General features: G+C 34.9%; 6 protein-coding genes, 1 long non-coding RNA gene, 1 other non-coding gene and 2 pseudogenes across 16 annotated transcripts; 6 read left to right on the forward strand and 4 right to left on the reverse strand.

Moving 5' to 3' along the window:
• The first annotated feature begins 17,584 nt into the window (after positions 1-17,584).
• Positions 17,585-22,799, forward strand: LOC141687292 (ADP-ribosylation factor-like protein 2; annotated as a pseudogene).
• Positions 22,800-24,507: 1,708 nt separating this feature from the next.
• Positions 24,508-34,351, forward strand: LOC141682675 (vacuolar sorting protein 39-like; annotated as a pseudogene).
• A 13,957-nt stretch (positions 34,352-48,308) lies between these two features.
• On the reverse strand, positions 48,309-52,409 carry LOC141682926 (uncharacterized). 4 transcript variants are annotated; one of them, XR_012560009.1, is made up of 6 exons: positions 51,893-52,409; positions 50,430-51,806; positions 50,077-50,345; positions 49,514-49,994; positions 49,292-49,426; positions 48,309-49,210 (listed from the first exon to the last, which is right to left on the reverse strand). XR_012560009.1 is itself a non-coding variant. In XM_074487611.1 (4 exons), the coding sequence occupies exons 1-4, from the start codon at positions 52,367-52,369 to the stop codon at positions 49,712-49,714; spliced, it is 2,406 nt and encodes an 801-aa protein (XP_074343712.1). In that variant the 5' UTR covers positions 52,370-52,409; the 3' UTR covers positions 48,309-49,711. The 4 variants fall into 4 exon arrangements, 2 of the variants coding, with proteins under 2 accessions (XP_074343712.1, XP_074343713.1); XR_012560008.1 differs by having other exon boundaries at positions 49,292-49,994; XM_074487611.1 differs by having other exon boundaries at positions 48,309-49,994.
• Positions 52,410-59,835: 7,426 nt separating this feature from the next.
• Positions 59,836-62,892, reverse strand: LOC141687377 (uncharacterized). Of its 3 annotated transcripts, XR_012560995.1 has the most exons (5): positions 62,376-62,892; positions 60,913-62,289; positions 60,560-60,828; positions 59,997-60,477; positions 59,836-59,909 (listed from the first exon to the last, which is right to left on the reverse strand). XR_012560995.1 is itself a non-coding variant. In XM_074492625.1 (4 exons), exons 1-4 carry the CDS (start codon positions 62,850-62,852, stop codon positions 60,195-60,197), a joined length of 2,406 nt encoding a protein of 801 aa, XP_074348726.1. In that variant the 5' UTR covers positions 62,853-62,892; the 3' UTR covers positions 59,843-60,194. The 3 variants fall into 3 exon arrangements, 2 of the variants coding, with proteins under 2 accessions (XP_074348726.1, XP_074348727.1); XM_074492625.1 differs by having other exon boundaries at positions 59,843-60,477; XM_074492626.1 differs by lacking the exons at positions 59,836-59,909; positions 60,560-60,828 and having other exon boundaries at positions 60,312-60,477.
• Positions 62,893-63,699: 807 nt separating this feature from the next.
• LOC141687378 (uncharacterized) lies at positions 63,700-66,180 on the forward strand. 2 transcript variants are annotated; one of them, XM_074492627.1, is made up of 6 exons: positions 63,700-64,062; positions 64,308-64,361; positions 64,402-64,524; positions 64,647-64,688; positions 64,770-64,850; positions 65,229-66,180. In XM_074492627.1, exons 1-6 carry the CDS (start codon positions 64,039-64,041, stop codon positions 65,298-65,300), a joined length of 396 nt encoding a protein of 131 aa, XP_074348728.1. In that variant the 5' UTR covers positions 63,700-64,038; the 3' UTR covers positions 65,301-66,180. The 2 variants fall into 2 exon arrangements, with proteins under 2 accessions (XP_074348728.1, XP_074348729.1); XM_074492628.1 differs by having other exon boundaries at positions 63,700-64,361; positions 64,433-64,524.
• On the reverse strand, positions 66,074-67,499 carry LOC141687380 (uncharacterized). Of its 2 annotated transcripts, XR_012560997.1 has the most exons (4): positions 67,330-67,499; positions 67,055-67,232; positions 66,618-66,717; positions 66,075-66,541 (listed from the first exon to the last, which is right to left on the reverse strand). It is a non-coding gene; the product is annotated as an uncharacterized LOC141687380 (long non-coding RNA). The 2 variants fall into 2 exon arrangements; XR_012560996.1 differs by having other exon boundaries at positions 66,074-66,717; positions 67,330-67,498.
• A 19,972-nt stretch (positions 67,500-87,471) lies between these two features.
• On the reverse strand, positions 87,472-90,913 carry LOC141686226 (uncharacterized). The gene is made up of 7 exons (XM_074491274.1): positions 89,240-90,913; positions 88,977-89,156; positions 88,636-88,904; positions 88,322-88,559; positions 88,014-88,244; positions 87,823-87,942; positions 87,472-87,747 (listed from the first exon to the last, which is right to left on the reverse strand). The coding sequence occupies exons 1-7, from the start codon at positions 90,911-90,913 to the stop codon at positions 87,472-87,474; spliced, it is 2,988 nt and encodes a 995-aa protein (XP_074347375.1).
• A 717-nt stretch (positions 90,914-91,630) lies between these two features.
• LOC141687278 (uncharacterized) lies at positions 91,631-99,188 on the forward strand. Of its 2 annotated transcripts, none has more exons than XM_074492491.1 (8): positions 91,631-91,788; positions 93,902-94,000; positions 94,618-94,647; positions 94,757-94,858; positions 95,188-95,295; positions 95,757-95,811; positions 96,299-96,378; positions 98,870-99,188. In XM_074492491.1, the coding sequence occupies exons 2-7, from the start codon at positions 93,909-93,911 to the stop codon at positions 96,341-96,343; spliced, it is 432 nt and encodes a 143-aa protein (XP_074348592.1). In that variant the 5' UTR covers positions 91,631-91,788; positions 93,902-93,908; the 3' UTR covers positions 96,344-96,378; positions 98,870-99,188. The 2 variants fall into 2 exon arrangements, with proteins under 2 accessions (XP_074348592.1, XP_074348593.1); XM_074492492.1 differs by having other exon boundaries at positions 98,878-99,188.
• A 5,487-nt stretch (positions 99,189-104,675) lies between these two features.
• LOC141687496 (mitotic checkpoint serine/threonine-protein kinase BUB1) lies at positions 104,676-110,119 on the forward strand. Its single transcript, XM_074492792.1, has 14 exons — positions 104,676-104,848; positions 104,984-105,134; positions 105,240-105,397; positions 105,482-105,575; positions 105,834-105,944; positions 106,046-106,133; positions 106,912-107,015; positions 107,090-107,161; positions 107,248-107,337; positions 107,425-107,582; positions 109,091-109,145; positions 109,219-109,353; positions 109,478-109,599; positions 109,765-110,119. Exons 1-14 carry the CDS (start codon positions 104,787-104,789, stop codon positions 109,949-109,951), a joined length of 1,587 nt encoding a protein of 528 aa, XP_074348893.1. The 5' UTR covers positions 104,676-104,786; the 3' UTR covers positions 109,952-110,119.
• A 27,695-nt stretch (positions 110,120-137,814) lies between these two features.
• LOC141688385 (small nucleolar RNA R71) lies at positions 137,815-137,921 on the forward strand. The gene has a single exon (XR_012561830.1). It is a non-coding gene; the product is annotated as a small nucleolar RNA R71 (small nucleolar RNA).
• Positions 137,922-144,179: the final 6,258 nt, after the last annotated feature.

The raw sequence follows: 144,179 nt of genomic DNA on the forward strand, positions 1-144,179 counted from the left end.
ATTCATACTCAGAGGTTAGGATTTCTAGTTTGTTCTCCCTAACTTCCTCTGTGCCTTCATTAATAATCTCAATAGTTTCCCAGATATGTTTGGAATCTTTACAATTCATCACATGTCTATTCATCAGGGGATTAAGGGAATCTACTAAGATTAATTGAAGGCTAGCATCCAGGGAAGCTTCTTCTATTTCAGCAGGAGAGAAGTCCTCAGGATCCTTCACATAAGTTCTCGCTTTGGTGATCACCACATCATTTTCTATTACCTCTGGTTCCATAACCATAGGAATTTTTGGACCCTTCTTCAACACTTGCAAATATTTGGGATTAGCAACCTGTAAAAATAGTAACATCTTCTTCTTCCACATAACATAATTTTCTTTATCGAAAAGTGGAATTTTAACGGTTCCAACTTTTTGTGTAGTCATTATGAATTTTTTTGAGTGAATAAAAAAAAATTCAAGAAGTGAAAGAAACACAAAAGTCTAGGATCTAGATTTGTACGTTAATCAGAAGGCTCTGATACCAATTGTTAGGTCCCAATTTGTTTGTAGAAGGGGGGGTTGAATGCAAACAATACCGTTTAATCGAATAAAATGCGGAATAAAATTATGAAACAAAATTCAAGTTAAATAAAACTTTTATTAAACTTGAAAGGTGTTACAACTACGGTATCGGTTACAAGGGATTAATCTCAAATCAATTATTACAAATCTAGAATAAATTCGACATGAACTTTTTCTATTTTTGTAATTAAAAGATCAAATGCTAAATGCGATTTGAGATTAAGTTCTAGGGATTTTAATCCGCTAGATTGATACACAAGAACAAGATAAGTATTTCTAGTTGATTGGATTTAACTTTACAATCTAGAAATTGATCTTGAAGTTGCAGATGAGATGAAATATTTTTCTGCTCCTTTTTCTTTTGTTCTTGAGTTTGTGTTCTGTTTGATTGATTGTGAAATAATAGACTTCTGCTCCTTTTTATCAAACAGCCGAATGTAAACATGTACTGGCATGACAATCTTCTTTGGCCAGCAAGACTTTCGGTATGACAAAATTTACAACTAGCAAGACAATTAAAATGAGCTAGCAAGACTTTCGGTATGACTATTGATTGTCATACCGATTGTCATATTAGTTCAAATAAATTGTCTTGCTGAATTAATAACAGATTTTAATCTAAACAGAAATTCTAATAAGACAATTAAATGTATTGGCATGACTTTCGGTATGACTATCAATTGTCATACCGATTGTCATACTAGTTCAAATGAATTGTCTTGCTGAATTTAAGCAGATTTTAAACCAATTAAAATCTTGTAAATCCTTAATATTAATTCTAAATTAATTAATCAATTTAATTCAATTAATCAATAAATTAATCTTTGCAGATATAATTTATTTTCTTAATTAAATTATATGACTTAATTAATTAATAGAGAATTAATACTAACCCTGAGCAGCATCCATTCTTCTGACAATCTTCTGAAAGTCACTGAGACTTATGAATCAATTCCGCCACTTCAATGCTGACACTCGATGTACTGTCTGGTTCATGAGTGACTAACTTCGGTGACGTTTCTTCATGTCTCGACTTTGATATTCTGATTGAATCCTTGTAATAAATGATACCCTGACGAGATCTCTGTCACTTGATTAAATCCACGATCTTGATTTATATCACTGAGGCATGATCAAATTCTTGAACTTCTTCCAGTGAATCTTCAAGTCTGCAGATGAACAATGTTTCTTTATTCTTTGACAGATGTTACTTTGTGAGATCTCTCTGATGATAGATCCACTATTTACTTATTACATTCTTATTTGAGTTGAGTTAAATACTCGAATAAACGAGTAGGCTATGACATATGCCTTTCACTAGCAGTGAGTTCTCGGGTCCTAATGTTATGAACAAAAGCAGTCTAAAGTAAATCGGACATTACGACGGCTATGTTTACGCGATTTCCCAAATTTAAACCAATTCAAAACAACCACAATTCAACCACAAATCATTCATACAACCAACATCCATCCATTCCATACTACAACAGCCCCAACAATTCAATATTTCCAATTCATACTTATTTCTCAATTATGAACTAAGAGTTTACTTAAGTTCATTAACTAATAACCAAGATTTCCAACTCCAAAAATATCACGAAATCAACCAATCTCTAAACACACAATAATCATGCCTCTCACCAAATAAACTACTCATAACAAGCTCTAAACATGATAACACACCCATTACACTAACCCATCATCTAAACATTAGGAAATCTAAACAACAAAACTTAAAACTAAGACCATGAAGAGTTATACCTTCCTTGAAGCTTTTAATCCATGAAAGGTCCTTGGAATGCCCATGGAAGCCTTAATCTAACCTCCTACAAGCTTGTTCTTTCAAAGAAATCAAGAACACAAAAATTAATTTCAAGAAAGTACTATTCACCATCTTCTTGAATGATTTATAGGAAATTCTAGGAAAGGATTTTGAAGCTAAGATTTCTAGGAAGTATGTAACTTAACTAGGAGAAGCTAGGATAATTACCTCGTAAAATAGCAAGTGGAGGAGCTTGGACTTCCCAATTCTTAAGAAAGAAGTCGAGAGCTTCATGAAGAAATGGAGGGTTTGGTGTTTTGTGATTTGTTTTGCTTGGTTGCTAGGTTTTTTTTTGTTTTGTTTTAGGTCAATTACCCATTTACCCTTGATTTTGTGTGGTTAATATTCCACCACATTTCCTTCCCTCTTATGTCATGCTTGCATCACTTTGTGATGTCATCACCCCTCCTTTGTCCTCTTTCTATTGGTTGGATGACACCATCCTCTCTAATCCCTTTGATTAACTTCCTAATTGTTTGCCTAATGACCGCTGATCTGTTATACGGTTCGCTTAACTTTCGTTTTCGTTTATCGTTTGAGGGATCATACCCGGGATCTTATTACTTAGGTTCCCTTAACCTTTCTGAATATATTGTATTCCTTTTATGATCCTCTCTTATAATCCTTTAATTTAAATCCTTTTTATCCTGTTACCTTATACTCAATTCTTTCCGTATCTAGTGGATTTCCGCGAAAATCAAAGTTTTCGGAAATTGGATTCTGACGATCTTTACATACACTTATATACCACATAGAGTACTAATAATATCCCAGAAGATCAATAACAGAACCCCTACATAGTGTGGCATGAAAAGTTTTCTCATTCAGCATAATCTGCAAAATCACTATTCATAAGGGTTTCAAAAATTTCCAAAAATTGGGGTTATTACACATTATCTGTATCAGAGTTTGAAGACCTTTTTCTTTTCTGAAGACTAGAACCCTCAGCTTCATTCTCCTTCTGAAGAGTTGATTCTTCAGCTGCTATTGTCACAGGTTCTGATGCATGAACCTGGACTTGCTCATCTTCATCTGATTCATCTCTAAGAATCATCCTTCTTCTCCCTGGTGGAGATTTAGAAGCAGATTTAGTTCTTTTGGTTGTGTCAGATTTTACAACTGGCACCTTTTGGGAAGTACCAGAGGTTGGTTTGGTAGTAGGTGTTATTGGTTGTGGTTGAGAAGATTATGCCGGTTGGAAATAGGTTCTAATGGTAGGCTGTGGTTGAGAGTTGGGAGGTTGTGTTGGTGGAGGTTGAGAGGGTGCAACTTCAGGAAATTTGAGTGTGTATGTGTTGGGGTCAGAGTTTACTAAGAACTGTTTTACAGATTGAGGAATTTGAAGGGGTCTTAGTATCTCTTTCTTATTACCAGTAGATAACAAGTCTGTGAAGGCCCTTTTAGCAAGTTTAAAAGATTGAATTGACTCACTAAAGTTTTGGGGCTTATCAGAACAACAAAAACTGTAAATGAGTTGACAAAATCTAGCAAAATAAACAGTATTTGGGTCCTCCTTCATCATATCCCCAATAAAACCCAAAATAGCAGTAGCATAATTAAAATGAGTTTGATTAAGAAGTGCATACCCTATTTACTGACTCGGAATTGGAATGGCATCAAAGTTGGAGCATTTGCTGGCAAAAGCTCTGGTGATGCAGTCAAAGAAAAAACTCCACTCCCTTCTAATGTATGGCCTCTTCGGTTGTCCCAGCATGGACAAACTTTTTTCATAGCCAAGATTGGCCATCATACTTTGTAGAAGTGAATCTTCAACCTGAGCATTGAAATTGCAATTTTCTGGCAGATGTGGAGCTTGTCGAACAGTAGACAAAGTAACCAGATGCCCATCTTCCCATGTTGTGAAATTAATACTTGGGGACCCAGCTTCACCACCATCATCATAAACTCCACTCCTCCAAAACTCCAGTATCTGTGTTCCTGAGAGTAATTGTGGTTGGGTCAAAGCATACCCAATCTCACTGCGAGTAAGAAAGTCTTGGATGAAGTGAAGATCTGATGGAGCTTCGTCTTTGCTGAGAATAGCCATATAATTGTTGGGGACGAACTTGGCTCCATTAAAGATAACGTCCTTAGGTGCCATATCTGTAAGAAATTAAGTGAAAAAATAGTGTGTTTGCAAGGTGTTTGATAAAATGCCTGTAAGAAATAGCTTCAGAGAATATTAGAGAGTGAGAGAGAATAAAAGAGATTAGAAAATAAGAATAGTAGGTAAAAGATTGTAAAACCTTTTAACTCTCTTATTTATACACTCCACGTGACAACAACTATTTTTGTGAAGTAGAACAGACTTTTTACACCTGACAGCGTGGAAACGGTCAAAACAGTAATGAGTGGGCACGGTAAACGTGCAGTAATTATTGCTCACATGTTGTTACCAAAATAAACACGCAACCCATTAACCAGATGATTATCACGGTTTTTATCTCACTTAATTATTTTCTAACAAAATGTAACCATTACAGTAAATACTAAAAATAAGTCAAGCAATTAAAATGTGACACGTAAGCATCAGAGTTTGCATCAGGATTTGCATCAGAACTTGACTATTATCAGAATTTAACGGTTATCAGAAAATGGCTTCTGTACCCAAAAAGTAAATGACTGTTTCTTTGATTCTTCACACAAATACTGACTGATTTCTTCAGAGTTTAATCATCAGAACTTTCATCGGAACTTGTCCTCAGAATTTACGTAAATAATACTTCAATGTTTGTCAGAAATAACTTAATCACCACAGTAATTTTCATCATTCATATGGAGTGAGAGTGTGTGCATTTGCAAATGATCAGATAAAGATTAAAGTCTGATAAACTCCAGATATCTTAGAAATAAGGCATAACTAAGAAAAATGCTTAAAATCTGTCTTTAATTTTGAAGTCTACTATAGAATAAATTTATGCAAGAGTCAACCTCAACTGTTTGTGCTCATTTTATGCATCTTTTGAAATTCTTTTCACAGTGGCTTCTCAGTGTAAATGAGTTACAACTGCTATCAGAATTTATGTTGTTATCAGAATATTTCTCCAGTAATCAGAGAATGTGAAAATTCACCAAGAAAAATTTGCTTTTCTAATACATATTACTGAATACCAGCAATGAACTTGGGTCTTCCCTGTCACATATTTACTCTAGATCTCAAAGGAGTACCTGATTTCAATTTTTCTTTTCTTTTACTTTCTTCAGATAAGTGAGGCTTATCAAGCATGTAGTTCATCCTTAAGATTTACTGACATCAGAATTTGACAGATAAGAAGCAATAAACTAGTTTGTGACTTAGTAAAAAGATGCAAGGAGTAAATTTGACTAAGATCAAAATCAGAGTTTGCTTGTGTTATGGATTTCCACATAAATAACTAATTCAAACACGGGATACATAGTTTGTTAAAGACTACTAAGTCAGCATCTAACAAAATAATAGTCATTGGATTTGAATAGTCACAGAACATTCAGAATACTTTCAGAGTTTATAGAATCACATCAGATAACAATCAGTATTTAATATGTTACAATTTAAGCACAGATTACATGGAGATAAGACAATCTGTAAACACTGATCATAAAGTCTAATGCATGAGAACAAAAACTAAACAGATTTTGAGAAAGAACCTGAAACCATTCCAAGTTCATTTACCAGTCTTGTAAAAGTAGCTTCACATAGTGGTTTTGTGAAGATATATGCTAGTTGTTGATCAGTTGGAACAAAATACAGTTCCACTGTACCTTCCATCACATGTTCCCTTATGAAATGGTACCTAATGCTGATGTGCTTTGTCATTGATGTTGAACTGGATTACCTGTAATAGCAATAGCACTTTGATTATCACAGTAAATGGGTATTTTAGAAAATTCTAACCCATAGTCCAGTAACTGATTCTTCATCTAAAGAATCTGTGCACAACAGCTTCCTGCAGTAATATATTCTGCTTCTGCAGTTGATGTGGAAATTGATTTCTGTTTCTTGTTAAACCAAGAAACCAATCTGCCTCCAAGAAATTGGCATCTTCCACTAGTGTTTTTTTATCTATTTTGCATCTTGCAAAATCTGCATCTGAGTAACCTATTAGCTTAAAATTTGATTCCCTAGGATACCACAATCCTAGATCAGCTGTACCCTTGAGGTACTTGAAAATTCTTTTCACAACTATTAGATGAGGTTATCTTGGATCAGCCTGAAATCTTGCACAAAGACAGGTAGCATACATGATATCAGGTCTACTTGCAGTTAAATAGAGTAAAGAGCCAATCATACCTCTGTAGTTAGTAATATCTACCGATGCTCCAGTATCTTTATCTAACTTGGTGGCAGTTGCCATGGGATTGATGATGTAGAACTGTCTTGCATTCCAAACTTCTTCAGTAAATTTTTGGTGTACTTGGATTGATTTATGAAAGTACCTTCTTCAGTTTTCTTGACTTGAAGTCCCAGAAAATAGCTCAACTCTCCCATCATACTCATTTGATATCTCGACTGCATTAACTTGGAAAATATTTCACAAAGTTTTGTATTTTCAGAGCCAAAGATGATATCATCAACATATATTTGTACCAAAAGTAAGTCTTTTCCATGGTTGAGGTATAATATTATTTTATCAATTGTGCCTTTGGTAAATCCACTTTCCAGAAGAAATTGAGCTAAAGTCTCATACCATGCTATTAGAGCTTGCTTAAGGCCATAAAGTGCTTTGTCAAGCCTGTAGACATGATTTGGAAATTTTGGATCTACAAAGCCTAGAGGTTGTTCAACATATACCTCTTCTTCCAATTCTCCATTTAGAAAAGCACTTTTCACATCAATTTGAAAGACTTTAAACTTCTGTGAGCAGCATAAGCCAAAAAGATTTTTATGGCTTCCAATCTAGCAACTGGAGCAAATTTTTCATCATAGTCAATACCCTCCTGTGGAGAGTAACCTTTAGCATCCAGCCTTACTTTGTTTCTTGTTATTATGCCACCACTGTCAATTTTGTTTCTGAACACCCATTTTGTGCCAACAATGGATCTATCCTTTGGTCTTGGTACTAGGGTCCAGACTTTCTTTCTTTCAAATTCATTTAACTCTTCCTGCATTGCTTGCACCCAATCAGCATCTTGAAGAGCTTTTTCCACTTTTTTTGGTTCAGTCTGAGATAGAAAGGAGTGATAGAGACATTGATTTGATGTTGTTGTTCTAGTTCTGACACCTGCTTCAGGATCTCCAATTATTAAGTCAGGTGTGTGTGATTTAGTCTACTTCCTTGCAGATGGAAGTTGATCTCTAGAACTGGATCCTCCCCCATGATCCATGATGTCTCCATCAGCATTTTTTGATGCTCCCTCTGAAGTTATGCTCTCTGAAATTTCAGAATTTAAGTTGGATCCTTCAGGAATTGAAGAATCAGAGTTTCCAGAATTATCAAAATTTGGCTCATCAGAACTTGATGAATCAGAACTTGAAGAACCGGTGACTGGTTCTGATGCTTCTTGAGAGTCTTGAGATATGGTAGGATCATTGGCTTGCTCCCCCTGTACAGGTGCATTTTCCTTTGGAGTAGTTACCACAGTTTCAATGACATCAGAATTTAACTCGTCAAAACTTACAGTATCAGGATTTAGGTCATCAGAATTTACAGATCAGAATTTACATCTTCATTTTCAAATCTCAGCTGATCATGATCATTGAAATCTTCAAGTCTGGTAATCTTTTTATCATCAAAAGATACATTGATAGATTCCATGACAACCCTTGTTCTTTAATTGTAGACTCTGAAGGCTTTTGTGGAAAGCGGATATCCAACAAAAATTCCTTCATCAGCTTTTACATCAAATTTTGACAGCTGTTCAGGATGAGTCTTTAGAACAAAAAACTTGCATCCAAATATATGGAAGTATTTCAGATTTGGCTTCTTTTTCTTCACCATCTCATATGGTGTTTTTCCATACTTGTTTATGAGTGTAGCATTCTGTGTAAAATAAGCAGTCTGCACAGCTTCAGCCCAAAAATAGGTTGGTATTTTTGCTTCATCAAGCATAGTTTATGTAGCTTCAATAAGAGTCATGTTCTTTCTTTCTACAACTCCATTCTGCTGTGGAGTTCCAGGTGCAGAAAATACCTGCTTTATTCCATGCTCTTTGCAGAACTCTTCCATGATTGAATTCTTGAACTCAGTGCCATTATCACTTCTTATGATTTTAACAGAATCTTTGATTAACTTATCCAGCTGTCTGACATGATCAGTTAGAGTAGATGCAGTTTCATTCTTCTTGTGCAAGAAATACACCCAATTGTATCTAGTGAACTCATCCACTATAACCATAGCATATTTCTTCTTTGAAATGGACATGACACTAACTGGACCAACTAGATCAACATGCAGTAAGTGATAAGGCTCAAGAATTGAGGATTCAGTTTTCCTCTTGAATGAAGATTTTCTTTGTTTTTCCTTTTGACATGAGTCACAAAGACCATCAGGAGCAAATACTGATTTTGGCAGTCCTCTCACAAGATCTTTCTTTACTAGCTCATTTATGTTGTTGAAATTTAAATGAGAGAGTCTCTTGTGCCAATTTCAGCTTTCTTCAATTGATGCTCTGCTTAACAGACAGACTGCAGAACTATCATAATTTATTGAAAGTCTGGCTTCATATATGTTACCATGCCTATAACCTTTCAAAACCACTTTGCATGTAGAATTAATTACAATTTCAAAGTGTTTTTCAAAGAAATCCACATGATAACCTCTGTCACAGATTTGACTCACACTTAGCAGGTTGTGTTTAAATCCTGAGAGAAGAGCTATTGTTTCAATTATGACATTTCCAAGATTGATATTGCCATATCCCAGAGTTTTTCCAATGTTGCCATCTCCATAAGAAACTTATGGGCCAGCTTTCTCCACAAAGTCTGATAGCAGGGCTTTATTTCCAGTCATATGTCATGAACATCCACTGTCCAGAACAAGGATGTTTTTCTTGTTTCCCTGCAATCACAAAGACCACTATTGGTTAGTTTTAAGGACCCAGACTTGCTTGGATCCTTTGGCCTTTTTAAGTTTGTTAGCATTTGCAGCGGATTTAGTTTCAAAGTTTATGCTAACATGCTTTTTATCAGACTTTATATCAGACTTTGCATCAGAATTTACACTAGAAGGAATTACATTAACTTTCTTTAAAGAAGGTTTTATTTTATAATAATCATAGTAAAAACTATGATATATCTTACAAGTATAAATAGAATGTCATAAACTACAACAATGAAATAAGGATTTTGTGGTTTAAACCTAACAGACCGACTCTTAACTCTTGATCTAGGAGGTAAAGAGTTTATATCTTTATCTTTCCTGCAAAAAGAAGCAAGATGGTTAGAGTTTTCACAATTATAGCATTTGTTTCTAGGAGCATTAGGAACAGGCATATAATTATTGCTTTTATTCACACCTTCCTTTCCATTCCTATTTTTCCTAGCTTCCTTTACCTTGTTCACATTTTTAATCTCTTTCAGCATATGCTTAATGTAGTAACTCGAATTTTTGAGAACTTGTAAAACGTTTAAATGAATAGTAACCCTGACAGACGGGAAAAACTTTTGAGCCCACACTATGTAGTGCATGAGAAAATGAGTTTCGGAGTTGATATTACGATTATACGTACTAAATGAGTGTATGTAAACGCTATTAGTTTTCGAAGAAAACGAATTTTGAAAAATGACTGTATTTAAGACTCATCGAGGATTACGGGAATCAGAATATAATTACGAGATTAAAACCCTACGGATTTATATTCAAGTAGGATAAATAAAAATATAAGGAATAAATACGAAAGGAATTACGTCGCGAACCATTTACGAGTAAGTATTACGAAGAACGTTTAAGTAACCGAGCAAACGCGTAAACGATTAAATAAACGTAACGCACTAACTAAACCACGGTAAGGAAGTAACCATGGTTACTTCATCAAATAGTAAGCTAACCATAGGATGACCAAGCTAGCTAGAAAAATAGTGTGTTAAGGAAGCTAAACCTTGTACTTAGCTTGTTAGCTACCAAGCTACAAAGATTTGTCCCTAAGATTTGTAACCAAGAATCAACCTAGAATGCTATACTAGGAGAATAAAATCAGTTGCAAGATATCACCCCATCTTCCTAGAAGTTACCTAGCAAATCAACCAAGCTAAGCAACCAAGAGGAGTATAAACACCCCCTTGATGCTACCATTCGGCCCTAATGCAAAAGAAGGAGAAATCAAATTCAAAACTCCAAGTTCTAGCTCTTGTAAAATCATCCAATTAATTCTCAAGCCTCCTATCAATTAAACTAAGGTAAGAAAATTCTTTCATCTCTTTTTATCAAGGTTCGATGGGTTAAATAAATTCAAGAAACTCACTAGTGAATAGTGTGAATAATAACCTCTCTTTGGTTTCTTGATTTCAATGGTGGTTTTGGGTTCTAAAAATCATACCAAGCACTTCCAAGCCTCCACCATCCCCAATAACACATCTCAAGATTTCAAGAAAGGTAAAAATCTTTGGCCCAACTTTATTTAAGATTCATTTTTAAGATCCATTTAGTATGTGGTAGTAAACCTAGTGTAATGAGTGTTATTGGTGAAATCTTGATGATTAAGTTAAGTAGATTTAAGGTTGGTTGTTGTTGCCTTAAGAACATGATGTTCTTGAGAGGATTTTGTGTGTTGATGATGATATGATGATTTTGGTGGTTGTGTTATGAGTTAGGGCGTAAACGAAACCCCGATCGTAAACATAACTCCATTAAAACCAACGAATCATAACTTTAAGTTTCTGCAGAAGTCCCGAAGTTGTAAACTATAGTTTCCTGAAAAATAACCCTTTTTTAGGATAGACAATGTTATAAGGATCGTTTAGGCGCTTGAATCGCTTGATTCCGATTTACGGATCAAAAGTTATGACCATTTTGGTAAAAGTGATTTACGCGACAAAAACTGCTACGAATCACGAACTTTGAAAATATAAAGGATCGACTTAAAAGTGTTCATAAATCATGAAATTTTTAAAGAGAGTAACATATTGAATTTCCTAACTGCCATAAAATTTCAAGTGAAAATTATGATTTCTCAATTTTATAAAAATGTCGGAGCCGAGACCGCGAGTAGAAACCGTAAGAATCCATAAGCGGAGCCGACGGCAATAATAAGAACGAACCTAAGATACATAGGAAAATGAAGCGACCATAATGTGAATATAACTTAAAGGAATAATAAGGGTAGTATAAGTTGAGAGGGTGCATAATAATTAGCGCATAGGTGCGAGTTGCCATAAATTAGAACGGAACCTAACGAAATGAAATGTGTTCATGGTTATAGATTTCCGAGCGGAACCTAGAGCATCCTTCACCTCGAGATACCCAGGCAAGTTTACGAACCCAAATCCATTTTTACTGTTGTGTTGTGAAAGGATTGTTTTACTATCATTGCATAAATACCATGTTTGCCATGATACGTAGTTGTTGAATTTCGCATAATGTAGCGATGTTGTACGATAAAGTATATATCGTGAAATGTTATTTCGCTTTAAGCGTGACGTATTATATAAGACCATAATCGGTCAGGATTTAAGATAAAACCCGGGAATCATTCCGGCGATATTATAGGACGGTTATAAGTCCATAATAGCACGTTTTAAAGGGACTCATCGTCCACTTGCGAAACATTAAAACACCTCGAACTTTTATTAAAACGATTTCCCAACGATCATATTTTCTCAACTATATTTTATTGTTCGAATAATAAATACTATATATTTATTCCTTATTATGGGAGTAGTATACTCCAACGATTATTTATTTCAACCCCGATTAATCACTATAGATTATTAATTATAGAGACACAAACTAGTTGAGGAATATTATTTTAAATATTCTTTTAGAGAGTAAACCCATTCGAGGTTTAATTATTTATCGACTATTATTTAATTAATTATTATTCTTAAAGGGTTTATTATTGATTTAAAAATCATAGATCCTGATTTAAAATATACTTTCTGATTTCGGAATATCATTCGGATAATTTCAGATCGTCGGTGAATATTATCCCAACTTATTTAATATGTTGAATATAGTTTCAAGGAGAAACTTTTCCCCCTTATTAATTATCTGTTGACAACGGTCAACTCACATCCTTAATACTCCCTCCGAAATTCTCGGAAGTACGTATATACATATATATACACTTATATCTTAGAGAGATAAACTGTTTCTATCAACAAGCAAAACGCTTGGGGAACTTCGATGTGGTTCGAGTTCTCGAGATTGATAGAATTCTTTTAAAGGACAAGGGAGGGGTAGACTCTGGTACTATGTGTGCTAGATGGACTACCAAAGGTACCGCAGGCGAAGGTAATCCGTGTACTCAGGAACTTGTGAAGTATGTGTATACCCGAAAATGGGACACTTAGCCTGAATGCGGCAAGGGTGATAACCGGGATACGAAGGTGTCGTCCTTCTACTAGTAGAAAAGGTTACTATTATCGTATTACGACTGATCATCATATACGGTGGCTCCAACCAATGTCTAAATTCTTCCAATTGGAATTGAGATGTAATACCGTAACCCAAGCCTAGGTGCTGGGATTACTATTAAGGTATTCGCAGGATATTAAAATCCCTTAAAGAATTGTTTTCATAAGAAGGTGTGTATCACCAAGGAAAACTATTTTCGAATAAAACAATAATTATCATATATGATGTTATCATACAGTCATTTTCATACTGTACATTATTATGCTGGGCATTATAGCTCACATTTGGTTTCTTAAATTGACACAACACAACAGTGAATCAAGATGTCTGCCATGAGAACCACAGCCAGGAAACGGGTAGGAAATGGTCAGCTGTTCCGTAGATTCTTTGGTGTTGTACCACAGGTAGTCAGAATAAGCTGGATTAGTTTTCAGTTGTTTATAGTTCGGCTTATTTATAAGTATGACTTATGTAAGGTAAGAAACAAGAAACGTATATTTGGCTGGCGGACTAGCCTTACCTAAAGGTCACTCCCCGGTAAGATTAATTACTTTTGGGGTTGTAATAAATATCACTTTATGGTTGACAATTACTCTAGTTATGATGGTTCATTTCCAAGACAATAACCTGTAAGTGTGTGTGTGTGTGTGTGATAAGTGTGGGGTTGTGAAGCGTGAGTATTTATATATTTTAGTGTGAGTTATGTGGTTGTAAGAGTTTAGATGTCGTGGCTTCCGAGACTCCTGACCCCGGGTTTTGAGGTGCCATACTTAAGCTACTTCTTTGTCATTAAGCCAATGTTTACTACAGCTGGTTTATCATGTTTTAATTTGTTAGAAGTTGACTTTTCTTTGACTTCTATTTTAGAATCATTCATCTTTTCAGATTTTGACACATCAGTTTTTGCAATAAATATAACAGGATTTACCTTTGGCTTTTTAGCTTTCTTGGTAAAGTTTAGTTTAGATGACACAGTTTCCTTTTCTTCTTTATCATCTAGGTAACCTAGTCCTTCTTTCCAATTTCCATTTTCTAAGATTTTCTGAGTTGTTCTTCCAAAGTTAGTCCAAGTTTTGATTATCTCCTTTTCTTTTTCCAGTTCAGATTTAAGAGATTTATTCAATTTTAGCAGTTCATATCTAACATACAAATCCTCATCTCTTTCTTTCTGAGTTTGATGGAATATAACTAACTCTTTTTCTAAGTAGTCATTTCTGTTTTTAAGAGCAAGACTTTCAGATTTTAATCTTTCATTTTCTAAAGTCTGATTTCTAAAACTAATGAACATAGTTTTAAGATATAATCTTAGCTTAAAAATATCATCAGTATGAAAAGCAAGAATTGAATGAGGTACCTTCAATGCAGCAGTTTCGGAACTGCTATCAGCATTTGCCATCAAGGCATAGTTCACCTCTTCTTCAGAATCTGAAGTGTATGCCCAGTTTTTCTTCTTTGTGATAAGTGCCTGGCCTTTATCACATTTTCCTTTCTTACAGTTAGGAGAGATGTGGCCTCTTTCACCATAATTGTAGCATTTGACATTTGAGTTGTCTCCTCTGTCAGACTTTCCTCCTTTGCCTTCAGACTTTTTGAACCCTTTCTTTTCAGAACTTCCACCTTTCCTGAAAAACTTCTTGCTCTTTCTGAATTTCTTGTAGGCTATCTTTGTGATACTCTTCACCATAAGAGCACACAGTTGCATCATCTCTGCATCAACATCCACTTCAGATAAATTTTCAGATTCTAAATCATCATCATCAGAATATGATGACTCTGAATCAGACTGTATGATGAGAGCCTTTCCTTTGCCCCTCTTTGAGACAACCACTTTAAGAGATTCCTCCTCAGCTTTAAGAGCAACTGTCTTTGACTTTCTTTCATTCATTTTTCTCCTTTAATCCATCTCAAGTTCATGAGTCTTGAGTATACCATAAATTTCATCAAGAGTAGTTTCAGCAAGGTCATAGTTGTCTCTTATGATAGTAGACTTCAAATCCCAATTTTCAGGAAGAGCTAAAAGGAATTTTAGATTTGAATCTTCAAGATCATATTCCTTGTGCACCAGTGACATATCATTCAAGAGTTTGGCAAACCTGTCATATAAATCAGTTAATGATTCATCAGCTTTTGAATCAAAGTGCTCATACTCTTGTATGAGTATAGTCTTCCTGTTCTTTTTGATGGCTTCAGTTCCCTGGCATCTTGTCTCCAAAGCATCCCATATTTCCTTTACAGTCTTGCATCCAATTACCCTGTTTGACATGACATTGTCAATTACATTATGAAGCTGATGCCTTACCCTTGAATCCTTGGCAATAGATGAGATGTCTTCAGGTGTGTAATCACCTTTCTCCTTTGGTATCATCTTTGCTGGTTGATCAGCAACTGCAACAGAAATCTTGGTAGGCTTATATGGTCCATCATTAATTCTATCAAGGTATTATGGATCTGTGGCTTCCAGAAACATAGCCATCTTTACCTTCCATATAGGATACTCAGATGCTCTCAGTATGGGAACCCTAATACTCTCATATCGACTGTGGGTTTGATTGTTTTGAGTATCTTGAGTTTTGGTGGGCTTAGGTGGAGTTTGTGTTTCGTCAGACATGATTGTAAACTGGATCTCACTGTTTGTAAATCAACAGAGAGGCTCTGATACCACTTGTTAGGTCACACAACACTATAGATAGGGATTGAATATAGTGTTTATACAATCAAATCGATTTATAACACACGTATGTAACAGTAATAAAATATATTCAATATAATAAGCTCTGTTACAAAGTAGGTTAAACTACTCTCTCGGTGATGAACAATATCACTAAGAGCTGCTAGGTTACAAATAAATAATCTTTCTCGTGAATGATAACACTTACAGTGTAAAACCTAAGCTATGTTTATATAGTACACAGTTACAAGATATCTTCTAATTGATATGGAATATAATTCTGTCTCCTAAAATATAGCAATCAGATATTATCTTCTACAAGTCTTCTAGTCGTCTAACTCTTCATGCATATCTTCTTTTGTTTTAGTCCAGTTCATCTCCTGTAAATCAGCCGCATTCCTTATCTAAAGTACCCGCACTTAAGTCCTGATATAAATCCTGGCGGCCTTAAGTTCTGATATAAGTTATGACTTCAGTAAGTTCTGATTTCCAGTAAGCCCTGATATTAAGTTTTAAAACTAAACACAACAGATTAGACATGACATCACAAATATATCTAACAGAACCTGTGACCAAGAGGATAATTATCCCCTCTTTACCAATTGAAGCAACCTTAGCGGGCACAAAATAGTTAATATTCATAACACTTACCAACATTTTTTTACTGTTACACACCGTTTTATAAATTAAAAATATTATTTTATTACTTGTAGATATTATTGTTCGACTCCAGGATCATAATTTGTTAATATCTAACATTTTATTTTTATTCTAATTCGGCTAATTTTTTCAACAAAACGCAAAATGTAATAAAAATGTACTTATCTAAAAATGAACATTTTTACGCTTAATAAGAAAATTCGACTAAGCATTAGGAAAGAATATGAACATATAACATAAAGACTGAATTTTTTGAAGGACAATATATTTATATGTTGCACAGTTCAAAATGATATTTTTATCTTATACGAAATTCAAAAATAAAAGTATTAATTTATTTATTTTAAAATGTAAAAATGAGTCTCAAAATCGACTAAATGATGATCATTGTACTCGAAGCAAAATTATGGAAGACAAAAATCCTCACTTCAAATCATATAAGAAATGAAAAAAAACTAAAATGATGCGATTGTGATAAATGATACCCCTCAACCACGTTTATTTGCATGCGCTTTAATTTTTGGGATTTATCGTATATACAGACTAGCTGCATTCACTTAGTCTTCCCCTATATTCATTATATACATAAAATATTAACTAGTACCATTATTTTACCAATTTTTCAAATTTTTCCTCATTAAATCATATATATATATATATTTAGGGCTGTCAAAAAAATTCAAAAAATCTGATATTTGTCAGAAAAATTTGCATCTGTATCCGAGAAAAAGCGAATATTATCCGTATCCGAGAAAAAGCGGATATTATCCGTATCCGAATTCAGAATATTCGAATCCGAAACTAAATACATATATGATATTTAAATTATATATATATATATAATTTAAAATTTATTTTTTTAGTTTATAGTGTGTGTAGATATATTAAATTCTATGTTTATACAAATTTTATTTAATTGTACACATACTTTATACATATATAAATATATTATTTGTATTTAATCATAGAAAATGTTCTATAATCATCGTCAAAACGGTAAGGACAACCAAAAATTCAAAAAATCCGATATTCGTTCGAAATATCCGCATTCGTATCCGAGAAAAAACGGATATTATCTGTATCCAAAATAAAGATGATATTATCAGTGTTCAAATCTGATGATTGTGGATGTGAATACAAATATAGGGATACAGATATAGGCATATCGAATTATCCGTTTTACAGCCCTATATATATTAATTTCACATTCTAAATTATGTTTACATAAAGGACGGATCATATAACCGTAAAAGTATAAAACTGTAAATGATATAAAACAGGAAATTGGGCCTTAAAGCCCATGGCCATCACAGTCCACAATCCAAATAAATTAACAATCACGATCTAAATTATCTAATATTCGATTATGATATCTACATAATATATACCGGAGATTTTGGGAGATTTTCCTGAAAAATTGAGTAACAACAATTATGAGTTTGAGAATCTTGCTCTTACAAATTGTTTAATTGTTTGTCTTAACCTTAATCACTCTCACTCACTCAGGTCAGTTGAGTTTAGTTGAGTTTACACATGATGTCTTTGATTTGTGTGTGTTTTGACTTTGTGGGGTGTTGTGGAAACAGAAAAATGAAGACAGGAACAGGCAGAATGGGAACTGAGGAAGTGAACCCTAAGGTACTGATTTAGTTTATTTATTTTTAGTCATTTTTTATGTGCTGTTTTTTTATTTTCTGTTTAATTACATTTTTTAAAACATTTTATTTAATTTGTTTATGATTATTTCTGGTGTAATGTTGTTTAATATACATGTTAGAGGGTTGTAGAAACTGGGTGCACAAATTAAAATTAGTACATTTTCAGGAGTGTGCTACCTACCATTAATTATTGAGTAAATAGCATAGTTCTAATTTTTAAAAGAAGTGGCCTATTTTTTGGATTCTAAAAAGAATTACTAGCTTTTGTTTCCACTCTTTAAAAGAATGCCTTATGCGGTTAAGTATATAAGAGTAAATACCATGTTTCCGTTGCACTTAACACTATTTTCAAATAAGTGGTCAAACTTTCAGATTTATTTTGAAAATCGCGGTAAAGTATGACCAAAATAATGTTATTTACACTTATATAAAATTAATAGTTAACCGCAAAAAGTTAACGGGATACCCTCTTTTAAATAGCGGAAACAAAATCCAACATGCCTTGTTTGGAAACAAGCATTTCATTTGAAATGATGGATTTCAAATGACATGATTTGAGTTGTCATTTCAAATTCTCATATTTGCACTAAAATTTGATTGTCTTGAATTTCAAATGAAATCCAAATCCAAATTATTTAACTTATCCAAACATGTTATTTGATCAAATCTAGAATTATTTAGAATTTTAAATGAAATCCAAGTTACCAAACGGGCACTAAAGGAGATTATAATTCAGAGTTGAGTATAATTGAATTGTAATTGAGGTCCGATAATTGATTCATCAGACTGAATTATTCCCACTTTTTAAAATAAATTATTATTAGTCCTTACATGTTTGTGAACTACGCTTGTTTCTTACCATCTCCGCAGGCTCCTGGAACTTGAAGAAAATAGTTATACATAAATAACACGACCCGTTTAGCTCTTGGAACTGTAAGCTACTGGGTTGTTTAATTACATATTTAAAATGGGGCTCCTCAGTATTATTCGCAAGATCGAGAAAAAAGAGAAGGAAATGCGTATACTCATGGTGTAAGTCCTCAACCCAATTGCTCTATTGTGTGTATACATTTATAATCAAAATGTGTTTGTAATGTAGAGGACTAGATAATTCAGGAAAGACGACGATTGTTTTGAATCTTAATGGTGAAGACACAATTAGCCCTACTCTTGGCTTCAATATCAAGACTATTACTTATAGCAAGTATGTTGTTTTTTTTATCTTAAACATTTTATCGAACACGTGGTGCGCATTGTTGTGATTTTGTAATGTAGGTAGTTTTTTTGACTTGGTTTGGTGTTTGTAGGTATGTGCTTAATATATGGGATGTTGGGGGGCAGAAGACTATAAGGTCTTACTGGAGGAATTATTTCGAGCAGACGGATGGGTTGGTTTGGGTTGTTGATAGTTCGGATCTTAGACGACTGGATGATTGTAAATTTGAACTTGATAATTTGTTAAAGGAAGAGGTATGCCTTCATTTTGAGCTTACTTGATAATTTAGAAGTATGAATTTCAGAACTTTGTGAGTTCTTACTTGTTGTCGATGTTGGCGGAAATAAGGGTTGTAGTTAGACCTGGCAATTCGTGTCGTGTACTTTCATATCGTGTACTTTCGTGTTTCGTGTCTCAACAAGGTAAACCATAAACTAAATGAATTTTTTTCGTGTACTGATACTCAAAAACGAAACACGAAACGAAATTTTCGTGTCTAACACGAAACGAAACGGGATACACGAAATAGTTCGTGTACTTATCGTGTATCTACATGGAAACGAAACGAAAATGACGAATTAAATGAAACGGAAAACAAAATAGTACAAAAAACATGGTCGATTGTTGCATTCATTGTCTCCATCTTTCATCTTTGTCTTCGATTAGCTGGCTCGATTGTTAGACTCAAACTGAATAACAATGATACTATCGATTTAATATGTATATCTATATCTATCTATATATATATATACCCGAATTAGGGACATAATCATGATGAAAGCCCTATTTTGTGTTTCCTCCATAACAAATCGGAAACAAAACCCAGAGGAAATAAAACTCTGAGCAGCGGCTTTGAACAAGGTGAAAGAGAAGAAGTAGAAACCCTATACCCCAAACTTCAGTCTGATGTTTTGTGCGCATCTATTTCAACTTTCAAGTTACATTACGTGTACCTTAACAAACTATGGATTAAAGATAATGGCCCAAAATCTAAATGGCACAAAGCCCAATTGTTTAAGTCTACAATTTTAATTATTTTGTATTAAAGTTATACATACAATATTTAAATATTACGTGTACGATATTGCCGGCTCTAGTTGTGGTATAACTTGTTGCTAGTGTAGTAGTGGCCATTATCATTTGCTTTCTTTTCAGTGACTTTATACGCTCTCCCTTGCCCAATACAAATGCGTCATTCTCAAACTCATAATGGTTGTTACTCCATTATGTTTTCTAGAATTACTAGAAGAACTAAATATCTGGTTGATTTTCAAATAAAGAATAAAATATGGTTGCTAGTGCATTGTAAGCATTGCAATATTGACTTGTTAACTGAACAAATAAGAAAATGTATCAGTTTTGAAATAAAAGTAAAACTGGATCAAGTGATTTGGAATGGAGGGGATATTTCATTTTTAAGCTCTGTTACCCAGACTTTTCATTTTGCCTCGAGTGTCCGTGTCATGTTCTTGATACTCAGACATGGTCACATGGATGTGGACACTTGGACAAAAATATGTAAAATTTTCAAAATGTTGCCGAGTCCGACACTTGGACTAATATCTTTGTTAGACGCATTCAGATGAGTCCAGGTAACAAGTTTTTAAATGGTACTATTATGGAGGATGTTAAGTTATTAATTAAGAAGTGCACTACATGTTACCCCATTAATCCTCAGTCCAAAGAATCACTCTGAATTGCTTTTGTAAACACATGTACAAACAGTCCAAAGAATCACTCTGAATTGCTTTTGTAAACACATGTACAATGCATATCTGAACATTTTTGTCAGTGACTGGATTCCAGACTTCAGCATTCATACTTATTTCTCAGTATTGACATAAAGGTTTAAACTTTCCAGCTACTTGATTTTTTTTACTTTTTTAATACATAGTTTTGCTTTCTGTCTTTATTACAGAGGCTATCAGGGTCGTCACTACTATTTTTGGCAAATAAGCAGGACATACAAGGTGCTCTTTCCCCAGATGAGATAGCTAAAGTAAGTGAGCTATTTTTGTTGATTACCTACAGAGGTTGACATCCCCTACCATTTCAAATTATCATTTTTTGTTTGCATCTGATTATTGAAAATTTATGCCAAAAGAATTACATTTATACATTGTTAGATAAGTGACTTGATAAAAGTATAAAAGAACATGAATATTATATTTTTTTGCTTTCGTATATATTATGAAGATGTAGTTTTAGTTGCACGCTTGCACTTGTACATCAATGATTGTTGCACCTTACTGATTTAATTTGTAGTTAAAGCATGTAAGGTTTAATTAAGTTGTTATATATTTCAGTTTCTTGCAGATTGGAGTACAATCATGAGCTAGAACTTACATTTCAAGCTTTAAGTTTTTTTTTAGTTTTATTTTATGACGATGACAAATCAGTTTGTTGAGATCTATGACTTTATATACCATGTTTTATTGGAACACACAAGTGCCAAAATACCAAATTTTGGTAATCACCACTATTTTAATAATTTTATATTATTAAATCCCAATTATTAACACGATTCCGTTCTCTATAAAAATTTGTTTTCTATTAGTTAGTGTACATCCAATACATCCAGATTTACTTTTAAATTGGAAAATATTTTTTAATAATAATTAAGTAATAATAAATGATATTATTGATATTTATTTATTTATAAACTGAAAATCATTGGTTTAACGATTGTATTTGGTAGTGTTTATCTCAGCGTCTATTTACTTTCTAAATTAATTTTTTTTTAATACCATCGAATTTATGAGTTGTATTTGAATTTTGTTAAATAATATTAAATTAAGTAAAATCACATCTATTTAATTTTAATTGAAAATTGATTTTTATCAATAATTAATTAATATTAAATAAACTATATTGAAAATATAATTATCAAGTAATATTAAATTATCTAAAATAACAAAGTTGTTGGGTTCATATGATAATTGTACAATTCATTTCACAAAAGAATCCTATTAGTTATAAAGTTAACCTTCCTATTAGTTATAAAGTTAACATGTTAGATTTCTACAACAAGTAAAATAACTATTGGGTGCAGAACTAGAACTATAAGATGAAATCTCATAACTACACATGGGTTCGATTTTTATTAACTTGTTAATTTAATAGCATTTTTTAAATACATTTTATCAGTTTCAAATTCTTTACAAGTACCAATTTAATATTTTGTATTTAATATTTTAATCTGAAATCTCTACAAATACTAATTTGAATTTTTAATCTCAACCGGGGTATCGGACGGGTTATTCAACTAGTTTTTCCTTAATATAATTATTAATGTGTAATCCTTAGTTCTCACTATCTTATTGATATTATTAATTAGGTTTTTTGGAGAAAGCGGTGGAATAAAGAAGAAACTTGGCAAATTTCAGACTTCAGTCAATAATAAAATAATTACCTCCTTCATTCACTGTAAAATGCTTTCCACACTTTTAAAAATTCACCAAGAGAGGATACAAATTTGCGTACTATTAGTTCTGCCAGTGGCAGGCTCATATTTGCTTATTATTGAATATGTGTTTCTTAATCAAATCAGGTTCTTAACCTGGAAGCCTTGGATAAAACCAGACACTGGAGAATTGTGGGATGTAGTGCTTACACTGCGATGGGTCTCCTAGAAGTTTTGATTGGTTGGTTCAAGACATTGCTTCTCGAATTTATGTACTTGACTGAACTATTTCAAAAAGGTGAGGATTAAATTGTACATGTACGGACCTGTTTGAATGAATTCAAGTTTGGTGTTAACTAGTATTAATTTTATAGGCGTCATTTGTACTTGATCTTTTAATGTGTATATTTGTTATTAGGATAAAAGTTTAATTCCTTGATACTAACGCAAAGTGAACCATACAATATGGCCTTGTACATGCAAACTGTAATAGGAAGATGTTGTATTGGATTGCCACTACACATTTTTTATTTAGCTATGGTTTTCACTTCATACTCTTGCTGAGTCTTGCGGTCTTGCCCTACAGCTTCCTGGCTTATCCACTTTGTTAGCGGAAGATTCCAGTGAACTCTATTGTCTCCGCTGTCTTAATATCTCGCCTTTTTATATTACTCAGCAGCTTTCATGGAGACATAGAGGCTCCCACAATTTTGTGTGGAAGCAGTCAATTCGCTTGATATTATTTTCATATCTTTTGCTAACTTCAGTAGTAACTCACACTTTGATGTCAGCTCAGCAGCTCATTCTACATGTGTTTTACTTTTAAATTCCCCCAACAACTCTATAGCTTCATTAGATTCGGATAACATGCTTGATTTGTCAGCATTGATGTGTGTGAGGATTAGTTCTTCATTTGTTTCTGCTGTTTTTCCTGATCAAATGCCTCCAGATGTTATTTCTCTAGAAATTCATTTGTAAGAAGAATCTCCTACAACATATCATCTATAGCACTCAGGACTTCATCAAGATATAACATTCCTTTATGATGACAAAAGTAGTTTTCTTTCCTACATAGAAATTCAGGTTGTAATTTCCGTTTCCGATAAACCAAGTTTTTTGCTGCCTTTGTCATTATATCATCAAGTTTCTGTTGCCGGCAAGCTGAGGGCACTGAGTTAAAACTTAATCATTTAGGTGTAATGCTAAGAGGGTTATTCTTTCTTTGAAGAATTGTACAAAGTTGAAAATTTCCTAACAATTTCTTCTAGTTCTCCTCTTTGTTTTCTGCAGCCTCCACAAATTTGGTTTTTAGTCCATCTATATGTGCTTTTATTTTAAAAAAAGCGTCTAAATATATGAACAGTGTCTAACAGAGCAATAGCTTCGACAAATTAAATAGCGATGCTATTAAACTTCACAAAGAACATGAAGGGTCATATCAAATAAACAACTACCAACCCTAAAGTTGTAAGTAAACGTATGTTACCATTTTGATTTTTTTTTTATGCTTGTTTGGATGATTCAATCTAAAGTCATGGCAAAAGCGAGATGATGTTTCAAGGCTTTAGACATTGTTTTCTTCATTGCGAAGATTCTTAGTTGATGACTTGTTTATAGCTTTTAAAGTCCCAACTAAATAGGTAACTTGTTAAAATGGTGAGTAGTTTAATGTAATGAATGGGCTCTGAAAATGAATGTGGAGCTGCTACGGTGCAAAGAAATTGAAACAAATTAATAGATACAAAAATGCTTCAATAACGGAATAGACAACATTCACTGCCATACAGTAGTGGCATATTAACCCCTGCCTAAGCAATCCGTAATGGTTGATATCAGCAAGAGTTTCTTACGATTTAATTTATTTATATAATCTATTATCCCTCTGTCTTAGATGATTACTTAACGAAAGCAATATTTTTCAGCGTAAATACTAAATACACACCGAATCAAAACTTTAAAAACTGCAAGCAAGTCGTTAACATTCTGTTAAACACACTCCACTGCAAAGAGCCAGTGAACAAAAAAACAATGGTGCACAGCGCTTACGATTCGTTTCAACTCCTCCACAATTGCCCCTACCAGAATCGACGCAATCGGATCCTACAATCTCAACCTCCTCGTCAGCTGTTCCGCCGACGGTTGTTTACGCATCTAATTCTCTTCACTAAGAATGGTTGCTATGGAGGTTATTGCTGCTGCTCGTTTCGCTTTCCGACTCTATTTCGTTTCATAGATTGCCTAATTTGGAGACTATTGCGGTTATTACCAAGGCCAAAGGTGCCAATGCGTATGCGTGGGATGATCGCAGAGGCTTTTTGTGCTTCGCTAGGCAGAAGAGAGTTTGCATTTATCGACATCATGGTAATTGCCCTTTTATTTCTTATTTTTTCAGAATCGTAATTTGTATATGTATGTATGTTCTCTTACTGTTTGAATTTTGTTTTCGACAATTTGTTTGATATGTCGATATTTGAGGAATTAAAATAGCACCTTAATGGCTTAATCTAATATTTGTGAATGGAGATAATATGCGCGTTGGGGGTAAGGCTGAACATTCGGTCGCTTCGGTCAGAAACTGAACCGAACCGAACCGAATTAACCGAAAACTGAAGTGATAATTTTTTCCTAACCGAACCGAACCAAACTTATGCACAAACCGAACCGAATTATTTCGGTTAATTCGGTTTGGTTTCTGAAAACCGAAATATTTAAAATTTTGTCAAAATAATTTAAATGAAAACAAAAATAATTCGAAATATTAAAAGAATACATATTATATTATATCATATATGTAAAAAATTTAAGATACATACATTCACCAATTGAAAATATATACAGTCTATTTTTTTGTTTATATTTACTATATTATATATATATATAAAATATAATTCAAAAATATATATATTTAGATTTCGGTTATTTCGGTTAAACCGAATTAATTTTTAGATTAACCGAACCGAAAAACCGAATTAACCGAAATTTTTGAAAAAAATCAAAACAAATCGAACCGAAATTATACGGTTTGGTTCGGTTTTTTCGGTTTCGGTTCGGTTTTGCTCACCCCTGGGGTTAATACTATGTGCCAGGTTTTGGAGACTTAAATAATTTTTAAGTTTTTTTGAAAATTTAAAATTTATTTAAGTAAACGGTATATCAATTTTCTAACAACAATATAGGGACTACTACAACACATACAAGTCTATAGTTTTTTTGTCTGTATAGAGTGTTTTGAGTTGGTGTGAACACATTGCAGGAGGGAGAGGATTTGTGGAGGTGAAAGAATTTGGGGTACCAGATACGGTTAAGTCGATGTCTTGGTGTGGGGAGAATATATGTTTGGGAATTACAAAGGAATACATCATACTAAATTGTACCAATGGGGCTTTGACTGAGGTATTTCCATCTAAGAGATATGCTACGCCTTTAGTAGTGTCTCTTCCATCTGGAGAACTTCTGTTAGGAAAGGTAACCTCATCTTTCTTTTCGCGCATGGAAGTTGTTTTAATATATTAGCGGACTTTTCTCATTATAATTATCAGTTGTATATATGATGGTCGATGTGATCAGACTATGTTGTCAATAGTAACATTTTCTTGTCTCATCTTAAGCAATGCTGCTACTTTACACCCATCGGAGTCAGATCCAAACTATAACCAAACACACTTACTTATGTCACCATATCTCATCTTATGAACATGTTCTTATTAGTGAATAGTCACCCAACTTTCAGTTTCGCATGTCACCCTCACTGTCACGCCACAGAAAAATATCTTCAAATTATACTGGAAGTAGATGCACAAACACATGTCTATGCATTCACTTCACACATTACATCCTAATTATGAGGCTTGCATGCTCATCAAGGTTTTGCATACTCAGCTTCTAGTATCGACATTATCTTTGGACCTCTCCTATTCTGGCATAAATCATAACTTGTCTTTAGTTGGATCTTCTTCTTTTCTGTTACTAGGACAATATTGGAATGTTTGTGGACCAAAACGGGAAGCTTCTTCAAGAAGGCAGGATTTCTTGGTCTGAGGCCCCTGCAGTTGTTGTCATTCAGAAGCCATATGCAATTGGTCTCTTGCCAAGACATATTGAGGTAGTCTGAATACTCTGCATCAATATGTGTGTATATTTATAGATAAAAGCTGTGTTTTACATCACTTTCTGCTTGAAATGTGCAGATACGGTTTCTACGAGCTCCTTCTCCATTGATACAAACTATTGTTCTTCGTAACGTTCACTGTCTTGTCCAAAGCAGTAACACAATCATTGTTGCACTAGACAACTCTATTCATGGATTCTTCCCGGTCCCTCTTGGTGCACAAGTAAATATTCATTTGTCATTGTAATTGGTTTTGCTCACTATAACAAACCCAGCAGTATTGAAGCATATCAGTTGTATTTGCAATGCAGATTGTACAATTAACAGCATCGGGTGATTTTGAAGAAGCTTTGTCCTTGTGTAAGCTTCTTCCACCAGAGGATTCAAACCTCCGAGCTGCAAAGGAGCAGTCAATCCATATAAGGTGAATATGCTTATCCATCAATACATTAGTACCACAGTTTTTTTCATATCTAGACTCACTGTTTTACATAATATAAGATTTAAAAATTTTGATTGACCAAATATAATGCACACATTTTTAAAAATGCCATTATAAATATACTATATAGTATATACATACACACATAAGTAGTTCTCCTGCTGAGATGGCATTTTTTTCCATTTATTATAGTGGTTTTTGAGTTTTTTTTTGTAAAGATGGAGCGACTTCCCTACCTGTTTCTTCCTTCCTTCCATACACGCTAAAACAATATCTAGAAAATAGGTCATGTCGACCTCTTCCTCTACCATTTCTCTATCTTTTCCCTTGTGCCAACTAAAGCTTTAGATGAGCATTTAGATACATCATTCTCTAAAAATATTTAGTATATTGCATTTGGGGTGTGTTCGTGTATTTTTATTTCTTTAAAATCAACAGTATAATGTAATTCTTTAATATATCTATCTAAATTTTATAAATTGTACAATACATTTACATGACATGCAGCAGAATATGGTAAGTGCAAGGATACTAAATTACTAATTGATGCAGTTGTAGATTACTGCTTCAGATTTGGTCTTGGAATTTTAAGTATATTGAATGTCAGCAAGTTGTTAAGGTTTATCAGAAGCTATATGCTGATGTACCAAATGTTGTACATAGTTATGAATAGTAAAAGCTGATTATAATGTTTCTCAATTCAGATATGCTCATAATTTGTTTGAAAATGGGAGTTATGAGGAGGCTATGGAACATTTTTTGGAATCTCAAGTTGAAATGACCTATGTGCTTTCTTTATATCCGTCAATTATTGTTCCCAAATCTTCGATCCTTGCTGAAACTGAAGGGTTCATGGACATCACTGGTGATGCTTCAGATCTATCTAGAGGTTCCTCTGGTATCTCAGATGATTTAGACTCTTTACCTCAGTTATCAGAATCTGATGAAAGTGCAGCTCTTGAGTCCAAGAAAATGAACCACAATACACTGATGGCTCTTATCAAGTTCTTGCAAAAGAAAAGATTTAGTATTGTTGACAAGGCCACTGCTGAAGGAACTGAAGAGGTTGTTTCAGATGCCGTGGGACGTCATTTTAAATCTTATGAAACAAGTAGGCATAATAAATTAAACAAGGTAAATATTCAAACATTAGTACCCAACTGCCCATCACATTTTATTATTTCAAAAAGAGTTTTACATATATTCTTCACCACATGCGTTTTATATGCTTGATTTCTAAACTTTCTCCTGAACATGAAACCAAATGAATAGAAACTTCAGATTGGACCACAAAAGCAAATGTTGAATGTGGCATTCCTTTTTCCTCTGCATTTATCTCATCTGATTGGAGATCTGAATTAAACTGAATCAAAGTACTTCTCTAAACTTGCATTGGACTTGGTAGGAATTTTAATGCCTATCTATCTGAAGGACATTAAAAACTGAGAACTGTGTTACTTTTGTTTAGCTCGTGAGGAAAATTAAAATCTTATCCAACTCATCTTGCTCTTAAATTCTGAAATTCTGAAATTCTGGAGTCAAGTGACTTACTTTAGTCACTTGATGCTTAGCTGTGGATGGATACATGAAACTCGAATATGCCTTACTTGTGTAGATTAATAATTCCATGCCCTGATGCAATTTTCTTGGCCAACAGGGACGACTTAATATCCCCATTAACTCGGGTGCCAGGGAGATGGCAGCCATATTGGACACTGCACTTCTTCAAACTCTGATTCTAACTGGGCAGACTTCTTCTGCTTTGGAACTGCTCAAAGGACTTAACTATTGTGATTTAAAAATCAATGAGGAGTTTCTGCACAAAAGGAATCAATACACTTGCCTTTTAGAAATCTACAGATGCAATGCAATGCATCATGAAGCTCTCAAACTTCTCCATCGATTAATAGAAGAATCAAAGGCAGACAAACATTAAACTGAAATTACTCAGAAATTCAAGCCTGAAATGATCATTGAATATCTCAAAGTAAGTACTACTGTATGAGTTAGTTGCCCTGGTTGCTGTTAAATACTTTTATATTTTTTAGCATGTTACTGTCACACAGCTTTTAAACGAAAATAACTTGGTATATCGGACACACACACCAGACATACACATATACAGGTAAATCATTCAGTTTCAGCCTTTCCTCTAAAGGATTATAACTTTTAAAGTATAGACACCAGCAGAGCAATCACGTGTCTCACATATTTTTTCTTGTTTCATCTTGAACCTGAATGGTGCATGATTACCTAGTGTTTGCTCTAACTGAAACAGTAATAGCGTGCAAGTTCTCTGGGTGTTAAAAGCTATTCATATGTTGTTTCGAAAAGCCCGTCTCATGTAAATTCTTATGCAGCCTCTCTGTGGTACTGACCCTATGATTGTCCTCGAATATTCAATGCTCGTTCTTGAAAGCTGCCCGTCGCAAACCATTGAGCTCTTTATGTCTGGAAATATTCCTGCAGATTTGGTCAACTCTTATCTGAAGCAGCATGCTCCGAATATGCAAGCCACGTATTTAGAACTAATGTTCGCAATGGATGAACATGGGATCTCTGGAAATCATCAGAATGAAATGGTATTGAATTTTCTATTGAATTCCTGCTAGATCTACAAGTAATAGTACATATGTTGACTAATTATTATGGTGATACAAGACATTCCTTATTAATAGCAAGGTACTTTCTTTAACAGGTTCAAATTTATCTCTCCGACGTGCTTGATTGGTACACTGATCTCAGTTCTAAGCAGAACTGGGATGAAAAAGCTTCTTGCCCGACAAGGAAGAAACTATTATCTTCTTTGGAGGGTATCTCGGGTTATAACCCGGAGGTTCTGTTGAAGAGACTCCCACAAAATGCTTTGTATGAAGAACGAGCACTTTTGTTGGGAAAGATGAACCAGCACGAGCTTGCCTTGTCAATATATGTTCACAAGGTATATATATGTTAAACCCTCTATTTTTGAGGTCATTGAATCACTTTCCAGTTAGAACTCTGTCATCAAGATTTGAGGTTTGTAGTATGCAAGACCATTTTAGGCTAAATTATGTCATCTAGATGCTATGGATGTTATACTGATTATCAATTCAATGCAACTTCACTGATTACTTACTTGATTGTCTGGACTTGCAGCTTCATGTTCCTGAACTCGCACTATCCTACTGTGATCGGGTTTATGAGTCCGGACTTCTTCAGCAATCTGTAAACACATATAATAATATATACCTCACTCGACTACAAATTTACTTGAATCCTCAAAAAACAACCAAAAAATATGAAAAACGAATCACGAATTTGGTGTCATCCCAAAGTAATAGAACTCCGAAACTCGGTTCTTGGACTATAGTTAAAACAAAAGGAGGTCGATTAGCCAAGAAGATTGCAGAGATAGAAGGTGCAGAGGTCACGCGTATCAGCCCAAGTAGCACTGATAGTGGTAGAAGTGATGGTGATGCAGATGATCGTGGTGAGGGAGAAGGTTCCGCTATCATGCTATAAGAGGTCCTTGATCTGTTGAGCCAGGGGTGGGACCGTATTTATGGAGCACAGGCTTTAAAACTTTTACCAAGAGAGACCAAGCTACAGGTAATGTAAGAACTTGAATATTATTTAAAAATCTGTTGTAGGTTTAAGGTGACAAAGAGGATTTACTTTTTTACTTAGGTATTTAATGTTAGCTGAGCATTTTAGCCCGTATGAACGATTTCCAGCACATATAAATACCTTAGTTGGTGTTTTGGATGATTGGTCAACTTTAGCTATTATTCTGATTTAGGGGCTCAACTTTTTCTGTGTGCTATGATTCCACTAGAGTTCATTATAAATGCCTCCCATTTTGAAAATGTTGGTGAATACCAAGACATACTTAACATTAGGTGCACAAAATTGAGCCATGTAATACAAATATAAGCAAATGATAGTCAAAATCAAACTTAGATGCTTTAAAAATGTATTTGGCTAGATTCTTTTTAGCACTTTAAAATAAATGATGGTCTGCTTTTTTGGGTGGAGAGAGTGCTTCAAGGAAACAACATTACAACACCCTATAAGCAAATTAATTATTTGACATGGATTAACTTTTCTCTTGCTGGGCAGATCAATTGCATTGCGAATTAGTTTTGACTTTTGACCATCGGTAATGTCTTCAAAATGTACCCTGTTGGCTATGGCCCTATGGGTACATAATACATATTAAGTAAAAAGTAAAATTAACATATGATATTTGAACCAAACCTTAAGATACTGCCTAAATGACATTGATATATGTTTTAAACTTTTAGTGCCTATACATATTTCCATGTTTTTAAAGCATATCTAGGGTGATACCTTCGGCAGACTACTCTGTGGGGGAGTTTGAGGTTTAGTTTTTCCCTTTCTATTAGATAAAGGGCTTGTGATTATTTACTTCCTGTTCCTTAAGCTGTTTAAATATACAAAATTGTCAAAAGATATCATTTATCCCCCATATCTGTCAGAGAAGCATCACATAATGTATTTATTTCTTTGTGAAGATGATAATTACTGAAATGGTTTGTGCGTTTTCCAGAATTTACTTCCTTTTCTTGGACCCCTTTTGAGAAAATCCAGTGAAGCATACCGGAATTTGTCAGTTATTTAGAGATTAAGAGAGAGCGAAAACCTCCAGGTACATTCTATTAGTAAACTTATCTGCATTGTTTTTTATATTGGATAAATATTGTTGGACAAGCATTTGTTCCTGTGAACTTTACAACTATTATGATTCTACTAAATTGAGATTTCTCTTAATTTGTTAGGCAAAACATTTTTGTATACATATATTAACTCGACTTTTATAGACATATACCACTACTTGAAATAAACTAAAATTCTTTCGTATATGTTGTAAAAAATCATCAAGCATAACAAATGGAGGCGAACTACAAGAAGAAGGATTGAAGACAGAAAATAAGATTTTAAATCTTTATAATTTAGTTTAGGTACAGTCCAGCTTCCTACCGCTCATTAAAGGACAAGAAATTAACCAGAGATTACAGTTGAACCATATATATGATCCCATCACTTACTTTCCATATACCTATATAATGGAGCCTTAGATAGCACTATCCAAAATTTAAACCATCACCTGTCTAACTGTTGCGCGCATTGACTACCAGGGCCATCAGAGGTCTGGATCTCTGCAAATTATTTGAGTTTGATCTGGATTTATATTTGATTAGTATACCTGTAAAAATAGATATGACTGACAATTCTGAAAGCTTGCCACATAAACTCTGTCATCAGCATTCACTTGCCATCACAACAGCCTGCCATGAGTCATCAGTATTTTGATCATGCTAGCCAAAATTAATGATATAGCTAGGATGTCTCATATCACAACTCTCAAGGATGGAGTTAGAAACCGGAGTTTGGGGTGGCGAAATTTTTTTTCGGAGTAACTAATACATGTTTTTAATTTATTAAATATTATATAAATTAATAAATATTAATTTTAAGAATTTAAATGTACAAAATATACTTGAATTCGTGTATATAAATTCATAACTATTGTAAACATCATTAATATTAGTATTAAATTCATTAAATTTATATATTTTTGAGGGGGCGAAAATTGAAAATAATTTTTTTTTACTACGAAATATATAAATATGTAATTTTTTTCATAAATTTTAATAATAATTTCATGATTATACCGGAGTTTGGGGTGGCGGCCGCACCGCCGGCCATCCCCGCCTCCGTCCCCGACAACACTTGGGTGATTTATTAATGCAAAACTCCACCCTAAAAGTCGCTGAAGCCAATTTCAAACATCATGTCCATTTTAAAATTTGTTCAACAAATATAGTGCTATCTCCTGGTCAGTACTAGCCATTTCTGCTAATCTCTGCGTAAATTTATAAAAGGTGTATGAATAGCTTGATTAGTGCCTCTCATTATTTATCATCTCAATACATTATCTAGTTCCTCCAGTTAAACAGGATACTTGTTGTTTTTCAAAATCTTATAAAAGAGCTTTTTTTGTAGTACTATAACCTTGGTGAATTGTGTTGAACAGGTAAAAGATGAGTTGTATGATCAACGGAAAACAGTTGTGAAGATTGCAGGTGGATAGTATCTGTTCTCTTTGCAACAAGAAGATAGGGACTAGCGTCTTTGCTGTCTATCCAAATGGTAATACAATCGTACACTTTGTTTAAGATATCAATTATCATCTCATGTAGGCTGTAGCATTACCATCCTTTTACAGGCCGCATTAGAAAGAGAGAATCTAGTCCCATGGCACCATGGAAGATATTTCCTCCTGTAAAATAGGTATCCAATGATTGTAACAGGGAAATGGAAGAATTACAAGAGAATGATCATATAAATTGGTTGGTCTCCTAGTTCTAAAAATTCAAAAAACCTAGCGAGGACCTGGTATTTTTTTCCAGTCAAACCAGAATAAAAAACTGACAAAATGTTTCATACAATACGACTACCACAGAAAATCTGAAGTAAGCTCCTCTCCAGTGTGCTAATTTAACAAAACAATACTCTTCATGAGCACACACATATGCTTACAAGTGAATAGAAGTATAAAGATGATTTAGAAGGTTAAATAAGGAACACCATTTCTGGTAGTATGTTGCTTGATCAATATTATCATATCCAGTTAGTTAAAAAAAATTATTTAACAATTTTTGAATTATAATGGTTTCTTAGCTATATTATGTGATAAAACTGTAGTTAGTACGATACAAGATACAGATCAAATCAAGTGTTCATGCTCAGGAAGTAGAACTAGTATACCTGTCAAGCCTATCTCCCTTTCAAGGTCTGGTGGAGTCAACATGTCATAGCCAATCACCGATGAACTGAAACCAGGGGCATACTCGTCAATTAAAGTGAAACATCTTTGTGCAAATGATTCCTGCAGCAAAACAAGCAGTTACTCATTTATGATCTATCTGTAGCTTATACAGGGAGGTTCCAGTGCCAGCAGGACCATACATGATAACAACCTATTTGTGACGATATTAGCCAGCTGCAATATAGAACATATCAAAGGTTGAGAGTTGACAAGCTGTACAGGTTTCTGGTAGGATATTTTTTATCTTGGAATTTTAATTTCACAAAATATATACTCACCCTGTATGCAGGGTCTTCCCAGCTGCCATCAAAAAGGCTTATATGGTGTGTACTGAACAAACAAGTTTATCGCATGCTTTCCTATGAAGGTACAGGTGAATTGATTGCAATAGTTAGTATCAGTAGATTTATCTGAGCAAAACCAATGTAACTGTCAATTTTAAAGCTGGGATATACGAACCTATCACAATAGAAGATAAATTATTCCCGATTTCCGATTATACTAATACATAACAAACCAGGAAAAACTACATTATAGGTGCCGTGGTGTGTGTAAATTTAAGTTACACGCCACACGTGATGCTTTATACTTTTACTTAATTACATTTTACTGTCATTTGTGAAAATACTGTCTTTTGCCTTTCTGGCAGTTTCTAAAGAATAAATCTTTTTGACATTCCAAAAGAAAATCAAAAAATCCAACGTTATAAACTTTAACATTTTCAACATTGTGTAAAGGCAGCGGATTTCCCGAACAGAACCTCTATACTCCTAGGAGTAATGTTGAGTCACGTCCAAACCCTTTGGAACATACTGGGTATATATAGTTTGGTTCGGTCCAGATGATTTAAAAAAAATGACTTCGATATATTTTAAGTATCCCAATGACATGCGAGTAAGGTTCACCCGACCCCTTTCCTTATCAATAGCAAAGCGTTATATTAATTATCATTGTCGAAAGGGACACAGGTCAATACTTTGCAGCTCATACAGGAAATTATAAGCAGGATTTCAGGTCATACATAAAGAGGAAAGAAATAGATAGTTTCTCAGCCAAAAGAAATAAAATTTAATGGGGTGCATAGAAAAATATGTGAGTTACACTGTGAAAAAAGGTTTGAAGTACCGGGGGGAGAGATTGTCTAGTCCAAGACAGAAGGAATCGTCATCTCAATAACAGGCCTCCTGGATGGTAAACCATTTACGGCATCTTGACAGCCAGAGTCAATATCTTCCATACTAACGAGAGAAAAAGTATGAGTACAAGTCTTAGCTTAACTAGATAAATAGAACTAAAATCAGGCATACACTGTTGATAAAAGTATCAACTGTCAAGACTTATTATACATCTATAGCATATACAGTTCACCCTCTCTCTCTCTCTCTCTCTCTGAGTATTTCCCATACTTGCAAGCAAAAAAAATTCTTGAACACAAACACGAATAATATAGCAAACCTCTCAGAACCAATGTGAATTGTTCCCACATGTTGAGGACCAGAACTGGGATCACCTAACTTGCAACAATTAAACTTCGGCAAGCTGTCAACAGCTACATTGATTTTGGTAGTTGCCTGTTCCAGCAAACACAGAACCTTCAATGTCTAATAGCCCATATAAAGCATCAAGGGACCAAAGATATGTACATGGTTACCAGTTTATTAAAGTCAGTTATGTCACAATAATATTGATCCAGTTTATATATAATTCATTGCATTGAAAGTATAAAAGTGAAGATGCACCGTTTACTTTTTCAGCATATACAATGCTATAATTTAGGGTGCATATCACAGCGGCACGGGCATGCCAAGATGGGCATGCCATGACGTCAATTAACGCGGCATGCCTTTTCATGATTCGGCATGCCTTTTTATTATTTTTTTTATTTTTAATAATTATTTTAATATTAGAAATATCCAGAAATAACAAACATAATTTTAAAATATTTACATATATTTTAATTATATCTTTATTATATCCTTAAGAGGGATCTTATCCAAATATTTGGTAGTTATGGTCATGTACCGCCAAAATAATCTCAATCGTTGGATCATAAAGATAACATCTTAGCTGAATAGAAAATAATCGCATTGTTCTAATACTATTCAAACACGAGAATACGATATAATTTCCGAATATGATTCTAAATAGAATTTGATTAGAGGTTCAATCAATTATAAATAAAAAGGATTGTTCTATTAATCCCCAAATACTAAAATATGATGTAATGATATAACAGTAATATGATGCAATGATATAACTGTAATAGCTATATAATATACATGACAAAAAAGTAATTAAATTCAAAATTCGTATATTTTTCAATATCTGTATATTTGTTGAAATAATATTGCAACAAACTGTAAAAAATAATAACAATATAAATACAAACATCTAAAAAGTTATTCAAATTAATTTATTAATTTATAAGCTAGTATCAAAAATGTTATTAATTTAAATGAGTATTATGATGTTATTTGGTTGTTACTGTCAACTAACTTTAATTTTATACTCAAATTCACTTTATATTAGTATAATAATTATTTATTAAATTTTATTATATTTCATTGATAAATGGCATGTCATTTGGGCATGCCTTTTGGCAAAAAACATGCCTATAGACATGCATTCGGGAGTCTAATGACAGGTAACCTATAACATCTCTGGTGGGCACGGAGACCAATATATATATAAGTAGGTAAAGTAATGAAAAGTGATGAAAAGTGGTTAAAGTAGTGAGATCTATTAATATTTAATAATAGATTTGAGAGAGTGGAGGAAGTTAGTGGGTGTAATAGTGTTTTATATTATTAAAAATTTACTATTTTTGGAATGTAAATAAATGGATGGGACGACCCAAAATAGTAACCTTAAAGAAATGGATGGGACAGAGGATTATATATTACGACCTTTCGATCATGTCTGCTAAAACTGTAAGTTGGAATGATAAGACTACACTATCTCAAATAGTCAAATGGAATGATAAGGCACAGTTTTTTGAACTTCAAAATTTTGTCTGAGGGTTAAAATTAAATGTATTTTGTGTGTGTGCGTGTGGGTGGATGTGCAGGTGCGGGTGTGTGGGCATGGGCGGGCGCGTGTATGAGCTCAAGTACAGGCACTCCTTTTGTATCACATCGGCAAAAAGCAGCGTCCACCAACAAAATGACTTGAATCATAAAAAATAAAGTTAAAAGATTCAAAATACAAAATTTTTAATTTAGTGATTCAAACAATAAATTTTCTTGATGGACGATTAAATATATTTTCCCTTTATTTTATTAAAGGGGCCAACGAATTTTTCTAAATATTTAGTTGGCATTGCTCGATAGACGTTGTTATTGATTTTATACAAGTATATGTAATTCAAAATTTACAATTCTACCTATATTACAGTAGGTAAGTAAGCTGCATTTAGGCCATCTCTAACAGCTATGATTCGAAAATTCAAATTTGGATCACCAACTGATCTAAATACTGATTCAAATTTTGACCAACTCCACCAACAGTGTAATCCAAATTTCATATCCAAATTACTTTTTACATATAATAATAATATATAAATATCATATTAAACAATTTTATCTTAAATTTATCATTTAATCATTATTAACAATTTATATAACATTTCATAAATTAATTAAATCAAAAAAATTAATATACATTAAAATTATGCACTTAATTTACGAAAAACACATTTATTGCAATAATAAATATACAAAATATCATTGATACACACTAATTTTCGGAATTAGTATATTATTCTTACAAATGCTCAATTAATGCATTTCTAAGTGCAATATGTGTCTCTTTAATTTTTTATTTTTAAATTTTAATGAAATTATGTTTTCTCAATATTTTAAATTTTATTTTAAAAATATTTTTTGTTAACTATTACTCCCTCTGTCCCTCCCATTTGTTTACACTTTCCTTTTTGGGATGTCCCATCCAATTGTTTACATTTCAAAACTTTCCAAAAATAGTAAAGTTTTTATAATTTTTAAATTAACTACATCCACTATTTTCCTCCACTATAACCACTTTATACATATAATATTAATCGGTCCCACTACTTTACTCATTTTTTCAACTTTTCTCCACTACTTTATCATTTTTCTTAAACTCCGCGCCCCACCCAAATGTAAACATTTGGGAGGGACGGAGGGAGTAATTATAATCTGTTATTAATCTTATAATTAAATAATCAAAAATAAATTTAAAATCTCATAAATTACAAATAACAAAATCATTATTTTATATTAAACCAAGTGATCCAAATTTGGATCAGTGAACAGTAGTGATCCACTGTTCACTGATCCAAATTTGGATTACTGTTGGAATAAAATTTGGGATAATCTGCCCCAAATTTGAATCACTCTTCAATTTTTCCTTATTACCCCAACATTCCTTATAACTAAACTATCATAGTAAGTTTGTTTTTTTGAAAAATACCATAGTGCAGAGTTTCGTTTGCAAAAATATTAGCCCTTCTTCATTTTTTCTTTAAAAATACATTTTTTAAATTTTTATTTGCAAATTATTTTACAATTTTTTATTTTAAAAAATACGATTTTTCCGTAACTTCATGCAACTGGATATAAACAACTCAAAAACCAAACCACACCAAACGTACCCGCTATATCCCCAAAAGCAGGGTCTGGGGAGGGTATGGTGTACGCAGTCTTCCCCTCATTTAAAAGTTCCCCTTCATTTAAAAGAACGAAAAGACTGTTTCCCGAAAGACCCCGACTTGTGTGTGAACATGTGTAAATATAGAATATAACTATAAAAAGATATAATACGCAACACTGAATAGTGATTGTTTGTAGTTACTTTTATCCCACATAAAAATACTTTTGATATCTTCAACCCAATCTTGCTTAAGAACACTCGCATAATTTCTAATTTGTAAATCAAATAACTCCCCGTTCAAAAAGGACAAAACATTCTATCTATCACAAAAATGATTAGTGCCAATAATGTATGAAACCCAGAATATAATAATAATATAATCAAGCACCTTAACAGAATTAATAAACTGACATTGTATGCTACTAACACCTCAAAATACAAGATCAATCTATCCCATAAGTTAATCAACCACTTTAATTTGACGCATTCAAGACCTTCTATCTAATACCATATCCCCGAAGGTTTAAAAATGCAAATCTAGTGAAAGAATGTTAACAAAAAAACTTTGATACAAATAGTTCCATATTTGATTAATTTTAATTACACCGTATTTTTAAAAATATTTTTCATAAGATGGTAACATCGGCAATTTTTTTTTTGAAAAATTAGTATTTGTGATAATTTTTTTATAATAAATCAGTATGTAAACGAAAATAATGACATATTATCGATAATATATTTGCAGTTAGTTCATGTTCTTTATTTGTAAGGTTGCTGATCCACACTTCCCCACAATCACCAATTTTTAATTGTCTTAATATTTCATTGATATATAGCTATAGCCCAGAAGTCAAAAAGTTAAATCTTAAACTGTAACAAGATCCACCTTGCATTACTAATCACAGATAAGTAGATACCCATGCATAGCGAAGTTACTATTGCACCACGTCAAATGTCTTACCAAATTCCCTTATCACCGTCAGTTTCTCCCATCATGTGATGTAGTAGAAACTAGAACATATCCACTCCCAGAAGCATGCACACTTGACTGCAAGACAAAAGTAGGGAAGAGATAACATGATGTCATTTATAAACAATAATGGTGACATGAGCATTAGGTCATCAAGATGACATCATAAAGTGTTTGGTTACTGTAGCAAGAATACCCACGCCAAGTTTCATTTTTACTATATAATGAGGCTCTTGCCTCCTTTGTAATATGCAGTAGACAATATATAATATATACATTTTCAGTTCTCTGCCTCTCTTTCTCTCCTCTATACTATGATCCATTTTATATATTCTTAACATTCAGAGCGGGAGTAGAGAGGAGGAGCTTTTCAGATGAAACTTGTTATTTTTCAAGGAAAACACAAGCTGCCCGGAACCAGACTTATATTTTTGAAACAATATTCCCACAAGACATGATCCAATAAAGATGTACCAACATAAAAGAATGTGAAGGATATTTTGATAATATGTCACACAATTTAATGTTGGGATTGCTAAGTATACCCTTCACACATCAGGCTCGACACCTGTCAACACTTGTCAATTATGCCTCATTCGACACCTGTCAATTCTGCCTCCTTCAGTGTGATCTGGCTCCCTCTTGACACATACATGAATCCTTCTGGCTTTCTGACTCCCCCTAAACCCATACTGGAAGGCTCACCTGTCTTTTCCTTCAGCCCATACCGGATAGTCCATCTGCCTTCTCCTAGGTCCATTTTCAGAGCCCGTCTGAGATTGTATTCTGCCTCCTTCAGTATGATCTGGCTCCCCCTTGACACATACAGGAATCCTTCTGGCTTTCTGACTCCCCTTAGGTCCATACTGGAAGGCCCACCTGCCTTTTCCTTCAGCCCATACTGGGTAGCCCATCTGCCTTCTCCTAGGTCCATTTTCAGAGCCCGTCTGAGATTGTTCTGGATCGTTTATAACCATAACTCTGATACCACTTGTTGGGCTTGCTAGGCAGGCCTAACTCTACATTATTATAATATTGTCTGCTCTGGGCCGAGCCCTCACGGGTTTGTTTTTGGGCACATCCCAAAAGGTCTCATACTAGTGGAGTTATCTGGTTGCTTATATTCTAGCAATCTGCCTCTCCCACAAACGATGTGGGACAACTCCTAACACTTAAAACCCAGATAATGTAGGGTCGTGTTGCTCGCCTTCTAGGAATGTTAGTTGAAACTTGAAACAATGGGAAAGAAGCAATTACATTGTCAGTATCACTTAGGGCCTGTTTGGCGAACAACTTATAAGCTACTTATCAACTTAAAAGCCCGTAAGTACTTATCGACGACTGTTTGTCGACCCAACTTATAAGTCGAATAAATAACTTATAAGCTAATAAGTGGAATGTTGGTAACGACGTGCTTTTTCTCAACTTATTTTGATTTATTCATTTTTTATTAACTTTTGTTTTAAAATATATGTTTGTAAATATTTTTCTAATTTAAAACTCACGAGTTAAGATAATTATATTTAAAATTTATTTATTTTAATTTATTTAAGTAATAAAATTTCTGACTTATAAGTAAAATTATCCAAACACTTATATAACTTATAAGTATTTATCTACTTATCACTTATAAGTCAATTATTCATTTTAAGTCATAAGTTACTTATTTTAAGATTTCCCAAACGGGCACTTAATGTACGATAAGGATTGCTTTCTTAAAAGACGAAAATTAAGGAGATGCAATAACCAAAGCATTAAGTTTTTTTTGTCAGCATTGGTATTATTGTTGCCATTAACCCATTAGGGTAATAGAGTAATTACAGGTCAGTAGTTTTTACTGTTAAGACTGAAGATAAACTAAAATTATGTTACAAAGCATTATATAGACTAAATATGCTCAAACATCAATATGTAGAAGTCTATATAATTTATATAATGTAGTGGTTTTAATTTGATAGATTAGAAAAAATATCGAGTTAACACAAACTCGTTAAATCTGCTGACTCTCCGGAAATTTGGGGCTTCATTTCCTAGCTCTTGTCGGATGTTCTCTTTCTCTGAATTTTATCATTTATACTCGATTCTTTAAAAAAAATTACAGATTAATTAAGCAAAAGAGGAAAAATGAAAAACATTACAACACTTCTTCATTAATAAATATATGCAAAATAAAGTTTTCATGTTAACACTTATACGCGGCCCAACAAATGGCCGAACTGCGAGTAATCAGAGGGTGTATAAACTCTAGTTGATCCAATGAACTTTTCATAGAGACGCACATGAATCATGGGTGCATAGATAGACGTATATAAACTAGACAAAAGAAATTTCCTTGTGTCAAGTGATAGAAAAAAAATATGAATAAAGAATTCGTACCACAATATCGATCACATCATCGGTTGCAAATGTTTCCTTTAGAACATCGGTCTGCACATATTTAAAATAACAAAAGAGGAATTAGTCAAATAAGAGGAAGTAATCACTTATGACTATATAACAATCCTTGAGCTAAAAGAGCTCTTGAGTTGGTTGATTAAAAAAATTACCGCGAAAGAATACTTGTTTGAGCAAGCAATTCAATTCATTGAAGTGCTTGGAAGAGTCTATGTAAACCGAAACCAGCAGGGGTTTGATTTTTCGAGATTTCAAATTATTCAATCCCGCACTTCTAGGTAAATTAGCCTAGAAATTTATGCAGTTCTCGGACAGTCTAGTAGCTAAAACTTTGAAAGCTCGCTATTATACTGATAGAGACTATTTAAGCTCGGAGCTAGGCACTAACCTGAGTTATACTTGGAGAAGCATTTGGGGAGATGGGTAATTCAAAAGGGGGTTCGGTGGCGTGTAGGTGACGGTCTGGATATTTATGTTTGGTCAATCCATGGATCCATGGCACTTAAACATGAAAAATTATTTCTCCCCGAGGAAATGCAAGTGCAGATTTAAAGATATATAATTTGATTCGCAGAAGAGGTATGTCATGGAAGAGCAACTTGTGATTTTTAGAGTGGTTAGTTTAGAGAAAGGCGTCAAGAATTATTTCTCCATGTTTTTACATTCATCAATATTCATGAATATCAACTCTTCAAATGCTTCTCCATTTCTACTACAAATGATTTTCCCTTCAAAATCATATATCGTATCGAGTACCACCTTTTCAGCCTTCTCCAACAGAGTTTTCATGTCTCTTAACTGATAGTCGTGCAATTCAGTCAATCTAGTTGTTAGAACATGCAGATCTGGATGACTAAAACCGGTTGATAACCCACACATACATTAACTCATGTAAATTACGAACTACATGTGCATCTTGAAAAATGTCAGTGTTATTAAAAGAAATCTGCAAACTTTTCAGACAAGTCAATTTACTAATCTCATCAAATATGATACTCGCATATTGATCTTCCATATCACCGTCTGGAATCTGTAATTGTAATATCCCATAATTTTTAGAATAATATAAGAAAGGAATAGTAGAAAAAAAGGATTAATACTGGATTAAGATTATAATTTAAAATTTGAATTAGACTAATGGATCTAAGATTTGGATCATATTCTAATATGGATAACTTAGGTTAAGATATAGGGTTTTTATCGCTATAAATACATCATATTTGTCTTCCTCATTTATAATATCAAAATTCGTAGGGCTCTTCTCGACACAAATTAGCATTCTTGTAAAATTCATAGAAAATTCATCATAAGTCAGAATTCAGTGATCCTAGACTTTTCGGAAAGGTCTTTTCGCTCTATACAATTTTCATGTTTCTTATTTTGAAAGATAACATCGTTTAGAGGGTCAAAAAGACTATATTCAGATCTGGTCAGAATTTGTGGTAGGTACTTTTTGACTTACTATTATTTTCAAAAAAGTTTTGATACTCTGATTTTCGAATTTCGTATAAGATATAAGAATTTTATTTCGAAATGTATAAGAAATAAGATACGAGAATCTTTTGAAATCCGATCTCTACTTTTTCGAAATCGTTCGTAATTTAAGTTATAGTTTCGGAACTAGCCTTAGATACCCTTATTAGGCGCACAAGTGTGCAACTTTAGATACCTATTAAGGGCGCGTAATCATTGAACTTTAGATGCAGACCACTGGCAAAGTGTGGTATAAAGATCAAGAATTAGATGACGCCTATTGGCAAAGTGTGGCCGTAGATCAAGATTGTGATATTTATAAGAATTATCATTTCATTTTATTTTTTTTTATGTCATGATCTATTATAAAATCTACTATGTTCTGTTTTAAATTATGAATTTTAAAATATAAAACTTTGGGTTGGATCTATTTTTAGAAAATATTTTACTAACTTATTATTGTTTTGAGAAAAATCGTTTATTAAAACACCCATTATTTTTATGTTTAAGAGTTAGTCAATTTGTACTTGTTGAGCTGTGTAACTCATCCCTTTTCTCTATTTCAGGTTGGTAAGCTATGGATTTGAATAAGGATGTGAACTTCGTGGATTTTCGTGCTATTTAGTTTAAATAAGATTTTCGTACCATAAGAATAAGTTTGATTACCTGTTTAGACAATTAATATCGGATTTTTGGATCTGCGTCTCTATTTTTATGATTTTGATTATGGAGTTTGACTGCTGCTTTGACCTTCGTGGTACATTTGAATTATTGAATAAGAATCTATTTTATTTAGATTTTGGTATTTAGATTTAATAGTCCGAAAAGGTGGATTGTTACAGTAATTCACTCGCAACATTCTTCGTGGCCAATAATTCATCTCCGAAAGTGAAAATATCATGTTGGTATATGCAAATTTTCCACTTTAAATAAACTACATATGGCATTTGACAATAATCACATCATCTTTTAATTGTTGATTAATTCTAATTTTCGAAGATCTTTCTGGTTTGATAAATCAGCGGGTTTGGAAGATTACACTTCCAAATGCATAGAGAATCTAGGCCATCTGGGAAAAGCTACATCTGTATTACCAATGTAACTTATGTCACAACATAAATTTGATGTCACAATGTAACATCGAATCTGAAATCGACTATTTCTCACAAACTTTCTTCGCCAGGGATTCATCCTGCAAAGAGTAATTTATATCCTCCCATTTCCATACATTAAACTATATTTTAGATGAGAAGCTCTTCTTTCCACCTTATCTTCCGAATTAAAATGGCATTCTACATCGCCGATAATCTGTTTCAGAAATTCTATCTCATCAATTTTTTTATAACCCACATCTACCCGTATGATGGCATCAAATTTATTTCTCTCTTTAGCTTCCTTCCGAATTTGTTGCATCATTTGAGTTTCCCAACTCCTGGCATTTCACAGATGCCAACATTAATTTACAAGTGCTTCCCATGACTTCTTACAATCATCTTCTCTGTATTGAAATTAATTTACAAGTGCTTCCCAGGATCCAAACGATGTCATCATTAATTTACAAGTGCTTCCCATAACTTCTCACAATCATCTTCCCTGAATTGAAATTTCATAAATTCTCTATCAGTTCTCCAAACATTTCCTAATACTCGTATTGTATGGCAAATATTAAATCCAAAAATATTGTATGTCATAAGTTCTTTTGTGGATAAAATTGATAAGCAGATGTCGCTTCACCGGAAAGTCTTTGTCAAATCATTCGTATCAATCAATAAGATAGAATTTTTTATCTTGCGCCCAACATTTCAATCAGTTTTGTTTGTCTCTTATAAAAAATCTCCGGATAATTTGTTTATCTTTTTACGTTGCTTAAATCAATTTACTACCATCCTTTAATTTTACAAAGATTTTTTCGTTGTTGAAGGACAAGTGGAAAAAAAATTAAAGAATCTCTATTACTTGCATTGACGCCGACAGGAAAACCGTATGGAATGAAATTTTAGTGAAAATATGATGTAATCATAACTGCAGAATACAGATTGATATGAGCCATACATAAACAAAGAGAATAATACATTCACATATTGATGTTAAAATATGTGGTTCTGTGTGCACAGTAAATGGAGGTTCAAATTTCTTGCACTGTAAAAGTACGTATCCATTACTAGTAGAAAGTTACAGAAATATAAACATGTAGTCCATCACAATTTATGGGTAATCAAGCTTTTACAAGTTACCTTCCAGTGTCTGAAAAGTTAAAGTTGGACAGAGTTTTTCTTGATTATATGAAACTTTTTCTAGTAAGATATGAATTCATACTTCAACTGAATACAACTGCTGACACGAGGAGTTCTGAATTGTACATCAAAAATCCTAAAAAGTTATGGCACGAACGATTATTGTATTTCAGCCTTATGTTTTTATAATGTTTTCCGATTTCCATTACCAGTATCAGTTGGCCTTGGAAGGTGGTTGCAATGTGATTTTAAGAAAAATCAATTTAGCTTGTGCTTAGGCCTCTAAGTACTACTTAGTATCTGAAAAAATTGAGCTTCATTATTGATTGTCATATTGTTCAGCATGATATAAAAAGTGTCATTACATCCTGTAACATTTGATGAATTGACGGGACATGTTGTTAATCCCATGCTTCGATTCACGGCAGATGATGTTAAAACATCACTTAACCAAAACTTTTCGCAACACTGGAGTACTTAATTCCATTTCTATGTTAGGATATGAAGTGGCCGGTAAAATAAAATAGAAATATATGATCATGTAACATAACACGATTTAACATAGGAGCCTTATAAGAGAAAGTAAAACTATAATCCATTATATCCTCTACATTACGAAATATTGTTAGAAATCAAACAACACTTACAAAAGATACAAAAGAATAGACCCCGCAGTCCTGCACCACTGGGTGATCGAACCATACATACGGTTAAGCTAAACAATATTAATAAGTATTTTTGTTGTACTACTTGCCAATGGTTTGTCGCTTTGGTTTAGTTTATTAATAAAAAAATTAATTATAAGAAAAAGACTATACTTGACGAGAAAAAAATATGAGCAGTAATAAAATGCAAAATAAAAAGTATAAATATGAACATATTGGAGTTTCGATAAATCCGTGATTCGACGAATCCGAATATGAATCGGGTTGTAATTTATTTGAAAACCGATCAGAATTCGAATCCGAAAAATTTAGATAGATGAAAATCCATTGACAGCCCTTCTACAATTATTTTCTTTTAACCTCGGTAAATCAAATACCCTCCGGCAATCCATGATTATCAAACATGGAGGATTAAAAGTTATTCTCGAATTTATTTCAAAAATTAATCGATGAGAACAAAAAGAATAAAATACCGAACGTAATACCACTATTTAGTATTTACTACTAATTACCCCGTTACAGAAATCGTAATCGGAATAGATCGGTTGAGTTATCGATTTAGAATTAATCGAAAAATCGGAGATTAATCAGAAGGATTAATTGACGTAAAAATCAGATATATTATAATATTAAAATATTATTTAATATATTATTATGATTATATTAGATATTTATCAACAAATATATACTAATTATATTATAAATTCCCTAGTATTCATATTTAAATCAATATAGTATTTTAAATTTAATAAACTATATTATATATTTCAATAAAGAAAAGCTTATAAAGATTAATCGGATTAAAAAAATGAATCGGGATTAATCGATTAAATGTTGGATTTTTGGTAATCCCAAAAAGACGGATAAGGGAAGCATATTTTAGGGTGGTGCTAAATGCAGTAAAATTTGCTTAACGCAGTAATTAAAAATTACATATAAGTAAGAAATAATAAATAACTAATATTTTTTTAACATGAAACGCGTATAATAATATAATTAAAATACAAGAAAAAATTTTAAAACATGCATTATGTTTTTCGTGCAGAGCATTGAAGGGAGAGCATTTAAGAGAGGAAAGAGGATATACCACACTACGGAAAATTATGTGCATTTAACAAAGATGACAAGGACATTATTATAATTACTCATTACTGCATAAAGTAAAATTTTACTGCATTTAGCAACCATAACTAAAATATCATGGTTGAGTAATTACAATAATGTCCATGTCATCTTTGTTAAATGCACCTACTTTTCCGTACTGCTGTACATCATCTTTCCTCTATTAAATATTCTGCAAGAAAAACATAATGCATGCTTTAAAATTTTTTGCTTGTATTTTAATTATATTATTATTCACGTTTCATATTAAAAAAAATATTAGTTATTTATTATTTCATACTTATATTTTATTCTATTTAAATATTTTCAGTACAATTATTTATTTTACTATTTTTCATTTTATCCCATCTTTCTTTATGATATTGGGTAAAATTACGATTTTTAAAATAAAATTGTACAAAATATCATCTTTCTTTAAAAATACTTTACAAAAATACGATTTACAATTTTTACAGTCAAATTAAAAACTAAAATCAAGTATAAATAAATTCTATTACTTAATTACAATTTATTAATCTTATTTTAAATTGTCTTTTTACAAATAATTTCATAAAATTGTAAAGTGGTAAACTTTTTCTAAATTTTTTTTAATAGTTTTGATAATTTACTTATAAAATTTATTTAAATAAAATGCATCACACTCTTGTATTTAAATTAAAATAAGTACACTTTAAACTCACGAGTCACAAGAGCGCTGTGTTGTATCGCAATTAACAATTACTAAATACTACATTTAATGAATGAGAAGAATATAAATGTAATTTCTGATTGCTGCGTTAAACAAATTTTTACTGCATTAGATTCTCGGAGAACGTAATTAAAAATGAATTTCCAATTCACATTTGGGTTTGTGGTTGTGCTGGTAGGACTACAAATTAGTAGTTGTAGCGTCTTATTGCAGCTTCTCGCTTTTTATCTCCCTTTTCACTTTACTTCTCCTATGTTATTACCTAGAGTAAATTGCAGTTTGCACCCATTATCTTTGGGTGTTTTCTCACTATGGTCTCAAACTACGTTTGTTGACAAGTTGCATTCCAGGTTTTAAGTATCTGTTCATTTTGCACCCCTTTAACCATCTGCCATCCAACATCACCGTTAACGTTAGTACTGTTCAATTTTCAGAAGGATAAATTGGTAATTTGGTTTGCCTAACGGCTATCTAGGCACTTAGCAGTATATATACACAACCCCAATACATATATGATTCATACATCACTTAGCATCTATTTTACAGCCTTCATTTCTTTTCTGTTAATGGCTTGCAGGTGTAACTGTGGGAAGTGGGTATTGGAGGCAACAGCATGGACCTCAACAGCATGGAGGCAACAGCAAAAGAGAGTACTTAGTTCATTACAAATACTGAGAATGAAGATAGTAATTTTATGTAACAGTCGTTACATTTCGATACCAAAATAAACAAATGAGAGTAGCAAAAGAGCACACAATCTCAGTTCATTACAAATACTGAGAATGATTAATGTGTGATTGTATTTGAAATACCAAAATATCACATAATAGTACGCAGAGATTTTATCTTAAAATCACTCCTTTTTCCCCATATTTTCCTGCTTATGCAACCTTGCAGCCTCCAAATTCTTTAAAGATGTGAATTTCTGGCCTTGCACTCGCTGAATCTCAGATGTTTGTGCTGGTGCTTTGAAGGGTTTGACGATGCCTGCATGTGTTGAGGTCTTTAATGGAGATGATCTTTTACTTAGTCCAGCTAGCTGTTTCACTCTTCCGCCTCCAGAACCACCTGACTTTTTTCTACCAATATTGTCTGTTTGTGCTTCTTCATATTTGGCTCTCTGGTTTGTTGCTTCATCTGCCTCTTGTTTGTTCTTTTTCTCATCTAATGCCTGTAATCACATATAGATAAGCCAATTATTAGTGGCCAAACTATTTTGATTTTATAGGTAAGGGTAAGAATAATATTTCACCTTTGCAGAACAGGTTCTGATATTGTGTCCTTCTTCCTTACAGTATGCACACCTGGGAGGCCTTTTTTCTGCTACATTTTCCCGGGTCTGTTCCTCCATATTCTCACACCCTGTTTGGGCTCCTTCATCCAATTTCTGCATATACAATGTTTATTCTTGAACTTTTAACTCGGGTACATGTATTGCTAAATGAAAAGAGTAAAGTTAGTACACAAGTCTAACCTTTTTTGTGCAGGTTCTTGTGTTGTGACCAACCCCTTTGCAGTGACTACACTCTAGACTTGTTCCTATCCTCTTCATCATGTAAGGGTTATTGGCTCTAGTTTGAATGACATCTGATCTAGTATCCCTTTTCTTTTTTGGTCTCCCTGGAGCTACTTTTTTAAGTGGTGGCAATAATGGGGTCTCTTGAGTTTGTTCCTAAAATTCTGGCCCATTAATAGGTTCCAATACATGGCTATAAACTTGCAAGTACCATGTTCTTCTATGGCAGTCATCCATGTATTCTAGTGGGCTTTCTTTTTGAAAAAATATACATGAACATGCATGAAAACAAGGTATACCTGTTAGTTGCCATTTTCTGCATGCGCAAACCTTATTTTTCAGGTCACATACAATCTCATGACCACCATCTGTCATGGTCACATGGTATTTATCAGCACCATTCCAAATTGGCCTTGCTCTAGCTGCCATTTCCATTGCCCTGTATTAAATTATATCAATTGATAGGAAATATAGGAAATCAACAATTATATATGATATCTAAAATTGGTACAAGAAATTACTTGTGAAGCTTTTTCATTGGCTTAGTACAAAATGTAGTGTTCCTCATTTCCATCTTAGTTTTTCTCCTACAAATCCTTTCCAAGCATGTGATATGAATTGATTTGAACATAGTCACAATTCTCATCTCCCTGAATCGATTGATTGCATTATTAAAAACTTCGCAGTTATTGTTGACGAACATGTCGGATTTGCATATATCTCTAAAGGCTGTTCTACTCCATTGTGACTTTGGTTTTGCTATCAACCAAGCATGTGCTTTTGGGGACAACTACAAGTTAAATAACATGTTATTATATGCATACTAACATAGTATATGATGGTGCAAAATGAGTTATTGAGGGAAGAAAAGTACCTTCTTCAACTCATCCATATGCATCTTAAAGAAGTACTCTGTAGTTGCCCTAGCTGCACACCACATAAGCCTCCTCACTCCAATACTTTTATGTTCCTTGTGCAAATTCCTGTATAAGTGCATAACGCAAAAACGATGCTCAGCCTCCGGAACGTGCGATTCTAGTGCATTTACCAGGCCTTTTTGCCTATCAGAAATAAAGGTGTAGGTGGCAGCATTAGAAATTCTTAGGTCATCTTTCAACAGACCTATAAACCATCCCCAACTATCATTATTTTCGGCTTCGACTTGGGCCCAAGCAAGTGGATACATGCCGTCATTTGGGTCAGTTACAACTGCTGTTAAAAGGATCCCACCTAATGGGCCTCGAAGGTGACAGCCATCTAACCCAATTATTGGTCTACAACCATCCAAAAAACCCTCCTTTAATGGGCCAAGGCAAACATAAAAACGCTTAAATCTTCTTGCTTCTTCTCCTAGTCCAGTAGGCTCAGACATTATCTTAACAGTTGATGTTGGCATCTGTCTTCTAACTTCATTTCCATATATAAACAGTTGTCCATACTCAGCTTCATGCTTTCCAATAATGTTCTCTCTGGCTTTTTTCAGTGCCCTATAAATCATAGATGTAGAGATCTTGCATTTCAGGTCATTAACCACCTTCAAATGAAAAGCATTGGTTGGCCATGTAGGGTTCATTCGAATCTCATCTTCATACTTATTTGCAATCCATGTGGAATTGACACACTTCTGCTCCCAAGTTGGATTGCAAGTGTGTCTGTTGTATAATGTTTTTATTTGGATGGTAGCTGACCTTTTCTGTTTAATCCCATAGCACTTCCACTCACAACCAGCAGCACACACCCACTTGATCTTGTCTGATAAGTTCTTCCTTAATCTGATAGGCCTTTGGTGAACAATGGCATGCTTCCTTATGGCTGCTCTGAAAACAGCCCCACTGGTAAACAACATCCCAAGTGCAAATTGAGGGTCATCCATCCCAGTGATTTCATTGTATTCTGGGTACTGAATGTCAGCTTCATCACAAGAAGAGACAGCCATTCTTTCATCTGCAGAATTCCAACTATCTTCTGAACTAGAATCTTCAAACTCATATTGTGTAGCTGGTGCATCTTCAGGGGTTGAATTCATATTTTCTTCAACATCTGGAACTGTTTGAGGTGGTGCATCTTCTTCTGATGGCACTTGTTGATCTTCAACAAAATTTGTAGACCCTTCAATTCTTTTATGTGCTTTCTTCCTTGAAACTGACTGGTTCTTTGCTCTTTTTACTTTGCAACTCTCCTTAACTTCAGTTTCAACTGGATCACCGTCATCCAATATTACAGGAGTGTCTTCTGTATTTTTAAACAGTCCCTGTGAGAATACAAAGAGAAAATACAAATTTAAAATTCATATGTAACCTTCTACAATGATTAACAAAGGGTTACTCTAATTATTACCCTTAACATGGAAAATCTTCCTCTCTTTCTGGTCCTGTATGGAGGATTAGGAGGAGGGATTCTCTTCTTCTTTTTTGGAGTCTTCTCTACTTCACTGTCAGTTGAATCTAAGTTAGAGTTGTCCCCTTGAAAACTGTCATTATCCTCCTCATCCTCCCCTTGTGCAGGCACATCTTCATCCTCTTTTTCTATGGGTACAATATGATCCTCTGCCTCATCAATCATTTGACTTACTCTTTTTTCTTTTTCATCCACCAACAGTTGTGTGAAGGAGAAATCATCCCATTCACAATTCCAATTTCTAAAGGTCCTAGCAGTGGCATACACTCGCAATAATTTTGTGTAAACCAACATATCAGTCAAATTTCCAACATGTTCTTCATTTTCAATTGACATCAATCCAACAGACAATTCTACTTCTGGTAAGCAATACCACAAATCAAAATCCCCTTTTTTCAACCCTACTTCTACACACATCGATTCAAGTTCTTTCAAACCAAAATCTCCACCATGGTAATGTTTAATTGAGCACATAACAAAATACGATATTTCTCCACTAACATATGACTTAACAGATTCATCTAAATCCCCACCATGGTATAGTTTAATTGTAAAGTGGATTGAATATTCTGTAAAATACATTAAATTAAAGAGTAACCATATGAACCAAACAAATATCAAATACAAAATTACATCAATATCACTTAAACAAATAATTCGAATATAAAGAGGACCACCACTTAAACAAATAATTCTTTACTTAAAACCCTAAAAGACATGCATGCAACCCTAATTCAAATATAAAGAGGAAGTATTACCTCCATACTCGGGTGTTTCAGACCCCCCAATCAGTTTTGGTTCTAGGATTAGTGGTATTTCTTCATCTGCTTTCACAACTTCACTCCAATATTCGTTTGGAACTTCAGCCCAAGTAGTGCTACCATCACCAACAACCCGTAAACGGCCTCGCATCGTAATTAACCAGTCACCGTAATTCGATTTTCTAAGTATTTAGGTATATTTTAGGGATTAAGAAAGAGGTATTTAGTTTCAATGTTGATAGTTTCAGGGAAGAGGAAAGAGCGTATGATAGTTTCAATGATGACGCTATACAAATTGGGGATTAGGGGTATTTTGTTTAATTACCAATTATACCCCTGACAGTTCTAACGTTAACGGTGATGTTGGATGGTAAATGACTGAAGGGGTGCAAAATGAACAGATACTTAAAATCTGGAGTGCAACTTGTCAAGAAACGTAGTTTGAGATCATAGTGAGAAAACACCCAAAGATAATGGGTGCAAACTGCAATTTACTCTTAAACATTAGACAAGGAACTGTAGATGCCTGATACAAATTTTAATTAAGGGGACATGGCTATCGGTATTACTTAACTGTTCTGTTCTGTGACTTCTGTCATTATATATGCAACAAAAATATATATCTAGACTGTATTTACTATTTAGGTTTTCACTTTCCAGGCAGAATTTAATCATGCTTTTGACGGTAATGAGGCTATACATGAGCTCTGTAATTCATATTGCATAAAATGTAATCATCCATGTAATTCTAGCCAATCAATGCTCATTGTGTCGATGCCCATGGCTCTTCTTCGAGTTCTGTTGGTTGAACTCCTTAAGATTTAAAGTGGTATTGTAAAGTGATGTTAGTAGACAGCATGAACCAGGTAAATGCCTATTTTTAGGATGCCTACGCTTAATGATGTTTGCTTAAGAATAATAATACTATTAATATTAATAATAAAATAATTATAATTAGAAATGTAGCAGAAAGACGTAAATGAGTGTTCCTTGTGTTCTTTTCCTTTATTTGGGTGCATAACCCTTGGTAAATTTCTCCTCCGCCCAAGATAGAATATTATGTTAAGTCTTACCTTACAACTGATTGATATTGAGGTGGTGGTGTATGAAGGGACAGTCAGAGAAAAACCATCAGACAAGAAAGAAGCTCGCCAATTTATCAAAGGTAAGCTACATTGACTTCTTTAGTTCTATATATTACATAGTTTAAAACTTGTGGTGGAACTTGTTTTACAGGATATTCTGGTGGTCAGGCCTCAGTAGTCGGATCTGATGTAGTGAGCAACCTTACTACTGGGAAAAGAATGAGAGGATGGGATAGGTGCGAGGTAAGTATATATGTAACTTGTATGGTGTATTCTTCACAGTATCTCTGGTGAATATTAAGGTAATTCATAAGCTCTGATGATTTTAATTTGAGGTTCTCTAACTAGCTGCCATGTTGTTGCAGGTTTATTTTCATGAAATACCCGGTGAAGTTATCGATAGCCTGGTAAATACCAAAAAGTTGTGACACTTTGTTAGCAATATTAACTCTAATAAGACAACAGTTAAAGACAGCTGTCTATATTCAGGAAAAGAACAAATAGCTGATACTGGTGGGGACCTGTAGTACTCAGGTTGTTAGAATTGTGGAATTCAGGGATGTAAGGCTCAGACATTTTATTTGTATCAAGAAGTCTCAAAAGATGTAACCCAGTTTTTAATGTTTTGAATGAGAATGTAGCCATCTCTCAAATATCTCTCTTCTTTACTGCATTACTATACTCAAACCTATAACCTTATAATCTTTAATAAAACTATCATGGTATCAGAGCTTTCAATCGGTTTTTGGTCCAATCTTTCTATTCCCATCAGCCTTTAAAATTTTCTGCCCTGGATCAGATCTATCAACAATGGCATCTTACTCTGCAGTTGCATCAGGGAGCACCTCAACAGGAAGTATGTCTACTACCATGGACCCTCTACATCCATACTATCTGCATCCATCTGATAATCCAGGTATGAACCTTACCAATATCACTCTGAATGAGAATAATTATTCACAATGGAGCAGATCTATGGAACTTGCATTATCTGCTAAATTTAAACTGGGCTTTATTGATGGTAGCTACACTCAACCTGCTGCAAATAATAGTCTTTTAATTCATTGGAAACGTTGTAATCACATGGTTATATCTTGGATATTGAATGCTGTTAGTAGTGACATCAGGAATAGCATAGTTTACATGAATTCTGCTAAGGCTATCTGGGATGACCTAGAAGTCCGGTATGCTCAAAGCAATATGCCTAAACTATTTCATCTTCGCAAAGAATTAAGTCAGGTGTCTCAAGGGAACCTCTCTGTAGCTTCCTATTTTACCAAATTTAAAACCCTTGTTGATGAACTAGATTGTTTAACATCCAAACCCACTTGTACCTGTGCCAAATGCACTTGTGGGATTAATGCTAAACTAGCTGCCTTTGAACAAGCTGGTATGTTGACCCTATTCTTGATGGGTCTCAGTGATCAATTCACCCATATTCGAGGACAAATCCTAATGATGAAACCAGTTCCCACATTAAGCCAGTCTTATGCTATGCTGCTTCAAGAAGAAAACCAAAGGGAAATCTCTAATTACAGTCATCTAAACTCTGGAAATACAGCCTTGTCTGCGCGGTATACTCCTAGTAGAAACCCTCAACCAAGATCTGATATGACGGGATATAAGCCTTCTCCAGGAAACAAAAAATTTGGTCCCGAGTCTCAAGCTGTATGTGAAGTTTGTCATTTGACAGGTCATACCAAAGAGAAGTGTTATTGTGTTCATGGTTATCCATCATGGCACAAGCTTTTTGGCAAACCTAAACCCAAGCCTAAATTTGGTAATGCTCGAGCAATGAGTACAACTCAACAGATCTCCTCTAATGATCAAGTAAGCCTGGATTCAGGGAAACAAAACTACAGTGGAGACTCTGTGACAGCTGTTTCCAAGGAAACAACATGCGGTCTCTCAGAAATTCAATACAATCAGTTGATGCAGATGGTACAAGCTAATATGAGGAATACTCATCTAGACACCCAGAATGCTAACTGGACTGGTCACTCTACCAACTCTGTGCACTTTGCAGGTACATTTCTTCATAAAAGTAATAATGTTTCTGAGCTTCAATCCTGTTTTAAAAATCAGTGGATTCTAGACTCTGGGGCAACTGATCATGTCACACCTCATGTTCATATGTTGACTAATGTTCAACCTTGCCATTCCCAACTTCATTTACCTAATGGCCAAACTGCTATAGTTACTCACATTGGCAATATTCATCTCTCACCTGATATCATACTTGAGTCAGTCCTCTGTGTGCCATCCTTCACTTACAACTTGCTGTCAATTTATAAACTCCTGTTCACTTCAAACTATACCATTTCCTTTACTAACTCTATTTGCACTCTCCAGGACCTTACCAGGAGGAAGGCAATAGAGATTGGTAGACTCAAGGATGGCCTGTACTTGTTAAATCAAACCTCTTTAAATAAGTACTCTGAGAATACTCTCATTTGTAATAATGTTGTTTCACACTCTGTGTCTGTAGAACTTTTACATGCCAGACTTGGTCATGTACCTCTGAAAGTTTTAAAACTTCTTGATATTAATTGTTCAATGCATGAATTACCTGTTTGTGATACATGTCATCTTGCTAAACAACATCGTTTGAAATTTGATAATAGCTCTTCTGAAAGCTTGTCTCTGTTTGATATTCTACATGTTGATTTATGGGGTCCCTATAAGTGTAAAACTCAGGGTAATTGCACTTATTTTCTCACTATTGTTGAAGATAAGTCTAGAAGCACCTGGATTTTTCTTCTAGCTGATAAAGCTCAAGTTCCCAACTTACTTCATGAATTTATTATTCATGTTAACACTCAGTTCCATGTCATTCCTAAAGTTCTAAGAACCGACAATGGGACTGAATTTGTGAATAGAGAACTCAACCATACGTTGTCCAACTTTGGCATAATTCACCAGAAATCTTGTGTCTATACCCCTCAACAGAATGGAATTGTTGAGAGGAAACACAGACATCTCTTAAATGTAGCTAGAGCCTTAAGGACTCATGCTGGTCTTCCATTACAGTTTTGGGGGGATTGTCTCATGACAGCCACATACTTGATAAACAGAACCCCTACTCCTCTTCTTCAAGGAAAATCTCCTTATGAGATTCTGTATGATAAAGCGCCTCAATATTCTCATCTCAGAATTTTTGGCTCCCTTTGCTATGCTACTATTTTACCTAAGCCTTCTGATAAATTCAGCCCTAGAGCCATTAAAGGGGTGTTCCTTGGCTATCCCTATGCTACAAAAGGGTACAAAGTCCTGGACTTAGAATCAAGGAAACTTATTATCTCTAGAGATGTTCAGTTTATAGAACACATTTTTCCCTTCAGAAGTATCACATCCCAAGTTAATGACAAGTGGTTTCCTCAACTCAACCAATATGCAGATATTGAACCTTTACAATCAGAGGTCTCATCTGCAAACAACTCTCCCCAAACAGCCTCACCACCATCCACTCCTCCAACTGTTCCTACTGAAACTTCTTCTCCTGCTCCCAACCTTCAAGTTATTACTCCACCTGCACCTCTCAGACCTGTTAGGTCCAAACAAGTCCCAGTGAAGTACAAAGACTATGTTGGAGTCCCTTTCCAGAGTAATCAAGTTCATCTCTCCAATATGCCATCATTTCTCCCCTCATACACCTCTTTTCTAGCTACTGTTGCTAAAATTCCAGAACCATACACTTATCAACAAGCTGTTCAATACCCAGAATGGTGCACTGCTATGTCTATTGAGCTGGCAGCTCTTGAAGCCAACAAAACCTGGGTTGTTACACCTCTACCTAAAACCAAGAAAGTTGTGGGCTGCAAGTGGATTTACAAAGTAAAGTATCTGTCAGATGGATCAGTTGAAAGACTAAAAGCTAGACTTGTAGCAAAAGGTTTCACTCAAACTGCAGGAGTAGATTATTTCGAAACCTTTGCTCCTGTAGTAAAAATGAAAACCTTAAGAACGGTGCTCACGGTAGCAGCAATGAAGGGATGGAATATAACTCAGCTAGATGTGAATAATGCTTTCCTACACGGTGAGTTGGAGGAAGAGGTATACATGACTTTACCTCCTGGTTATTTTCCTCCATCACAAGTGCTAAATAGGTATCCCTCTCAGTACCTAGTATGCAAACTGCTCAAGTCCATATATGGACTCAAGCAGGCCCCTAGGAAATGGCACCTAAAACTAGCAGCTGCCTTGGTCAGGTTTGGATTCAAACAGTCTCACAGTGATAACAGTATGTTTGTATTCACTACCTCCTCCTCTATTACTGTTCTTCTGGTGTATGTAGATGACATGGTCCTCACTGGAAGTGACAACACCACTCTAGACTCTGTTAAACAATTTCTTGCTTCTCAGTTCAGTATAAAGGATTTAGGCCATCTCAAATATTTCTTGGGGATAGAACTGGCTAGATCATCTGCAGGTATCTATCTACATCAAAACAAATATACCCAAGACTTGTTATCTGATATAGGGCTCAGTAATTGTAAACCCTCTATAATACCTATAGAGCAAAACCATAATCTACTCAGGGACACTCAAGATCAGCCGGATATTCCAGATGTGCCTTTGTATAGAAGAATGATAGGGAGACTAATCTATTTAACCATAACCAGGCCAGATATTACATACACTGTTAATACTCTGGCTCAGTTCATGTCTAATCCTAAAGAATGTCATTACCAAGCTGCTGTCAAACTTCTCAAATACCTTAAAGGCACATGTGGTCAAGGTATACTCCTATCTGCTACCTCTACATTCAAACTGAATGCATACTGTGATGCTGACTGGGGAGCATGTCAAATTACAAGGAGGTCTATCACTGGTTTTTGCATAACTCTTGGAGATTCCTTAATTGCCTGGAAAAGTAAAAAGCAGTCTACGGTCTCAAGATCATCAGCAGAAGCAGAATACAGGGCCATGGCAGATACTACATGTGAAATCACATGGTTACTATCTTTACTCTCTGACTTGCATATTCACAACAGTGGTCCAGCTACTCTCTTTTGTGACAATCAGTCAGCCTTACACATTGCTTCCAACCCTGTCTTCCATGAGAGGACAAAACATATAGAAATTGACTGTCACCTGGTAAGGGAGAAGTTACTAAAAGGGGTGATCATAACTGCCTATCTTCCAACTCTGCAGCAACCAGCAGATCTCTTAACTAAAGCTCTTGCTTCTCAACATCTGCACTATCTGTTATCCAAGATTGGAGTTGTTAATTTCTTTCCAACTACTATCCTGAAGGGGGATGTTAGCAATATTAACTCTAATAAGACAACAGTTAAAGACAGCTGTCTATATTCAGGAAAAGAACAAATAGCTGATACTGGTGGGGACCTGTAGTACTCAGGTTGTTAGAATTGTGGAATTCAGGGATGTAAGGCTCAGACATTTTATTTGTATCAAGAAGTCTCAAAAGATGTAACCCAGTTTTTAATGTTTTGAATGAGAATGTAGCCATCTCTCAAATATCTCTCTTCTTTACTGCATTACTATACTCAAACCTATAACCTTATAATCTTTAATAAAACTATCATGGTATCAGAGCTTTCAATCGGTTTTTGGTCCAATCTTTCTATTCCCATCAGCCTTTAAAATTTTCTGCCCTGGATCAGATCTATCAACAATGGCATCTTACTCTGCAGTTGCATCAGGGAGCACCTCAACAGGAAGTATGTCTACTACCATGGACCCTCTACATCCATACTATCTGCATCCATCTGATAATCCAGGTATGAACCTTACCAATATCACTCTGAATGAGAATAATTATTCACAATGGAGCAGATCTATGGAACTTGCATTATCTGCTAAATTTAAACTGGGCTTTATTGATGGTAGCTACACTCAACCTGCTGCAAATAATAGTCTTTTAATTCATTGGAAACGTTGTAATCACATGGTTATATCTTGGATATTGAATGCTGTTAGTAGTGACATCAGGAATAGCATAGTTTACATGAATTCTGCTAAGGCTATCTGGGATGACCTAGAAGTCCGGTATGCTCAAAGCAATATGCCTAAACTTTTTTCTGCTACATTTTCCCGGGTCTGTTCCTCCATATTCTCACACCCTGTTTGGGCTCCTTCATCCAATTTCTGCATATACAATGTTTATTCTTGAACTTTTAACTCGGGTACATGTATTGCTAAATGAAAAGAGTAAAGTTAGTACACAAGTCTAACCTTTTTTGTGCAGGTTCTTGTGTTGTGACCAACCCCTTTGCAGTGACTACACTCTAGACTTGTTCCTATCCTCTTCATCATGTAAGGGTTATTGGCTCTAGTTTGAATGACATCTGATCTAGTATCCCTTTTCTTTTTTGGTCTCCCTGGAGCTACTTTTTTAAGTGGTGGCAATAATGGGGTCTCTTGAGTTTGTTCCTAAAATTCTGGCCCATTAATAGGTTCCAATACATGGCTATAAACTTGCAAGTACCATGTTCTTCTATGGCAGTCATCCATGTATTCTAGTGGGCTTTCTTTTTGAAAAAATATACATGAACATGCATGAAAACAAGGTATACCTGTTAGTTGCCATTTTCTGCATGCGCAAACCTTATTTTTCAGGTCACATACAATCTCATGACCACCATCTGTCATGGTCACATGGTATTTATCAGCACCATTCCAAATTGGCCTTGCTCTAGCTGCCATTTCCATTGCCCTGTATTAAATTATATCAATTGATAGGAAATATAGGAAATCAACAATTATATATGATATCTAAAATTGGTACAAGAAATTACTTGTGAAGCTTTTTCATTGGCTTAGTACAAAATGTAGTGTTCCTCATTTCCATCTTAGTTTTTCTCCTACAAATCCTTTCCAAGCATGTGATATGAATTGATTTGAACATAGTCACAATTCTCATCTCCCTGAATCGATTGATTGCATTATTAAAAACTTCGCAGTTATTGTTGACGAACATGTCGGATTTGCATATATCTCTAAAGGCTGTTCTACTCCATTGTGACTTTGGTTTTGCTATCAACCAAGCATGTGCTTTTGGGGACAACTACAAGTTAAATAACATGTTATTATATGCATACTAACATAGTATATGATGGTGCAAAATGAGTTATTGAGGGAAGAAAAGTACCTTCTTCAACTCATCCATATGCATCTTAAAGAAGTACTCTGTAGTTGCCCTAGCTGCACACCACATAAGCCTCCTCACTCCAATACTTTTATGTTCCTTGTGCAAATTCCTGTATAAGTGCATAACGCAAAAACGATGCTCAGCCTCCGGAACGTGCGATTCTAGTGCATTTACCAGGCCTTTTTGCCTATCAGAAATAAAGGTGTAGGTGGCAGCATTAGAAATTCTTAGGTCATCTTTCAACAGACCTATAAACCATCCCCAACTATCATTATTTTCGGCTTCGACTTGGGCCCAAGCAAGTGGATACATGCCGTCATTTGGGTCAGTTACAACTGCTGTTAAAAGGATCCCACCTAATGGGCCTCGAAGGTGACAGCCATCTAACCCAATTATTGGTCTACAACCATCCAAAAAACCCTCCTTTAATGGGCCAAGGCAAACATAAAAACGCTTAAATCTTCTTGCTTCTTCTCCTAGTCCAGTAGGCTCAGACATTATCTTAACAGTTGATGTTGGCATCTGTCTTCTAACTTCATTTCCATATATAAACAGTTGTCCATACTCAGCTTCATGCTTTCCAATAATGTTCTCTCTGGCTTTTTTCAGTGCCCTATAAATCATAGATGTAGAGATCTTGCATTTCAGGTCATTAACCACCTTCAAATGAAAAGCATTGGTTGGCCATGTAGGGTTCATTCGAATCTCATCTTCATACTTATTTGCAATCCATGTGGAATTGACACACTTCTGCTCCCAAGTTGGATTGCAAGTGTGTCTGTTGTATAATGTTTTTATTTGGATGGTAGCTGACCTTTTCTGTTTAATCCCATAGCACTTCCACTCACAACCAGCAGCACACACCCACTTGATCTTGTCTGATAAGTTCTTCCTTAATCTGATAGGCCTTTGGTGAACAATGGCATGCTTCCTTATGGCTGCTCTGAAAACAGCCCCACTGGTAAACAACATCCCAAGTGCAAATTGAGGGTCATCCATCCCAGTGATTTCATTGTATTCTGGGTACTGAATGTCAGCTTCATCACAAGAAGAGACAGCCATTCTTTCATCTGCAGAATTCCAACTATCTTCTGAACTAGAATCTTCAAACTCATATTGTGTAGCTGGTGCATCTTCAGGGGTTGAATTCATATTTTCTTCAACATCTGGAACTGTTTGAGGTGGTGCATCTTCTTCTGATGGCACTTGTTGATCTTCAACAAAATTTGTAGACCCTTCAATTCTTTTATGTGCTTTCTTCCTTGAAACTGACTGGTTCTTTGCTCTTTTTACTTTGCAACTCTCCTTAACTTCAGTTTCAACTGGATCACCGTCATCCAATATTACAGGAGTGTCTTCTGTATTTTTAAACAGTCCCTGTGAGAATACAAAGAGAAAATACAAATTTAAAATTCATATGTAACCTTCTACAATGATTAACAAAGGGTTACTCTAATTATTACCCTTAACATGGAAAATCTTCCTCTCTTTCTGGTCCTGTATGGAGGATTAGGAGGAGGGATTCTCTTCTTCTTTTTTGGAGTCTTCTCTACTTCACTGTCAGTTGAATCTAAGTTAGAGTTGTCCCCTTGAAAACTGTCATTATCCTCCTCATCCTCCCCTTGTGCAGGCACATCTTCATCCTCTTTTTCTATGGGTACAATATGATCCTCTGCCTCATCAATCATTTGACTTACTCTTTTTTCTTTTTCATCCACCAACAGTTGTGTGAAGGAGAAATCATCCCATTCACAATTCCAATTTCTAAAGGTCCTAGCAGTGGCATACACTCGCAATAATTTTGTGTAAACCAACATATCAGTCAAATTTCCAACATGTTCTTCATTTTCAATTGACATCAATCCAACAGACAATTCTACTTCTGGTAAGCAATACCACAAATCAAAATCCCCTTTTTTCAACCCTACTTCTACACACATCGATTCAAGTTCTTTCAAACCAAAATCTCCACCATGGTAATGTTTAATTGAGCACATAACAAAATACGATATTTCTCCACTAACATATGACTTAACAGATTCATCTAAATCCCCACCATGGTATAGTTTAATTGTAAAGTGGATTGAATATTCTGTAAAATACATTAAATTAAAGAGTAACCATATGAACCAAACAAATATCAAATACAAAATTACATCAATATCACTTAAACAAATAATTCGAATATAAAGAGGACCACCACTTAAACAAATAATTCTTTACTTAAAACCCTAAAAGACATGCATGCAACCCTAATTCAAATATAAAGAGGAAGTATTACCTCCATACTCGGGTGTTTCAGACCCCCCAATCAGTTTTGGTTCTAGGATTAGTGGTATTTCTTCATCTGCTTTCACAACTTCACTCCAATATTCGTTTGGAACTTCAGCCCAAGTAGTGCTACCATCACCAACAACCCGTAAACGGCCTCGCATCGTAATTAACCAGTCACCGTAATTCGATTTTCTAAGTATTTAGGTATATTTTAGGGATTAAGAAAGAGGTATTTAGTTTCAATGTTGATAGTTTCAGGGAAGAGGAAAGAGCGTATGATAGTTTCAATGATGACGCTATACAAATTGGGGATTAGGGGTATTTTGTTTAATTACCAATTATACCCCTGACAGTTCTAACGTTAACGGTGATGTTGGATGGTAAATGACTGAAGGGGTGCAAAATGAACAGATACTTAAAATCTGGAGTGCAACTTGTCAAGAAACGTAGTTTGAGACCATAGTGAGAAAACACCCAAAGATAATGGGTGCAAACTGCAATTTACTCTTAAACATTAGACAAGGAACTGTAGATGCCTGATACAAATTTTAATTAAGGGGACATGGCTATCGGTATTACTTAACTGTTCTGTTCTGTGACTTCTGTCATTATATATGCAACAAAAATATATATCTAGACTGTATTTACTATTTAGGTTTTCACTTTCCAGGCAGAATTTAATCATGCTTTTGACGGTAATGAGGCTATACATGAGCTCTGTAATTCATATTGCATAAAATGTAATCATCCATGTAATTCTAGCCAATCAATGCTCATTGTGTCGATGCCCATGGCTCTTCTTCGAGTTCTGTTGGTTGAACTCCTTAAGATTTAAAGTGGTATTGTAAAGTGATGTTAGTAGACAGCATGAACCAGGTAAATGCCTATTTTTAGGATGCCTACGCTTAATGATGTTTGCTTAAGAATAATAATACTATTAATATTAATAATAAAATAATTATAATTAGAAATGTAGCAGAAAGACGTAAATGAGTGTTCCTTGTGTTCTTTTCCTTTATTTGGGTGCATAACCCTTGGTAAATTTCTCCTCCGCCCAAGATAGAATATTATGTTAAGTCTTACCTTACAACTGATTGATATTGAGGTGGTGGTGTATGAAGGGACAGTCAGAGAAAAACCATCAGACAAGAAAGAAGCTCGCCAATTTATCAAAGGTAAGCTACATTGACTTCTTTAGTTCTATATATTACATAGTTTAAAACTTGTGGTGGAACTTGTTTTACAGGATATTCTGGTGGTCAGGCCTCAGTAGTCGGATCTGATGTAGTGAGCAACCTTACTACTGGGAAAAGAATGAGAGGATGGGATAGGTGCGAGGTAAGTATATATGTAACTTGTATGGTGTATTCTTCACAGTATCTCTGGTGAATATTAAGGTAATTCATAAGCTCTGATGATTTTAATTTGAGGTTCTCTAACTAGCTGCCATGTTGTTGCAGGTTTATTTTCATGAAATACCCGGTGAAGTTATCGATAGCCTGGTAAATACCAAAAAGTTGTGACACTTACATATTCGGATTATTTTCATATAGGCATCAATATTTTTTACTATCCTATGCTAGGTCGAGGAGGAAATTATGCTTAAGGTTGCTGGTGGTTTGACGATTGAACATCCATTGACACTACCCCTTATTGACACAGTGGTTAGCTCTTCTCCCTTTCTGATATCTGTAGGACAGTATGAGAATGTAGGTGTCAACATGCTAATTTGCTTGGACAGATTTACTGTCCTATATATGATTGGGCTGTTACATGCTCACTATATGCATTTTAAATAAAAATAGTATATGAAACTTGTATTTGCATCACTCCAACACAAATTGCGTTTTATGACATTTTTAAGAAGGTTTCCTTTTCTCCCCCTTCTAATCCTAATATCTTACTTTAAATTTTTTGTTCTGCTTGTCAATGCTGGCCACACATTTTGAATTTTTACAAGATATACCACCTAAAATGTGGTGCATACAGGTTACTAGTTAAAACTAACAAAAACATCTGATCTATGTCTCATGGTTTTGCAGGTAGGTTCCTTTGACAGCGTTATGGGACTCTCAAAATCTCTCGCAGAAAAGCTCATTCAAGAAGCCCTTTAGCATAACTTGCCTATTTTAGGTTCACGTGCCATGTAAACTGTAACTTTGTAGGCTCGAACCAGAATTTTAGCAAGCTCTTGATGTTTATGGTTTGCAGTTTCACATTGACTGCTGAGTTAAATTATTATTATTTTTTCATTTTCAGAAGTGATCGACAAACTCCTAATTATTTTTGTGTGCGGATTTGCACATGGTGACATGGTCGATCATGTTTACTTCTTTTTAGCAGTTCTGTCACTTGAGTATATCTGTTGGGCATGTAATGCTTATTATCAAACTGCAGAGAAATAGTAGTATTTGGTTCTGACAGTTTGATCAACTTTTATCAATTCTACAGATTCTCCGCTCACTCGGTATGTATAAAGAAATATTCCTTAGTGAGTGGATATCATACTCTATTTTGATTGCTTTTGTTCAACAGATAATGAAATAGGACCAGTTTCCAGACTGGAAGATAGTTTGCATAGGTAACACCAGTTGTGTGTTTTTCATATAAGTGCAGTGTAAGATCCCATTAGAATTTTGATGCTTTTAGCAATCAGTCATCATAATTTTACAGGATACATACTCAAGTTTGGAATACAATAAAGTAGCTTAAATTGTACTAATTCAGCTTGCAGGGGTCGCAAGTGTCACAGACATAGGAGTCGGCTCAGGGCCTAATTTTTCATTCATATCATGGTAGGGCATGTCATCGGATCCCCGGTATTTAGCAGTTTTAACATTTGTCTATTTATACAACACAATGAATTGCAGTTAACATATTGCTACATCTGATCAAACAAAGTTATATTGCAACTTATAGGGATCTTGTCAAATTTTAGAAAAAACAAACAAGCCATGTTGCATTTACCATCAATCGAGTACTTAAAAGGTTGAAGTAAACACACAGAGAGAATTGGTAAAATTTGTGTGACCACAAATTCGGTAACAGGTTACTATGTTTTGTAACAAAATCAATGGAAATGCACATAATCAAGATATAAAGCTTAACCTTCCAAAATGCCTCGAAAAACTTTGGTGGATTATAGATGACTATTATAGCAAGTCTCTCCGGGTAGTGATTGTGTAACACATAAATGATGTATCGGCTAGTTTTTATGGAAAATGTAAGTGTTCAGGGACCATCCGTTGTAGTCTATCAACCAAGACATTTGTCCTTGGCCCTCAGGTAGGTTGAGGATGGCATTCTCAAGTAGATATACCAGATGACGAATATTACCATCTGCTGATGTTGTATTCTGCAATCAACAAACATAAACAACAGTATTTATTGAAAGTTACAAGTATACAGAGATCCAGTATTCAACGACTAACCTGCATCCCCAGGCCTCATTATAAGTACACTTCTCCCTGATCTATCACGAAAATCTGCCCTGGAGACTTTACCAGTCTCGCCTTCATGTGCTACTTCATGCTGTTGTTACACAAAGTACTCTGTCAAAACTCAGAACAGCTTCAATATAGACCATTAAGGAGAGGAAAACTAAGTCTTCCCTTGCATTGTCCATGAAGTTTGGGCAGAACATTGTCCAAATATACAAGACAAGGGATTATATTTTAACGAGAGGAGATGCAGCACATTAATAAAAAATCCTCACAAACGAGATTCAAGATAGGTAGAAATTCGATCCATGTTATTATTATAGATTATGCATTGAAATAAAAAACATTAGCATACAAAGTGCAAGTTATGTAAGTCGAATCAAGTGCAGAGGCCTTGATCAGTTGATCATCGAACTATTTAAACTTACCCAACGAGTTTGTTCAGGTTTATAAGTAGACTTCCACTTGAGCGTCTCCTCCAACACTTTTCTTGCCCTGTCAACATTCCAGTTTCTAGCTTCCAAGTACCTCCTTAAACAGGCATCAGAGAAAAATTAAAGACCGCGGCCCGACAGCTGTCCAAGTGCAGTCCTCAGTGCCTTGACCCTGTAATAAGATATATGGTCGGATCTTGAATTTTAAGTGTGCAAATTAAAAGTGCAATATAATTTAATCTCTTGATTCTTGATCATAAACTTTGTACCTTATCAGGCTGTTCAACCTGTGGAAGATTTGGACTACGCCACCTCCATAACATAATTATACGAACCTGCAGGAGTATAAACAGGGTACAGATTATAAAAGAGAAAATGCTGCTCGGCGGTGAGTTAATTTGTGTGTCTAAATGCAGTACTAGTACGTTTTTTATTAATGTATATAGTGATAGACAAGTGGAGTTGGACAGAAAACACATGCGTTGCGTATGTGAATAAATGATTCAGTTTTTAGTTTTGCACCTACCTGCCAACCAATGGCAAGCTAACACAATCATTGTGTGCACTTGAAGATTGATAATACTAGGCTCGGTAGTCTAGTCCTATAAGTTGCAAATCTTGCTACACCGATGGACCATGGACCTAATTTAATAGGCCTGAGACACAAGTATATTACATTTTGATCAAAATACTACAAAATAAAGGTTTACCTAATTTTTTTTAAAAAGAATGCTACAAGGAAATGTACAGAAAAGCGTATATTTGACAGCCTGGATCAAAAGTTGAGTTTTTAAAAATAAAATAAAATTGGATAAGTCCCTATTTCAAGTTTAAAATAAGTCAAAATTTAATGTACCGAATGCAATTTATTTGAATAAACAACAATTCTTTTTATCATTCAATGGATAACATTCATCATCCGTTGAATCCATATTTGTTGAAAGTCCTTCCAAGTTGGGATTCAGTTTCTCTTTACTCTTTTTCCAGGCTTCATCACAGAAGGATTCTATACCTTGAACTTTAGTAATTTGAGTATGGACATCTCTATATGATTTCCATGTCTTAATTACTTCTTGTTCTCGTTCAAGTTACTTTCTTAAAATATCCTTTTCTTTAAGGATTCAGTCAGATCATCTTTGGCAATCTTGCACTCCATCTTCAGTTTCTCAAATTTAACAAACTGAGATTCTAACACATTATTTCTTTCACTTAAAAATAAATTGTTCTCTTTAATTTTAGTGTTTTCTTTAGTGAGAGATTTGAGTGTAACACGCAGATGATATAATTCGGCAGACATGTCATTTATGGCATCATTACACTCAATTTTAGATAAATGTGCTAGGTTAGTAGTGATTACCTGATTAATGGATGAACTGACATCTGCTTCATCTGACTTGGCCATAAGTTCTAGATTAACATAGCTTGTATCCTCATCCTCCTCTAATCCATCAGCGGTCAATCATTTTCTTGAGTTAGAAAAGCCATTTTCTTCTGTTTGAGCAACTCAAAGTATTTCTTTTTATAATCCACAGGCTCAAACTTCTTTCTTTCAGAATCAGGATTTTTGCACTCATTTGCAACATGACCATTCAAGCCACACTTGAAACATTTAAACTTTGACTTGTCAACCATATTTCTGTTAGGCTTGGATGCTCCAAAATTCTTTTTGAATTTAAGTTTGGCAAACCTTCTGGATAGAAAAACCAGATGCTCATCTATGTCATCCATATCATCTTGACTAAGATGTTCTTCATGTTTATCTACTAGTCCTTTTTCCTTTACCTTCACAAACTCTAGGGTTTGGTGCAGATTTCACAGCTTCAACCTTTATCTCCTTCTCTTTCTCTTGCTCAGCAACCAATGCAATGGACCCTTTTTTCTTTCTTCCTTTCTCCAGCTTCTCATCTTGCTCTATTTCAAGCTTATAGGTCTTTAGAATCCCATACATTCTTTCCAAGGTATATTCCTTATAATCTTGAGAATTTCTTAGTGAGACTGACATAGGCTTCCATTCTTTTGGCAGAGATCTAAGGAATTTGAGGTTTGAGGCTTTTATCTGATAGACTCTTCCATGCAACTTTAGAGCATTAGGTAGTTTTTGAAATCTACTAAATATGTCAGTGATTGACTCATTTTATTCACTATGAAAATGCTCATATTGCTGAATCAAGAGTTGCATTTTATTTTCCCTTACTTGCTCAGTTTCATCACATATAACTTGAATTATATTATAGACATCTTTAGCAGTTTTGCAATTGATGATGTTGTCAAACATGTCACCATTAACACCATTAAACAAAATGTTCATGGCCTTCTTATCCTTATGAACTTGTTCAATGTCTGGGTCAGACCATTCTGCTCTAGATTTTGGGATAGATGCTTTATTTCCTGTAGCAGCTCTCATGGGGACATGAGGACCTTTCTCAATACAGTCCACATATTCTTCATCTTGAGAGAGGAGATGCAGGTGCATTTTCACCTTCCAATTGTGATAGTTGTCTTTGTCCAGAAATGGAATTTTTACACCAACATCTTTTCTGCTCATCTTGTTAGTTATTGTGATCTTTAAACTCTTTGTTCTTCAAGAGTTTGATCTGATACCAATTATTATTCCCAAACAATCTAACAAAAAATTACAGAAGGGGGGTTGAATATAATTCTGACTATTTTTCAATTTTAAGAACTGTTCTACTTTGAATATATAACTGCGTTTGATTTAGCTATGTGCGGAATAAAAGTATTGAAGAAATCAAATAGAAAGTAATCAAATACAAGTATTTAAAAACTTTCTGGTGGATTGAACTTTTCCACCAAAGATATATATTAATTTGAGAACTCTGTGATGCAAGATTTACACACAGCTGCTTACAAGTAGAACTTACAAAGAACAGAGAAATTCTTTACAGATACAGCTTTATCTATTTCTCTGGTAATTGCTTACTAACTTGGATACTGTTCTACTTGCTACCCTTGGTTTATATATTGTTAGGAGCAATTGATGATATCAAACACAAACTATCAGAAGCATCGACGGATGATGATTACAAGCATCAATGGATGATGATGAAGTGAATCAACGGATGTTGATAACATCAACGGATGTTGATATTCGACGGATGATGATGTCAACGGATAATGAAATCAGTATTTGTTACATCAGTTGATCTTCGAAGAGGAAAATGAAATAGGAACTTCAAAGCAGTGGAGGACTTTATCTCAGAAGCAATAGTATAGGTTTCCTTGTTTTTAATAGGATACAATTCCTTATACATTGGTAGTTGTGCTCTATAAAAGCATTGTTTAGGTTCATGTTATATGAATTGCAATATTGTTATATCTTTCGCATAACCTAGAAGCTCTCAAGGATAATTGTTCATCCTTTCGAGAGAGTACATGTGTAATAAGTTTTTATCAAATAATATAAAAATTGTTGATTCTATTGAAGCTTTGTCGAGTTGATTATACTAACTGTATTCACCCCCCTCTACAATTGGTTAAGGGCCTAACAATTGGTATCAGAGTTTGTTGTTGACATACAAATAGTTTAAGATCTGATGATTAATCAACCATGTCAGACAAAGGAGAAGAAGAAACACATAATCTAGATCCGAAGCCACAACCCCAACCACATCACAGATAAGCAACAACATTAGTAGGTATGAAGCAATCAAGGTGCCCATCCTGAAGATACATGAATATCCAATCTAAAAAATCAGGATGGTCATGTGTTTGGAAGCCATAAATCCTGAATATTTGAACATGATCTATGATGGTCCTCACAAACCAATGAAGGTAGCTGCTTCTGTTGGAGGAGAACCAGAGAAGATGATAGACAAAGAAAGGAAGGACTACTCTTCTGAAGATATCACATCTATCATGAAGGATGCTAAGGTTCGACATATCCTGCACAGCAGTCTTGATAGTGTCATGTCCAATAGAGTCATTGGATGTAAAACTGCAAAAAAATATGGGATGCTTTAGAAGTAAAGTGTCAAGGAATAACTGCTATTAAGAAGAACATGAGGACAATACTTACTCAAGAATATGAGCACTTTGACTCAAGGGACAATGAGTCCTTAACTGAGATCTATGACAGATTTCAGAAGTTGCTGAATGACTTATCCCTTGTCGACAAAGAATATGATTTGAAAGACTCAAACCTGAAGTTCCTACTTGCTCTCCCTGAAAAGTGGGACTATAAGGTCACATCAATAAGGGATAACTATGAACTTGATAAAACACCTCTAGATGAGATCTATGGAGTTCTGAAAACTCATGAACTGGAGATGGAGCAAAGGAGCAAGAGGAAAGGATCAAAAGCTAGACCGGTTGCACTCAAAGTTGAAGAGAAGCCAAAGGAGAAAGCTACAAAGAAAAGCTACTCTAAAGGGAAATCCATGATTGCTAAGTCAGATACTGAATCATCAAACTCTGATGATGACTCAAATCCTGATACCGAATCAGATACTGACAGTAATCACAACAACAATAAAGATATGGATCAAATGGCTGCCCTGTTGTTTAAAAGTTTCAAGAAAATGGTCTACAAGAACCTCAGGAAATGGAGAAGATTTTCCAGAAAAGGTTCCAGTTCCTCACACTCTGATAAGAGGAACAACAGAAGAGATACTGATTGGAAGGAAGCTAGATCTGGAAAATATGACAAGTCAAAAGAGAGATGTTACAACTGTAATGGACTTGGACACTTTGTAGCTGACTGCAGGAAGCCCAGAACTGAGAAAAAATAAGCTTTGATCTCAAAGAAGAGAAACTGGGATGATTCATCAGACTCGGATGATGGGATCGATTATGCTCACATGGCAAATGCTAATGCTAAGGCCGACAATGCTGGATTAAAGGTACCTCAGTCTACTCTTGCATTTGATACTGATGATGTCTGTGAATTAAGATTATTTCTTAAGTCTCTACATGTTAGTTTTAGGGATCAGACCTTAGAAAACAATAGAATCAATAGTGAAAACTATGTGCTTAAGAAAAGGAATGATTACCTAGAAACTGAGTTGCTTTCCATGCTAGAAATTAAAAAAAAAAAAATAATACTGTTTATGTTAAAGAAAAATTATTAGAAAAACATGCTTATCTAGAAAAGGAGCTAGCTAAAGAAAGAGAAGTCATTAAATTTTAGACTAACTCAGGAAATCTTAGAGAAAGGCTATTGGGGATCAGGATTAGAATATTCAACTAGATCTAATTCTGATAAGAAAAGTGGAAAAGAAACTGAGATAACGGAACCAATAAAAACTGATAGTCAGCTCAAATTGAACAAGGTTCAAATAAAGACCATTAAGTTTAATCATAGTGCTAATAATATTAAATCAACCAATGAGGAAGGTACTACCTCAGCACCTAGATCAAACTTAATTACTGAAAAGAGTGAACAAGTTCACACAAATTCAGTAAATATTGGTTCAATGACTCAGAAACAGCTTAAGCTAAAGTTGAAGCATGTTCACCTGAAAGACAAGAGGAAAAGGTCTAGGAAAAATAGGAATATTAAGGTAGGTGTTAATAAGAATGGGAATTATGTGACTCCTCCTAATGCACCTAGAAAGATCCGTTCAAACTGTGGTAGCACTAATCATCTTGCTAATTCTTGTAGGAAGAATAAAGAGATAAAAGTTATTCCTCCTAAATTAGAGTTTAGGAATAGAACATCTAGATATAAACCAAATAATTCTTTTTTTCATCGTGACAGTGTTTGGCACTCTATTTATACATGTAAAGAGTATCACAATTTGTATTATGATTTTTATAAACTGAAACCCTCTTTAATTAAAGCAAAATCTGTTTCTGCATGTATAAATATTGATATTAAGAATATTAACATAAACTCTGATATGAAGACTTCTGCTGCATATGTTAACAAACTTAAAAAGGCCAAATGACCCAAGCAAGTATGGATCCTTAAAAACACTAACTGGTTCAAATTGCTAATTACAGGGTGACAGGAGGAAAGCTCTAGTCTTGGACAGTGGATGCTTAGGACATATGACTAGTTATAAATCCCTGCTATCAGAATTTGAGGAGAAGGCTGGCCCAAGCGTTTCTTATGGAGATGGCAACTTAAAAAATCTTGGGATATGGCAAAATCAAAGTTGGAAATGTCATCATTGAAAATGTAGCTCTAGTTCAGGACTCAAGCATAATCTGATTAGTGTGAGTCAATTCTATGACAGAGGTTACCATGTCAACTTTTACAAGGAGCATTGTGAAATTTTCATTAAGTATGATGGCAAGATCACATTGACTAGTGTGAGACATGGTAGTTTATATGAAGCCAGGGTCTTCACAAATTTTGATAATTCAAAAGTTTGTCTACTGAGTAGAGCATCTGTGGAAGACAGCTGGAACTGGCATAAAAGACTTTCTCACCTGAACTTCCATAATATCAATGAACTTGTGAGGAAAGACATTGTAAGAGGATTGCCCAATGCAGTGTTTACTCCTGATGGCTTATGTGATTCATGCTAGAAAGCCAAGCAAAGGAAGACATCTTTCAAGAGTAAAACTGAATCCTCCATTCTTGAACCATATAATCTACTTCATGTTGATTTATTTGGACTAGTGAATGTTATGTCTATTGCCAAGAAGAGACATGCACTTGTGATTGTTGATGAATATACAAGATACACATGGGTGTATTTTCTGCACACCAAGGATGAATCTCCATTCATTCTTCTTGATCATGTGAGGGAGCTGGAGAAAGGATCAACATACAAATTAAAGATCATCAGAAGTGATAACAGAACTGAATTCAAGAATAGCTCTATGGAAGAGTTCTGCAAACTCAAGGGGATAAAACAAAAGTTTTCTGCTCCTGGAACTCCACAACAAAATTGAGTTATTGAAAGAAATAATAGAACTCTGATAGAAGCTGCAAGGACCATGCTGGAGGAAGCAAGATTGCCTACCTACTTCTGGGCTGAGGTTGTGCAAACTGCTTGCTTTATACAAATTGCAACATTGATCAACAAGCATGGAAAGACATCATTTGAGATGGTAAAAGGAAAGAAGCTAAATTTAAAGTTCTTTCATATATTTGGTTGTAAGTGTTTTGTTCTCAAAACTCACCCAGAGCAGCTGACCAAGTTTGATTTAAAAGTTGATAAAGGAATATTTGTAGGATATCCGTTGACTATTAAAGCCTTCGGAGTTTATAATATGAGAACAAGAACAGTCATGGAATCTATATATGTATCATTTGATGACAATAAGATAACAGGTCTAGAAGATGCAGATGACAATGACAACTTGAGATTTGAAAATGAAGTACCTTATGCTGAACTTTTAAATCCTAACTCTGATACAGTAAATCCTGATATCACTCCAAGCTCTGAGGTTGCACAGCAAAGTGGAAATTCTTCTGACACTGAAGCATATGTTGAGGGGGAGTAACATGACTCAAATCCAGAGACTACTATAAGTGATTCAACTCAAGAAACATCAGTAGAAAGATCATCAGACTCATCTTCCTCAAATACTGATAACAATGGGAACACTGATTCAGGGGGGTCAAGAAATAATAGTGGTACTAATCAAGGAAATAACAGAGAATTCATGGATCAAGGGAGAGGTTCGTTTTCTAGGAGTCAACTTCCATCTGCAAGAAAATGGTCTAAGTCACACACATCTGACTTAATCATTGAAAACCCTGACAGTGTTGTAAGAACAAGAAAAACCACTCAGAATGAATGTCTCTATCATTCTTTTCTATCTCAAATGAACCTAAGAAGGTTGAAGAAGCTCTGAAAGATCCTGACTGGGTCACAACAATGCAAAAGGAACTCAATGAATTTGAAAGGAACAAAGTCTGGACTCTTGTGCCAAGACCAAAGAATAAATCTGTATTTAGCACAAAGTGGGTGTTCAGAAACAAAATTGACAGTGAGGGCATTATCACAAGGAATAAAGCAAGACTGGTTGCAAAGGGTTACTCACAACAAGATGGCATTGATTATGATGAGACATTTGCTCCAGTTGCAAGGTTAGAGGCAATAAGGATCTTTCTTGCCTATGTTGCTCACAAGAAGTTTAAGGTGTTCCAAATGGATGTGAAGAGTGCATTTCTAAATGGAGAACTTGAAGAGGAAGTTTATGTTGAACAACCTCCATGGTTCATTGATCCAAGGTATCCAGATCATGTCTATCTACTGGATAAAGCACTATATGGTGTGAAGCAAGCTCCAAGGGCCTGGTATGAAACACTTGCTCTATTTTTGCTAGAGAGTGGTTTCACAAGAGGTACAATTGATAAAACTCTCTTTTATAAATACCATGGTAAGGACTTGTTATTGGTACATATATATGCTGGTGAGATCATTTTTGGATCTACTAATGATAAACTCTGTGAGAGATTTAAAAGCTAATGTAGTCCAGGTATCAAATGAGTATGATGAGAGAATTGAGTTATTTTCTGGGGTTACAAGTCAAACAGACTAATGAAGGAATCTTCATAAATCAAGCCAAATACACCAGGAAATTACTCAAAAGATTTGGAATGCAAAACTGCTCAACTACATCAACTCCCATGGCCACTGCAACTAAGTTAGATTTAAATACTGGTTCTTCAGTAGATATAACTAATTACAGAGGTATGATTGGCTCACTCCTATATCTGACTGCTAGTAGACCTGATATCATGTATGCTACCTGTCTCTGTGCAAGGTTCCAAGCTGACCCTAGAGAATCTCATTTATTAGTTGTGAAAAGAATTTTTAAGTATCTCAAAGGCATCAAGAATCTGGGATTATGGTATCCTAGAGATTCAGACTTTAAGCTAATTGGATATTCAGATGCTGATTTTGCAGGATGCAAAATAGACAGGAAAAGCACTTTTGGAAGCTGTCGATTCCTTGGTGGAAGATTGGTTTCTTGGTTTAGAAAGAAACGAAAGTCAATTTTCACATCAAATGCAGAAGCAGAATACATTGATGCAGGAAGCTGTTGTGCTCAGATTCTATGGATGAAGAATCAGCTGATGGATTATGGGTTAGATTATTCTTCTATTCCTATATATTGTGATAATCAAAATGCTATTGCAATGACAAGAAATCCAGTACAACATTCAATGACTAAGCACATTAGCATCAAATACCATTTCATAAGGGAACATATGGAATCTGGTATAGTAAAATTGGTCTTTGTTCCAACAGATCAACAAATAGCAGATATATTCACCAAGCCTCTCTGTGAAGTCACATTCACAAGATTGGTGAATGAATTGGGAATGATATCAGGACAAGTCTCAAACTCTAATACTTAAGTCTGCTGATATTTTTGAAGCATGGTATCTTATTATGTGTCACTACTTGCTAGATACTGATTATTATGCTAAATGATTGATGCCATAATAAGATGCAAATTGTGCTAAATGATCTTATGTGAAAATTGCATGTTGAATTACTGATTATACTTACATACTCTGTTATTAGTTAAACTTGCTTTGACTAATAGTTTATGTCAGTAGTTGATAAATCTTGATAGTTGTGATTACTTGTTGTTAATGGTCAAACTTTGATTGACTATTTTGATGAAAATATTATTTGAATTAGCATTGTAATTACAAGGTTGAAGTTCGCCTCAGATGGAAATTTTTCATGGTTACAGATGTTTACCGTTGAGACTTTCTTAGATCCAGTGAGATTGGGTTTGCTCTCACAGCTCCATCCACAATCTCTGGTGACCAGGTGCTTGCTATCTGGAGGACTAGAGTATTTGATGATGGAGGAGCGAATGGATCTCCAAGCCTTGTATTTCAATTTGACAATACAACAAACATATTAATTTCTCAAACTGTAAGGGATGCATTACAGTTGCCTACTCATACCTCCTACTCAAGTTTGGTAGGTGATATTGAGATGAGGTGATTGTTTACTGAGATTGGCTATGACAAGGATATGAAGAACCTTGGTCAATTAAAAAGAAATGGGCTAAGAAAGGAATGGAATTTCTTCTTTGATTGCATCACAAAGGCTTTCAATAACAAATCTTCAAATTTTGATGCCTTGCCCATTATGACACAGCAGATAGGGTACTCTCTAATTCATGGTTAACATTATGATTATGGAAGAGTAATTCTGTCTTTTATTGGGGATAGGATAAATGCTGATAGAAATATAGTATATTATGTTAGATCCTGTCAGTTGATTTTCAATGCTTGTTTTCCTAATACCCCTATCCCCATTAATCAAATAGTTTCAATGTTTAAGTTGACAAAAAGGGTTTTTTCTGACTTAATTTCACAAGATGAAAATCAGTTAAATTTAGCTCCTTTGAGGTTACCTTTAGTTGCAAGAAACTTGCTTTTAGAAAGGCTTTCTAAGACTTATGGTTTACTTAACAGTAAAAGTGCTAAGCTACAGGAAATTACCATTGGAAACCCCCTGTACCTCACCTCAGCACAGTAACTCAAATACAAACTCATCCACCAGAACAATCTCAAACAGAAGCCACCTCAGGTGTCTCTCAAAAGACACGTATTGTATAAAGAAAGAAAGTCTTGGTAAAAAGAGCTACACATCCTATTGTAGCTAAGTCAAAAGACGAAGCATCTCAAGTTCCTCATTCTTTAAAACATTCAGAAATTGTAAAGAGGAAACTTGTACTTGCTGGACTAGAATCATATTCAGATGAGGACAATGCTACCTTATCTTCTAGATTTTCAAACCTTTCGTCTGACTCTTCTCCAAAACTAGTTGTTCCATCAACTGAAAAAGACACAGCTGCTGATACAAATGCAAATCCCAGACCAAAGAGAAGAAGATTGGTCAAAGCCTATTACAATCATCACTTGCTCAAGCTTAAACAGGAAATTGCTAAGGAGACAATGAGTGCATCAAATCTAAAATCTGACATCCAGTCTACTGCTGAGGCGCTTGTAGAGCTGTCTGAAACTCCAGTCATGCAATATCACAAGAGAGCGAGGGGAGTCTCTCATGAGCAAGTAGAAGCTAGTGTCAAGAGGCTGCAAAGGAAATGACTTTTTCCTGGATCAACACACAAGAATCTGTATCTCAAAGGGGTACAACAACTACATCTTCTGATCCAATCCCACAAGAACCTGCACCTCAAAGTGGCGCAAAAGATATTGAAGAACAAGAGCCTCTGATTGAAACTGCTCAGGAGTCTATTACTGCAATTGTGGAGATGAGTACACACGAACCTGGTTGTCAAAGTCATCCATCAACTTCTGATTCTCCAGCTAAACAAGAACCATTGCATCAAAGCTGCAATGCAAGCCTTACTCCTGCTGTAGTGACTCTTATTATTGATGTTGAAGGCAGAGTTCATCCGTCTCAGCTGTCTACTGATATTTTATCAGTATCATAACTGAATGTTCGCACGGAATCTACATCTTCAGATTCACAAGGTATAAATACTGTTATTACTTTATCAGCATTTATTTTAAATACTGATAGTTCTTTCAACATTTATTATATATTTTTCATGATATAAATCATGTTGACTTGATTACTTCTAGACTTTATTTAAGGACCACCTCTAGTTGTATGATCACATATCACCCTACTTTAGCCACCTCTTATTTCTGTATGACAATCTTTCTGAGCCATTTTCTGTGAGATGTGTGAAAAGATTGAGAGAGAAATAGAATTTAAGAGAGGCAGGATCCTTCCTGGCAAAAGGAGAGGTAGATGAGAGATAGGATTTAGTAATCCTTATGAGGAAGCTCTGACTATTAAAAGTCATGAGATGTGTGGTGTGAGGAGTAGTGAGACTACTGTAAAAGAATAGAGAGATAAAGTTTTATTTACTATATGTTTGCAGGTGCTCAGAGTACTTAAGGAACAGATGTTGAACAACAGTCTGTTGAATCTCAGGAAAACTTTGGTGTACCAAAGGCTATTTATCTCCCTGCAAGTCTAAGTACTGATACTTTCTTGCAGTTCATACATTCTACTATTTCACCACATGAGATAATCCCTATTTTTGTTGAAAAACATTCCATTTACTCTACTTTTCCATCACCTGAGTAAATCTCTGTTATTGTTGAAGATGTAGTAGCACAACAGTCCATTCATAAAGTTTCATCTATTTCAGAATCACCACAGCATTCTACAGGAACTGAGCTCCTGGAAGTTAATATTGAAGCTCCAAATCATTTATCTACAATACTTGAAGATGTGGAGTTAACTACTGAAGGTGTGGAAGCTTTTGAAGCTACTGGATTATCTACTGCACCAATTTCTCATTATATTCTACATGCTGAAGCTGGTGATGAAGTTCAGCAATTAGTGCAAGATCCAGCTGATATTAAATAATCTAATGATGGTGAATAAGCTAATATATCTAATGCTATTTTAGATCCTGAGGATGATCTTTTCTTCCCTGAAGATATGCCTATGCATGTGAGACAACAGAAAATGAAAGAGTTAGATGCTAAGAAGAAATAGAATTATTCTGATAATCTCTGGAATGCTCATTGGAAAGATGATACATATCCTATTTCCAGAACTCAAGCTGTTGCACATCTGGAAACAACATAACTGAAGATTACAAATCCTGATGTGCTGAATCATCTGAAAGCATCAACTTTAGTTGTCAGATCCTTGCACACAGCTCATGAGTCAACTACTACTCAAATCAATCAGATCAAAGCTGTTTACTCATCAGGAAATTTAGAAACATATTTCACCAATAGTTGTCAGGAAAACTGCAATTGAAGCCAGTCAAGCTAGATTGGAAGCTAAACAAACTCAAATTTCTGATCAACTTACAGAAGTACAGAATTCAATGGAGCTGATTATTTCTCTACTGCTCGGTGATGATGCTAAAAAGGGGGAGAAAATTGTTAAATCTAAATGCAAGCAGCTGACATTGACAAGTACTGATGATGAAAATCCTGATGGAAGTAATAAGGGGGACATAAGGAAAGCAAAAGGAGAAGAGGTGAATAGCTAGTTGGAGTTAGTGGTTCATCAAAAGCAATCAATAGATTTCAGTCTAGACAAGGATGAAAAAGTAAGAGGAATGAAAGAAGAGTTGAAGATTTGATTGTGACTACTAAAATGCAACAATCTTCACAAGTCACAACTGTTGCTGATAAAGGCCAAGGTATTTTGGAGAGAGAAGCTGGTGCTGAAGCAAGTCAATATCTTCAAACTGTGAAAGTTAAAGGAAAAAAGACAACTCTGTTCTACAAAGATCCAAAGATTCAATTATTTGACTCTGAGGTGAGTAGAAGAATATTTGCAAAAGAAAATCATGGAGTTGATCTTGAACAGCTAAGGTAAATGGAGGAAGACTTCAAAAATTCTATGAAGACAACAAATGCTGATATTGCTATTATTTCTCAAGTACTTTATGAAGATGATCCGTCTAACAGACCAACCAGAGGTATAGTTATAAGGGAAATCAGTCAGGCAGAAGTTGAAAGATCTCTCAGATCATAAGTTATTGAAACTGCTGACAAGAAGCTTAAAGGAAAAGAGAAGATGGAAGAAAAGTCAAAGATTTCAAAGCCTAAAGCCAAAGTTGTTACAAAGAAGAAATTAATATCTAAGGAATCTAAATCTCAAACTCTGATAAATCCAATCTATACAGTAGTTCAAGCTCATGATACTGAAGAAAAATGTGAAGAAGAAGAAATCATCCAAGCTTATCAAAGAAGAAAGATTTATGGAAGCATTCTGAGCCGATGAAGTGAAATTAACCTCTGACATAGCTCAAGTTAAAGAAGCAGTTCAGGATGAAGGGTAAAGTATGATATTCACTGAAGTAAGATTGAATATGCATACTTGATTCCTGTATTTAGATAGTTTTGACATCATCAATTGAAACTTGTCCATATTTCCATAGTGAACAAGTTGGGGGAGATTGTTAGGAGCAATTGATGATATCAAACAGAAACTATCAGAAGTTTATTTTAGAACTTATATATCAATGGATGATGATGATGTCAACGGATGATGATATCGACGGATGATGATATCAATTGATGATGATGTCAACGAATAATGAAATCAGTATTTGTCACATCAGTTGATCTTCGATGAGGAAAAGGAAACAGGAACTCAAGGTGGTGAAGGACTTTATCTCAGGAGCAATTGTATATGTTTCCTTGTTAGTGATAAAATAGGATTCCTTATATATTGTGTAGTTGTGCTCTATATAAAGCACAAATTAGGTTCATGTTATATGCATTGCGACATTATTATATCTTTCGCATAACCTAGCGGCTCTCAAGGATAAATATTGATCATTTCGAGAGAGTACGTTTGAAATAAGTTTTTATCAGTTAATATAAAAAATGTTGATTCTGTTGAAACTTTGTCGAATAGATTGTATTAACTGTATTCAACCCCCCCCCCTCTACAGTTGATTAATTGCCTAACAGGATGAATTGAATTTTTTAAATTATATTATTATTTGAAAATTTATATTACATTTTTTAATTCAAAAAAGTAATTGATTGGTTTTTAATCTAAAATTAACTTGAGGAAAATCATCTAAAGTTATCAGCATTTTGCATATAAAAGTTGAATGACACTTTTGTATAATAGAATCAACGTCATGTATTTATAAAAATACCCCATATATTGATAAAAATACCCCTTAATTTTATACTGAAAACTAAATATTAATTTAAATGTAAGATCCTTAATTCCAATTATTACGATAACAATAATTTATAATTATTCAAACTTCAATTCACAATAACTCTATTTGGGTGTCAAACTGCAAATATATAGAAGGAGTAAAAAAATTTTAAATTTGTACGCGTTGAAGGCATGAGCCTCGACCGTCTAAACGGGCTTTGACATTTCTTGAAAGCCCGGCCCGATCAAAGTCAAAGCCCAAAAAGCCCGGTCCGGTCAAAACACGGGCTTTTTAAGACCCGGTCATAACCCGATCCGGTGGGTCTTTTGTGCATCTCTACCTACAAAGGGTGTAGTTGATTTGCAGAGGGAGTTTGCAGTTTACGATTTATCCAAATACAAAATTTGATAGTAGAATTTTATCGGTGGGTTCATACTTGAAGGGTTTTTAGCACATAAACGCAGCGAAAACGTAAATTTAATCTTAAAAAAAAAAACGAAACCCTCCGCAGGATCCATGCAAAAAATAATATTTAATTCGTAGTTCAGTATGTTTACCTTAGGAAGCTTTACGTTAATGGAAATATGGAGGTCTTTAATAGCGATCCAAGAACGATGAACGGAGATCCTTAGCAGCTGCTCCTCAAGTGTGAAGCACTTCACCGGTATCCACCAAGAAAACGATGTAATGAAGGAGGAGATGGAGAGAATTAGGGTTTTGTAAATCTTTTTGATTTTGGCAAAAATAAGGTTTATAATAGTATATTTATAGGCAAAATTTTCAGCTGAAATTTTTTCCATAAAATATTATTATTATTAACCCTTTATTATTCTCACTAATAATTAAAACACCTTTTAATTATTAATCCTTTTTCTAAACTCTTTAGAAATAATTCTCTCACTTGATTTAATTTCCAAAAATTAAATTCTTAATTAATAATATTAAGAACATTTTCTTAATTAATTTATAATCAATTAAATCTCATTTAATCAATTATTAAATTTTCCAATTAATTATTTATTTCATAAATAAATAATTATCAGCCATTACTAATTAATTCCTCCACCATTAAATCATTCTCTTTTATGGTGTGACCCTGTAGGTTCAATATTAAGCCGGTAGTAGAAATAAATAATAATAAAACTATTTTATCATTATTTATATAAATTCTCTAATTCATTAAATATGATTAATTAATTAATCATATTTATTCTACATCGTGAGAGATACTTCTCAGCATATCGCGACTATCTGGATAATACGAATTCACTACTTAGAATACCAAGAACCTATTCAGTGAGTAGTTACCGTACAATCAATTCCTTCTACCCTGCAATGTCACGATTAAATTACAAGGCATGGAACTTATGTCAAACCTATCTTATTTAATCACTTGCTTTCCCATTCACTATGCTTAGTTCTATTTAATGTAAATTAGAAACTTCTTTCTAATTTCATTCACTCTGGCCAGAGATTCCTGAACTAGCATAACTGGATCAGCATTGAACATTCTCTTCCTTCACTGGAAGGGGTAGATCCTTTATTGATCATACACTATCTTCGTGTACAAATTCCTATACCCAGTAGAGCCCTTATAATTGTCCCTTGAGACTAAGAACTAAACCAAAGCATAGTTCAGTGTACACAAGATGACTATGATGACCTCAAGTCTAAGGATACTTGTACAACTATCACTATGTGAACAACTGCTGACACGTGAGTGAACTCCATCCGTTGTTCAGCTGTGTGAGTCATGTTCAGTGAACTTATTCTATAATAAGCACCTACATACTAGCTATAGTGTCACCACACAAATGTCTATAAGAACAGACATCCTTCATAATGAAGCATGCATAGTATGTAACGATCTTTGCGGATTATTAATTACCAGTTAGTAATCCTACGACTAGAGTTATCATCTTTAAGGTCTCATTATTATGATCTCATCACAATCCATAAAAAGCTTTACTCTAAACTGTGGTATATCTTATTTAAACATTTAAATAGATAGAGCCCGCAATAAAAATAAAACAAGTCTTTTATTAATATCAACAAAATCAAAACAGATTACATAAAAGTTATTCCTAAATCCTCATACATGATTGGACTTAGGACATATCTCTTTCAATACTTAGTCGTTATATATGAAATTATAGACGGATAATTGACTTTAATAAAGTAATAGTATATAACCCGTGCGATGCACAGTCGTTTCTATCATTATTTATTATAAGTTATAATTTTAATAATATATTACTTGTAGGATTCGATCTTATATCACTTGAATTATAATTTCTAAAATTATATCTAACAGTTCTCATCAATTTGATATGACGGCTCTAGATTGAGTGACCAAGGACCAAAAACAAAAATTTTAATATTTCGTCTTTAATATAATTGTACTAGTATATAACCCGTGCGATACACAATTGTTTTTATCTTTATATATTATAAATTATAATTTTAATATATTCATATTGGGATTCGAACTTTATACCCCTAGTATAATAATTTTACAATGCACCATGATTATTTTAATCCTTATATATTTTAAATTATAATTTTAATATATTCCTGGTAGAATTCGAACTTTATACTTTTTGTATAATAATTTTTAAGAATACTAGCCTAAAACTCATGTGATGCACGGTTGTTTAAAATAATTGTAATCTTATTTTTTTATTTTAATGTTATATTAATTATATTTATTAAAAGAGTAAGCATGTGTGAAGTATAGCCGAATATATTGTTTGTTATATTATAATAGCTATATTTAATGATATTTAGATTTTAAAATAATTGAATTTATAAACCGACCCGGTAAGTAGGTTCCGCAAAATATAAATTCGTCCCAATAAATATGTCACGTGTTTCAATTAAAATATTTTAATTTATAACTATTTAGATTATTCATCAGATTCAAATCTTTAACTAATTTATATAGTGATTATTACCATTTATATCTAATCGGAAATTTGGTTTATAAATTTCAAAGATTAAAATTTAAAGGATCTTAAAGTAGTTTTATTATTAGTGGTGATTTAACCTGAGAGATAAGATGTTATTGTCCATGCTAATATGATATATCTTCTCATAATTTTAGGTTTGGTATCAGTTCCGGAACGGATATTGCAAGTTTATGTTTAACTATATTCTTAGATATTGTAGTTTATTATAACATTTGTGATGCAGCTAGCCGTGTTTTAGCCGTAAAGGTTAATTATTTTATATTAATTAAGATTAAAATATGAGTTATTAGTTATTGTAATGGCTTATAGTTTAAAAATAGCTTCTTAAAATAAATTAGATATTTAACTAATGAACCTTCTAATTTTAGTGTTTGGTAGTTAACTTTTCAAAATAGATTATTTGTCTTAAAAGGTTAATTTGAAAAAACTGCTCGAATGAGTTTTTTCAAGTAAATAATACAAAAAACTAGTTGAAACATCTATTTACCAAATAATTTTATTCGAAATAATTAAATTCAATCAACTATAGTCAAAATAACTAACGCATATAGTTCAAACGACTATTTAAACCGTTATAACTAATGGCTCATTAATTATCAGAGAAGGTCAATATTTAATTTTATTAAATATAATGTCAGGATTGGAAAAATAATTTTCATATAATTCTGAAAATATATTGTATCTTTTATATGTTTCATTTTTTCTATTGGAAAAAATCCGTTCCTCAAGGTAGGGTTTTGTATTCATACGAGGGTTTATTCCCCAATTTACTTGCCTCTCTTTTTTTAATAATTAATTTACCATACCTTTTTATTTGGTTTTTCGTTAAGCATGTCTTTGGTGATGAACTCGAGAATTGGCGAACTACAAAAAATTATGAATATGACTAAGTTAGACTTAAGTAGTGTTTTATGGACAATAAGTAGTGTTTTACGGACAAACAATTTTTGTATATATTTTTATATCAATTAAATTAATAGAATAGAAGAAGTATAAATAGACTTCAATATTAATTAATTTAATATAATATTAATTAGTAAGGGGAAGGTAATTTCAGCAAGTACCGACCGACCGACTACCAAATTTTTAATATTTCGTCTATTATAATATAGTATAAATATAGATATCTAACAGTTCTCATTAGTTTGATGTGACGGTTCTGAATTGAGTGAATAAGGACCAACAACCAAATTCTTAATATTTCATTTTTAATATAATAATATAAATAAATTATAAGTATAACTTGTAAATAAGGGTAATTTCGTAAAAATTATCGTGCACCAGAAAATAGATATTGATGACCAAATTTTCAATCTATCTATACTATACTATATTATAATAACCGGAATGGGGTATAATTTGGTAAGGTTTGTTTTGATTGGTTTGGTTATCTCCTTTATAACCGTTGGATCTTTTTAATCAAGTGATCAGGACCGTTAGATTTAAATACTAAAAGAATGCACACTACTCAAGCTCTAATGTTCGAACCCCGCCAACAACAATTATTTATATTATTATTTATACACTACTAAAACTCTCTGGTTCGAACCCTGCCAACAACAAATATTTATATTATTATTTATACATAACCCCAGATTCAGTATCGAATCCTACCAACAACAAATATTTATATTATTATTTATAAATATACTAATAAGATAATGATTCAAAAAAATTATTATAATTTTTAAAAATATAGAAATATCAATGAAGGCACGGGTTGTAAAGCTAGTATTATATAATAATATAGATAGATAATTGACCGATTAAAGAGTGATCAAAATCAACATTTTAAAAATTCAGGAAGGGTAATCCAGTAAAAAAGTGATAATTATGTATGTAAATTAATAGAAGACTTTTTTGCAGTTTGTTGGCCTGTACTATAATTATTTTGCACGGATATGGCTAAATCAATAATTGTGCCATTTTGATGGCTAAATGCACAATTATTGAGCGTTTTGGGGGCTCCGCGTCCCTTCCGTTAGTTTCACAGTTAAAGTGTAACGGCAGAAGGGGTATTTTTGACAGATAATATCTATAACGGCTAATTATGTATATAATCTCCTTCTGCTTACATTTGAGTATAAACAACCTAACTTTTGAACATCAAAACATGGCTCCGATGTGTTCTTGTGGAAAATGGGTGGCAGAGAGGTGTGCTTGGACTCAATTGAATGCGGGAAGAAGATTTTTGGGTTGTATTGATGGGTGTAATGGATGCGGGTACTTCAAGTGGATTGATGCCCCCTTTTGTAATCGAAGCCAAGTTGTGATTAATGGTTTATTAAGAAGAGTTCGTAACAATGAAGAAGAAGAAGGAAGCTTTGATTTGGAGAGGGATAAACTTGTTGATGATGCAGCAAAATGGAAGAAAGAAGCAAAGAAATGGAAATATTTTTGTTGGTTTCTACTATTCTGTATTGCTTTATTGTGGTTGAACTAGAATGGTCATGTGGACCTGGGCATGCTAGAATAAAATTTGCAATGTTAAAAAGTTAGTTGTATTGTATTTTATGAAGTTGGTTTTTATGATTATGTATTGTATTTTATGAAGTAGTGTTTTGCAAAATGTAATTACATTTTATGCCAATTATGCATTGGAATGAATACCAAATATTTTCCAAAATCATTCATTGCAAGCAAGTTAAAGTAACACTGTCATTACATATGATGCATCAGCAAAATACTAGGGCAATACTTGCCAACATCCAATTAACATAATAATTGTAGTTCATCACAACTTGCTATGGTTACAACCAACTGAATAGTTCCGAAATAAATATGGTTACAACCATTTTAACTAGTTTAATGAGACTTCAAAAGTAGTTGGACAAAAGTAGTAGCAAAATAAATAGTAGTTGTAATTCAAGGCTTCCAGGGCTTCTTCTTGACACTTTGTTCTGCCTGAACTTGTGTTTTTTTAACTCTCTTTGAAGCCTTCAAACCTTTCAAAGTAGTAAAACCCCAGCCCTCTGTCTGTCCCATAGGACTTCTTTCCTGACCTTGTGCAGACCTTTTAGCTCTATTTGGCCTGGAATTAGAAGGACCTTCCTCCTGGGCCTGTTGGGCCTCAGTGCTTTCATTATGGAAAACTTCATGAGGCTGCTCAGTTTCAACCCTATGCCAATTTGGCACTTGTTTCTGGACAAAAACAGAAAAACTAAATATACAAGCATGATGTTTAAGAAGTGCAAAGAACTTAAGTAAAATACTTACTGGCACTTTACAAGTCCTGGAATTGTGTCCCTCTTTACCACAATTCTTACACTTGACTTTTGTCTTTCCCTCAGTGAATTTTTTACCCTCTGCTTCAGCCTTCTTCTTGTCATCATTTTTCTGCAAAATTGTCCATAATAAATATAATGTCATCACTAGAAGCAATAAATAGAATTAGTTGTGGCCCTTACCCTAGCTGCACAACTCCTCCAATTATGTCCTTGGGCTTTACAATAAGTGCAGTGCACAACTGTATTCTTCCTGCTCATTTTTGTTGGGTCTTTTGGAACATCATTAGTGGTGTTCCTTTTTTTCTTAGGCCTACCAGTTGGAATTTTCACATTCGGTGGTAAAGGCTTGGGCTCAGGTGTGTCCTCCCAAAAGTCTGGACCAACAATTGGGTCAATAGTTGTATTGTATAGCTGCACACACAAACAAATTAATTAGTCCATATAGAGGGCATACATGTACATTCACCATAGAAGAATAAAAAATGTACCTTAAGATACATTTCTTTTTTGTACCACTCACTAATGTAGTGGTCCCATGTTTCATTCCTTAGTGCTATACATGCACATGCATGATAACAAGGAATTCCAGTTAATTCCCATTTTCTGCATGTGCATGTCTTCTTCACCAAGTCAACTACTAATTCATGGCCTCCATCAGTAGTGGTTACACTGTAAGTACTCCCACCTGACCAATTCACCACACAGTTTCCAGCCCACTGTACAGCCCTGCAAAAATCCAACAATTGATGTTAGTTGAGGACTAGTGCAGAAATTCAACAATTTATGTTAGTTGGGGGCTTACTTGTTCAACTTTTTCTGTGCACTAGGGCATATAACAAGTTCCCTATCCTTCATTTTATCTCTTCTGATCTGAATCCTCCTCATGATTGCAATATGTATTTTTCTGAACATGGTTAATATGGGTAGATCCCTAAATTTCCTAATGCTTGAGTTGAACACCTCACAGTGATTGTTTACAAACATATCACTGAAGGAAGTTGTTCTAAAAGCTGACCTAGACCACTGTTCTCTTGGCTTTTGCATTAGCCATTCATAACACTTAGGTGAAATCTAACACAAATAACAACACATTAAGATATGGATTATGTTAAAATAAAGATGACAAACAAGTTAAAATATTACCTCATTCATCTCATTCATGTGAAAATTAAACTCCCAAATTGTGGAAGCCCTTGCTGCTTTCCATAACAAATGTCTGAGTGCTATGCCCTTGTGTTCCTTGTGCATATTTTGGAATAGGTGCATAACACAAAATCTGTGTTCAGCTTGGGGAACCACAGTCTCCAAAGCATTTATCAAACCCTATAATATATGGAGAAAGCAAAAATAAATAACAAAATTATAGTGCCAAAGATAAATAACAAAAAAATAAAAAAATGTTGTACCTTCTGCCTATCAGAAATAAATGTCCATTCCCTATCAATTAGGATCTTAATGTCTTGGCAAAGAAACTGCAAAAACCAAGTCCATGAGTCTGTATTCTCAGCCTCCACCACTGCCCATGCCACTGGATACATTCCCTCATTTGCATCAATGCCAACAGCTGCCAGGAGTTGACCACCATAGGGTCCCTTAAGGTGGCATCCATCAAGGTCCACTATCTTCCTGCAACTTTCAGAAAATGCCTTTTTGAGTGGACCTAAACACACATACATTCTCATAAACCTACCCCTTTCAACACCTGGTTCTGGATTCTCAGTTAATATTTTCACTGTTGTCTCAGGAAGCACTCTCTTCAATTCATGACCATATTTCCAGACCTGACTGTATTGCTCAGAATGTGTTCCATTTATCTTCATGAGGGCCCTTGCCTTTGCTCTATATACAGCATGCTTGCTAATATGGCATTTCAGATCATTGACAATTTTTTGATGGAAGGCATTGACTGGCCAGGAGGGATTCATTCTGATCTCCTTCTCATAGTATTTTGCAATCCAAGCACTGTTAATTTGCTTCTGGTGAAAAGTAGGCATACATGTATGTTTTGGATTGAATGTCTTTATCTGGTAAGTTGAAGTCTTTCCAGCTGGTGAAGCATAAATCTTCCAGGGGCATGGAGGTTCACAAGTATATTGTACTTTCCTTCCAAAGTTCCTTGATGCCACTATAGGCCTCCTTTCCATGATTGCATGTCTTTTAACTGCCTCTCTAAAAGTTTTTGCATCTCTGAAACACATGGACAACTCAAAAACTGGACTAACATCTGCCTCATCATTGTACACAGGGTACCCTTTAGGCTCATCTTCATCAGTTGTATTCTCAGCCATTCTTTCATCATCACTACCTGCATAAATAGTGGAATGCTCACTATCAACCCCATCTAGGTCATTGTCAAACTGATCTCCTTGATGACCTTTTTCAGCATGGAATCTCTTGTCACTAGCACCTAAATCATCAACATTTTCATCAAAAACCAGGTCATCATCACTGTCATCTTTGTTGGAGTTGTCTGAGTGAAAACTTCCTTCATCACTATCATCTGATTCAGGATAGTACATTTCATCACTCTCACCATCTGATTCATCAGCAAATTCATCACCAAATTCATCTCCAAATAATTCTCTAGCTTCCTCCTCCTGTCTAATTTCTGCTTGTGTACTACATGCAAATTCAAACTCCCTAAAATTTACCTCCTCTTGGCTAAATATATTGTCATCCTCAGCTACAGGGGTTGCCTCTCTTTGTGGTTCCACAATGTACTCAAAATCTACATTTGGTGTGTTTAGTTCAGGTTGGGAACTAGTTAATGGTGGGATGACAACAACATACATTTGAACATATTGGTGGGTATTCATTGTACACATTAACATCAGCTCTTCATCATTATCCAACACAAACAGACCCCTCTCCATATCAGTCCCTGGAAACCTATACCAATATTTATGATAACCTCCACATTCCCCTAACTCATTCAACATTTGTTCAAGATCTAACATACTGATTTCATCTGCACTACAGTCATCAAAATACGCAATACTACCACCAACATAACTGTTTGGACCACTCTTCATTTCACCTCCATAGTTAAGTTTAATGGTAAAATACTCAGGGGCTGCCATAATATAACTAACATTACGACATGCAGATAATACTTAAATTGAACATCAAAATTGAGGCTTTCACTATATCCAGATATTAATTAAATATCGAAGACAAATAACAACATTATACCTAAAGTGGAATCGAAAACCCTAAAATTGAAGTATATAAACACTGAAACAACTAAAACAAACTCTAAACATTATAAAACTCATATAAACATGATTAACTAACAATATTAAAACCATATACACTCTAATACGAACAAACCATGATCTCGAAACATTACATAGACATACATATAAATAATATACATAGGTAACGAACTAATACCTGTGTATTGAGGACATTCACGAGACTTATATAAGTCATGTTCTTCAGGGCTCCGTCTATACCAACCCATCTTCGTCGATTTCGGACAGCAGCAATGGATTAAGGTTTAATCCCCTTTTCTGGTGAGGATGAAGTCCGAGAAATGGAGGGAATGGGGGTATATGTTACTTTTACATTGTATTTACCAGAATATCCTTGTACTTTTAATATTAAAATGATAATTGACTAACGGAGTTAATTACAGACTAACGGAAGGGACGCGGAGCCCCCAAAACGCTCAATAATTATGCATTTAGCCATCAAAATGGCACAATTATTGATTTAGCCATCTCCGTGCAAAATAATTATAGTACAGGCCAACAAACTGCAAAAAAGTCTTAATAGAACAAGAGGACTTATTTTGAAAACATTACCTTCCGAAAACACCCTTGACAAAGAAACAAGAGAGTACACGAGGATGACAAATTTAACATGACTAGGCGTCTGGGCCCTAATTTCCACCCCCAATCGTAACCGTAGTTAGCTCCGATTGCACTCGCCGGACCTCCGACGACTTTCAACGGTAACACTAATTATTACATATCTTTTTAATTAGCTTGCTTAGCTCCTTTATGTCGTGTATCTTTCGCGTTTGTACATGTACACACAAGACTTTGAATGTTTTCACTTCATAATTAAATGTTTATTTTGCAATTTCGTCGGTTTTTGTTTGTAATTTATTCATATAAGTTGGTTTGTTAGCGAGATAATCTACTCGAAAACAGTTCATGTTTTCGATGAAAGTCCCTACTGAATTAGTATATCTATACTATACTATTATAAGCGAAACATGGTTTCATTTGGTCGGATGGTTACCACCAACCTAAAAAATATGTTAACACCTTCCAAAAAAAGTTTGTTTATTAAATCAGGAAAAAATTAAAAAACAATAGCAAATCATCCATATACACTTATATTCAAGACTCCCACTTTCGTATAGGCCCTACCAACAGAAGAAGAAAAGACTTTTTAAAATTTTAACTATTGAAATTTTGAATCCTTCAATAATATATAATACATAAAAAATAATACGTAAATATTTTAATTTTATTAATTTCAATAATATATAACCATTATTTTTATAATTTAGTTTTACGAAATAACAAAATAATAAAATTACAAATATTATAATCAGTCCGTGCATCGCACGGGTTATAATCTAGTAATAGATAATACTAATAGTGTACTCTGTTGGAAAATTAATCTAAACTTGTTTTATTGTGTTAAAATTTTATTTTATTTGTTTTAGATCAGCTTGTACATATATGACTAGGTCATGCATTCAGTAGAGAATAAGTCGTGGTTTCACTAATAAACAGAAGTACTGGAGAAAAACCAGGAGTAGTTGCTATTTTATAGGTTTAGTTGTTTATGCTTACTTGTAATCATTCATTTTATCATTAGTGATATACATTATTTAATATATACACCATAAGTTTTTGTCACAGGAAGCTGTGTCACTGATATACTTATATATATAGACACATACACATAAACATAAACAGCTGTTGTTTTTCTACATACTCAACTATTTGACGTTATTCGATTAATACATTTTTGGCATGTTGTCTTATTGTCTTGAATACTTGTATATTTATAAATTATGTTCACGACTTATTATTTGTTTAGACCGTTTAAGTTAATAATTTATTTAGGTTTCGAAACTATTTTTTTTTTTTTAACGAAACCAGATAGGAAAAACACTTTTTATTGATCACTTGTGTTGTGTGCTAGAAGGTGACCATATAAGCTCCCTTAGAAACTAATTGTCTTTTGTATTGTAACGGAAGAGTTGGTCAGGTTCTAAATGGGCACGCCTGCTAGTCTCTTTGGAGATCTATACATGCAGATTTTAACAGAACTGATATCGAAAAGTTTGCATTCAGTAGAGACTAGAGAGAAACCTTTTTTAGAAATTGTCTCGTAAATACATAAGATTCGTTTATTCTCTTTTTTTGAAAAAATCAATCACATGAGAATTAGATTGTCACTAGAGTAAACTTGTTGAAGTAGGAAACCCATATTTTGGAAATATAAACCTCCGGTATGCTGTATAAAAATGATGCAAGGTCACTACTGGGCCACTGGTAGTTAAGACTCTATTTTTGTAGCAGTTCATCACTTACCTGTACAGTTGGCAACCTCTAAACAGCATTCTTGTCATGTTTCTGGGAGTTGATTTGTCACCCAGCCCATGACACAATCTGTCTGAAAACAATTTCCAAATATGATATAACTGTATCCTAGTCCAATACTATGCAGAAAAGCAAATTACTTTTGTTTGGACATATACATATTCCCTTCTGCTTAAGAACTTATAATTTTAACAAAAAATTCAAATTGTGGTTCTAAATATTGGATAACAATGCTGTAGTTGTATAACATTAGTGATCATCTTGTTCAGCTATGCTAAGACTTATACATACAACTGCTCATTGGTTATTTTTTGTAATTATTTTATGGCGCGATCTTTGAATGAATTTGTGGTTTTGTTTCTGGACCAGTAATTCAGTTTTGAGCAAAGGACTTGCATGGAACATATGTTTCATAAATGCGTACTCCATTGCCACTTTCAACTCACTGCATATTCACTCTACTTGTTTGCTAACTTCTTTTTTATTTTCTTCTTCTTGTAGGGCTAATATGGATGCATATACGCAAGAAAAGATACAAAAATTTGAGGAATTTGTCGATCTTCGTCTGAAGCCTGATCTTGTACGCGCAATTTCTGAACGGTACATGGTATCACAGTTTTGTCGAAATGTCTTAATTAATTATGTATGAGGTTAAGTTTATGTCTTACTTTATGTTATCACCATATGCTGTTATATTTCAGTTTTCATATGACCATATTAAAACAATGATTTCTTATTATAATCCGCCCTTGAGCTTGTCTGCACAAATACATCTACTCATACTTTCTTATGTAATGTGCCTTTTGTTACTATTATTGTTAGTGATGAAGTTACTAGAAACTTCATAATTATTTACTAAATTCCTGCTACCGAGGTTATTATCGTAGTCACAAGAAACTACATTATCACATGCTTATTTTTTTAGGCAACTTGAAAGGGTTTCCAACATAAAGTGGAAGGTTTTGTTCATATGTTTAAGCGCAAGATATGATATACCGTTCCTTTAATGCTTCATCTTTTTTATTTCCCCAAATCTTTATATTTTGTTTTTGTGATACTTTGAGAAAAATGGTTTTGTCCTCAAAATGTACAGTCAGTGTTGTTTTGACTTTGTAAGAATCTTGATATTTTAACATTGGGACTAAAGAATCTAAATGCATATGTCTCCTAGACTCTAAGAAATACTTTTGGAGTTAACTTCTCACTTTTCTTTGCAGGGACAAGGTCTTCGATCAACAAAAGACTTTGTATCCTTTCTTTTAGTTTTTCTGTAATTATTTTCCTCGACTTAAATGCGATTATCGGATTTGGGTATTTAGTTTGGTTATTGGTTTTACTTGACTATACAAAATTTAGCTCTGATCTGAAAAGGAATATAGAGAATTTGGAGAAGAATAGCGTAACCAGTCTAAGGACATTGGTCAACCTTGGTTCTGAAGTTTATGTCCAAGCTGATGTGTATGTCCATACTTCCATAATGTTTGTGTTTTCGATGCAATCTCATTTGCTAAAGATAAATACATGCCAAAGATATGTGCATACAGAAAAAATAACACTAACCAATAATGTAATTTGGGTTTTGAGTTTTAATCTTTTGGCATCTTCAATTTTTGACTTATAAACATGCACTTTTCATTTTTTACCTCAGTAGCCATATTCAATAGCTCCAATATATTTTTATGTCAATGATGTGTATTCTTAAAATTTGGAACCTTAGACATTAAACGATGCCTTACTCGATGATGCCAGATACTTTACTGTAGCCTCCTAATTACGTGTCTTTACAGGTCAGACACAAGACATATTTTTGTAGACGTTGGACTTGGATTTCATGTGGAGTTTACTTGGTCTGAAGCTTTGAATTATATTTCAGTAAGAGAAGAAAAGTTGGCCAGGTTGATCCCTCTTCTATTTGTATTTGCCTGATGATGAATATTTGATGGGAACTGAAGTGAGCATAAAGGGGTATATTTATACATGTTATTAATTAGCTTAGATGTGTTTGGTGTAGAGGTAAAAAGTGTCTATATTTTTATATATATATATATATTAATATTTTTAATGTTTGACTAATTTTTTAATATAAGTTTTAGGATTTTTATATCCTATAAAAGTCATGTAACCCCCACAGTATCTTAGACTTGATTATTGAAATATTTTGAGATATTGTATGTTTATTCACATTTTCATTACATTGGTTTTACTTCGTCTCTTGCCCTACATCACTATTGATCATTTAATCCAGCAGTAATTGAAAATTTCCCTAGACTTGTTGACTTTTTCTTTCTGTTTGCACATTGAACTTAGACAAACATTGCAATTTATTTTTAAATTTGTCATAAATTGTACCCTGCAGGCAGATAGAGGAATATACTCGGTTGATTGCATCTATCAAAGCCCAGATCAAGATGGTATGCTTAATTGTGGTCCTCCACCCCTCCCTAATCTTATTTTTTAACAGATCTTGTTTCAGCTGAACTCTCAATGAACACTTTCAGTAGCAGAAATAGGAAAATTATACCACTTAGTAGACTACAATACTCGAGATACAATTTTTTTTAGTTTCCTTCATTATAGACATCAAAATATAGTGACCATTGTACCTACTTTGTGTCTACTATCATGACACTATTTAATACAAGTTAAAGATCAACTGGATTAACTGAGAGGTAAAATCATACTTTAGAAGTTTCTTTTAAAATGTATACATAGTGCTTGAGTGGATGGAGTTGGTTTATATTTGATAATAATGATGCAAGGTGTATACTAATGGTTACTGTTAGATGGGTATGTCCACCCAGTAAAAGAAGTTGCCATGATGCTTTCAAGTATGAAAGTTACAGTTCCGTGTACATGTGATCTTTTAATCACACTTTCTTTTGTTGGATTGTGTTGCAGGTTTGTGAGGGAATCAGAGAGTTGCTCCAAATTCCTGCAGAATGATTACTGGAAATCTTTAGTTGATTTCTTCTTTAATGGTAATCCGTGGAACTCAAGGTTCCCCCAAATAGACAATTTTTTTTTAATATACTGTATGATACATGAACTGTATTTTTCTTACATGATAATAACTATTACTTTATAAGAATATCATTTTTCATATAATAATGAATAATGATAATTTTAACTTACTAGTGTAATAAGATATATTTCAAGATGTCCTAAAATATTCACTTGAGTTATTACGTTCCTCATTAGGTGTATATGCATTATCCAAGTATTAATGAATATGTTAGAATTTTAGTATGAAATTTATTGCAGTCAGAGATTAGTTCACCAATACAATCTCAGGAATTATTCAGTTGATGCAAGACTTGTTGATAGATTCACTAGGGCATTTAATAAACTAGCAGTTTATATAAGCACTAGCTCAGGTTAGATTACTGTCATCATGAATTTTCCCAGGTATTTTCTATGGCTTAAAATGTTTATAACTGCTATGCTTCTTGAATTGTGCAATATTCAAAGTCAGTTCGGTTATGATGTTTATATTTATGAATATATTAATTATCTAGGGTGCTGGAAAGGATACTGTAGAAATTACAAAAGGAATGTAATCTAGTAACCCCAAATCTATGGATAACGAATTTCAATATATTGATGATGCTGCATGAGATTTTATTGATGATGATTACATAACATTAATGTTTATGTTCCTTTTTTTATTTTGCATTTCAAGCTGTATCAAGAGTAATTTAGTACAACTAGAACGTATTTATGGATTGTGAAGTATTGACAGTGCCTTGGAGATCAATTAATAAAGTATAACAGTGGTTTAGAGGCCATTAGCATTCTATGATCCCATGCGATGTCTGCTTAGTGCTTAGCATTCTATGATCCCATGCGATGTTTGCATATTGCTGACTATCTTCTTTATTTTAATTTACTTGCTATAAGGATTAGTATCAAGAGACTAATGAGTTATCTCATTCCTTGATTGATATAAGAAGAGGTAGCTGCCGGTGAAAATTTGGTGGCTCATTACATATTGTGACCCTCCACTGGTGCAAAACTTATCGTATCATTGCAGGCATCTTGTCAATTTAATCACAAGATGTAGCAGATGTGACAGTTTTTCCTTTTTAGGACATACATTAATATCATTACTTAAGATAGATATCTTGAAGGCATAATCATGACACAAAAGCAGTCCACATAACTACTAGATAGATAGAGTAACCTAATCATACTGCTAACATTCAAATTTTCTAACCCGCTATCATTTCCGCCGCGACTTGCTTAAGCTATTCTGATCTCCCTTTTCGGGGATCATGTCCTGATCGACAACTCGTACTTACCCACCCGGATAGTTCATCTAATGCGTAAAGAGATCCAGAGAAGTTTACTTCATACATCATTCTCTTTGTTGCTTCTGTGAGCATTGAAGGTTCACCTCCACTTCTCCACCATTCTCATGTTCCAGTGGTTCTCCCCGATTTGCTCTGCAATTTCCAAAATTGAGTGCTCGTAAAGAACTTAATCCGACAGTTTCTGTAAAATGAGGATACAGGATTCTTGATTCACGATCTTGATTCACGATCTTGATAATGGGCTCTTTTTTCCCTTCTCATTTCCCTGTTTCATATAAGTGTAGTACCGTCATTCAACACTTGACGAATATTAATCCAGCTAACATTCAGATTTTCTAACCCGCTACATTTTGTTCTACCTAAGTTCGAGTCGATTATTCTACCATGTGTCACTTGTGCTAGTTGTGGCAGCCTGACTGCTTTCTTACTACAAATTGTTTTGGGAATGTTAAAGAAGTTGCCAAACTGACCATCATCCAAATTAGTTATTTCTCTACTCTGTTGTTGTGAAGAGTTTCAGGCGTCAATCCTGATATATTGGATACTTTTTAGGATGAAATTGGTTCTTAGAGGAAAGTGCTAGAAGGCAGATTAGTTCAAAGTTTTGTACGAGTATCTGATCCGTGAAGCAAGCAAGCAGCCTCATTAGAAGCTCTAGCAGCTTTTTCAGTAGCCTTGGAAGTTCCTACCCGTATTGTACTCTCTTGCGCAGCCTCAGATGCCTCAAAGCAGTTTACTTGCACTTATATACACCTTGTATGTATGTGTGTGTATCCCCCTCGTTAGGTGTGACGTGTACCGAGGGAAACATACAGAACCTCCGTACTTTTGTTTGAATGGTTTTCTTCAAGGAAGAAATGTTCAACTTTAGGTAGAAAGTCAGGAAATTATATACACCTTTCTCTTTGACGTACTCCTGTTTTCTGGTTTGTTGCATAATTAGTATAGCTTGATTATGTATTATTCTACCTATCAGTTGATGTGTAGAATTTTTTCTAGACCAAGTTTTCTCTTTATTGTCGACCAAAAATTGAAGATATGTGAAGTTATATCTCCTACGAGCATGTATGTATGTGCACGATTTGCATCTGATCGATTGTAATCTACTATCCTCTGGAGTCTGGACTTGCATTTTCACAGATAGTAATATCATTTGCAGCCTTGCAGGTGTAGGCTGGTTTGGGTCTGGAAGTACTATTAATTCCATTGGGTGGGGCCTGTGTATGAAGTAAAAGTTCTATCTGCTGCTGTTAGAAGTCTGGTAGAACATTTGAACTTCAGATGGTGCGGTATTTTTTTTGGACGTGTCCATAGTTTAAGTAGTAGTGTCAAGCACTACTGTATCAACCGTACTATGTTGTTCATGGCAGAAATGCATCAATTTCTTTTGGTTATGTTTGTTCCCGAACTACTGCGAACTTTCACCCTGAGTTTTGCTCACCTGCATTTCATGTAAATTCGGCACTTATCATTTGTTACTCTTGCTAGATGAAAAGGTATTAAACACAGTTGAACAGTCTTGTAGCATTTTAAAACTTAAATCTGTTTTTTTTTATTGCGTGCCGGATAGGATAAATTTTAAAATAAATAAGAGACTTTGTAGACATAAGGGAACGATCAGTCGTGTTAAACAAAGAATTTTCATCTTTAGCAAGATATTTTAATACTAATGAACAATGATGCATAATAAGGGCCTGTGTTTTTGTAAAATTTCGGAAGCATTTTGTAGTGAAGTCATTCTGATACAAGTTTTCGCAGTAGCAGCGTAGAATAAAATAATAGGGACAATTTTGATAACATAATACTAATAAAAAGTGAAGCTGATACGCTAGGTCGTGGTTTCTGAAATTTTCTTTTTCCTAAATTTTGATCACCTGTTTGGCTATTCTTGGCCTCTGAATGATACAAGTCAAAAGTATTCAAAATTCAGATATAACTTCATTTGTTCAATTTGCGAGAGAAACGGGAAGACGTTGTGAACGAGTGGATCACGTCCAACTATACGTTCGTTGTTCATAGTGCGGTCCAATAAGACATGAGATAAATTGATACATTCGGTCCATATGTTATGGGCCTCCCCTGACAGGCCTCTAATGATCATCATTGTCTGTCAATTAATGGGAGAAACTTCTAAAAAGCTTTTGAAATCCGAGATAAAACTTAAAAGTAACAGTTTTATAATGTGTCCAGGGCACATATTAGTCATTAACTCCAATAAAATGGGCTCTTTTTATTGGTGTAATTGATGTGAATTCAGGGGCCATTAACATTTATTATTCAACCATCAATAAGAAGAGTCAATTTATATGGGAGTTAGTGACTATTATGTGCCCTTGGACACACCATAGAAAATCCCTAAAATAAACTTTGATTCAAGGAGCAACTTAAAATACATGTATAAAATACACACACATGTATATATATCCACATTAAAAATTATATATTAATTGTTAATAATCAAACATATACTGAATCATACCGGGAGAAATAAGTTTGAACAAAATACCTTCAAAAGTAAATATGTTTTTTAACTAAACTAGATTAGTTTCCGGGTCGTTGTCCGTTTATGTTATTATTTATTTTTGAAATAATTTAATTTGAATTATATATATTAATATAATATTTGTTTACATAATAATAAGAATATAATAAAATTATAAACATAAAAATTTTAAAAATAATATTATTCACAGTACATATATTGATTATACTTTTAAATAAATATAAAATAATAATAAATATTTGTGTAAATAAATTTTGAATCAAGATAAATTTAGTGAAGGAAAGGGAACTATAATGGGAAAAAAGAAGATGAGAAATGGGTAAGAGATATAAATAGTAGAGGTAATAAATGAAAGATAGAGTGAGATTAAAAGTAAATTAAATAAGAAGAATATTGTTAGTGTCAGATAATATCATCAAAAAGTGATGAGAGCTTAAAATGTACAATATGATGATTTGAGTTTAAAAGCATCTCCAACCGTCTCTTAAACCACTTTTCAAATATATTATAAAATATTAACTCTTAAGAAGTTAACGTTCATTCACCTCCAACAACACCACTATTCATATTCACTCTTTAAATAATATTTTAATATTAAAATATTTTTATTTAATGGGAGTATAATACAAAATGGAGAGATAAAGTGGGTGGTTGAATTACTTATAATAAAATATAAATTAAGAGCTAAATGGTTGACTCTTAAAACGAGATGAGAGAGAGGAGGCTATTAAGGTTTTAAAGAGTCTCTAGAAGTCTCTTAGAGCTCCAATTTTGACAATACTCTTTATTTTTATACTTAAGAGCTTGTTTAAAGAATTTGTTTGAGATGCTCTGAGAGGAGTTTGACACGTAAGATATGATGATATAAGGTATTCTTTGTTTTAGTATAATATACATGTAAAATTAATTTTATGTTCAAATTTTTAAGAGGAACAAACACGTCCAATAATAAATTAAAGTCTTGTTTAGCGGTATCTTTTTGTTTCCCGAGAATTTGCATGGAGTAAGTCCAATACAATGTTATAAGTGATGTCATTTCTATAACTTGAAATCAAATGTTAAAAATTGAACTCCAAATGAGTTTTATACTTGGATACAAATATGTATATATGCATCTTTGATTTTAAATTTGAAACCAATGATGCATTTATACATTTAGCAACATCATCAAACTATTACAAATGAGATTAATGTTGTTCTGCTTTAAATGAAATATAGGGAAAAGTGACAAAATTTAGATAAATTAGAAAATATTTGGTTTCAAAATGTATCTAGCATTGAAGTCGAAGTTTTATTTTAGCATCAAAAGACATTTTTTGGTGCCAAATTATAGCAATAGTTATAGTTATTTTGCTTGCTGTAATAATAGTTATAACTATTTTGCATCTTGAATTTAACTTGCTCTGATGAAGGTGTTTGAAAATATAAATTAAAAAAACCAACTTAAATTAAAATGGGATAACATTAGATTATCCTAAACCGTCTCAAATAACATCTCTATATGATGGGTGACGTAATAAATTAATTCCCATCAAATTTTATGTGTAACAACTTTATACTATATTATGATATTAAAAATTAAATTCATCACTTTCATTTAAGGAACGATAATAGAACAAAATAAAATAAGCAGGAATTAAAAAAATTACTTTTCAAGTCAAAGAAGCAAAAAAAAACACATTTGTTATAAAATAATGATTTAAGCTAACTAATTATATGGCTCGAGAGAAATGCACAAAAAGCCTACCGGACCTTAAAAATCCCGGGATTTGACCGGACCGGATTTTTCGGGTTTTGATTTTGACCGGGCCGGACTTTTCGGGTTTTGACTTTGACCGGGCCGGACTTTTCGGGTTTTGACTTTGACCGGGCGGAGCCGGTCTTTCTGAAAATGTTAGAGTCAGTTTGGGCCCTCGAGGCGGGACTAACCGGGTTTTTTTTCGGACCGGATCGGATCGGACCGTGTTTTTTTTCTAATTTAAATCGGATCGAGTATTATTAGAGATTCCGAAGAATATATGTGTTAGCAACCAGATAATCGTAAAAATGTATTAGTTTACATGAAATATTTTATGAAACATTACTTCGTTGAAAACATTTATGTTCGGGAAAAAATAAACATATTTATAAAATAATATGTTTTATCATTGTTATGATTACAATGATATCCAAATATATATAGTGTACTTATTATATATTCTTTCATTATTTATGCAACGAAATATATAAATAATATTATTAATCACAAATATGTAAATACATATGTGTTTAAAGTATTATTTATATTTATAGTAAATGTGAGTTTATAAATATATAAGAAAATATATTAGAATAATTAGATTATAACCGAGCTTTTAACCAGGCCGGACTTTGCATAAAAATATAGAACCCGTCGAGGTCCGAAACGCGAGCCGGGATCGAGCCGGACGTGACCGGGTTTTGACCGGATCGGACCAGACCAGATTTTCGGGTCGGGTCCGGGCTTTTTGTACTTCTCTGCTCCAGATAGAAGATGAAATTAGCGAGAATTCAAAATATTGTCTAGCTGTTATTTCCGTGCATTGTGAAGATGGAGCACGGTTATAAAAATCGGCGATTTTGCTGATTAATCGGCCCGTTAATCGCTATACGGTTGGCTGCCGATCAGATAACCTGAAAACGGCCGAGAAAACGTTTTTCACAAAACCGAGTAAAAATCGGGTTGAAATCGGGTCAAATAATTTTATATCTCTTCGGGTTTCTTCAATCTAATGATCATTTGTGGACACCAGAATTCATAAACTCTCTTTCTTTTCACAGGTGTGCTTGTTTTGATAATTGCGTCAAGATGAAATAGAAAAGTTACAGAGGAAGAAGACGAAGTGAAAGAGAAAGAAGATTTTGAGATTTGAGAGGGGGTTAGGTGGGTGGTTGAGTTGAATTAAAGAGATGTGTATTATTTTTTAATTCTAAAGTAATAGAAAGCGTGCAACACTTTATGTGAGTGACAGTTTGTATGTAAATATGGGCCGTTGAATCCAAGCCCATTTCACAGAAATTAACTATCTTAAATTTTTTAGTACATATGTTTTTTCTTTTGTATTTTTAAAAATTAATATAAAATATATATCCGATTATTGCTCCGATTAATCTTTCCGATTAATCCCTGATTTACCGATTAATCCCTAATCGGTACCTACACCGATTAGTACCGATTTCCGATTTTTACAACCATGAGATGGAGTATTAATATTGACTTGCATTGAAACTCAGCTATAAGACTATTGCTTGTATTTCACCGATCTTGGCTTGTGGGCTGTGTAAACTTATTGACAATTACGCATGTAATTATTACAAAATTAAAATTGATTTATTATTACTAGTACGGTTACGGTAGCACTGGTCACACGTTTCAATCGCTCAACTACTCGTAATCAAACCGAATTTTGCAGATAATCATAAAACGCAAACGTGGGTTGTTTGTAAATTTAAATTTTAACAATCACTTATTCGCAATTTGAATTGGGTTTTAAAATTTTAAAAATCGTAAAATCGGAACCTTAACTGCAAACCGTGACATATATTTATAATAAAATATATTTTCAAATAAATTAATAAATAAACACATTTATTTTTGTAAAAGTTATTCTTTAATATTGTAAGATTAATTGAGTTTCGTTAATACTTAAGTTTATAATTTATTTATATCGAAATAGCTCGACCTTAGTCCCTAAGATGTAAAATTTGCAACTTATTTTTCATGTTTATAGTTTGGGCTTACAGTTCGTATTTTATTATGTTTTTAGAATTCTTATTACACACGGAGCATTAGTTTATTTTTTTTAAATGTAAACTTATCAAGTAACTTAAACTTCCGAATATATTTTTTTACAAATTATTAATTATTTTATAATAAGTGGTGTAGCCACAAATCGATCCGCAATAATCGCAAATTTGCAACCGTAATTGATGCGGTTAATCGCAACCACATACGTTGTTGTGGATGACATTTTTGAAAAACCATTTTTCAAGATTTAGTTGGACTTTTACCCAAAAACTAATCCTATTAAGTGCCCGTTTTGAAAATTTTAAAATAAATAACTTATGACTTAAAATGATTAAATGCGAAATAGGTGATAAGTTAATAAATACTTATAAGTTCTATAAATGTTTGGATAAATTTACTTATAAGTCAGAAGTTTTTTTACTTAAATGAATTAAAATAAATAATTATTAAATACAATTATCTTAGTTCGTGAATCTTAAATTAGAAAATATTTAAAAATTTATATTTTAAAATCAAAACTTTAGAAAAAAGTGAAAAAATGAAAATAAGTTGGAACCAACTTTCCACTTATCAGCTTATAAGTTGTAAATTCAACTTATAAGTTGGGTTAACAAATACTCATCGAAAAGTTTTTACGAGCTTATAAGCCATAAGTGACTTATAAGCTCGTATGCCCTAAAACAGGATGCACCCGGCAGCAGTGGTGCTTAGTTTCTTAATTCAAAAATTTCATTTACCCGCTCTCACTCGTTACAATTTACAATCCATCTCTATCTCACTCTCATTTCCGGCAGCTTCTCCGTCTAAATGACCACCGTTTCCAATTCTCCGGCTGATACCACAGACGATCCCCTTTTTCCATGGCTCCAGTATCTCTTTCTCTCTCTCGCCCCCCTCCCTCTCTATCTCCCTCCCCCTCTATATCTCCCCCTCTCTCTCCTCCCACGCACACATATACTCAACGACGCTGTAATTAATTCTAATTGGTGCCCTAATTTCAACAGGTCAATCGCAGAAGGCCTAATTAATCTGAAATCAGGCTCCAACGACGTCGTTTCAGAACTCAATCGGCTCGCATTCGACTGTACTCGTACTTTTAAGAACGATATTCGCTACCAAAACGACTTCAGATTCCTCAAAGTTTGGTTTCTCTATGTAATATTCCGTCTTTCGTAATTGAGTAGTTATCGAATTATCGGAACTTTTTGTATTAGGTTTGCTAGAGTTTATGGTTTTATAATTATTAAATGATTACTACAGATGGATGGCAGTTCGGATTTTAAGAGCATTTTCGAAGAAATGCAGCAATGCAATATTTGTGTACAAAATGCGATGCTTTATGAGTCATATGCGTTTTTTTTGGAAGCGAAAGGGATGTTGCGTGACGCTCGTTCCATTTATCAATTAGGCATTTCGAGGTTTTGATTGTGAATTGTGAGTTTCTTGTATGTTTGTATTTGTGTCTACTAGGGCTTTTTGGTGATACTAAATTGTCATGTTAGGAATGCTGAGCCTATAGAGCGGTTGAAGAAAGGATTGACTTTGTTCTATGAAAGAATGACGGCAATTGTGAATGCTGGTTCGGAAAAGAAGAAGGTATGCTTCTTCGTGATCTTAAAATTTGTATTCATTAACTTGAAGACCATATTCAATTGTAAGGAGGATCGTACAAGGCTGTGAACTTGTAATTTGGCATTCTTTAGATTTTCTATATAAAGTGTGTAATTTGTATGAGTTGCACACACTTGTTTTTAATTTGTAAATTACAAGTTGAAGTATTTATGTTCACTGTATCAAAACATTAACTATTAAGCTATTTATTTTAAGAGAAGTATATGAATGTTGATCTAGTAGATAGATTCCACTGTTATGTTGAAGAGCGGAGAAAGTTTTATCAATCCATGGTCGGCTAGTACCATCACGAATTTATTGCAGAAGATGAAGCACAAACTCTCAAAATATAAGGTAAGAGATAGTAATTACCTTTCACTGATTCCTCTTATAATAAACAATGCTAAGTTTGGTACATTTTCTGCAATATGTAACATTTCAATGTAACATTTCAGGGATACTATTTAAATGCTAAAGCATATCCAGGGAAAGTGGCAATATCTACTCTGTCAAAGTCAGTTAGGAATAAGGTTATTGATATAGGTAAATAAGATACATTATTTAGTTTTGCTCTTACTTTTGACCGTCTTCCGTGGATATGTGGAATGCCCCTTGTTAATTTTTTTACTGTTCAAGAACTAATAGTATATGTTATTTGCTTTCCTGTAGTATGTGTCATCTTGAATTGGACTCTTTTTTCATTTGGGTACTTGAGATAATATTACCACAAGAACTCTATTATTGTCATCTCATATATGCAAAAAATATCGCATGTGCTTGTCCGTTTCTAGTTTAATTATTATTTATTAGCATAAAATGAATTAATCATTACCACTTGTAAGTCCTCTGACCAAAAGAGAAGCATTTCGTTGTAGACAATTTTTATAAAAGGACTACATGATAGGGTATATAAATTGAATTAGTACGTTGTCCCTTTTCTTGATCTGTGTTTAGTGCATGTTCTAGGAGACTAAGACTTAGATTTCTAATTCAGTGCCAGAATTACATAACTCTCTATAACAGCTCTTCTGTACTCTAAAACTAAGTTAGGTTTGGCATTGTAGCTAGCAATGGCATTTCCGATGGTGTCTGAATATGTAAGATGCTGACTGCTAAAACATAAAGCCTGTTGTAACATTATGCATGATCCCAGCCCAAATGTGATTCTTTGTAATTGTATCAAAATTTAAGCATTCCAATTTTCAGTTTCAAGTCATTGATGAAATTTCATGATTCTTTTTAAACATTAGATTAAATTGAAGAACTACTATTGCTGCATTTAGACTTGTGATATAATTTTTTCTGAGCTTGTGAGCTACAGGTAGCAAGAAGTACCAGATCATAGGGTGTGCTGGTCAGGGTGGATTTGCACAAGTATTCAAAGCACATGTCAATAGTAATCCCGAAGATGTTGTTGCCTTGAAGGTATTTATATTTACAGCAAACATATCATTTCCAATCTCTGTTGCTTGCCTTATGACCTTAGAGAATTTTTGCAGATACAAAAGCCAGCTTTCCCTTGGGAATTTTACATGTATAGGCAACTTGATATGAGGATTTTTGGCAAAGAAGTATGGCACCAATGATGATGTCAATGTTTTTTTGTATTTGTTGTTTATAAGTTGTCTATATTAATACATCTTGTACTTTGAAACAGCGGTCGAGCTTCGGGTTTGTGCACAGATTAGATCTCTATTCTGATTATAGTATACTTGTCTCTGATTTTCTCTCTCACGGAACACTTCAGGTAGATATGAAATATGTGTTTATCTTTCACTTGATCATAATATTTCTATCCTGATACGAGTTTACCTCGTTACTGCACATTCTGCAGGATGCAATAAATTCTAATGCCGTCATTGGAGGAAGCATGGCTGAAGTCTTATGCATTTATTACACCATTGAGCTTCTTTCCATGCTGGAAGCATTGCATAGATCAAGAATTCTTCATGGTGATTTCAAGCCTGATAATTTACTTATTCGTTATGCCAGGTATTCAAGTTCACCTTCATAAATCATGAACGTTACCATGCCATCATCTTTGGTACACAAAAAAACTGTTTATGTAAAAGGTAGCTCTAGTTTGCCTCAAGGTGCACTTGTTCTATAAATTTGTTGGTTAGCAAAAATTATATAGGTGAAGACATGTGAGCGAAAAAGCATTATATTGATATATGTTTAATATGTCTTATTGCCTAAGAAACAAGTCCTTAATATAGGCTTACAAAGTTAAAACTGAAACAAAAAAAATATCAGCAAAAATCAGCTGCTGACATTTTTTTTTGACCGATTTTTGGCACCAAATCAGCCTCCAAATACAAATAGTATTGAAGCATGATTCCAACAAATTGGATCATCATTAACAGGTTGCAGTTAGTTCTTAGCCCTCAACTAGTCTTCACTTTTGGTGATTGATACACAAATCGATTTTTCTTTTTGCTTTACAAGTCTAGTTGTAGAACAGAAAGTTCCTAGATCGGAATTCGGAAAGCCGCTGTTAAGTTAACCTGTCAACTGCTTTATGTCTGAAAGCAAGTCCTTAATATGTCTTATTGATATATGAGTGTAAAAGCAATATATTGATATATGTTTAATCTGTCTTATTGCCTAAGAACCAAGTCCTTAATGTAGGCAAAGTAAAAACTGAAACAAAAAAAAACAACAAAAATCAGTTGCTGACATTTTTTTTTGCATTGGATCATCATTAACAGGTTGCAGTTAGTTCTTACCCCTCAACTAGTCTTTACTTTTGGTGATTGACACAAATCGATTTTTCTTTTTGCTTTACAAGTCTAGTTGTAGAACGGAAAGTTCCTAGATCAGAATTCGGAAAGCCGCTGTTAAGTTAACCAGTCAACTGCTTTATATCTGAAAGCATATTGTTGCATGATTGCCCTACTTTTCAACCAAAAAAGATCACTAAAAACTATCATTTTCTACCATTGTTGCATGTTTTGACTACTGCTTAACTCAAAAAAGATAACTGAAACAGCACGCTCTATATGCTTATTATGGAACATCCTTCAGCGTAATTCGTAATGCGTTACCAGGGAGAACTATCCAACATGTACTTAGATTCAAACCCACATGATTCATGTACTGGCCCTTGTACAAGCCCTGCAGTCATTCTTTTGTAGGGATAAGATCCAGTATACATCAAGAAAAACTTTACAGAGCTCCAGGTTTAACCGCCAGGTTTAGTATCTTTTTGGAGTCTGCTATTGTGTTTATTTCCATGTAACCTATATCATGTAGAAGTTTATTATTTATCTTTGATTTCATTGTTATTGTTGAATCTTGCTTTTCCCTATAAAGGTTTTCTTTATCTCAAATTACGGAACCAGTTGAATTGCTAGATTTCCCTCCCTTGAGACTTCATATATTTCTCCTCAGTTATTCTTTTAAGTTCAGATTTTGTTTGGTCTAAAACTAGTGTCATAAACGGAGTATAATATTTAAATAATCAGCTCTTATATGCATGTTGTTTCGGTTCTGGGCAGGGATGATCTTACAGAAGACGGTTTTCATGACCGTACTGGCCCTTGGGAAGATCAGGTTTTTCTTTTGTTGCAGTTTAAATACGAGCATCTAACAAGATTCAAAATGATTATTAAAATGTTTTGTGCAGGGACTTTGCTTAGTGGACTGGGGTAGGGGGATAGACCTGAGTCTCTTTCCTGAGAAGACAAAATTCATGGGAGACTGTCGAACTTCTGGATTTCGCTGCATTGAGATGCAAGAAAATAAGCCATGGACATTTCAGGCGAGTTTGCAGACTAAAGATTGCTACATGAAACAATTTTTTTTTACATAATTTGCTACGTTTCATTAATATCATATAAGAACTGACTCGAGTATAAATGGATTATGTCCTGGACTTCCACCAGGTAGATACCTACGGTCTCTGTGTTATTGTTCATATGATGCTTCACAATTCATATATGGAAACAGAAAAGAAAATGTCATCTGATGGAAGCTATATTTATCTACCGAAAGCACCTTTCAAGCGGTGAGTTCCCCATACATATACAGACTACCTCTGTCGCAACATCTTACTGGAAAAGTGTTGATAAGAACCTCTTCAATGACTTGTTACTTTATCAAACTATTCATATATGTAATCAGTTTCTTATTACCAGTTTCCATTTCTAATCAATGCCTCTCTAACGTTCAGATATTGGCAAACTGACCTTTGGAAGAACCTTTTCTCGAAGCTGCTTAACACCAGTCCTGATGACGATCACATTGAGTTGTTACGGAGTTTAAGAAAGTCATTCCAGGATTATATGTGCTCAAAACCACAGCAGATAAAAGAGCTAAAGCAGTCACTTGTGAAGCAAAGACAATCCATGTGTGCTTAACAATTATTTCACTTCTCCTAATTATGCAGTATAATATTAAGACTGATGATTTCAGGGAACAGGAATATATGATAAGGCTCCTTGGTTCATTATCCCTTTCAACAAAACTACATGTAATTTATTTGAACGTTCAAAATTATATGCCAACAGTTTTGTATATTTGCCTAATTTAATTTTTTGTCCTGGCCTCTTGGACTTTTAATCACTTCAATAACTATAAATATGCATTGTGGAGTAGATTTTAGCAATGGATCAGCCGAGACTTTTTTAACAACCGAGTTACCAATTAATTATAAATTTTAATTTATTGTGATAATTTATTAATATTTTATTTTACTGATAAATTAATCAGTTAAATAAATTACTTTTATAGTACTTATCAAATTTTAATGTGCACTAGAAACTCAATTTTAATATAAATTTGATAATTAACTGACTATATACAATGTTAATCATAGAACTGCTGCATATCGAATTCGGGCAATAAATGTATTAAAAATCTAAATTGGCCGTTATACTTGATATGGCTATCGTATTTTGGCAAATAAAATATGATCTCTCCAAATTAATAAAATCAAGATCTTTTGTATTAAGCGAGCTGATCAGATCTTAATTTTTACATCTAGAAATTGCGTAAAATGTACTCATTCCTCCCAAATTTGGCATGGTTTTATCTTCTTATTTTATAAAATCCTCTTTGCTTTACTTATAAAACCGTCATTGTGGTTTGTCACAAGAGTTTTGTAGTTGCAATTAGGTTTTACAAGTTTTATCTTCTGATTATTATGATAAAGTTGACTTTTTTATTATCATATTTTACGTGCAAAACTCGATTTTTTTTTGTTTTCATGAATATAATTGAATTTATGTTTGGGTGAAAAACGAAAATACCCACCATTTGGGGAGAAAATGCCCAAAATATAGTTTGACCGGATGCTCTGCCCTTTTTATCCTGTATACGCATGTGGGATATGCAAATACAAATTTTGAAAATTTAATAAAAAACACGCATGTTCAACATGCGTATTCAATTTTTTTTTTATGAATACGCATGTTGAACATGCGTATTCTTTGAAAAAATCAAAGTGAATACGCATGTGTAATATGCGTGTACTTTGTTGAATTTTAGAAGGCCGAATACGCATCTCTTACATGCGTATTCCGTGGTTATTTTGGGTGGTTCGCGTGTATCCAGGCATTTTGGGTAATTGAAGGTGAAAAGTTGTATTTTGAATATTCTTTCTTATGTTTTGCGTATGGACCTATTATCCCACTCACCCATTCTCCCTTTTGTATTTTCGTATTTTGTTAACCCTCATCATAACCAATGAGTTCGAAGTCTAGCCTAGTGTGTTAGCTACCTATAGTCTGCAGAATCAATCTCCGTAATTTGTAATTTTGGTTAGTTTTGTTTTGTTAAATAATCACGGACAGACCAGGATTGTAATATCATCAGGGTTAATTTTTTTTTTTTAATAACAATTTACCTTAATGATAGACTTATCATAATGAAGGTACTATTATTGTAAGGAAAAAAGGTATTTTGAGAGTCAATTTGTCTGAACATCTATTAACATGAATCAACACTATTTTGACTTCTTTTTACGTGGGAGCAATCAAAGAAGTCTATAGGAATTAAGAATCAACCTATCATTGAGGTAAAATTTTAAAAATGAAGGATATTGATATTTTTTAACGAGTCGGTCATAATTTAGACAGGAAGATAGAAACTGAATTGTACTGTTATTTATAATGATATTTATAAATAAATAACTTATGTAATTTCAATTCTTCTAACTTATAACAACAAATATATAAATTTATTATGATCTTAAATTTATTATTATAACATTAAATAATATTATTAGTCCATAGTATAAGTTTTTCAAATTGAAGTATATTATTAGTATAAATATAGTGCCTGGTCGAAGCTGCTTTCGGCCAGGATGATTCGATCAGGAGCCTGACCGAATTCGGTCAGGACCTTGAGTTGACTTTGTGCTTCTAACCGAATCAAGCCCCTATTTTTTTGGTCGTGACTCATTTTGGTTAGGGTGATTCGATCATGATTCCTGATCGAAATTCAGTCAAGACGATTGGAGCAGAATTCCTGATCGACATTTGTCAGGATTTAATACAAAATTATTTTCTGACCCAATTAAGGTCCAATAATTTCTCCTCGTTGAATTTTCGATCAGGATCATTCAATCAGACTTCCTGACCGAAATTAGGTCAGGATTTTGATTCTTGACCCAATTTTAGGTTGGGACTTTTTAATTTTTTATTATCCTCAATCAAGTTGGGCTTTTTGTACATGGGCTTGGTTCTGGGCCTTTCATCCAATGGCCTCTTACTGGGCTTATTATTTCTCTTTTTAGGAGAATATGGAAGGTTCCAGAATTGGGTTTGTTGGGCTTTCCTTTCTCTGGAACTCTCTAAACTTATGGGCCCTTATCCTGGGCTGCTAATTGGGCCTGTTGGGTCTTTCTTTCTGGTCTTTTTTACATGGCCTTATATCCAGGATATTCTGGAGTATTCTTAGAAATAATTTGTAATTATTTTCTATTTATTTTATTTTATTATTATTAATTTTTTTAAGTGTGTTTTGAAATTTTCTGGAACTGGACCCAATCCTTTGGATTGGGCTTTTTACCCGTTGTATGTAACATCTGGGAAATTTATGTCTGTATTATATCATGTTTATAATAAATTATGTGTGTTAATGTGTCATTTATGTATAATTAACTGTCAAACCCTAATTTCTATGTGTTACGTGCATTCTGTGTCGTCCCGGTATTTTTAAGATATTTTTCAGATTTTTATTTACATTCATAGCTTTCATTTCAAAAGTTTACAACCCGAATCATGATTTTATAGCTGATATTTCAAATAAAATAAAGGGGCTTTTTTTTTCCTCAAACGGCTTTTACCATTGCGCTATTCTTAACAACTAGGTATTTTACAAATTTTCTCGTTTCGCGAAAAATGGCTTTTCCGGGCCCCATTGGGTGTTAAAACTCCCACAAAAATCACAATTTTATTTTTATAAAATTATAGGACTTTCATTTATAACATTTCTTTGTATTTTTGCATTATTCACAATTTTGGGAAATTTTGGCATATATATTGTATATATAAAATATTTATAAATTAAATTTTAATACTCAAAAATTATAAAATTAGGGGCTTATTAATTTTAAAAGATGTAGAATTAGGGCCTTAATTTTAACTAGGAGTATTAATTTTACTACTATAAATAGCCTAATTTTTATTTAATTATTATTAATTAAGTAATTAAAAATCAGAAAATTACAAAATTTTCTGCAAATCGGGTCGGGAAGAACAGGATCGGGTCAAGAATTAAATCGGTGATTTTAAGCAGATTACAACATCAAATCAAGTGATTCCAGTACCCAAATCGAAGGTTTTGATTTGTTCTTTCTGTTTCTAGCATCAATTTCATGATTTAATGCATCGTTTTTGATTTTCAATTTCCAGGGTTTATGTTCGAATTAGGAATTTTTGATTCTAGGGTTATTATGATGTTTTGATGATTGATATAGCTTCCTGATGTTATTTGCAATCGATTCATGTTGTTTAATTGCATAAATGATGTCTGGATAGTAATATTCGATTACTAGGGTTTATGTTTGATTTTCAAAACATAGCTTCGTGATTTTGGTGAATCTTTGGTTCCTGATATGTTAGGGGTTTGATTATAATGTTCTTTAGCTTTGATTTGCACTATAAATCATCAAGTTTCATGTACAGAATCAAAAGATAGGATTTTGGCCGGAAAGTTAAGTCGGGTTGATCGAAGATTGTTATTCAGGGATGATTTTGATCGTTTTTCAGTTGAATGAAGTTGGGGAAGTAATTTGGAATAATTTGGGATCAAAAACGGTACCAAACAGTGCTTGTTTGGACAAGAACAGAGGTCGCCGGAGTCCGGGAAACCCACCGGAATCTGGGAATTTTCCGTTGAGTTCATCCCCGACCCGGGATGTTCTTGGTGACCCGGTTGCAACCCGATTTGCAACCCGGGTTTGATCTGTTTTTGTCAGAACTTAATTTCTGACAAATATTTTTGCAATTTAATTTATTTTTATTTTTATTTTAATCATAAAATCAGTTTTATTTATTTTATAAATAAATAAATTAATTTTTTAATTATAGAAAAATCATTTTTAATTCTGATTTTTTCTTAAACAATTATTTAAAAATTATTTTAGGGTTTAAAAATTAGTAATAATTATTTATATTGAATAATAAGTTGATTTATCAGTATTTAATTGATAATAATTAGACGGTTAGTCTGATTCGAGCAAAACGAAAGCCCTTTGAGTCAGAAAAATGAATTCTTTCAATTAAAAATAATGTTAAAACCTAATTTCTTCTAGAAATTAGTTGACCTTGTTATTTGTTTGATTATCAGCCGAAGCGCGTGTCGAGAAGAGTCCGATAAATCCCGAAAAATAGGAAACGAGTCATATAATGATCAGTTGAGCGATCAGCGAGTCAATTTTGATTCTAATAAATTATTTGAACTATAAAAATGATTATGTGCTTATGTGCTTATGTGTATTATGTGGTTAATCTAGTCTTACTTGTTAATAAATGGTATACGAGTTAGTCATAAGCGCATGGGTAGACAATAGGAACGATGTGAAGTCGATTCAAGACGCAATTGAAGTACGAATTGACTAAACCAGTCTATTTCTCTAACAGAAGCTAAGCCAGCAAGGCAGGTTGAGTCGGTGATAGACAAAGGTGATATAATTGAAGTGAGTCGCGCAAAAAGCAAGTTTTTTCCCCTATTCTAATTTCAGGATAATGATATTTCTTCAGATTCTTGTCACGCTTGCACTCTTTTAATTCTTGTTCATAAACACTGATACACATTTGTTATTCTCTTGTTCATATTTCATTTCGATTCTTTATTTCTTCTTTTCCCTGAATTCATTGTCCCTATTTCAATTGCTACGCATACACATTGGTATATTCTGGTGATTTGAATATATCAAAGCATACCGATTGTTCCGGTTGCTACTCCATGGACTGGATAATGATATTTTTGGGGATTAAGCTTACTTAATCCTAAGGACCGGAACATAACCGGATCCTTGAAATGGGCCATAGTGCCTGGGTGCCCGACTGGATCTATATAGTGGGATATAGATCTGCACTGTATCCTGGATGATCAGCAGGGTATAGATGCGAACTTGTGTCAAGTTAGTTCGGTTGTACTCGCCACCAATGGCCTTCTTTCTGTTCGCATGGGGTGATACATTACAGATATACCCAGATTACCGATTCATTTATGCTACTTTAACACTGTATATATTTTGCGGACTTGTTGAACATTTTTTGGCTCACCCTTTTTTATTGTTATTCACCTTATTGTTTTCAGTTAAGAAGGAATATGAAACCCATCAGGACTCGAGTGATAAAGAAGCGGGTCAAGCCTCAGAATCCTCTCATACCCAAGGTGTTGATCCCAATCAAGGAAGGAAGCTTTGAGTTGCCCAAACAGGTGGAGTGTAGATAGTTAGTGTGTGTGTTTGAATAAAAGATGAAAGTAGTTTAAAACTGGTTAGACAATGGTTTGTAATAAAGAGAGTTTGTAAGATTTTGAATTTGGTTTGTAATAAAGTAGTTAGCGGTTCTTGTTTTTAACTAAAGAAATCCATAAATAAATCCGCTAGAACCCCACAATAATGATTAGCCCATAATCGGACTCATCATCAACGCGGGTTCCGATGAAAACATGGTATAACAAACGTAGTCTTTATAACGAATAAATAAAACCAAGTACAAAACAAGATTAAGGTTCACAAATAAGAAAACTAGCATCCAAGTTACAACTTAGAACAAAGATTCACAAGTAAAAACAAGGTATTCTTCGTCTTCATTGTATCGTGTTATACGGTCTTCTTACGGCTCTCCTTGATATGTCACTAGCTTGTTATATAATTAAAAATGACCTAAAGTTGCTTATATAGCAGCCCCATGCAGTGTAGAATTCTTTCTCTCAGAAACCAAGTAGAAAAAGGATTCTGCCATCCCAACTGTAACACCCCCAAATCCAAGGTCGTGAATTCGGGTCATTACGATCACTTATTAATTAAATAATTCTCTTTTCACAATATTACTCGACCTTTTATTCAAACTCACATACACACAGGTTATATGCTTGGAAACATTATCAAATAAATCATTTCCACTTATCTACCTGACGGGGCTGGCGCACAAAAAGCCTACGGAACTCACGAGCGTTCCTTACCCGCCTACGGACAACAGTCCTGGTCTGATCCATGCTGGTAGTTTGTTGTGATATGATATATAAAAGCAAGGGTGAGCATTAAAGCTCAGCAAGGTATATATCCCCATAATTAAGTATGTAAGGATAAATAAAACCAATAATTATACTTTGTATCTCCAAAGCGTTCTGAAAGTTTATATGCTTATCAAATTTATAATATTCTCAAAATCAACTACAATAGTATATCCACTGAATACTTGTATTCATCTCTTTCTCAAAATCATTTTATACTCGTACTCATTTTATTTCAAAATCTCAAGATGTTACTCGAACCAAGATTCTCAAATGGGTGTGATATATATTCATCAACATCCCAATTTAAAACTCAGCCTTATTGGCAGATTTCTCAAATGGATTTGATATATAATCATCAACATCCTTATTTAAACGCAGCCTTATCGGCAGATTTCTCAAATGGATTTGATATATAATCATCAACATCCTTATTTAAACTCAGCCTTATCAGCAGATTTCTCAAATGGATTTGATATATATTCATCAATATCCTTGTTTAAAACTCAGCCTTATCGGCTATCTGTGGTATATTTCACAACAGTTTTTCCAAAATGGAAGAAAGGGACTATACTGGAATAAACCACGTATCGGTGATCAGCCGAATACGAAATTTTCTCTACTAGTAGAAGGAATACAAACCTAGCCGCCTTTGGGCTCATCAAGACACTACACGGTGGTTGCCCATTGCCGTGCAAGTCCGAAAGTCAATGGTCACATAGACCATATAACCGTACAATGCGCCACTCCGCGCTTGCATAATGCGCCACTCCGCGCCTGGTCACTGCCCGATACCACTCTGTGCCGGGCAGGCCACATTCCAGTCCCAAAACAGTTATATCTTTTGCTCAAAATCCTTTTTCGAAGGAATAGGTCGTTAAAAGTTGACCTGTAAATAAGATGTTTTATTCATCACTTTTAACTCAATTGATCTTTGGGAGTTGTCGGATTTTTGAATTTAAAATCATTTTCAAATCCCTATCTGTAGTAGGGTGACACGTATATTACTCACTTGTTCTTTATTGAACGAGGAAGCAAAACTCTTATGCTTCAAGACTAAGTTCCCTAAGGTTTTGATACGTTTCAAATGATTAATCTCTTTCAAGAGTTTTGAATAATATAGAAAGTACCTTTGGGAATTATGTCTATTTTTAAATAAGTTTTTAGAAGTCCGAAGATATTAAATATCTAAGGTCTCATAATTATATAAGAGGGATTTAATGAATTGATAAAATCTTAAGTACAAAGTATTTCTAATTAAGGTTCAATGAATTAATAAAAACCTTAAATACAAAATATTTTGTGGATAAGGTCCAACGAATGGAGACACCTTAATCAAATAATCAAAACATGATTTGGTATCCTATAATTGCTCTTTGAATAGTTAAATCTTTATTAAATAACATGAAATTATTTATAAACTATTCAGTATATTTTTAAATACATTCTGGATATTTAATAATCCCTTAAATATCGCTTTATAAAATAATCAATCAAGTAAGGGTGTCCCTTAAATGAATAAACCAATATTTCTCGAAGTTTAAGTCAAAATCTCAATCGTTCGCTTGATATATATATTACGCGAACGTACTTTGTTTATCGAAATAGAAATCTTTCGCGTCCGGCTCTCTCCGGAATTAAATCGTTATTAAAATATCTTCAACTCCCATTATCATATATTATATTTGAAATACGTTTCAACTTCTCATACTCGTGTAAAACGAAATTTGTTTTCGTAAACAATCGCATAATTCGTATGCATTGATATCATAGACAAGCATATATATATTTGAACTGTAAATCATGGCATCAATATCACAACAGTATATATATAGCATGGATAGTATGAGATAGGGTTTCGAAAACTTGCCTCGAGTAATCGAAGTGGTATGGTCTCTGGTGTTTGGTTGGCGATCTATAAACAAAAACCAACGGTCTAAGTTAGTACGCGATTAACGTCTCGCTTTTATTAAGCAACTTTCGCAACTACTCAAGTATAACGAATCTCCGATCGTCACATTATCAACACTTATATTCTCACTTTATAACATGGTCGGGTTTTGAAATCGATCGTTCGCTTTAGAAAGTCCATTTCGAGTTTTAAGCTCGAACGTGAGAAAATGTTCGTCAAAACTAGGGTTTTTATGCGTTTCTCGCTTGCGCTCGCTTTACCAAAATATTTTTATAAAATCGAAAAATTAATATTTTCCCAAGATTCTTTTTGGACAGTCTTCTCTACTGTCATATCCATTTTTCATAATTTTTCCAGAATTTTCAAAATTATTTTAAGTCCTTCAAAATCACCATGCAAGTGGACTTAAGTGCAGTTGGCTAATCGCAGAAATGTTTTACACTAAAATGACCATAACTCCTAAACCGTAAATCTCCTCATGATGATCTACACATGTATAGAAACTATAAAACAATATCTATCTAGTCATGGCCAGTGGTTTTCAAATTTTAACCATTTTCATGGCCGAATGTCTTGCAGAAAACAGATCAAGTGCAAGAATGCCCAAACTCAATTTCTACTACTTGATCTTAACACAATCACTACCTATAACCATCATAAACACAAGTACTTCTTAAGATCCACCCACATGAACCTTATATGCTCTATCTAGTACCACATACATGGATTACAACTCAACATCTCAAGTCTTTAGCAAGAACATAATCAATACAAACTCAAACAAACACAATCCTTTGGATCTTAACACTACAACAAACATAACTCTTAAATCCAACCATAAAACCTTAAAGGGTTGAAAGTTATACCTTCTTGGATACTAGAAAGGTTAGTGCTAGGATTATTGAGGCTTGGTTTTCTTAGAAAATACTTAGAAGGGCTAGATCCTTAAAAAACAAAACCAAGAAACAAGTTAAAATTTCGGAGTTACCTTTCAGCACCTCATTCAAACATTTTTATAAAATTGAAAAATATTAATTTGAGGATGAAATTTGGTACGAAGCTTACCCATGATATAGAGAAGCTATGGTAAAAATTTCATGATATTTGAATGAGTATATTTTGAGTTATGAATTTTTCTTTCTCCCTTGCTCAGAAAATCCGAACTGCTGGAATGAAAAATGGGAGAGCTTTAAGTGAGGGAAAAGTGGTTGTTTTCTTTTGTGGCTAAAGTGTGGGAGTGTATAATGAATATATGGGATGTATGAAGCAGATTTGAAAATAATTTGGCAAAGGTATGGGTTGGTTTGATTGTGTGGTGAAGTGAGAAAAGGGAGAAGTATGGCTTGTGTACTTGTTTGTCTCCCATCACTATTCAACACTATTCCACTAACTATTCTAGTTAGCTTCTAATCATCTAGTTACACTCCTAACTACTAGTTAGGACTTGGTTATGCATGGCCAACTTGCATGGGATTTAATTTCTCATTCGTTTATTTATCGTAAATGCAATCGTCGTTCCATTCCGATAGTTTCCACGTATAACGACTTGTTTCGTAGCGATTTCTTTTATCGCTTATAATCCTATAACCAATTCCATTCCTTCTCTTGATCATAGAAATACCTTGATATATTATTTATTTCACGTAGTATTCCCGGTTCTACGCCATTCTTTACGGATACGAAAACACGTAGTATAATTATGAATCTTCGAATTCCGTCGGCTTTTACATTCACTTATTTTCCTCGATAAACAAGAATATGATCTCGGATTCTCAAAATTCCACTATTCATTTAATGATGATCCCCATACGTATTACTTAATTAGCTCAAGTTACTATTCACAGAAGTTTTAAAATATTACAAAAATCAGGGTTCTTACAGTCTCCCCCCCTTAAAAGGATTCCGTCCCGGAATCAACTCACAAATAGATGGGGGTACCTTTCTCGCAGGTGGCTCTCTAATTCCCAAGTCGACTCCTCGACCTTGGGATGTCTCAATAAGAATCTGAATAGCTTGACACTCTTGTCCCTGAGTACTTGCTCTTTTCAACCAATGATTTCAACTGGTTGCTCAATGTAGGACAGATCTAGTACTTACTCATGTTTTACTATATTCTTGGTATCCGCATTATACTTTCTCAACATTGGCACATGAAAAACACTATGAACCTGTTCAAGGTTTAGAGGTAAAGCCAATTCGTATGCCACGGTTCTATTTGTCACAAAATCTCAAAGGACCCATATATCGGGAACTCAACTTCCCTTTCTTTCCAAATCTCATCAGTCCTTCCCATGGTGACACTTTCAAAAATACCTGGTCACCCACTTCATACTCTCTGTCTTTTCGTGCTAAGTCGGCATATTTACGTTGTCGGTCTTGGGCTGCCGCTAAGCATCCTCTGATCAACTCAACTATGTCCCTCGTTCTTTACACCAAGTCGGGACCTAGTAACTTTCTTTCACCAACTTCATCCCAGTACAAGGGTGAATGGCACCTCCGACCATACAGCGCCTCATGTGGGGGCATTTCTATACTCGCATGATAACTATGATTGTAGGCAAACTCTATCAAAGATAGGTGTTCATCTCAATAACCTTAAAAATCAATTACAAAATTTCTCAACATGTAATCCAATGTCTGAATGATTCACTCACTTTGTCAATCGGTTTGGGGATGGTATGCAATACTCACATTCAGTTTGGTTCATAAGCATTCCTGAAAGCTCCTCAAAAAAATCTGGAGTTGAATCGGGGATCTCTGTCAGATACGATAGCTACAGAGACTCCATGTCTTATCACAATTTCCTTGATGTATAGCTCTGCTAATCTATCCACCATATAGGTTTTCTTGATTGGAAGAAAGTATGCTGACTTGGTCAGTCGATATATAATTACTCATATTGCATCACGGTTAGCCTTAGCTCGGGGAAATCCTACCACAGAATCCATGGCTATTTGTTCCCACTTTCACATCGGAATTCCTAAGGGTTGTAGGAGTCCCCTCGGTCGCTGATGTTCCACCTTCACTCTTTAACAGGTCAAACACTTACTGACCCAATTGGCCACGTCTCTTTTCATGTTGGGTCATCAATAATATTCCTTTGGATCTCGGTACATCTTGGTACCTCCAGGATGAATTGAATATCTAGAATTATGTCCTTCGCGTAAAATTTCATCTTTTAATTCTCGAACATTCGGAATCCAAATCCGGTTCGCATACCTCATAATTCCCTTCTCATCTTTCTCATATTTGACTTCTTCTCAGTCAAAGATTCTCGCTCTTCATTCGTCTTCTCTTCCTGATAATGTCCCATCTTTTCTAACAATTCCAGTTCTAATTTGATCTCAATTAGTCCATCAGTCCCTTTACCAGTGACTTCACCTCTATCTCCATCTCCTCGAGTTCTCTCACTAGTTCCTCCGGCGTTGTCAACATCTTGAGTCTCTCTTTACTACTAAGGGCATCGGCCACCACATTGGCCTTCCCTGGGTGATATAAAATCTCACCGACATAGTCTTTCATTAACTCTAACCATCTCCTCTGTCTCCTGTTGAGTTCTTTCTGAGTAAATATATACTTAAGGCTCTTATGGTCAGTGTAGATCTCACAATTTTCTCTGTATGGATATTGTCTCCAATTTTTCAAAGCAAAACTATTACTGCTAATTCTAATTCATGAGTAGGGTATCTTACTTCATATTCCTTCAGCTGCCGTGAGGCATAAGCAACCATTTTCCCATGCCACATGAGCATGCATCATAATCCTTTATGTGACGCATCACTATAGATCACAAAATCACCATTTCCATCGGGCAATGCCAGCACGAGGGCTGATACCAAACTTCTTTTCAATTCCTGAAAACTTTCCTCACATTTTTCATTCCACACCACCTTTTCCGTTTTGCAAGTAGCCTAATCAAAGGTCCTGATATCTTAGCAAAATCCCGTACGAACCTCTCATAAAACTGGTTAATTCCCAAAAAGTTCCTACTTCCGTAGGTGTGGTTATTCTTTCTCATTAGAATACTGCCTCAACATTGGTAGGGTCAACTAACACTCCTTCACTGCTCATCAATTGTCCTAAGATCTGAACTTCATTTTGCCAGAATTTGTACCTTGAGAATTTGGCAAACAACTTTTCTCTTCTCAATGCTTCTACCACTATCCTCAGATATTTCGCATGTTCTTCTTCCGTTTTAGAATAGACTAAAATATTATCAATAAAAAAATAATGACGCACACGTCCAAATACTTTTTAAACACTCGATTCACAAAGTCCATGAAAGCTACTGGGGCATTCTTTAGCCCGAACGACGTCACCAAGAACTCATAATGTCCATACCTCGTGCGAAATACGGTATTTGTCCCCTGTTTTAATCTTCAGTTGGTGATATCCCATTCTTAGATCGATTTTCAAAAAGTGTACCACTCCTTCAAGTTGGTCAAACGAATCGTCAATTCTAGAGAGAGGGTATCTGTTCTTAATAGTCAGCTTATTCAGTTCCCTATACTATGTGCACAATCGCATACTACCGTCCTTCTTTTTGACAAACAACATTGGTGTGCCTCATGGTGACACATTAGGTCTCATCATTCCTTTATTCAACAGTTCTTGCAACTGTGAAGTCAATTCTTTCATTTCAACCGGGGCTAGCCTATATGGGGCTTTTTGAAACTGATGCCGTTCCTGATGCTAATTCGATAGCGAACTCTATCTCTCGGTCAGGTGATAATCCTGAAAGGTCTTTGGAAAACACATCCTCAAACTCGTGAACAACTGGTATGTCACATACATCGGGGCTTCTCTCTTGGTACCCGCCACGTATGCTAAATACGCTTTGCTATCTTTCCTTAATAATTGCTTTGCTTGAGCAATATTAAAAAATTTCTGGGTCTGACGCTGACCCTTAATCACAATTTTCTTGCCGTTAGGCATTCAGATTTTAACTTTCTTTCCTTTATAATCAATCTGAGCACCATTGCTCGACAACCAATCCATTTTTAAGACCACACCAAATTCTCTCAGCCTGAAAGGAATTAAGTCCAACTTAAATTCCTTCCCTCCTAGTTCCCACTTGCAGATTAGATGAATCTCATTAATTGGAACAACCTCTCGATTCACTAATTCTATTCGCAATAATTCTCGCGTTGGAATCACATTAAGTTTTAACTTGGCCAAAAATCTCGCAATATAAAATACTTAGTTGCTTCAGAATTAAACAGAATATTTGCAGTAACCAAATTGAGTAAAAGGTTACCTGCTATCACGCCCTAGCTGGGTTGGGGCAGTTGCTAGAATAATGTCCTAGTTGGTTGCAATTAAAGCACCTCAGTAGCTATTTTCCCAATTACATACCCCGGGATGTTTCTCCCCACATGACTTATGATCCGGTAGGGGTGACCGAAACTGGTTATGAAACGTAGTCTTATATTGACCACCTCCCTGGGCGATACTCTTGCTTACCGGTTCGCTAAAGCTATTTCCGCCAGCTACGGTAGTGGCGAACCTGGTACCCACTGCGGGTTGGGACATCACTCCCCTCTCAGTCCTAATCAGAAACTTCTGTTTATCGCTCTGCCGCCTTGGCTTCCGAACTCCTCTTCTTGCTCTCTTCCTCTTTTTGACTTTGCTCACTCTCTGCCTCTACAATCGAGGCCTTTTTGCACATAGTCTGTTATCTCAAGTAATGACACTCGATCCTGAATCCATTGTTTCAGCCCTTGCTGAAATCTCCTCGCCTTTTTCTCTTTCGTGTTCACAAACTCCGGCACGAATCTCGACAGTTCAATAAATTTGGCTTTGTACACAGCCACTGACATCTTATCTTACTTAATCTCTAGAAACTTCAACTCCATCTGAGCCTCCATAAACCTGGGAAATACTTTTCCCCATGTGATAATCACATCAGTCTCCAGGGTTCCTTTAGGTTCCCACTAATAATTTGCTTCTCCTTTTAACATATAACTGGTGAACACAGTCTTTTGCGTCTCTTCTATGGGCACTATCTCAAAGCTCTTTTCCATTTCTTTCAGCCAAGCTCTGGACTTAATAGGTTAGCAGTCCCTTGAAATTTCTGGGGGTTTTAACCACTTAAAGGCCTTAAAGACATTAGTAACTGGAACATGATCCACCTGGGTTGAGGGTGACAATTTAAATTCTCTCGAAGAAGATTCATAATTTGGTCCATGGGGTTTCCTCTCTGGCCTTCCCCCTCGTTAGTATCCATAGTTTCTTCTTCATTGTAATCCTCTAAGCCGAATTCATTATATTCGACTTCCTCGTGTTCTTGGTTATTTTGGTTTACCAATTCAGCAGGGTTTGCTCTAGTTTCCCAATATGTCGGGGTGGCATCGTTATGCTATTATAAAAGATCACCAATATAACATTATTCGCGTCTCTACTCATTATGTTAAAGTCGCTTAATAACTCACTTTGTCACAAATATATTCTTCATTCCTCTTTAGTTACTCGCAACGTTGTGCCCACGCACCTGATTTGATGCGTTAACAAAAGACGACATCCTGCCGAGAATATACACGTAGCTCCTAGTGACATCCCACTCTTGGAATTCTGCGTCAGACTTATTGGTCTTCTCCTCCAGTAGTTCGGAGCTTGCTGCGTTGATTGCAGGAGCATGAAACTTTTCAGAAATTATTCTGTCGATTCTCGCTTTCCGTGTCGAACCATAATGGCTTAACGGACGAAATGATTTCGTATTATCGCATAGCATTCTCATCTTGGGACACGCTAAAATCTTCCTTATAGGACATAGATTCCTCAATGGTATAGCGAATACCCTTCTTGGTAGAATCGCTGTTCGTCATGTATTGAACCCTTATTATCGGAACAATACTTTCAACCAATTCAGGTAACGTAATAACCTTAATAGTAAAAGAATTAAGCATCTTGATTCTTGCCTAATATGTCTCCTCAAGGACACTCTATAAAGAGCTATGAGTGGCAAGACTCGGGTTTTCCAATCAACCTATGGTATTGGGGTATCGTCTTCATCCCGCTTTCTCCGGAGACTTAGCTCCACTTCTATATCAATATTATAAAAAAATCATGTACAATTTTCTCCTTTCCTCATTATGTCGATCTTAAACGATTCCATCAATTTCCGTATAACACTTCACATAAACACTTCAACATAACTCCTGGTAGTCCATCAACAAACTCTATTGGCTCAACCAATGGACTCTCTTTCGCATATAACTCTTAGCAATCTTTTCTCTGAGTGCTACAACTCATTCTCTTCCCTTAATGTTGGCTTTTCAATCGACTGTTAATAACTCAACCAATGCCTCAACTCTTAAGGCTAAGGTCCCCTTGGGTACTACCGTCGCGACTACTCCATAGTAATCCGACTACGAACTCGATGAAAGTTCTTGTTAACTTTTAGATCCTCAGTCTACCCATTTTACTCTTACTGCTTCCAAAACTTATAACCTTTGGCTCTGATACCATTTCTGTAACACCCCCAAATCCAAGGTCGTGAATTCGGGTCATTACGATCACTTATTAATTAAATAATTCTCTTTTCACAATATTACTCGACCTTTTATTCAAACTCACATACACACAGGTTATATGCTTGGAAACATTATCAAATAAATCATTTCCACTTATCTACCTGACGGGGCTGGCGCACAAAAAGCCTACGGAACTCACGAGCGTTCCTTACCCGCCTACAGACAGCAGTCCTGGTCTGATCCATGCTGGTAGTCTGTTGTGATATGATATATAAAAGCAAGGGTGAGCATTAAAGCTCAGCAAGGTATATATCCCCATAATTAAGTATGTAAGGATAAATAAAACCAATAATTATACTTTGTATCTCCAAAGCGTTCTGAAAGTTTATATGCTTATCAAATTTATAATATTCTCAAAATCAACTACAATAGTATATCCACCGAATACTTGTATTCATCTCTTTCTCAAAATCATTTTATACTCGTACTCATTTTATTTCAAAATCTCAAGATGTTACTCGAACCAAGATTCTCAAATGGGTGTGATATATATTCATCAACATCCCAATTTAAAACTCAGCCTTATTGGCAGATTTCTCAAATGGATTTGATATATAATCATCAACATCCTTATTTAAACTCAGCCTTATCGGCAGATTTCTCAAATGGATTTGATATATAATCATCAACATCCTTATTTAAACTCAGCCTTATCAGCAGATTTCTCAAATGGATTTGATATATATTCATCAATATCCTTATTTAAAACTCAGCATTATCGGCTATCTGTGGTATATTTCACAACAGTTTTTCCAAAATGGAAGAAAGGGACTATACTGGAATAAACCACGTATCGGTGATCAGCCGAATACGAAATTTTCTCTACTAGTAGAAGGAATACAAACCTAGCCGCCTTTGGGCTCATCAAGACACTACACGGTGGTTGCCCATTGCCGTGCAAGTCCGAAAGTCAATGGTCACATAGACCATATAACCGTACAATGCGCCACTCCGCGCTTGCATAATGCGCCACTCCGCGCCTGGTCACTGCCCGATACCACTCTGTGCCGGGCAGGCCACATTCCAGTCCCAAAACAGTTATATCTTTTGCTCAAATCCTTTTTTGAAGGAATAGGTCGTTAAAAGTTGACCTGTAAATAAGATGTTTTATTCATCACTTTTAACTCAATTGATCTTTGGGAGTTGTCGGATTTTTGAATTTAAAATCATTTTCAAATCCCTATCTGTAGTAGGGTGACACGTATATTACTCACTTGTTCTTTATTGAACGAGGAAGCAAAACTCTTATGCTTCAAGACTAAGTTCCCTAAGGTTTTGATACGTTTCAAATGATTAATCTCTTTCAAGAGTTTTGAATAATATAGAAAGTACCTTTGGGAATTATGTCTATTTTTAAATAAGTTTTTAGAAGTTCGAAGATATTAAATATCTAAGGTCTCATAATTATATAAGAGGGATTTAATGAATTGATAAAATCTTAAGTACAAAGTATTTCTAATTAAGGTTCAATGAATTAATAAAAACCTAAAATACAAAATATTTTGTGGATAAGGTCCAACGAATGGAGACACCTTAATCAAATAATCAAAACATGATTTGGTATCCTATAATTGCTCTTTGAATAGTTAAATCTTTATTAAATAACGTGAAATTATTTATAAACTATTCAGTATATTTTTAAATACTTTTTGGATATTTAATAATCCCTTAAATATCGCTTTATAAAATAATCAATCAAGTAAGGGTGTCCCTTAAATGAATAAACCAATATTTCTCGAAGTTTAAGTCAAAATCTCAATCGTTCGCTTGATATATATATTACGCGAACGTACTTTGTTTATCAAAATAGAAATCTTTCGCGTCCGGCTCTCTCCGGAATTAAATCGTTATTAAAATATCTTCAACTCCCATTATCATATATTATATTTGAAATACGTTTCAACTTCTCATACTCGTGTAAAATGAAATTTGTTTTCGTAAACAATCGCATAATTCGTATGCATTGATATCATAGACAAGCATATATATATTTGAACTGTAAATCATGGCATCAATATCACAACAGTATATATATAGCATGGATAGTATGAGATAGGGTTTCGAAAACTTGCCTCGAGTAATCGAAGTGGTATGGTCTCTGGTGTTTGGTTGGCGATCTATAAACAAAAACCAACGGTCTAAGTTAGTACGCGATTAACGTCTCGCTTTTATTAAGCAACTTTCGCAACTACTCAAGTATAACGAATCTCCGATCGTCACATTCTCAACACTTATATTCTCACTTTATAACATGGTCGGGTTTTGAAATCGATCGTTCGCTTTAGAAAGTCCATTTCGAGTTTTAAGCTCGAACGTGAGAAAATGTTCGTCAAAACTAGGTTTTTTATGCGTTTCTCGCTTACGCTCGCTTTACCAAAATATTTTTATAAAATCGAAAAATTAATATTTTCCCAAGATTCTTTTTGGACAGTCTTCTCTACTGTCATATCCATTTTTCATAATTTTTCCAGAATTTTCAAAATTATTTTAAGTCCTTCAAAATCACCATGCAAGTGGACTTAAGTGCAGTTGGCTAATCGCAGAAATGTTTTACACTAAAATGACCATAACTCCTAAACCGTAAATCTCCTCATGATGATCTACACATTTATAGAAACTATAAAACAATATCTATCTAGTCATGGTCAGTGGTTTTCAAATTTTAACCATTTTCATGGCCGAATGTCTTGCAGAAAACAGATCAAGTGCAAGAATGCCCAAACTCAATTTCTACTACTTGATCTTAACACAATCACTACCTATAACCATCATAAACACAAGTACTTCTCAAGATCCACCCACATGAACCTTATATGCTCTATCTAGTACCACATACATGGATTACAACTCAACATCTCAAGTCTTTAGCAAGAACATAATCAATACAAACTCAAACAAACACAATCCTTTGGATCTTAACACTACAACAAATATAACTCTTAAATCCAACCATAAAACCTTAAAGGGTTGAAAGTTATACCTTCTTGGATACTAGAAAGGTTAGTGCTAGGATTATTGAGTCTTGGTTTTCTTAGAAAACACTTAGAAGGGCTAGATCCTTAAAAAACAAAACCAAGAAACAAGTTAAAATTTCGGAGTTACCTTTCAGCACCTCATTCAAACATTTTTATAAAATTGAAAAATATTAATTTGAGGCTGAAATTTGGTACGAAGCTTACCCATGATATAGAGAAGCTATGGTAAAAATTTCATGATATTTGAATGAGTATATTTTGAGTTATGAATTTTTCTTTCTCCCTTGCTCAGAAAATCCGAACTGCTGGAATGAAAAATGGGAGAGCTTTAAGTGAGGGAAAAGTGGTTGTTTTCTTTTGTGGCTAAAGTGTGGGAGTGTATAATGAATATATGGGATGTATGCAGCAGATTTGAAAATAATTTGGCAAAGGTATGGGTTGGTTTGATTGTGTGGTGAAGTGAGAAAAGGGAGAAGTATGGCTTGTGTACTTGTTTGTCTCCCATCACTATTCAACACTATTCCACTAACTATTCTAGTTAGCTTCTAATCATCTAGTTACACTCCTAACTACTAGTTAGGACTTGGTTATGCATGGCCAACTTGCATGGGATTTAATTTCTCATTCGTTTATTTATCATAAATGCAATCGTCGTTCCATTCCGATAGTTTCCACGTATAACGACTTGTTTCGTAGCGATTTCTTTTATCGCTTATAATCCTATAACCAATTCCATTCCTTCTCTTGATCATAGAAATACCTTGATATATTATTTATTTTACGTAGTATTCCCGGTTCTACGCCATTCTTTACGGATACGAAAACACGTAGTATAATTTTGAATCTTCGAATTCCGTCGGCTTTTACATTCACTTATTTTCCTCGATAAACAAGAATATGATCTCGGATTCTCAAAATTCCACTATTCATTTAATGATGATCCCCATACGTATTACTTAATTAGCTCAAGTTACTATTCACAGAAGTTTTAAAATATTATAAAAATCAGGGTTCTTACACCAACGGCACGGCCGCGCGCTTGATCAGTGCGGGCGCGTTGGCTTTCTGTACTTTGGGTGCGGCCGTGCACTTGATCAGCGCGGGCGCACTGGGCTTCTGCCAGAACTTAACTTCTTCATTTTTCTTGCAGATTTAAGCCGGCTTTCAACGAGCTTTTATTCCAATACCACCTTGGCACCAAATTAGCACCAAAACAATGCTAATTCACCTGATTACCTAGATAATGCCTGAAATGCAAAAACACTCAAAAATACGTTAAAACACTTAACAACTTTAGTATAAACGCATCAATTCAAAGTTTATTAGAGCATTATAAAGTGTCATAAATGCCACTCAATATACCTCCAAACTTGAATCGATGCTTGTCCTCAAGGATAAACAGACTCAAAGAACAAGAAATAAAAATGCATGAATGCAACTAAATGAATGCATCGATCCCCATAAAATAACTAAACCAATCAACAAGCAACACCTCAACAAATGTAATTATTCACATAAAGATCAATCAAATCTCACAAATCAACCTACAAACCGGAGACGTGCATGTGTGCAAATGCTTACAGATGTATTATCGCAACTAGATCGACAATCATGACTCACTACTTATCAAAACAATCATAATTTTATAAATAGAATAAAAGCTAGACTCAAAATGACTTATAACACTTCAATTCTTATATCAGAGTTTAACATGGATTCATGCTTTTATTCACAATAAAACAACACAAGTATGCTTATTTGATCGTGCAATGAGTGAGGTCCATAAAAGACTTATACAATAGTACCCATGTAGCGAGCGTTAGGTTAGTGGATCCCAGACTATAAAATCCTTAGGTCACTAGGCACAAAGTCCCCTAAGAACTTAATAACTCGAGTACTAAAGAGCCCACTCGTGATCAATTATACATAACACTTATTCTTTTTTTTTCTTCTTTTTTCTTTCTTTTTTTTTCATCGAATTTCTGAACGAGTGCGTTTCGCTCCATCTCGCTCAACCCTAGACTACTCATAAAAATATGAGCCGACTACTAGCCATTTGACACCTAGCCACACAACTAGCAATGAAATCCAATTTTCTCCAATTTCTAAATATCCATGTCTTTTATTATTAAGAGAATATCCTAAATTCTAAATATAAACAAGCGATTACACCTCGACAAACAAACAAACCATGACCATGATCTAGCACTCTAGCAACCTATAAGAATTAGGGAAATACAAGTGTCTCTAGCATGCAAATTAATTCGATAAGACTCAACATCACTAAATACGACATCACTACACTAGCATCAATATCACCCATTAATCGGAAAAATCATCTAAGGGATCATGTTATAATGCAAATGAATGAAAACTATATGAACAAAATATCCTAAAAATTACCAAAAATAAAAAAAAACTACATGGAAAAATATGCAAACTATTTGAACTAAACTATCATGAACATGCAACTATATGTGACTCACATAGAAACATATTCCTTCAACTACTACCCCCAAACTTAAAATATTCACTGTCCTCAATGAAGGTAATAGTAAGGAATTCAGGCATACCTACTGCGAATCAGAATCATCACCCTCAATGGGTGGAGTGTCAGGTATATCAGGAGGTGGATACACAGAATCTTCACCAAATACCGGCCACTGGATGTCAACACCGGTGGCTCTAAATGCAGTCCCAAGTGCCTGGGTGAGACCGTGTGTAAACCGACTATGGATATCGTGCATCACATCCATCCTCCTAGATAGACGCCTATACTGTGTCGAACTCAAACCAGCTCCAATATCTACTCCTGCTGTCTCCTGCTGCTGCTGCTGCGACAAACTAGCCTCCTCTCCTAACTGAGCTCTCCAAGCTGCTCTACGGGCATGCTGAGATCCTCCTGTAGTAGCCTGATCCATGGGCACACCATCCGGCAGATGATCATATGAATACCCAAGCCCTTTAGGATCGGGCTTCCCTCCATACCACTCTTGCATGCTCAATCGTGTAAAACTTTCAATAAGAGCACTGGGAAGCTGAAGCTGCTCATGTTCGGACCAATGAACACCAACTGCCACACACAACTTCGTCACCACAGACGCATAAGGAATAACACCTGTAATACCTCCTCTCAAGAATCTCAAAATCCCTTGATAAATCACCATCCCCAAATCAATGTAATCACCCTGAAGAATCCCCCACAGCAGACGAGCACGCTCCACAGTAATCTCATACACATGCGAAGATGGCATGATATTAGCACAAATAAACGAGTTCCAAGCCTGTGCAAACCTGTTCATGCACGAAGCAGGGAATGTGGAGTAATCAGTAGTGCCCCTCTTGAACTTCCAATGAGTCTCAGGCACACACAGAGTAGCAACGATGAGATCCAAATCAAAGTCCTCCGGAGTCTTATCATTCCAAGTGTCCTGACCCACCTTCCTCGTGGGCTGCTCAATCACCGTCCTGATAGCCTCTGCAGTATACTCCACAGTCCTCCCTCGAACCACCGTGAAGCCATTCTTTTCCGCTTGACGTTAGCATAGAACTCCCGCACAACACTCCTAGGCACAGCAGCGGGAACCTCACAAAAAGGAACCCAGCCCATCTCAAGAATCATCTCCAACAGATTACCATCCTTCCCTGATGGCAGAAAACCTCGCTCCTTAGCAATAGGCTTCGAGAGAAGCCTCGTGTACTCTTCTTCAGCCTCAGGAGTAGAAAACCTTGACCTCACACCACCCGTAGATGAAGAATCGGTGGTGCTGCTGCCTACTTGTGTTCTTTGCCTCTTCGGTGCCATTGGGATTGAATGAGAGAGAATAAAAGTTAAGTGTTTGAGAGAGATTTGTGATGTGGTGGAGAAGTTTGTGTATAAGTGTATGTATTTATAGGTAGGGAGGTGAGAATTTGATAAGGAATAGAAGTGGGAATTGATTGTGGGAATCGTGGGAATAATGGGTTTGATTGGAAGAGGGAATTATGGGATGCAGAAGAGTAAAAATCGGGTTGGAATTGATTTTATAACCAAAGTCCCGAAATTACCTTGTAAACTGCTGTTTTTATTTTTTTTTCACACAGGGACCCGGCGCGGCCGCGCGCTAGGACAGCGCAGGCGCGCTTACTCTCTGGAAAACCGGCGCGGCCGCGCGCTAGATCAGCACGGGCGCGCTTGGCTACTGGAAAAACGGCGCGGCCGCGCGCTTGGTCAGCGCGGGCGTGCCCAGCTTATGTAGTTGGCCCTGAATTTTTTTCTTTTTCTGATTTTTTTTGTATTTTTCTCCTTTCTTCTTGCTTCCTCTACCTACTAATGCACAACATACTTGGGTTGCCTCCCAAGAAGCGCTTGTTTCACGTCGCTAGCTCGACGTAGAACCTTGAGCTCAAACAGACAATAGAACGACACTAACCACCGCGCGATTTGCCGTGTCACCATAGTAATGCTTCAACCTCTGACCATTTACCTTGAATGCTGGGCCTGGATCATTCTCAAAAATTTCCACCGCTCCATTTGGAAACACAGTCTTGACAATAAACGGCCCTGACCATGTTGACTTTAACTTCCCCGGAAAAAGACGGAGACGAGAGTTGAACAAAAGAACTTGTTGCCCCGACACAAGTGATTTGAGCACTAGACCTCGATCGTTCCACCTCTTGACTTTCTCCTTATACATTTTGTTGTTCTCATAAGCTTGAAGTCAAAATTCATCGAGTTCATTCAATTGAAGCATCCTCTTCTTTCCGGCCGCATCCAAATCAAGATTCAACTTCTTCAAAGCCCAATATGCCTTATGTTCGAGCTTCATAGGCAAATGACACCCCTTACCATAAACCAACTGAAACGGCGACATTCCCAATGGAGTCTTATATGCTGTTCTATATGCCCAAACAGCTTCATCAAGGTTCAAAGACCAATCTTTCCTTGATGGACACACGACTTTCTCCAAAATGCGCTTGATTTTTCTGTTAGACACCTCAGCTTGACCATTTGTCTGAGGATGATAAGCCGTGGTAATGTGATGATTCATATTATACCTTTTCATCATAGCAGTGAACTTGCGATTGCAAAAATATGACCCTTCATCACTGATTATGACCCTTGGAGTTCCAAACCTTGTGAATATCAGCTTGTGAAGAAATTTAAGCACCACTTTCATATCGTTCGTTGGCAATGCCTTAACTTCAACCCATTTCGACACGTAATCAACCGCCATCAAGATATACTGATTGTTATAAGATGAGATAAATGGCCCCATGAAGTCAATTCCCTAAACATCGAATACCTCAACCTCTAGAAGCACATTAAGAGGCATCTCATCCTTCTTAGACATATTACCCACACGTTGACATCGATCACATTTCAAAACGAACTGGTGAACATCTTTAAACAATATCGGCCAAAAGAAACCTGCTTGGAGAACATGAGCTGCTGTCTTTTCTTCACCATAATGTCCTCCATAAGTCGTTGAGTGGAAATCTCGCAAGATTCCCCCGTTTCACTGTAAGGAATATATCTCCTGATGATTTGGTCAGCTCCTTGATGAAAAAGAAACGGCTCATCCCACATATACCACTTCACTTCATATAGAAACTTCTTTCTTTGAGCATAAGATAAATCGGGAGGCATGATATTACTCACTAGGTAGTTCACAATGTCTGCAAACTACGGTTCTTCTTTTTGCACTCCAAACAGCTGCTCATCGGGAAAAGACTCATTTATCAATGTCTTATCCAATGAAGTGGCATTAGGATTTTCTAAGCACGAGAGATGATCAGCGACTTGATTTTCAATCCCCTTTCTGTCCTTGATCTCTAGTTCAAATTCTTGAAGCAAAAGAACCCATCTAATCAATCTAGGCTTCGAGTCCTTTTTTGAGACGAGATATCGAATTGCAGCGTGATCAGTGAAAACTGTCATCTTAGTCCCAAGTAGATAAGATCAAAATTTCTCAAAACTATAGACAATAGCCAAAAGTTATTTCTCCGTAGTAGTGTAGTTCAGTTGAGAACCATTTAGGGTCTTACTAGCATAGCAGACCACATGAAATATGTTGTTCTTCCTCTGTCCAAGAACTGCTCCAACTGCATAGTCACTCGCATCACACATTATCTCAAAAGGTTCATTCCAATCAGGTGCAGTTATGACCGGTGCCGTTATTAAACTCTTTTTCAATGTCTCAAAAGCCGTAAGACACTCGTCATCAAACTTGAAAGGAACATCTTCCTCTAGAAAACTGCACAATGGCTTTGAAATTTTTGAGAAGTCTTTGATGAAACACCTATAGAAACCCGCATGACCAAGAAAACTGCGAATTCCCTTAACAGAAATAGGTGGAGGCAGATTCTCAATGACCCCCACCTTGGCTTTGTCCACCTCAAGACCCTTATTAGAAACTTTAAGCCCAAAAATAATACCTTGTCGCACCATAAAGTGACATTTCTCCTAATTGAGAACCAAACTGGTCTCAACACACCTTTGGAGAACGTGTCCAAGATTTTACAAGCATTCATCAAAAGAATCGCCAAATACAGAGAAGTCGTCCATGAATACCTCCACATTCAGGCCAGTCATATCAGAAAAGTTGGCCATCTTACATCTCTGAAATGTGGCTGGCGCACCACACAGACCAAAAGAAACTCGTCTAAAGGCGAAAGTACCAAATGGACAAGTGAAGGTAGTTTTTTCCTGATCTTCTGGAGCGATACAAATCTGATTGTAACCCGAATAGCCGTCCAACATACAGTAGTACTCATGACCAGCCAATCTATCAAGCATCTGGTCAATGAAGGGCAAAGGGAAGTGATCCTTCCTAGTGGCTTTGTTTAGCTTCCTGTAGTCCATGTAAACTCTCCACCCCGTGACTGTTCGTGTAGGAATAAGCTCATTCTTCTCATTTGCTACCACAGTAGTACCACCTTTCTTTTGCACACATTGAACCGGGCTTACCCATGAACTGTCAGATATAGGATAGATGATTCCTGCATCTAGCCACTTAAAAATTTCCTTCTTCACTACTTCCTTCATGATTGGATTAAGGCGTCTTTGCTGCTCGACCGTAGGCTTGCTACCTTCCTCTAGCAGAATTTTATGCATGCAATAAGAAGGACTGATTCCCTTTATATCTGCTATAGTCCAGCCAATTGCCGATTTGAACTCTCTCAGAATCCTCAGAAACTTTTGCTCATCACTACCTGAAAGGTCAGATGCAATAATAACAGGAAAAGTAGATGCATCACCTAAAAACACATACCTCAAATGCTCAGGTAAAGGCTTAAGCTCAAGAGTGGAAGCTTCCTTAATAGATGGCTTGAGGCGATTATGAGCTTTATTCAATTCCTCCATTCCAAAAGATTCAAAAGGCATATCTATCTTCCTCTTCTAGGGAGAATCATTCAAATACTGCAATTGTTCTTCACCTTTGTCATCTTCACTATCTGAATTTCCTAATAAGGCTTTCTCTAAGGCATCAGACCTTAGCAATTGATCAAGTTCCGAAGTAACTACAGAATTGACCAACTCCACCTTTAAGCACTCCTCATTTTCCGTAGGAAATTTCATAGCATTGAACACATTAAAAGTTACATCCTGATCCAGCACTCGCATTGTGAGCTCACCCTTATGCACATCTACCAAGGTTCGGCCAGTCGCCAAGAAAGGTCTTCCCAAGATTATGGGAATCTTCTTATCCTCCTCGAAATCAAGAATTACGAAATTAGCAGGGAAGATGAGTTTATCAACCTTTACCAAGACATCCTCCACAATACCTCGCGGATATGTAATAGAACGGTCGGCCAACTGCAAGGTTATATAAGTTGGTTTTGGATCAGGTAAGTCCAACTGCTTGAATATTGACAAGGGCATCAGATTGATGCTAGCTCCCAAGTCATATAAGCATCTGTCAAAAGACACTTTTCCAATAGTACATGGAATAGTGAAGCTTCCTAGATCTTTAAGCTTCAAAGGCAACTTCTGTTGCAGCACAGTACTGCATTCCTCCGTAAGAGTGACTGTCTCTAAATCATCTAGCTTCACTTTCCGAGAGAGAATACCTTTCATAAACTTTGCATAACTAGGCATCTGCTCAAGAGCCTCAGCGAAAGGTATGTTGATACGAAGTTTCTTGAACACCTCCAAAAACCTCTCAGATTTCTTGTCCAGCTTTTTCTTCTGCAGTCGCTTAGGAAAAGGCGGTGGAGGATAGATCTATTTCTCCCCTGTATTACCCTCAGGAGGAGTGTGCTCAACAGTAGTCTTCCTTGGTTCCACTTCTACTTCCGGCTGCTCTCCTTCTTTTTCAACCTCAGCTTCTTCAGTCAACACTTGAGTTTGTTCGGGATTCACAACCTTTCCAGACCTTAAAGTGATTGCCTTTACCTGCTCCCTAGCTTCCCTCTTTCCTGGCACTTCAGTGTCACTAGGTAGTGTACCAGGCTGAGGATTAAACAAGGCATTGACAATTTTCCCAATTTGATTTTCCAAGGTCTTGATAGAAATGACTTGACTTTTGCACATAAGCTTCAATTCCTCTAATTCATATTTTTCATTAGCTTGTTGCAGCTCGATTTGTTGTCTCGGTGCATATTGCGGTTGCTGAAAACCAGGGGGGTTGTACTGCTTAGCTGGATACTGCTGATAAGGATGTTGAACCGCATTCTGAGTATTGCTCCAACAGAAATTAGGATGATTGCGGTTGTTGGGATGATAAGTGGCTGGCATAGGTTGCTGTGAGCGCTGAAAGTTGCTCACGAACTGAGCTGATTCAGTAGAAATTACGCACTGATCAGTCTCATGGGCACCAGTGCAAAGCTCACAGACACTAACGATTTGATTAACTCCATAATTAGCCAAAGTGTCCACCTTCATCGTCAGAGCCTTATGTTGGGCAGCTATAGCAGTTGCTGCATCCAACTCCAGAATTCCTGCTACCTTTCCCTGAGTCAATCTCTGGGAAGGATTCTGGTACTCATTAGCAACCATCAGTCCAATAAGTTCATAAGCTTCATCGTAGCTTTTAGCCCACAAGGCTCCTCCTGATGCTGCATCAAGCATGGGTCTAGAAGTAGCACCCAATCCATTGTGGAAGCAGTTAATAATTATCCAATCAGGCATGCCATGGTGTGGGCACTTCCTTAACATCTTCTTATATCGATCCCAAGCCTCACACAGAGATTCCCCAGTTTGCTGAGCAAACTGAGTAAGAGCATTCCTGATTGCAGCCGTCTTCACCATAGGGAAGAATTTAGTGAGAAAATTTTGAGCAAGATCTTCCCAAGTGGTGATAGACCCTGCTGGTAGAGAATGTAACCAGCACTTAGCTTTTTCCCTCAGAGAGAATGGGAAAAGTCGCAGCTTGATAGCATCTTCAGTCACATCATTGAATTTGAAAGTGTCACAGATCTCGATGAAATCCCTGATGTGCATGTTGGGGTCTTCAGTAGGAGAACCCCCAAACTAAACTGAGTTCTGTATCATCTGAATCGTGCTTGACTTGATCTCAAAAGTATTAGCCCTGATGGCTGGCCTGATGATGCTTGACTGAATGTCATTAATCTTAGGCTGAGAATAGTCCATCAAAGCCTTAGGATTTTCTGCTTGATCACCCATATCTACTAAAGCTGGTTCCTCGACCTTCTCTTCTTCTTCTACCTTTTTTTCTTCCTCAAAAACTTCCCTTCGAACCACCACAAGTTCTTCCTCGGCTTTATCCAGAGTTCTCTTACGAGTACGCGAACGCGTATGCATACACCCTCGCTAGAGTACCTGAAACAATGCAAGGAAACAAATAAGTAACAATGTCCGAGTCAATGAACTTTAACGACCACATATGGAAAGCACATAAACTATAAATTAACACTGCAGTCCCCGGCAGTGGCGCCAAAAACTTGTTAGTCGCTAACCACGCGCTAATAATACACGCAATTATATGAGTTCGCAAGTAGTATAGAATCTTTTCTTGTTCGTTCCCACAGAGACTGGCTTGGTTAACTAATTAATTCATGCACTTAAGCAACAATGTATGGTTATTATTCAATGCTAATGCGATAACAAATAGAGGTTATTTATAACTAAGAATTAAACTAACAATTATAACTAAGAGAATAAAATTGGTTGAATTAATATATATGACAAATATGGGATTCTAACTTCATTAAATATTTCATTCAATAGCCTTATTGTTCTCAACCTTAGCATGCAATGGTGATGACACTAATCAGACAACACGAAACTGATAAACGCCAACTTTTGTTGTACGAGTACCATACTACCAGACATCCACAAAAGAGATGGAAGCTGAATAGACACCAATTATATTGAGACCCTGTATTTCTATAGAATTTGACAACATAACGGTTTAAGCTCAAGTTATCTATCTTGATTACATAGGGCAAGTAAGATGGTTAAAATTACCTACGAATCATGCATAATAAATACATGAACCTATGCTAGCATGAAAAGTTCTAAATCCTTAAATTCACTTTCGCTTCATTAAGAATTAACACACTATCTTATAAGTTCGTGACACTCATAAAACGAATATGCACAACCAATACTAGATTATCATACAATCATCACACACTAAGGCATCGAAACAATTTAACTAAAGAAATCCATAAATAAATTCACTAGATACCCATGATAACGATTAGCCCATAATCGGACTCATCATCAATGTGGGTTCCGATGACAACATGGTATAACAAACGTAGTCTTTATAACGAATAAATAAAGCCAAGTACAAAACAAGATTAAGGTTCACAAGTAAGAAAACTAACATCCAAGTTACAACTTAGAACAAAGATTCACAAGTAAAAAGAAGGTCTTCTTCGTCTTCGTTGAATCGTGCTAATTCGGTCTTCTTACGGCTCTCCTTGATATGTCTCTGGCTTGTTATATAATTAAAAATGACCTAAAGTTGCTTATATAGCAGCCCCATGCAGTGTAGAATTCTTTCTCTCAGAAACCAAGTAGAAACATGATTCTGCCATCCCGACACGGTGTGGCCGCGCGCTTGATCAGCGCAGGCGCGCTGGCTTTCTGTACTTTGGGTGCGGCCGCGCGCTTCATCAGCGCGGGCGCGCTGGGCTTCTTCCAGAACTTGACTTCTTCATTTTTCTTGCAGATTTGAGCCAGCTTTCAACGAGCTTTTATTCCAACACCACCTTGACACCAAATTAGCACCAAAATAATGCTAATTCACCTGATTACATAGATAATGCCTGAAATGCAAAAACACTCGAAAATACGTTAAAACACTTAACAACTTGAGTACAAATGCATCAATTCAAAGCTTATTAAAGCATTATAAAGTGTCATAAATGCCACTCAATAGAACTGGACCCAAGCCTTTGGGATGGGCTTTTTACCCATTATAACCAGTTAATATTCCCTTTTTACCGGCCTAGTAACCGGCTTGGGGGGCTATATAATGGGGAAGAGTGAAGTGAGATTTCACAACTCAATTTCTCATTTCTCACTTCAAAAACTCTCCTCCCCTCTCTCATCCTCTAAAAGTTTTTCGTTAGAGCAAGTCATTTTCGGCCTCCTTCCTCCTCCTACATTCAGCCTCAAGCTTTGATTCAGGCTTCTTTAATGGAAGACAAGAGCTCAGATAGGGCAGCGAAGATTGCTTTAGCTTTCAAGCGAGGTAATGACATTGAAATTCATTCTTCTTATATGTCGTTGATAGATATGATTAACACTAGGGGAGACGAATACCCGTCTAATGCTCACTTAGATTCCTTTGATTATTGTAATAAATGGTATAATACAGCTAGTATCTACCTCCTTAATACCACTTATAATATTCATACTCCCATAAAAATAATTCCTGTTGACGGTGGTGATTGTACATGTCACTGGAAACCAGATACTCTCTTTGTTTATGAAGATGCCCTTTATCCTGGGCTTAGATTTCCATTTCATGAATTTATTCCTAGATTGTTAGCTGACTTACAAATTAATCCTTGCCAACTTTCCCTAAATGCCTGGAGAAATATCCTTTGTTTTATGGTCTTATGCCTTAGGCAAGGTTTCCCCCTTCCGGTAGCTGTTTTTAGGAAAATTTTCCAATACTATAACAGTGCCCAATCAACTTGTGGATGGGTTTACATTACGCATAGGCCCAAATGCCCACATATTTTCAACAGTGCCTCTATCCCTGATAATAACCAAATTGGAGAAGTAGTTTTATTGGTTTAAAATGGGAGTATGGTGATTGGGGCACCCTTTTTCGATCTTCCTTCGACAAAGTTAACGATGGCAACCCCAAGACCATTCGCTTAACGGAAGAGGAGGATATTATATATAAAGAGCTTATCAAAAATGAGGGTCAAACTACCATTTGGACTCTGTTGGAGGAATTCTCCTTGATTCATGTGGAACTTTCTTCGGTCACTCAGAAGGGTATTTCTCACTCTCTACAATGTCTTCCCTTTTTTAGACATTATTAACATAACTTATTTTTTTGTTTCTGCTTCTTTTTCAGCGGCTCAGGAGATAAACAATGCCGTCGTGCCGGTTGTTGAGGAAATAACCCGGATGAAAAAGGCTCGGATTGCAGGGTTGGATACTCGTGGTAAGGCTACGAAGCATAGATTCCTGAAGAAACACAAAGAGCCTATGGTGGAGGCCTCCTCTACGGGCATTGAAGCCCCAACCATTCCTGCTCCCACACCTATAGGTTTATTTCAGCCTCTCTGGGGTTTTCGCCGTGGAGATACCATGGTTGGTTCCACGAAGCACTCTTGGGACTGGTCCTACCATTCCGTCACCCCCAAGGACTTACCGACGTGGTGGCAGGCCCGGACTTGGAGCGGGTGAAGCTTATGGGGGCTCAGTCTATTGCTTCAGTATATATTTTCTTGTTTTAACTTCTTTTATTCCTATGGCTATGTTATTCCCTTGCCTTACATCCTTCTATTTTTCTTTCTCTATCAGGCCAACGCCTACTTTCATGCACCTATTAGACAAGCCGAATCCTGGAAGAAAGCTTCGGACAAGGCGGATAACGCCCTCAGGAGGCAACAGAGGAAATATGCCGCGCTGGAGATAAAGATGAAGCGCAAGGAGGAGGAGCTAGGGGAGGCCAATGTTGAGTTAGTTACTCTGAAGTCTGAGAAGGACATAATTATTGATGCTTACTTGGATACAAAGGAGTTTACTCATAGCATGCAGACTAGGGATGATTCAGTTTTTCCTGGGTTTTTTAGGACCGGTTGGGACACGACCCTTGCGACCGTGAACGATGCTTGTCCGGATATTAATCCGACATACTATCCTTGTCCAGATGACGAGACTTTACTATAGAGGTTCCGTTCCCGTGTAGTTGTATCTGAGGACATCCCTGTTACCTAGTCACTTCCAGATGCAGTGTCATCTTCCAGGCCAACTACAGCGGACCTTAGCTCTTCTTCTTCTGAGACTGGCACTGCTGAGACGTCGAGTGAGAGCGGAGGGGATGATATGGATGCAGAGGACATTTCTGCCTCTTAGAGTTCTTATTGGCCCTGCGTGGCTTTGTTATTTATGTTCAGGACATGTAATATTCTCTTTATTTATCGAACTCTATGTTTTTATACTCGAATTCATGCACTTAGTTTATTTATTATAATTTTGTGTGCTGTATGAACTTAATACCATTAGTCGGAAACTTTATAAATTCCATAAACTCTTGGGATTCATCCCTTACATAAGTCTCGGTAAAACTAAAACTTGAAAATAATAGTCTTATAAAACATAAAATTCTAAGCAAGCAAAGCTTCAAGGTGCTTTTCAACCTATTTGCCACTTTGACAAATGAACATCTTTCCCATCAGACTTATACATAATAGACTTTCAGGTTTTGAGCATGCCAAGTCCCCGGGACTTCAAAACCATCCATAGTTTCCAGCTTGTAGGATCCTTTTCCTTGAACACTTTTGATCTTGTATGGTCCTTCCCAATTTAGGGCGAGTTTTCCCTTCTTCCCTACACCAGAAGCTTCCACATTCCTTAAAACCAAGTCACTTTGTTTGAAGAACCTCTCTTTCACCCTTAAGTTGTAGTAGAAAGAAGCTTTTTTCTGATGTTCCACTATCTTTGCATGCGCCTCATCTCGTACTTTATCAATTAAATCCAGGGATAACCTTTTCCCCTCCTCATTTTCTTCAGCATTTTATGCTTGGATTCTGGGAGACGAGTGCGATATTTCCACGGGAACGACTGCCTCCGCCCCATATGCTAACATGAAGGGCGTTGCTCCGATAGTGACCCTACAAGTAGTCCTATAAGCCCAAAGTATTGGAAGTATTTCATCCACCCAATTATTTCTGGATATTTCAACCCTCTTCTTTAGTCCATCTTGAATAATGCGATTCACCACTTTCCCTTGTCCATTGGCTTGTGGATTAGCCACAGAGTTAAACCTCAACTCAATCTCGTTTTCCTCATAGTATTTCTTGAACTCTTCATTATTGAATTGTGTTTTATTATTGGTGACTAGAATACGAGGGATTCCGTATCTGCACATGATATTTTCCTACAGGAAGTGTACAACTTGCTTGGTTGTGATCTTAGCTAAAGGTTTAGCTTCAATCCACTTAGTAAAATAGTCTATAGCTACAATCAGAAACTTCCTTTGTGCTGTAGCCATGGAAAAGGCATATCCATTCCCCACATAATAAAGGGAATCAGAGAATTGATGGAAGTTGACATCTCGGGGGCTGTCGAATAACCGGTGCGTGTTTCTGACAAAGGTCACACTTCTTCACATATTCTTTGGCATCGACCATTATTTCTGGCCAATAAAAGCCTAAACGGGTTATCTTGTGTGCCAGAGCCCTGCTCCCTAAGTGTTTCCCACAAATACCTTCGTGTACTTCTTTGAGAGCCAAACTTTCCACATCAGGTCTGAGACATCTTAAGTAAGGAACCACATAAGATCTTTTGTACAAAATTCTGTCGATCAAGGAATACCTCAGTGCTCGAACGACCAAATTTTTTGCTTCAGTCACATCATTCGGGAGCCAACTAGTTTGAACATGGGACTTGATTGGATCTATCCATAATGTCCCCAGCCCTATAAGGGCTACAAGCTTAACATCAATGCTTCATGTTTTCAAAATGCGGAAGTATACACTCCCTGAACTTTTCTCTATCTCTGATGAGGCAAACTTAGATAGTGCATCTACCTTAGCATTCTCCTCTCTTGAAATGTGCTCAACATGACACTCGTCGAACTAGATTATCACAGCCCTTACTAGACGTACGTACTTCACCATAGTCTCGTCTCTTGCTTCGAACTCCCCCTGACCTGGGATACGACAAGATTCGAATCTCCAGAGACTTTCAAGTTCTTGAACCTCAATGTCCCAGCCAGGCCAAGGCCAGCTATCAGAGTTTCCTATTCTGCCTCATTATTTGTAGTTACGAAATCTAATTTTATAGCATATTCAATTAAGAAACTGTCGGGTCTCTCTAGCACCAGCCCTGCTC

This window comes from Apium graveolens, chromosome 9 (assembly GCF_009905375.1).
Source record: "Apium graveolens cultivar Ventura chromosome 9, ASM990537v1, whole genome shotgun sequence".
Taxonomy (NCBI): Eukaryota; Viridiplantae; Streptophyta; class Magnoliopsida; order Apiales; family Apiaceae; genus Apium; species Apium graveolens.

Coding starts and splice junctions, on each gene's coding strand:
- LOC141682926 (XM_074487611.1), bottom strand. CDS start 52,369: ATGTGTGTAGAAGTAGGGTTGAAAAAAGGGGATTTTGATTTGTGGTAT. Junction 50,346..50,429: donor ATATGGATGAGTTGAAGAAG/GTACTTTTCTTC, acceptor TTTAACTTGTAG/TTGTCCCCAAAAGCACATGC. Junction 49,995..50,076: donor CCAATGAAAAAGCTTCACAA/GTAATTTCTTGT, acceptor AATTTAATACAG/GGCAATGGAAATGGCAGCTA.
- LOC141687377 (XM_074492625.1), bottom strand. CDS start 62,852: ATGTGTGTAGAAGTAGGGTTGAAAAAAGGGGATTTTGATTTGTGGTAT. Junction 62,290..62,375: donor GAAGATTTTCCATGTTAAGG/GTAATAATTAGA, acceptor GTATTCTCACAG/GGACTGTTTAAAAATACAGA. Junction 60,478..60,559: donor CCAATGAAAAAGCTTCACAA/GTAATTTCTTGT, acceptor AATTTAATACAG/GGCAATGGAAATGGCAGCTA.
- LOC141687378 (XM_074492627.1), top strand. CDS start 64,039: ATGTTAGTAGACAGCATGAACCAG. Junction 64,362..64,401: donor AGCTCGCCAATTTATCAAAG/GTAAGCTACATT, acceptor TATATTACATAG/TTTAAAACTTGTGGTGGAAC. Junction 64,689..64,769: donor GTGAAGTTATCGATAGCCTG/GTAAATACCAAA, acceptor ATCCTATGCTAG/GTCGAGGAGGAAATTATGCT.
- LOC141686226 (XM_074491274.1), bottom strand. CDS start 90,913: ATGGCAGCCCCTGAGTATTTTACCATTAAACTTAACTATGGAGGTGAA. Junction 88,245..88,321: donor AAAAAGAAATGTATCTTAAG/GTACATTTTTTA, acceptor TTGTGTGTGCAG/CTATACAATACAACTATTGA. Junction 87,748..87,822: donor CCAGGACTTGTAAAGTGCCA/GTAAGTATTTTA, acceptor GTTTTTGTCCAG/AAACAAGTGCCAAATTGGCA.
- LOC141687278 (XM_074492491.1), top strand. CDS start 93,909: ATGGATGCATATACGCAAGAAAAGATACAAAAATTTGAGGAATTTGTC. Junction 94,001..94,617: donor GTACGCGCAATTTCTGAACG/GTACATGGTATC, acceptor TTTTCTTTGCAG/GGACAAGGTCTTCGATCAAC. Junction 95,296..95,756: donor AGAGAAGAAAAGTTGGCCAG/GTTGATCCCTCT, acceptor TGTACCCTGCAG/GCAGATAGAGGAATATACTC.
- LOC141687496 (XM_074492792.1), top strand. CDS start 104,787: ATGACCACCGTTTCCAATTCTCCGGCTGATACCACAGACGATCCCCTT. Junction 105,576..105,833: donor CTGGTTCGGAAAAGAAGAAG/GTATGCTTCTTC, acceptor TTGATCTAGTAG/ATAGATTCCACTGTTATGTT. Junction 109,600..109,764: donor CCGAAAGCACCTTTCAAGCG/GTGAGTTCCCCA, acceptor TCTAACGTTCAG/ATATTGGCAAACTGACCTTT.